This window comes from Cervus elaphus, chromosome 23 (assembly GCF_910594005.1).
Source record: "Cervus elaphus chromosome 23, mCerEla1.1, whole genome shotgun sequence".
Taxonomy (NCBI): domain Eukaryota; kingdom Metazoa; phylum Chordata; class Mammalia; order Artiodactyla; family Cervidae; genus Cervus; species Cervus elaphus.
Window position 1 is genome coordinate 30,709,365 of NC_057837.1, and position 144,179 is coordinate 30,853,543.

Sequence of the window (144,179 nt, forward strand, 5' to 3'; positions counted from 1 at the left end):
TTTCCATATAAGAAGAATCATGTCTCCCTTCTGTAAGAATGTCATATCTCCCCTCTGTAGATTTTTAGATTTCTCCTGTAATTGGTTTGGTAGACCACGATTCTCTCTTATCATCCCATGAACTCTGGTTTTATTTTTCAACAATATTTCAGATATGGACACATTATTGTTATAATTGTCTTGGTAAATATGATGCCATGAACCAAGATAAAGTCATAGGACCAATAATACTGCTTCTTGCAATTTCTTTCCTTCACCTGTATAAATCTCAAGGTTGTATATTATATATATCCAGTTTCACTTTCACTAGCCATCCTGACCAAAATTCCATATTTTGTTGTAAGTTTTCCAGGATTATAGGTTTTGAATCTCAGTCACCTTCTTTATCATTGCTTCATCAAGTTGCAGCTTTTATTTGGGTATATAGATTGAAATTTTGGTAGAAAATAATCTAAAAAGGTTTAACTTTTGAAATTCTGTCTGCAGGAGGTGGCGTTTCTGAGTTATTGTTAAAGTGAAGAAATGTCATTATTTGTTTGAACCTTCTTATCATTTTTTAAAGATTTGTTTATTTTTGGCTGCACTAGGGCTTCATTGCTATGTGCGGGCTTTCTCTAGTTGCAGTGACTGGGGGCTACTCTCTAGTTGTGGTGCGTGGGCTTCTCATTGAGTGGTAGGTGGCAAGTCTGCCACATCTGGTTTGAGGTTGACTTTGGTTTGTCTCTAGTTCAAAGGACTCTTGTTGTGCCAGATGGCCCTACATTGGAAGGGATGATAATCTTACTTTTCATTCATGTAAGAATAGATCCTATATATCAAAACATCACATGGGACAGCTTAAATAGAAACAGTTTTTTAGTTTGCCAGTTATACCTCAAGAAAGCTGGGGGTAAAATATAAATAGATCTAACTTTCTAGTTCTTTCTCTTTGGTTGGCTAAGTTTTCTTGGTTTGGTATCCTTTTTTCCTGAGGGATGGATCCCATGTTCAGTATGCTTATGCATGATTCCCTATAATTTTACACATCATGAGTGTTCCCTGGTGGCCTAGTGGTTAGGATTCCGGGCTTTCACTGCCATGGTCCCAGGTTCAATCCCTGTTCATGGAACTAAGATCCTGCAAGTTGCATGGCACAGATAAATATCTTTATTCTTTTTAACAAAATAATAATTTCACACATGAAGATGTTAATGTTATCTTTTGCTAGCATATGTTCATCATTATTTATTATCATTCTCTGAAAATGTTCTGTAATCTTGATGTCAGCAGAATATGCTCTTTGTCTTCCTCTTCAATATGGCAAATGAATTACCACTCATACATCAAGGCCTGTTTGCTCACCATGGCTGTGCAAGATGGTCATTTTTAGGCTTAGGATACAGTGTTGAGACTCAGTTTAATATTTGTTCCTGTGTTCAGGAACTTTGGCCACCAATACAAAGAGCTGACTCATTTGAAAAGACCCTAATGCTGGGAAAGATTGAAGGAGGAAGGAGAAGGGGATGACAGAGGATGAGATGGTTGGATGGCATCACTGACTCAATGGACATGAGTTTGAGTCAACTCTGGGAGTTGGTGATGACAGGGAGGCCTGGCGTGCTGCAGTCCATGGGGTTACAAAGAGTCGGACATGATTGAGTGACTGAACTGAACTGATTAAAAAAGTAGGTGGGACATCGCGCTCACGCACCACGTGAAGAAGCGCAAGCGGTCCCCTGAACAGGCCCCCACCTGTTCAGCCTGCAGGACCTCTGCTGTGGCTCTGGCCTCCGGCACCCCTGTGAACCGCATCGATCAGCTCCCGCGGCCGCCACCGTCAAAAGCCACCCCAAGTTCTAATCCGTGGCCTACGTGTTCATGACACACCGGTTATCCTACTCATTGGCCGGCGAGGGCTGAGGGCGGCGGCAACAAGGGCAACAGCCTCCAAAGGCTGAAACCCAGGGGAAGGATTTAGCAAATGATATTTATCTCCTCGAAATCACCACGAGACCTTCTAAGAAGTGTTTTGTAAGAAGAAGCCAAAAACTTGAGTGATGGCTGTATAGTTGGAGAAGTCCTGAGACTACAGGAAGAATAAAACTGAAATCCAGAGGCAGGAGACTTAAGCCCAAAACCTGAGAACACCAGAAAACTCCTGACTACATGGAACTTTAAGTAATAAGTGACCGTCCAAAAGCCTCCATACCTACACTGAAACCAACCACCACCCAAGAGCCAATAAGTTTTAGAGCAAGACATACCACACAAATTCTCCAGCAACGCAGGAACATAGCCCTGAACATCAACATACAGGCTGCCCAAGGACACACCTAACACATAGACCGATCTCAAAACTCATTACTGGGCACTCCATTGCTCTCCAAAGAGAAGAAATCAAGTTCCACGCACCAGAACACTGACGCAAGCTCCCCTAACCAGGAAATCTTGACAAGCCAATTGTCTAACCCCACCCACTGGGTTAATCCTCCACAATAAAAAGGAACCACAGACCTCCAGAATACAGAAAGCCCACTCCAGATACAGCAATCTAAACAAGATGAAAAGGCAAAGAAATACCCAACAGGTAAAGGAACATGAAAAATGCCCACCAAGTCAAACAAAAGAGGAGGAGATAGGGAATCTACCTGAAAAAGAATTTAGAATAATGATAATAAAAATGATCCAAAATCTTGAAAACAAAATGGAGTTACAGATAAATAGCCTGGAAACAAAGATTGAAAAGATTCAAGAACTGTTTAATAAAGACCTAGAAGAAATAAAAAAGAGTCAATTAAAAATGAATAATGCAATGAATGAGATCAAAAACACTTTGGAGGGAACCAAGAGTAGAATAACGGAGGCAGAAGATAGGATAAGTGACATAGAAGATAAAATGGTGGAAATAAATGAAGCAGAGAGGAAAAAAGAAAAAAGGATCAAAAGAAATGAGGACAACCTCAGGGACCTCTGGGACACTGTGAAACGCCCCAACATTCGAATCCTAGGAGTTCCAGAAGAAGAAGACAAAAAGAAAGGCCATGAGAAAATACTCGAGGAGATAATAGCTGAAAACTTCCCTAAAATGGGGAAGGAAATAGCCACTCAAGTCCAAGAAACCCAGAGAGTCCCAAACAGGATAAACCCAAGGCGAAACACCCCAAGACACATATTAATCAAATTAACAAAGATCAAATACAAAGAACAAATATTAAAAGCAGCAAGGGAGAAACAACAAATAACATACAAAGGGATTCCCATAAGGATAACAGCTGATCTATCAATAGAAACCCTCCAGGCAAGAAGGGAATGGCAGGACGTCCTGAAAGTAATGAAAGAGAATAACCTACAACCTAGATTACTGTATCCAGCAAGGATCTCATTCAGATATGAAGGAGAATTCAAAAGCTTTACAGATAAGCAAAAGCTAAGAGAATTCAGCACCACCAAACCAGCTCTTCAACAAATGCTAAAGGATCTTCTCTAGACAGGAAATACAGAAAGGTTGTATAAACGTGAACCCAAAACAACAAAGTAAATGGCAACGGGACCACACTTATCAATAATTACCCTAAATGTAAATGGGTTGAATGCCCCAACCAAAAGACAAAGATTGGCTGAATGGATACAAAAACAAGACCCCTATATATGCTGTCTACAAGAGACCCACCTCAAAACAAGAGACACATACAGACTAAAAGTGAAGGGCTGGAAAAAAATATTTCATGCAAACGGAGACCAAAAGAAAGCAGGAGTCGCAATACTCATATCAGATAAAATAGACTTTCAAATAAAGGATGTGAAAAGAGACAAAGAAGGACACTACATAATGATCAAAGGATCAATCAAAGAAGAAGATATAACAATTATAAATATATATGCACCCAACATAGGAGCACCACAATATGTACGGCAAACGCTAACGAGTATGAAAGAGGAAATTAATAGTAACACAATAATAGTGGGAGACTTTAATACCCCACTCACAACTATGGATAGATCAACTAAACAGAAAATTAACAAGGAAACACAAACCTTAAATGACACAATGGACCAGCTAGACCTAATTGATATCTATAGGACATTTCACCCCAAAACAATCAACTTCACCTTTTTCTCAAGTGCACACGGAACATTCTCCAGAATAGATCACATCCTGGGCCATAAATCTGGTCTTGGAAAATTCAAAAAAATTGAAATCATTCCAGTCATCTTTTCTGACCACAGTGCAGTAAGATTAGATCTCAATTACAGGAAAAAAATTGTTAAAACTTCAAACATATGGAGGCTAAATAACACGCTTCTGAATAACCAACAAATCATAGAAGAAATCAAAAAAGAAATCAAAATATGTATAGAAATGAATGAAAATGAACACACAACAACCCAAAACCTATGGGACACTGTAAAAGCAGTGCTAAGGGGAAGGTTCATAGCATTACAGGCTTACATCAAGAAACAAGAAAAAAACCAAATAAATAACCTAACTCTACACCTAAAGCAATTAGAGAAGGAAGAAATGAAGAACCCCAGGGTTAGCAGAAGGAAAGAAATCTTAAAAATCAGGGCAGAAATAAATGCAAAAGAAACTAAAGAGACCATAGCAAAAATCAACAAAGCTAAAAGCTGGTTTTTTGAAAAAATAAACAAAATTGACAAACCATTAGCAAGACTCATTAAGAAACAAAGAGAGAAAAACCAAATTAACAAAATTAGAAATGAAAATGGAGAGATCACAACAGACAACACTGAAATACAAAGGATCATAAGAGACTACTACCAGCAGCTCTATGCCAATAAAATGGACAACTTGGATGAAATGGACAAATTCTTAGAAAAGTATAACCTTCCAAAACTGAACCAGGAAGAAATAGAAGATCTTAAAAGACCCATCACAAGCAAGGAAGTCGAAACTGTAATCAAAAATCTTCCAGCAAACAAAAGCCCAGGACCAGATGGCTTCACAGCTGAATTCTACCAAAAATTTAGAGAAGAGCTAACACCTATCTTACTCAAACTCTTCCAGAAAATTGCAGATGAAGGTAAGCTTCCAAACTCATTCTATGAGGCCACCATCACCCTAATTCCAAAACCAGACAAAGATGCCACAAAAAAAGAAAACTACAGGCCAATATCACTGATGAACATAGATGCAAAAATCCTTAACAAAATTCTAGCAAACAGAATCCAACAACATATTAAAAAAATCATACACCATGACCAAGTGGGCTTTATCCCAGGAATGCAAGGATTCTTTAATATCCGCAAATCAATCAATGTAATACACCACATTAACAAATTGAAAGATAAAAACCATATGATTATCTCAATAGATGCAGAGAAAGCCTTTGACAAAATTCAACACTCATTTATGATTAAAACTCTCCAAAAAGCAGGAATAGAAGGAACATACCTCAACATAATAAAAGCTATATATGACAAACCCACAGCATCACCCTCAATGGTGAAAAATTGAAGGCATTTCCCCTGAAATCAGGAACAAGACAAGGGTGCCCACTCTCACCACTACTATTCAACATAGTGTTGGAAGTTCTGGCCACAGCAATCAGAGCAGACAAAGAAGTAAAAGGAATCCAGATAGGAAAAGAAGAAGTAAAACTCTCACTGTTTGCAGATGACATGATCCTCTATATAGAAGACCCTAAAGACTCTACCAGAAAATTACTAGAGCTAATCAATGAATATAGTAAAGTTGCAGGATATAAAATTAACACACAGAAATCCCTTGCATTCCTATATACTAACAATGAAAAAACAGAAAGAGAAATTAAGGAAACAATACCATTCACCATTGCAACAAAAAGAATAAAATACTTAGGAGTATATCTACCTAAAGAAACAAAGGACCTGTACATAGAAAACTATAAAACACTGATGAAAGAAATCAAAGAGGACACAAACAGATGGAGAAACATACCGTGTTCCTGGATTGGAAGAATCAATATTGTCAAAATGGCTATTCTACCCAAAGCAGTCTATAGATTCAATGCAATCCCTATCAAGCTACCAACGGTATTTTTCACAGAACTAGACCAAAGAATTTCACAATTTGTATGGAAATACAAAAAACCTCGAATAGCCAAAATAATCTTGAGAAAGAAGAATGGAACTGGAGGAATCAACCTGCCTGACTTCAGACTCTACTACAAAGCCACAGTCATCAAGACAGTATGGTACTGGCACAAAGACAGAAATATAGATCAATGGAACAGAATAGAAAGCCCAGAGATAAATCCACGAACCTATGGACACCTTATCTTTGACAAAGGAGGCAAGGATATACAATGGAAAAAAGACAACCTCTTTAACAAGTGGTGCTGGGAAAACTGGTCAACCACTTGTAAAAGAATGAAACTAGAACACTTTCTAACACCATACACACAAATAAACTCAAAATGGATTAAAGATCTAAATGTAAGACCAGAAACTATAAAACTCCTAGAGGAGAACATAGGCAAAACACTCTCCGACATAAATCACAGCAAGATCCTCTATGACCCACCTCCCAGAATATTGGAAATAAAAGCAAAACTAAACAAATGGGACCTAATGAAACTTAAAAGCTTTTGCACTACAAAGGATACTATAAGCAAGGTGAAAAGACAGCCCTCAGATTGGGAGAAAATAATAGCAAATGAAGAAACAGACAAAGGATTAATCTCAAAAATATACAAGCAACTCCTGCAGCTCAATTCCAGAAAAATAAATGACCCAATCAAAAAATGGGCCAAAGAACTAAACAGACATTTCTCCAAAGAAGACATACAGATGGCTAACAAACACATGAAAAGATGCTCAACATCACTCATTATCAGAGAAATGCAAATCAAAACCACAATGAGGTACCATTACACGCCAGTCAGGATGGCTGCTATCCAAAAGTCTACAAGCAATAAATGCTGGAGAGGGTGTGGAGAAAAGGGAACCCTCTTACACTGTTGGTGGGAATGCAAACTAGTACAGCCGCTATGGAGAACAGTGTGGAGATTCCTTAAAAAACTGGAAATAGAACTGCCATATGACCCAGCAATCCCACTTCTGGGCATACACACTGAGGAAACCAGATCTGAAAGAGACACGTGCACCCCAATGTTCATCGCAGCACTGTTTATAATAGCCAGGACATGGAAACAACCTAGATGCCCATCAGCAGATGAATGGATAAGGAAGCTGTGGTACATATACACCATGGAATATTACTCAGCCATTAAAAAGAATTCATTTGAACCAGTCCTAATGAGATGGATGAAGCTGGAGCCCATTATACAGAGTGAAGTAAGCCAGAAAGATAAAGAACATTACAGCATACTAACACATATATATGGAATTTAGAAAGGTGATAACGATAACCCTATATGCAAAACAGAAAAAGAGACACAGAGATACAGAACAGACTTTTGAACTTTGTGGGAGAATGTGAGGGTGGGATATTTCAAAAGAACAGCATGTATACTGTCTATGGTGAAACAGATCACCAGCCCAGGTGGGATGAATGAGACAAGTGCTCCGGCCTGGTGCACTGGGAAGACCCAGAGGAATCGGGTGGAGAGGGAGGTGGGAGGGGGGATCGGGATTGGGAATAAAGACCTGCCCTCTGTAGTTGAAATAAAAAAAAAAAAAAAAAAAAGTAGGTGGGTCACAAGCCCATTTCTACTGAAAACTGTTGCCCCTTTCCATAAAAAATTGATTTGGGAGCCGGAATATTTTAACTGTAGTTATAGCTTTCTGTCTATGCCCAACAGATTTGTGCACTATCTCCTTTAGAAAGTTAGTATTTTCGGTTGATCAGGATCCTGAATTGTTGGTTCGCAAGTGAGGTAGCTGATCATCAATTAAGAACAATTAGAATACCCATCATTGGGAATTCCTGGTGGTTCGGTGATTACGACTTGACGATTTCACTGCTGAGGCCCAGGTTGAATCCCCAGTGGGGTAACTAAGATCCTAGAAGCCATGGGATATGGGGGATTAAAAAAGAAAAGAATACCACTACTTATTTAAGCCAGAAAATTTATTCATGTTTAGTACTCTTACAACCCATTTCTTGGATGAAGAAACAGGTATGGAAACCAAGGAACTAATTCAATGATTTGTAGCTAGTGGGTGATAGGACATTTGTCAAGGATCTACACTGCCTTCAGAAGCATCCGTTATGTCAACTTCTGGCTCCAGCCTCTTGCAAGGAAATAACCTGTATTTTACTTGTTGTTCAATCGCTAAGTCATGTCCAACTCTTTGCAACCCCATGGACTATAGCACACAGGCTTCCCTGTCCATCACCGACTCCTAGAACTTGCTCAAACTCATGTTCATTGAGTCAGTGATGCCATCCAACCATCTCATCCTCTGTCGTCCCCTTCGCCTCCTGCCTTCAATCTTTCCTAGCATCAGGGTCTTATTTCAATGAGTCAGCTCTTTGCATCAGGTAGCCAAAGTATTGATCAGGAAGCCAAAGGACTTTAGCATCAGTCCTTCCAATGAATATTCAGGACTGATTTCCTTTAGGATGGACTGGTTGGATCGCCTTACATTCCAAGGGACTCTCAAGAGTCTTCTCCAACACCACAGTTCAAAAGCATCAATTCTTCAGCACTCAGCTTTCTTTATAGTCCAACTCTCACATCCATACATGACTACTGGAAAAAAAATAACATAGCTTTGACTAGCTGGACCTTTATCAGCAAAGTAATGTCTCTGCTTTCTTTTGGAATTTTTCCACATAGGAAAAACATGGTACTGACTTTCTTTTGTTGTTCAGTCACTAAGTCATGGCCAACTCTTTGCGACCCAATGGACTGCAGCACGCCAGGTTCCTCGCTCCTCCACTATCTCCCAGAGTTTGCTCAAATTCTTGTCAATTGAGTTGATAATGCTAACCACTGACTTTCTAGGATTTGTAAAAGCAAGTAGATAAGAAGTGTAACAGAAAACAAATACAAGTATATAAGTATTAAATGAAAAGAAACATTTTCTTCCAGAGCAGTGTGATTTTTGACATGGCATATTTCCCTATTAAATTTTAACAAGATTATATGTGTTTATAGACAAAATGTTTTAATTTAATTCTATGAGACAGCTGGAAATTGCTCACATTTGCTTTTTCACTCAAAATATTTGTTTGGCATTAGTCAATTGATTTAATATGCAACATCAGTTAGTGTGAATAAGGGAAAAAGTGCAGTTGACAGGGAAGAAAATATTGTTGTATAATGTGACTATTGTGTTGATAGAATGAGTTAGTGTTCTTCAGCAGAGATGTTTAGTGTTAACTCTGATTTGGAATATAGTGAAAAAAACTGTACTGTCAATCTTACGCTCAGATAAAAAACCTGCAGAGCCTAACAGGTTTTTTTGTTCATGCTTAGAAAATTAAGTCAAATATCTGATATGATAAGTGTTGTTCAGTCGCTAAGTCAGTCCAACTCCATATGACCCCATGGACTATAGTACACTCAGCTTCTCTGTCTTCCAGTCTCGTAGGGTTTGCTCAGATTGGTGTTCAATGAGTTGGTGATGCTCTCTAAGTATCTCATCCTCTCCTCGTTCTCCATTTGCCTTCAATCTTTCCCATCATCAGACTCTTTTCCTATGACTTGGCTCTTCACATTAGGTGGCCAAAGTATTGGAGCTTCGGCATCAGTCTTTCCAATAAACATTCAGGGTTGATTTCCTTTAGGATTGATTGGTTTGATCTCCTTGCAGTCCAGGGGATTCTCAAGAGTCTTCTCCAGCACCACAATTTGAAAGCATCAGTTCTTTGGTGCTTAGCTTTATTTAAGGTTCAACTTTCACATCTGTACATGACTGCTGGAGAAACTGTAGCTTTGACTATACAGACCTTTATTGCCAAGGTGATATCTCAGCTTTTTTAATATGGTATAATCTCAAAAACATCAGAATGATCTCTGTTCATTTCCAAGGCAAACTATTGAATATCATGGTAATCCAAATCTATGCCCTGACCAGTAATGCTGAAGAACCTGAAGTTGAATGGCTCTATGAAGACCTACAAGACCTTTTAAAACTAACACCCAAAAAAGATGTCCTTTTCATTATAGGGGACTGGAATGTAAAAGTAGGAAGTCAAGAAACACCTGGAATAACAGGCAAATTTGGCCTTGGAGTACAGAATGAAGCAGGGCAAAGGCTAATAGAGTTTTGCTAAGAGAATGCACTGGTCATAGCAAACACCCTCTTCCAACAACACAAGAGAAGACTCTACATGTGGACATCACCAGATGGTCAATACTGAAATCAGGTTGATTATATTCTTTGCAGCCAAAGATGGAAAAAGCTCTATAGAGCAAAAACAAGACTGGGAGCTGACTGTGGCTCAGATCATGAACTCCTTATTGCCAAATTCAGACTTAAATTGCAGTAAGTAGGAAAAACCACTAGACCATTTAGATATGACCTAAATCAAATCCCTTATGATTATACAGTGGAAGTGAGAAATAGATTCAAGGGATTAGATCTGATAAAGTTCCTGATGAACTATGGATGGAGGTTCATGACATTGTACAGGAGACAGGGATCAAGACCATTCCCAAGAAAAAGAAATGCAAAAAAGCAAAATGGCTGTCTGAGGAGTCCTTACAAATAGCTGTGAAAAGAAGAGAAGTGAAAAGCAAAGAAGAAAAGGAAAGATATACCCATTTGAATGCAGAGTTCGAAAGAATATCAAGGAGAGATAAGAATGCTTTCCTCAGTGATCAGTGCAAAGAAATAGAGGAAAACAATAGAATGGGAAAGACTAGAGATCTCTTCAAGAAAATCAGACATACCAAGGGAACATTTCATGCAAAGATGGGCAAAATAAAGGACAGAAATGGTATGGACCCAACAGAAGCAGAAGATATTAAGAAGAGGTGGCAAGAATACACAGAAGAACTATACAAAAAAGATCTTCACGACCCAGATAATCACGATTGTATGATCACTCACCTAGAGCCAGACATCCTGGAATGTGAAGTCAAGTGGGCCTTAGGAAGCATTACTACTTTGATGGAATTCCAGTTGAGCTATTTCAAATCCTAAAAGATGATGCTGTGAAAGTGCTGCAGTTAATATGCCAGCAAAGTTGGAAAACTCAGCAGTGACCACAGGATTGGAACAGGTCAGTTTTCATTCCAATCCCAAAGAAAAGAAATGCCAAAGAATGCTCAAACTACAGCACAATTGCACTCATATCACACGCTCGTAAAGTAATGCTCAAAATTCTCCAAGCCATGCTTCAGCAGTATGTGAACCATGAACTTCCAGATGTTCAAGCTGGTTTTAGAAAAGGCAGTGGAACCAGAGATCAAATTGCCAACATCCGTTGGATCATCGAAAAAGCAAGAGAGTTCCAGAAAAACATCTATTTCTCCTTTATTGACTATGCCAAAGCCTTTGTGTAGATCACCACAAACTATGGAAAATTCTGAGAGATGGGAATACCAGACCACCTGACCTGCCTCTTGAGAGATCTGTAGGCAGGTCAAGAAGCAACAGTTAGAACTGGACATGGAATAACAGACTGGTTCCAAATAGGGAAAGGAGTATGTCAAGGCTGTATACTGTCACCCTGCTTATTTAACTTATATGCAGAGTACATCATGAGAAATGCTGGGCTGGATGAAGCACATGTTGGAATCAAGGTTGCCAGGAGAAATATCAAGAACCTCAGATATGCAGATGACACCACCCTTATGACAGAAAATGAAGAACTAAAGAGCCTCTTGATGAAAGTGAAAGAGGAGAGTGAAAAAATTGGCTTAAAGCTCAACTTTCAGAAAACTAAGATCATAGCATCTGGTCCCATCACTTCATGGCAAATAGATGGGGAAACAGTGACATACTTTATTTTGGGGGGCTTCAAAATCACTGCAGATGGTGACTGCAGCCATGAAATTAAAAGACGCTTACTATTTGCAAGGAAAGTTATGATCACCCTAGATAGCATATTAAAAAGGAGAGACATTACTTTGCCAATAAAGGTCTGTCTAGTCAAGGCTATGGTTTTTCCAGTAGTCATGTATGGATGTGAGAGTTGGACTATAAAGAAAGCTGAGCACCGAAGAATTGATGCTTTTGAACTGTGGTGTTGAAGACTCTTGAGAGTCCTTTGGATTGCAAGTAGTTCCAACCAGTTCATCCTAAAGGAAATCAGTCCTGAATATTCATTGGAAGGACTGATGTTGAAGGTGAAACTCCAATACTTTAGTCACCTGATGCGAAGAGCTGACTCATTGGAAAAGACCCTGATGCTGGGAAAGATTGAAGGCAGGAGGAGAAGGGGACAACAGAGGATGAGATGGTTGGATGGCATCACTGACTCAATGGACATGAGTTTGAGTCAACTCCAGGAGTTGGTGATAGACAGGGAGACCTGGCGTGCTGCAGTTCATGGGGTCGCAAAGAGTCAGACACGACTGAGTGACTGAACTGAACTGGGTTTGTCATAGCTTTCCTTCTAACGAGCAAGCATCTTTTAATTTTGTGGCTGCACTCACCTCTGAGTGATTTTGGAGCCCAAGAAAATAAAATCTGTCACTGTTTCCACTTTTTCCCCATCTATTTGCCATGAAGTGATGGGCCTGGATGCCATGATCTTAGTTTTTTGAATGATGAGTTTCAAGCCAGCTTTTCCACTCTCTTCTTTCACCCTCATCAAGAGACTTTTTCGTTCCTCTTCACTTTCTGTCATTAGGGTGGTGTCATCTGCATATGTGAGGATGTTGATATTTCTTCCAGCAGTCTTGATTCCAGGTTGTGCTCATCCAGCCAAGCATCGCATGATGTACTCTACTCATTTATAAGTTAAGTAGGGTGACAATGTACAGCCTTGACATACTCCTTTCCCAATTCTGAACCAGTCAAATAGCATGTTATATCGAGTCATGTATTTTCTTCAATTAAATTATTTTTACATATTCTGTAAAATCTGGCAGATTCTCCACCAGCTGAGCCACCAGGGAAACCTAAGAATACTGGAGTGGGTAGCCTATCTCTTCTTCAGCAGATCTTCCCGACCCAGGATTGAACCGGTATCTCCTGCATTGCAGGTAAAGAATCCACCTGCAATGTGGGAGACCTGGGTTTGATCCCTGGGTTCGGACGATCCCCTGGAGAAGAGAATGGTGGGTACCCACGCCAGTATTCTCGCCTGAAGAATTCCACAGACTGTATAGTCTATGGGGTCGCAAAGGGTTGGACATGACTGAGCAACTTTCACTTCACTTCACTTCATAGCACAGGAATTAAGATTCAAAATATTAAGTGGACTTATGTCTAGGAGAGAGTTGATAAATGCTAGCTCAATGAATAAAGTAAGTGATAGAGCCAGGTTTAAAGCCAGATTTTATAAGCTTAAGTTCAGTTTTCTTCTTACTTTATCTTCCTGGAAGGGACTTGGGTAAACCTAGAAGAACAATGGTGTATTGTGCTATTTATTCAACAATTAATGTTTGCATTTCAAAGAAGAGAATTATGGTGCTTTCACCAGTCTTTATTTAATAAAGGACGTGTGTGGTCTTCCCTTGTGGCTCAGACAGTAAAAATCTGCCTGCAACGCAGAAGACCTGGGTTTGATCCCTGGGTCGGAAAGATCCCCTCGAGAAGGGAATGGCAACCCAGTTCAGTATTCTTGCCTACAGAATTCCATGGAAAGAGGAGCCTGGTGGGCTACAGTCCATGAGGCTGCATAGAGTTGGACATGATTGAGTACAATCATTTTCACTTTTCAAAGGACATGTGTACCTTTTGCTTAGCCTATAATTTATACCTTCCTATCCTTAAAATTCTGAGATATAACTGGCACATAGCATTGAATTAATTTTAGGTATACTGATTCAATCTCCCTGCTAGTAATGAATTTATTCAGATTTTCTCTTTCTTCATGATTCAGTCTTGATGGGTTGTATATTTCTAGAAATTTCCATGTCTTCAAAGTTGTGCAATTTGTTGGCCTAAGATAGTTCATAGTAGCCTCTTATGAGTCTCTGTATTTCTCAGTGCAGTTGTGTTTCCTCCTTCATTTCTGATATTGAGTACTCTTTTCTTAGCCAAATGTTGCCAATTTTCTGTATTTTTTCAAAAAACTAGACTTATGTTTCAATGACCATTTGTCTTTTAAGGCTGTTTCTTTTAAAAAAGTTTTAATTGAGAATAATTGGTTTACAATGCTGTGTTAGTTTCTGGCATACAACATGAATCAGCCATAAGTATACATATGTCCCCTCCCTCTCACTCCCTAACCCATCCTACTCTATTTCATTTCTACTCTAATCTTTGTTATTTCCTTCCTTGTATGAACTTGAGATTCATTTATTTTTTGTATCTTTAAGGAATAAAGTTAGGTAATTTTTTTGAGATCTTTCTTGTTTCTTTACATAGGCATTTATCATTATGAGCTTCCCTCTTAGAACTGCTTCTGGTGTCCCGGAAGATTTTGCATGTTTTATTTCCATTTTCACTTGTCTTAGTTTTTGACTGCTCTTTTGTTTTCTTCTTTGACCCACTGATTGTTCAGTAGCATGCTGTTTAATAGCCACCTATTTGTGAATTTCCCAGTTTTCTTCTTATAATTGGTTTCTAGTTTCACACCATTGTAGTCAGAAGGAAAAAACGCTTGATATGATTTCCATCTTCTTTGTTGATTTGTTTTGTGCCCTAACATCACATATCCTAGAAAATGTTTCATGTTAGATTGAGAAGAATGTGTTATCCTGTTGCTTTTGGATGGAATGTTCTGTATATGTTAAGTCCATCTGGTCTGACATGTAGTTTCAGTCCAATGTTTCCTTTCTGGTTTTGTCTGGATGTTCCATCTGTTTATCAAAGTGGATTATTAAAGTCCCCTAATATTATTATAATGATGTCTACTTCTCCCTTTAGGGCTGTTAATATTTGCTTTATATGTCTAGGTGCTCCTATGTTGAGTATAATTCACAAATGTTATATCCTTTCATTGGACCGACTTTTCATTTTATAATTATCTTTTATTACAGTCTTTGTCTGGAAGTCAGTTTTGCTTGATAAAATTTAGTTACCTCAGGTTTTTGTCTTCCATTTGTGCAGAATATCATTTTACATCCCTTCACTTTCAGTGCGTGTCCTTAGAACCCATGAGTCTGTTGCAGGCAGCATATCGATGGGTCTTGTTTCTAAATCTATTCAGCCATGCTGTGTATTTTGGAGAATTTAGTTCATATACATTTTAGGTAATTATTGATAGGTATGTACTTACTGCTATTTTGTTAATTGTTTCCTGGCTGTTTTGTAATTCCTCATTCTTCTCTTGATCTTTTCATCTGTGGTTTGATGATCTTCTATAGTGATATGTCTAGGTTCCTTTATCTTTTGTGTATCTATTATAGGTTTTTGCTTATTGTTTCCATGAGGTTTAAATTTATGTCTCTTTTTAAGATAATAATAACTTAAGTTTGAATGTACTCTAACTCCTGTCTTTTTAATATCTAGAGAATTTTAAGCAATGTTCCCCTTTCCTTTTTTGATGTTAATAATTTGTCTTACTTCTCATTTTGTTTGTTTTTATCCTTTTTATTAGTTCTTTCCCTGCTCGCCCCCCCTCCCAAGAGGTCTTTTGTTGTTGCTGACTTTTTTCATAGAATAGAACTGTTGTCTCATGGATCTCTCCATTTATCTTTTTTCTTACAATTGTGTGACTTTTAGTACATTCAGTTATGCAACCATCACTACTTTATAAAACATTTTTACTACACCCAAAGAAACCCCTGTACATTAGCAGTTATTTCCCAATTCTGTTGTCCCACTCAATCCCCATCCTAGGCTCAGCCAATTGCTAACCCCTTTTCTGCCTCTATGATTTGCCTACGGTGGCCATTTCACATAAATGGAATCATAATATGTGGTCTTTTACAATAGGCTTCTTTCTCTTAGCAGGTGTTCAAAGTTCATCCATGTTGTAGCATGTTTCAATAATTCTTAATTTTCAAATGGCTTTTCATTATATGTATATCCACTTATTTATCCACCCATCAGTAAACATTTAGATTGTTTCCATTTATGGCCAGAATGAATAACACCACTGTAAATATTTAAATAAAAGTTTTGTGGTATATATATTGTTTCTCTTGGGTGTATACCTAGGAGTGGAAATGCTGGGTCATATGCTAACCCTTGATTTACCTTCCTGAAGAACTGCACTACTGTTTTTCTAAAGTGACTTCACCATTTTATATCCCCACCACCAACTGCAGAATTCCATTTTCTTCACATCTTTGCCAACAGCTGTTACTGTCTAGCTTTCTTATTTAAACGTCCTAGGATAGGTAAGATGATATCTCATGACTTTTATTTGAATTTCCCTAATGGCTGATTTTGTTAAGCATGTTTTCATGTGTTTACTGGACATTTTTTTATCATATTTGGTAGTATCTCTTCCCATCATTTGGCCATTAACATTTTCGTGTGTTAAGATTTCTATATATTCTGGATACAAATTCCTCATGAGGTAATGAGCCGTAAATATTTTCTCTCATTCTGTGGGTTGTCATCCCATCTTTTTGATGGTGTCCTTTTATACACAATGCTTTTAATTTTGATGAAGTTCAATTTATCTTTGCTGCTACTGTTGTTTTTGGTATTCTAAGAAACACTGCCTAGCCCATTGTGATGAGGAAAATTTCTTCTTTTATAGTTTTAGCCTACAATTAGATCTCTGATCTTTTAAATTTTTATACAGAGCGTGAAGTAGAAGTCTGAATTCATTCCTTTGCATGTGAATGATTCTTTTTGCATCATTATTTACTTTCAGTTTGTTTCTGAGATGAAAGCATACCTTTTTAATTTCCCAACTTTCTATAAAGTTACACATTTGCATTTAAGCACTGCTTGATTTCTACCCCACAATTTTTGCTATCTGCTATTTTCAATATCATTCAGCAAGAAATAGTTCTAATTCCCACTGCAATTCCACTTTGACCCTTGGGTTATTCAGAAGTGTGCTGCTTAATCTCCAGACTTTTGGGGATTTTTCTAGGTTTGTTTTATTGTGTATGGTCTAGGGTTAAGTATCCCACATGGACGTGGAAAGAAAATGTTATCTGCAGTTGTCTGATGTCATGTTTGACGGCTGTCAGATCAAGCTAAGGTCCCAGTCATGGGAGTTGAGGCGCCTACACTCGCCTAGCTGGGCCTCCAGACTGAGAGGCAGACAAGCCACTCCCATCGTGTTTTGTTCAAACCCCTGAGCCACAGGCTTTATAAAATGATTATGTCATGAAGTTTTAGAATGGTTTGTTATGAAACAACTGTAAGAATAACAGATTATATTGTAGGCTCAATGTTTATGAATAGAATCTATGGTTTTTCATAATCCTTGTGGAATTTAGGAGCAGAGTTAGAGAACTAATTCTATTAATATTTTATATCCATTTGGAAATAAGCAAGATTAACCCAAAATACTGACATTTTACAGCTGTAACTGTAGTAGCTAGTATCACACTCCTAATACAGTGCTACCGAAAGTTGTTATATATAAAATTTGGGGTTTTCCTATGCTAAAATCTACTTCTTATCATTGTCAATGTATACAAAAATATAAATAAAACCCCCAAGAGATTTATAGAGGAAATACCTGTTGTTGAAGGTAAAGTTCAGTTCTGAAATTCAAGAGGCTATCTTGTCTGCCTAAGTGAAGTATTTTCTGGGTATTCACATTTCAAATTGCTGGGCAACAAAACTATTGAAATACAGTAAGTGCTCTCAAAAGTACACAGGAAGGGGCTTCTGTAACTCTGTCCACTGAGGAAGACAGCTGTCCTCCAGGTTCTGGTGCTCCTGACCATCTGAGTTACAGAGTTCCTGGGTAGGTGCAAGGTTTGGGCTCCCTGCTGAGGTGCTGTGTGAGTCCAACAGGCATTTGTTCTGTGCTCTCAGGGCTACTGGGCAGACTCATTTAAGAGTATGTTATTTTGAGCTACGAATGTAAACAAATCAAGGGTAAAGTTAAAGAAGAAAAGTGTTTATTTAAGCCATCAACTAGGATCATAATAAATAATGCAATATACTAATGTAATAACAGATGTTCTCATGCATTTATCACATTTATAAATATACAAGAAAGCTGGCTTACAGGGCTGTTGGGACAAATTTGGAAATGTGTAATTGGCAATACAGTGAAAGTTAACAGTGTTAAGACTATCAAACAGATTTTCTTTCCTATCATTTTTTAAAATACATCCTCTATATATCTGTGACTAAATGGTAATGTTCCCTTATAGTTTCTACTTTTTATACACATGCCAGAGCTAAGCCAATTGTCAAAGATCCAGGTTGATAATTTGTTATTTATCAATATTTCTAATGGAAACCAGATTTTAGAAATAATGAAGGTAAAAACTCTTTTGCATTTCAATGTGGAGGCTGATGTATTGCATGCCAGAATCACTTAAACAATAAATGGTGCCTGAATGAAATAAAATCCCAAAGTAGAAGTCTATAAATAGTAACCTTGATACTCAATATAAAAATGCTATTGTAATATGATGTCTGTAATTTGGCAAATGACCAAATTATCTGACTGCAACAGTGATGAACTTTGATTAAAGCTTAGTTTTGCTAGTAAATTTCACATAAAGAATTTAAATAGGGTAACCTTTAACATAAAGCTTTAAAACAAATAATTTAAACATATCTTAAACACTGAAAATGTGTCTTTAATTGTTATTTACAGTTTATCGGTGATACCAGTGTATAGCTTCATTGGGTCACTTGCCAGTCTTGCATCCTTTTTTCAACATCTGCTATTACAATCTTCTTTATAAATACTTAGGCAAATCAGTTTAGTGAAGGAGAGCGATCTGTGGTCCAGAGTAATTCAATGTATGGCCATTTGGTTTGGAGACAGCGTTTAATGGGTGTGTCATCTGTCTGTAGCAGGGGGTCTTCAAACCCCATAACAACTGCGGTTCCTTCCACATACATTACCTATTGAACAGAAGCAAGCCACCGAGGTCAATCAGTACTCTTAGCAAAGTCTTATGAGGGACTTTTTCATAGACTAGCAAACAGGGTACTGTGTTTACAATTCGGGATTTTAAAAATCACAAAGAACGTACTGTTTCTGATAAAGAAGATGCTATTTCTAATAAAAGAAAATTCATTCTTCAAGTGTTGCCACCTCATTCAAATGCTGCCTTATTTCAGATAAAAAGCTGTAATAAAAATACAGCTATATATTCTGAGAAGGACTTATAATGAAAGCAGAAAATAAAGTGGTGAATTTCCAGAACTGGAAGCAAGTTGAATATTTGTCAATGAAATTTTCTGTTATTGTATTAAATACTTCTGAAGTGCTCTTCATTTTGGTTTGGCCCAAAAAATCAGGAGAAAAAAAGATTTCAGTCAGAAACAGAAATCAAATAGCAGGAAAAGGCTGATGGATAAAAAAACTATGTAATTGATATGCAGTGGCAGGTGGACGTAAGACAAAGGTTTTATTCTGATTAATTAAAAAAACTTAAAGTAACATACTGACAATGAGCATTTATAAGCACTCACTGTATACATGAAAGCATTGTCATTAATTTCTCTTGATATCAGGAGATTCTAATTGCATAATTTGAAAGACAACAGAATAAGCCTGCTGTGTTGAAAAGTATGTATAATGATTTTCACACTCAGTGGCTGATACACATTATTGTAATTATGTTCTTCCAAGATAAAAGCTATAAACTTAGCCTTAAGTTGGAGTCTCCTTAAAAAACATTAACTACAGGACTGGAGTATTTTCTTTTTTTTTTTTTGGAGTATTTTCTATTACTAGGCCAGGTACTTTGGTTTCTTAACTAGGTTCTAGTTTTGATGGAGTAAGTTTACTATTAAAACCTTAAGTAATCATGCTTTTAACTCTCTAAAGCAAAACTTATTTTTCTGAAAAACTGTCCACCAAGCATATAACAGGTTATCATAATGAACAAGAAAGACAAGACCTCTTCCATGAGAAACTTTCCTTGCTCACAGCGTTACAGCAGAAGTGCTCGGGGCTGAGTACCATGATCATCTCTGTGGCCTCTCCAGCCTGGGCTGCCCCAGTGGGTCAGGCTTCCACTTGGCCAGCCTTCTCCTGCTGCCTGTTTCCTCAGGTATTTTTAATAGTATCTTCTATGCGGTCTGCCACATTTCTAGCTCAGAAGTAACTTTATGTTATATCTTTGCAGCTTAATGGTATAACACATGCTTTGCATTCTAATTCTTATGTACTGTTGTCAGGTTAACAGTTCATCTTTGATTTCTGATCTTTTTGTTAGTCATGTCAGACACCTGTCATGAGCATAACTTAAAAACTTACTATACACATATAGCGTGGGCAAGCAGACCAAGGACAGGACTGGGTTTCAGGAACTCAGCTCCAGTCCCTGCTCTGCCAGTGACTGGCCATGTGACCCTGGGTGAGACGCTTAATCTCCCTGTTCCAGAGGCTTCATCTGTAAAATATGGATATTTGACTGATCTACCTCGCAGGGATTGTGTAGGCAAGTAACTACTTTGTGACTACAAAGTACCTTCTAAGACAAGGCTACACAGAATTTACATCTAGATGAAGCGCTCATTTACACATTAGGACCGAACATACAAGTTCTCTTATTGACAATTTCTATTTTTCACAATAGGTATCAATCAATTATCCTCCTATGAAAAGATGTTTGGCCCTAATTTAGTAAAAGTTCTAATTTATATTTTGTTATGAAAACAAGACTAAATTTTAGGGGCAGGTTTAGATTTGCTCTAATGCACATGATGATCTGTTTTCTGTAGCCATCCTCAGTATATCAGATACACATGAAGTCAGCATGGGTACTTCAGATTAAAAAGGCATGGTAGGCCTTATTCCTTCTAATATGAGCTATATCTACTGTGACTCTTACTGGAATAAATGCAAACAGAGTAGATATATCTTATGTGTCGCCAAGCTCATTAATCAAAGAGGGTGAACTGGCAAGACCCAACTTCTGCTGTAGAGCAGGTGAGTACACCTGGAAGTGAAGCACCCGTGGGCCCTTGTCCGAGATGCAAGAAGGAAAGATCAGGGCACAGTGGGTGAGCCGCAGGCTCGGAGGGAGACACCTAGCCTTCGCTCCAGCTCTGCTGCTTCCTGGCTGCCTGACCTTGGTAAGCTGCTTCCTTCTCTGTGCCTCAGTTTCCTCCACTGTAAAATGAGAATATGCAAGAACACTTAGTTCATGGGGTGGGGTGAAACTTTGGAGAAAACAAAGTGCTGATGAACACAAAGTGTTGATGACAATTCTAGGTACATCCTCAATAAATGCTCGCTGTGATGGTTATTAATTTAAATCCTTTCAAATAGTGTTTTTTTTTTTTTTTAAATAAAAAATCTCCCTCTTATCCCTTCTTTCTTCATTTAAGTGGATCAGTAACTTCAGTGTACTAAACTTGATTCTACAATATTTGCACATCAAGGGTAACAACATGTATGTAGATGGAGTTACCTTGTCACAGTGAAACCACTGCTCCAAAATTCCAATGACGCTCTGAGTCCAGGTCTCAGATAAGCTGTGACAGTAAAGAGACTCCTAGAATAACCTCCTTGCTTAGGCAGCAGTTTTATGGGACTCAGACATTGTTAGTACATACGCCTGTATTTTATCAACTCAGGTGAAGACAAGTTAAACTGAGTTATCATACCTTTTCATTGTAATTTGACTGTTTCAATCCATTGTAGTGGTAGACAGTAAAAGACTCTGGACCACTGGAACCCTATATTATAAATAACCAACAATTAAAACTGTAAATCTAACTAGCAATTGAAAGTAAAATGGAAGCTTCTTAATTCCACAGACTTTGATTAAGGAATCAGTTGACAAAGCAAGAAACTTAGATTTATGTACTTAAGTACTATAAAACCTAAAAGGTGAAATAGTCACACCTGGGGATGAGACTTGGCCCAGTCCCAGAAGCTCCTGGAACCCACCTTCCAGGCGCTACCTCTTCTATCCCTCAGTTATTCTGAGCTACTCTTTCCTGCTCATGTTTAGTTCATGCTGGGATTTGTAACCAAGAATCCTAAAAATGTAGGACCTAAAAGCTGCTTTTCCAGTCTTGTCACCAACCACTCACCTTTCTAAGTTCTCTAAGACAAGCATATTCCTCATCTTCCCATGAAAAGACCTTTTGTTGTCAGCTCTGTGCACATTTGTGATTTTTTTCCCCCAACTTCTCTTGTTTTACAAGACCTAGTTCAAATCTTACTTTAAGTTTTCCTTAAATATACTAATTGGACTTCCAGTTGTCTCAATAATTTGATATTTTTAATTGTTTTTAACTTTTCATGTCGAGAATCTAAGCTGTTTTTTGTATCCCACACAAAAGTTTTATAAGACATATCAACCATCTTAATTTATACATGAGTCAGATAAATGATTTGACTGGATTTTCAGAGTTAATGTATTTTAACTTACAAAATAAATATTTTACTGCAGTTCTAGTAACAAGTGGTATAAAATAAATAGCAACAAAAGGTAGTGTAACAGCGCTAAAATGCTTTGTCTCTGGGCTTAGACAACCTACACTGGATCCTGAATTGGCCTCGTGCTAGCAGTATAACCTTAAGCCATTTTTTAAGTTCTCTAATCTTCAATTTCCTCACTGGCAAAATGGGGGAAAAATATAATACACAATTTAGAAGGTACACAGTATCTCATGCATAGTACATGCTTATTGAATGGTAGCTGCTCCTGCTATTCTTACTGTAAACCATGCTGGTATCTGATGAAACGATCACAACACACCTTGCTAAATAATTTGAGGGAGTGGTAAAGCCCTACACTCTGACAGCAGGAAAAGTAAGGGTAGGCTGTAGAATTAGCCAGTGACATAGACGTGACTGGAGCGTACTGAGACTGGTATAGATGCTTTAACTGAGCTCCGGTTGTTGCAGCCAGTGGAAGACATGTCCCAACATGAAACAGCACAGTTCCATTCAAAGGGTCTCCTTTAATGCAACTAAAATTCTCCTGGGACACAGGAGCACTGGTAGGCGTTCACACTACCTACAGGCTACTTTACCTTCTTTGCTAGCATTGAGAAAGTTCTAAAGATACATACCAATCTATTGAAAATAGTTACCTGAGAGAAGTTACCCAGGGGCAGGAGGGGATTAAGAGAATCTTTCTCTTTTTACTCCACATATTTCTGAATTTGAATCTTCCTTTAGACAACAGTATCAATGTGTCTGTATTGGTGTATATACTCTCTTTCACCACCTCTATCCTTTAATCAAAATTTTACATTACTGTGTTGGAACACACATGCCCTTCTAGCCTCTTGGTCTGGGCAAGTATTTACATAACAAATACTGCTTTCTCAGTCTAATATCTGCATGTTAGAACATGTTTAGTAGGAAAAAAAAATGCTGAAAGAATCATAATATGATCATCCCAATAGAACAAAACAATAAATGTATTTCTTCAACTATGTTACCTGATCAGGAAAAAATTCTTGAAGAAATGGACCCAATAATATGATTCCTAATCCTTCTGGATCTAATTTATTCTTCATGAGATTTATACTATGGAGAGAGAAAAAAGAAAAACAGTGGATACCACAGGAAAAAAAAGCTTATTTTTCTTCTTTCATGATTAAATTACTGGTACTGCAACACATTTGACTGCCAAAAATCCTGAGAGCTGTTCTTTTTTAGACCCTTAATGACAAATACACAGGAATGACATCTAATTTGCCAAAACTTGGTTATTTTTAAACCAGAGTAATCTGTTACTATTTAGAATTTAAATTATGATGATGACTTTGGAATATTGTTCCTTATTAGGTAAAGTTACTTAAAAACCCAGGCTCATAAAAGCAGGCCTATAGCCTCCCAAAGGCACATTCCCTTTGCTTCATAGGTATGCCTGAATTTAGCTACCAAATGAGGCATTTAGGCGTAAAAATAAACATTTTTTTCTTTTACGTTAAAGAGAAAAAGGAACAGTGTCAAAGGCAGTAGTACATCAGATAATCAAAAACATCTCCTAAAAAGCTTACTTTCAAGAACCAAATGAGGTGGAGGCTTAAAATTCTTGGACAGTGTAAACTGAAGGTTAAAAAAGGTAAGACAATTCTCAAAGAGCTAATAAAGTATACTGAATTTCAGGAAGTGGCACGATTGTTGTTCCATGATCAGTCTGGAGCAGCGCTTGGCAGAACCCTTACCATTTGGTGTCACTGAGGTTGCTGAAAGTATGTGTAGAAAGAAGGCAGTGAAGAGTGGACTGCAGTTTAAAGAGTTTTAAAAATGAAAATGGTCTTCTCAGAACATTTTTTTCTCCATATTACCTCTCAGGTTATAAAGATAACTTTTTATACAGCTGACCCTTGCATAACATGGGTTTGAATTGCCAGGGTCCACTTAAACACACACATGTATTTTTCAATCAATATATACACATATCATAAATAAATTTCTCTTTCTTATGATTTTCTTAATAAGCTTTCCTTTAGCTTACTTTAAGAATACAGTAATACATATGTCATGTTGTGACATGAAACAAATGAAGACACAGTCATATTTACTATATTTGTTAATCCTTAATAAGGTCCAGTTAGTTATGGCCATCAAATATTATAAATATGACTGGACCAAAGGACCAAGTGAGTAACTGTCCAATCTTTCAGCTATTTCTAGAAAAACAATTTGACTTAGCTGTGCTAACTTTAATAACTGCCTTTTTCTCCTTTCCCATCTTAAGACTTGCTAGTAACCAAAATTATCTGAGTCAAGTCTCTTTTGCGTAGTACAGCAATGTAAACAAAAAGCTCTCCACTTGGTAATCAGTTGAGAAGAAATATGGTAGTTATTATTATACCATTTATTGGACTGGTTCAACTGTCTCTGAATTTCTCCTCTTTAAGTTGGAATCACCAATTATGTCTACTAAGAAAGGGTACCATCCCAGCTCTAGGTGGTGAGATTGAGACATTATTTCACATGTAATTAGTTTGCAAATGTTTATACATATTTCATACTTTCAAAGAAAATATAGCCAAACTAACTGAAAACAGAATAGGATCAAGTTCTAAAAACTGGGTATACCAATATGTTTTGGGTTGCTTTTGCTGAATCCTTTCCTTAAATGTTTGTTAGCTAAAGCTTGTTCACTGTCAGATACACTTTCAGAAGAAGACAAAAAAAAGGAAATGTAGATCAAAGGTGATTTTTAATAACCTATATTTGATCAATATATTATGTATTTGATTAAAAGATGTGTCCACCTAACTAGAGAGATATCTTCCCATGGATAATAAAGATCCCAAATTTATAGAAGTTATAGATGTAATGATGTACATTATTAATGAAGACAATGGCCACGTGCTGCAGTAAGAGTCCTCCCTCCCTCCCTCCTCACTAAATAACACTGTGTATGTATCTTACTATTCAGGATCTGAAACGAGGTCCAATGCTTTCATCACATCTTCTAGAAGTGAGTCAGGTATGAATCCATTATCTGAGAAAAAATATTACAGAAACAATTTAGATAAAGTTTACTTTAAGAAATGTTATTGCTGATCACAGACGCCAGTGAAAAGTCAGTAAGAGGGACACAAAGAGTTAAGGAATAGCATATTAAGTTTATTTTGGGCACAATGTCTATTATTATTAGGTTCTTTTTTTCTGTTAGTGTTCTTGAGCATAAAGGCAAAGATTTATTTTCAAGGTTAGTTTCAAAAATAACCACATGACTTCTACCTGAGAACACCAAGGAAACCTTAAAGCCAAATTACTTCTTAAACAGGCTTACAAATTTAAATGATGTAAGTTTTTTCTACTTAAGTTTATAACGACTATTTATTAATTAGGTATATTTTCAATAAATAATGTAAACCTTTAAATTCCCTTTAACAAATCCAATAATCCTTTACCAATAAATTCCTCTTTTTACAATGTTATGTAATTTTTTGAAAGGATGTTCATGATTGATTGCTATTTAGATCTCTAACAATATAAGATCAAGAAAAGATATCTCTTGATTTAAATCAACAGACCTGACTTAAAGCCAAAGATTTAATAGGAAAAAAAAAAAAGTTGGGATGCAGGGTAGAATCAAATGTTGATGAAGACTAGTCCATAGAAAATACTCCTTTTCTGGGGCTCAATGAGGATGGTAAATGGCCCAAACTCAGATGATGCAATAGAGCATGACACACAAAAAAAGCTTGTAGGGCTGTCTGAAATCAAAGTGCTTTTAAACAAGCAAGTTGTTGATTCCCTTAAATGTACAAAGCTTGAGTTCCTCTACCCATTTACTCATTCCTGAAGACTGTCTTGGCTTTTGATCAGCTTCCAACACAATACCCTTTTTCAGGGATAGGATAATAATACCACCATACCCTTTTCAGGGATTAGAATAATAATAAAAATAAAAATCTTGTCCTCGAAAACGAGGTGTCCAAAAGTCCCGCTTCTGTCATCAAACCACAAAATAAAGCATAGCTGCTCTTTCTGGATGTAGTGTGTACTGTCTCTACCAGAAAGGAAATAGAGAAGTTATGATTTTTTAAAGTCTTTTCGTAAACCTCATAAGCACATGCTTATTCATATGAAGACCAACTGGCCTTGACTAAAAGGCTGAGAATCATTTAGGATAATTAAAAATTTCCCTAAACATAATTTTATAAAGTGGGGGTTTAGAATAATTCCAGTTTGTCAAGTTACCAATAATTTACAATATAGAGAATAAAGAACTTGTTTGAAGGCACCTGTGAAAATATTCCAGCTTTGTAAGCCTAACTTGAGTTCGAAAGGTAGACAAAAATCACTCATTTTGCTTAGTTAGGTCACAGCTAAAAGCTTAGCCTCTCCAAATGTAAAACAGGCTTTATCAGGTCACTGGCAGACAGAAACAGTTCTGTGTTTATGGGTCATCACATGTATCACTCGACACAGGCAGTGTGTATTACAATATTCTTCTGATGCACTGAATGAATAGCAGGCAGCCTTATCTCTTCTTACTGTAACTGAGACTCCGCTCCCATCCTCAGAAAAAGCTAACTGGCTGTATAAGATACAAACAACAACCAGGAAAACAACACAACGACCTCCTTAACTCAAACATCATTTACCTCAAAACTTAACCATTCCGAAACTTTTTTAAGCGGCCTATCAGATTTACAGCTTGTAAACATGCAGCACAGCGGTGACTATAAGCCAGTGACTCTATTTTTTTATACATACAGTATAACTAGAGACTGGAGAGTATTTTTTCAATACCTCACAGACTTTTTAATACACCCAAGATCAGAAGAGGATATTTGGAATTACCTTTTTAAAACACTGATTTTGAAGTTACTTTATTCTTTAGCAGTCATTCATATCAAGACAAGTTGTTTAGAAAAAGAAGCCTTAAGTCTAACCAGATGAAACTCATGCCATCTAGGATTTAGTTGGGTGGTTCCGCAGAGAATATGGAAATAGAGACACAATGATAAGATGACCTCAATACCAACAGCAGAGGAAACCTGAGAGTCAATTTGTTGACTTCTCAAGCTATTCTTGCCTGGAAAATTCCATGGACAAAGGAGCCCAGTGGGCTATAGTCCACGGGCTACAGTGCTGGTGGGTTGCAAAGAATCAGACACGATTGAGTGTGTGCGCGCACACACACACACACACACAGAGCAGAACTGAGAAGCACCAAAGGAAAAAGGATTATGTGAATGCATCAGTAATTTAACCACATGAATATAAAACAGACTTGTGCAGGCGTTCTACCTCACAAGAATGGGGAAGGTGAGAGGGGGCACTGTGTGTGTGTGACAGTGAGCTGGTGAGCAGCTACAGAGCCAATATTCACATACAGTTAAGTTGTGTTTTAAGACATTTGAAAAGGAGGGGGAAAGCTGTTTGTTTATAAATTTAAAAGTTTTGCTTTTTAAAAACCAGTAAGCAGATGGTAAGAAGTGTCCAGCTCCTAGAGCGTGAGAGGAGGGACACAGCATTGGGCAGTGCCGGGAAGGAACGAGACAGTGGAGTGACTAACAACCTGCTGGGTACAATGAAGAGTTCATGAGTGATAAGAAGTCAGAGCTGGACATGAAGGAAAAGGAAGCACCCATTGTGACTCCTACTGGGAGAACCTGCGGAAGACAAGGGGAACCTGGCAGGTCTGTCTTAGCAGAGGCTGCAGCTGACAGAGAGCTGAAGGAGAAGAGCTGTGTCAGTTCAAGCGGGCGGAGGAGAGCTTGAGAGGAGGCAGGACCCAGCATTGGGGCTGTAACATATTCAAACCTCTGTAGACAAGAAGAGTAAAGTTTCTTAGGAACAGAGGAGAAAACCGAGAGCTAGTTATTGTTTAGTCACCAAGTTGTGCCCGACTCTGTGACCCCATGGACTGTAGCCCACCAAGCTTCCCTGTCCATGGGATTTCCCAGGCAAGAATCCTGGAGTGGGTTGCCATTTCCTAGAAGAAATCTAATTGAGGAGAATGTAAACACTGTTGGTTTTATTCAAGAAATTAATAAATTATTATTAAATGTTGTACTTTACCTATTATTATTATTCATGCTTTAATAACATAAACAATTTAGTAGAACCTTAGTGGAGAAAATATGTGACTTTGGCCCTGAGGCAAGGTCTGGGCATTTTCATGGTTGCTTTTGCCCTGGTCTTCTGTCCCATGTCTCCCTGCTGCTTTGCTTCTCTGGCCCCTGGACGGCAGGGAAGACAGCCCCAGGACCAGCACAGGGCTTGACATAAGAAGCTGCTCAATCACAGTTCTGACATTCAATTATTCAAGCTAATCCTAACTTTAGACTTACATAAACTGCTCTGTTCGGGTACCATGGTTCAACCAAAAACAGCTTTGTGAACTGTACCTATAAGTTTGGAAAGAAATGAGTAGTTGATTTCTGGCCTACCTTGCAGAACCACTTCACCTTATGTGATGGGAAAGTTACAAAACAAACTAAACATGGTGTAGAATACAGAAAAGAGTACTATGGTGGGGGTGGGGGTGGGGATCAAATTAGTAAGTTAGCTGTTTAGTTTGTGACTAAAAATGAAGAATTTTCTATATTTAATCCAACTTCCTAGAGTGGACTCTATATAGCTAAACAATAAACAGTGATACTCAAATGAGAAAGTGGAGTTCATTTTCTCCATGGTAAGCTCCAGGAGCTGGTGATGGACAGGGAAGCCTGGTGTGCTGCAATCCAAGGGGTTGCAAAGAGTTGGACACGACTGAGCAACTGAACTGAACTGAAGGTAAGTAACAGAAAGAGACAGCTTTTCTAAGATGACTGAACAAGTTTTGTTTACTTCTTAACTATTCAGATTATAGTCCTGCTAAGTTGTCCCACATAAAACTATATAGATGAAAACTACTTTATATAATTAATAATTTTCTCTAATTAAAAAACATAACAAATTTATTTTCCTATGTATTCCTTAGGACTCCATTCAGAAAAACCACCACTGATCATGAATTGTGTTTTTGTATTGACAATAAGATAGTCTAATTTTCCTTGTAATTTAGTAAAACCAAATGGAGTCTGCTACCTCATTAATGATGGAAAAAATTGAAATTGTAAAAAGCAAACAAATCTACTACTTGTGACTGTAGACACTAAACTTTAGTTTTAGTATCTTTGTATTCCTGATGGTTCCTTCCTTTAAAAAAACAAAACAAAAAGAAAACTCGCCTTCTAAATAACATTAGGCTTTTCAAGTCCAGATCTCCTATGGTTGTGATACTCCTTATTCTAAAGGCATTTCTCTACACCTTTGTTCATCATCTCCTAAAATATTATGTTCGGTTATCTCCTGAAATATTCTGATACTTTCTGTGCACATTTCTCAAGAAACTCATTCACTTAGAATTTCAGGTCTCAGTTTCTCACTAAGGAAAGAAAAATATAGGTATCCAAAAAGGCTGAGTACAGAAAAGCCATATGTTTGAGGTGAGAGTGGTTTGTGATGGTGGTTACACTGGGATGAGAGTATGCTTGATATCTTGGACCATCAATTCAAATCAAAATTACACAGCACTATAAAGACCTGACTGGAAACCCTGGGAAGATACCCAGTTCATCTGTCAAGTCATCTTACCTACTCCATCCTATAATGTATTCCATTCCAGAAGGAAACTACCTCTCACACAGTGATTACTATCAATACGGGTAGAAACATGTCACCTAAAATGTCCTGAAATAGAGCAGGCATTTACATGTATATGTGTCTATACCACTCCACACTCACTCTCCACTGGGATGTGAGGTATAGAAAAGGCAAACATCTAGAAGAGGGGTGAGAGATGGGAGGGAAAAAACAAAACAAATACCTTAAATCCTTAAGAGGAAGGTACATAACAGAAAATTGCTTGACTCGTTCTCTGAAATATAGCTCTTTAAAACATAAATCCTCTCAGAGCTCTGAGCTGAGCATCCTGTGCTAGACAGCAGCCTCCCACTAGCTGGCTATTTTACACATGATAGTGTATATATGTCAATGCTACTCTCTATTCGTCCCCCTGCCTCACCGCCCTGGCTCCTTCCCCTGCCCCTGTATAAAAAGTCCATTCTCTTATGTCTGCATCTCTATTCCTGCCCTGGTGCAAGAGGGAGGGGATATATGTATACATAGCTGAAACTAAGATAGCAGTGTAAAGCAATTATATCCCAATAAAAGAAAGAGAAGGAAAAGAAAAACCCCATAAATCCAAGCCTTGACCATTAATTTCTTACCTTTGGCATCACTTTAGTAAATGCTACACGATTATTTTTCTTGTGCCTTGTCTTTGCACTCAAGTCAAACGCTTTGCTGGCTACTGCCTGCATGTAAATTGCTATTTCCTACCTTATGTTCACAGATATCACTTTCTTTTCTTTATGCTTCCATTTGCCAGCGTGACCCTCCCCCCTCAGGTTTTCTTGATGGCTTTCTAGCTAATCTCAGTTCATGTCCATCACATTTCTTTTAACCTTATTTATGTCAATCTTATTTTCATTTTAACTTGCCACAGTTTCCAAAAACTCTATTAAGTTTGATCCCAACTCAAAAGATACTAAAAGCATTTAGGAACATAAATTATTTATTTCCCATCTTTTCCATCAAATGATTCAAAGAGGTAAGAGGATGCTTATTTTTGTCACCCTCCACGACACAGTTCAATGTGCTACACATAACCAGTGATTCCAGTTGAAGCTGTTAACTTATTAATACTATAAAACTGATTTCATTCAGTGGTGGGAAAATATAAAGATGTAAATTACTTTCACTTCTAAAGACCTAGAATGAAATGTTACTGGAAGTTTAAAAGATTATTAATTCCAAGAGGAAAGAAATTTTTTTTTCCAAGTTAATAAAAGGCACAGTGGAAGAAACTAACTGTATGTAAACTCACCAGTACCAGCACCAATTAACTTGAGGTGTAGAGAGAAAGGAATCACATTTATAAAATACCTACTACATGTTAAGCACTGCAGGTGCTTTACACAACATTATTCATTTAATATTCATAAGGACTCTTAAATAGGCTATTATATGATACATAAGAAAGCAGACTTATAGACTGAAAGGTAACTAAAGTTATATGGGTTACCAAGATTCCTAGATTTGTATGACTGAAATTTTTAGAGATTAAAAGAGTACATCTCCAAGAACAAAAAATTTCAAGGCAGAAGAAAATCAATTTATAAAAACAACTGAATGCATTCAGCAGTTGATAAGGACTCATCCAAAAATGTAGGTTCCTATATGGTAATTTACAAGGGGATAGAAGGCATGACTCAGTTTTAAGGTTATCCTGGAAAAGTCAGTGAGTGAGTCGTGACCATCACCTAACTAAGGTACATAAATGCAAAGGTGATCAAAATCACCTAGCTAACAATACAGTGGAAAACAAAGTGATATCTAAGAGTGATATCTGTCTACCTATCAATGAACTTTTCAAAACAACCTTTGTTAGTGTGGTAGAGAAGCTAAGATCTGGCTCAAAAACAAACCATAAAGATGGTTTTTCTTCTGTATTTCCTTGCACAATTACACAGAAATATTCTGGGGAGTGATGTCAGCACGATGGAGGGCTTGGAGACCCCAACTCATGTCTCCCACACAAAAACCCAATAAGACAAACAACTACAAACAGAAGAAAACAGCCCAAGGATAGCACTGGGCTATGAAGCAGCAGCAAAAACCCCAGAGAGTTCCAAAACAGGTTGAGGATAGTGGTGTGGAAAAGTACACCACTTTTTAAGAAGTATCTGTGTCCACCCATCCCCCAGCCAAGAGCAGCCTGACACCAGGAGGGTTGCCCTGGGAGGAAGTTCACCACCTGGGGGAAAAGGGAAAACCCCTGCAGGCCTCCCCAACAGTTGCGGGGGCGGCCACGTGCTGCCCCTGCTGCAGTGGTCTCCTACTGTCTTCATCAACGCTGCTCCTGCATCTCCTCCCAGAAGGTCTAGTCCCCCAGGTGCCCTGCCCTGTTTTTAGGTGCTGACCTAAAACAGTCACACACATCAATGGAACAAATAGAGTCCAGACATAAACCTACACATAAATGGTCAATTAACTTACAACACAGGAGTTGTGATATACAATGAATAAAGACCAGTCTCTTCAACAAGTGGTACTGGGAAAGCTGGACCACTTGTCTTACACCACACATGTAATTTGATCCACTTTGAGTTAAGACTTGACTGTAAGACCAGAAACCTTAAAACTTATTAGAAAACACAGGTGGTAAGCTCCATGACACTCTTGGCATTGATTTCTTTTGGATGTGACACCAAAAGCAAAAATAAACAAGTGGACTGTATCAAACTAAAAAGCTTCTGTGTAACAAAGGAAAATGAAAAGACAACCTACTGAATGGGAGAATATATTTGCAAATCTCACATCTGATAAGGGGTTACTATACAAAACATGCGAAGAACTCACAGAACTCAATACAGAAACCCCAAACACTATGATTAAAACAGAGGCAGAGGATCTGAATGCACACTTTCCTATGAAGATATACTGATTATATACAACAGGTACATGAAACAGTACTCAACATCCACTAGTCATCAGGGAAATGCAAATCAAAGTCACAGTAAGAAATAGCAAGTGTTCAAGAAGATGTGGAGAAAAGGGAACCCCTGTGCACTGTTAGTGAGGATGTAAATTGGTACAGCCACTAGGGAGTACAGTATGAAGGTTTCTCAGAAAGTTAAAAAGAGAACTACCACATCATTCAGCAATTCCACTTCTGGGCATTTATTTGAAGGAAGAGAAAACACTACTTGAGATGCATCTTCATGTTCAATGCAGCATTGTTTACAAACCAAGATACTGAAACACTCTAAATGTCCATCAGTGGATGAATGGATAAAGAAAATGTGGTATATACACTAAATGGAGTATTATTCAGCCAATAAAAAGGAAGGAAATCTTTCTATTTGCCTCAATATGGATGGAATTTGAGGGCATCATGCTAAGTGAAGTAAATCAGACAAAGACAAATACCATATGATCCCAATTATATGTGCAATCTAAACAAGACTGAGGTCATAGATACAGGAACAGACTGGTGGTTGCTAGAGGCAAGGGGTGGGGGAGTAGGTGAAAGGAGTAAAAGGTGTCAGAGGTACAACCTTTCGGTTATAATGTGAGTCATGGGATATGATGCACAGCATGGTGACTAGAGATAAATCATACTGTATTGCTTATTGGAAAGTTTAAATCAGAAGTAGTATCTTTCCCTGTTTAATACCATCAGAAGTCAAGATTCAAGTAACCATACTTAAGTAGCATGTGAAACAAAACCCTTCTACCATGTGAGAATATGATGATCACTTTTTTTTTTTGGTTCTCATTTCCACTGTTTCTTATTTAAAATTTTCAACTAGTACAAGATAGATTTCATTCAGTAATCCAACAACTCTTTAAAAATAAAACTCAGGAAAGGATCAATGTATTTCAAATATATAAACATATAAAACAATGCTAGTAAAAAATAAAATATTTTACCTTCTGGATCATAAGTTTGAAAAACTCTTCTGGCTTGTTCTGAAGGAGCCTCAGGGGCAACTAAAGCCATATCCTGAAAACATAAAAAAACATGCTATCAATAAGCTGCAATATTATGACATTAAAAACAAAATAAACACAAGGCTAGAGAAATGAAGACATCAGGAATCAAAATACTGTGAGTTATGTTAATATTTATATCAGAGCTGTATGACTCTCTGGGCCTTAACTTTACCTCTGGAAAATGGCAATACTACCTCAACCACAGAGAACTGCTGTGAGAATGACATATAAAGTTTTATATAACTCTTGAAAAAGTCTAATACTGTATAAGTAATTACTATAAAACTGAATCTGTAAAAATTAATGACATTTTTTGTTTTATAGTAATATCTAATGAACAATGACAAAATATACTCTAGTTTTCAAATATCTAAAAATTAAATCCAGAGATATGATAACAATTACATAAGAATTCATTTGAAATTTGTTACTTTAGGAAGCACGTTATATCAATGACCTAGGGACAGATCAATAATAACTTCTGAATGTTCAGAATTTTAACTTTTATTAAAGGAAATATCCAAAAGGCAGGTTTCTTTTTCCTATAAAACTCACTCTCTATCATGATGAATTTCTTTAAAAGTAAACCACATTACAACTTACCAAAAATAAGCACAAAATTCAATGTTATCTTGGACTCTTCACAAAGCTTGACTCCACATATTTTAACCATTATGAAATTCTACACTTAACGAACATGAAACTAGAATATAGGCTCTAATTGTTTTCCTCTATTCGTATATCTGGTCCAAGCATCTGCCTATAATTGTGTTCACTCGGACAAACCTCATCAGAGAGCAAAAGTTTCCCAAGCTTCCCTTTATACCATCTTGATTCCTTTTTGAGGAGTAGGTATAAAGGAAACATATCTCAACATGACAAAAGCTATTTATGACAAGCTCTCAGCCAACATTAAACTCAATGGTGAAAAGCTGAAAGCTTTCCCACTAAAATCTGAAACAAGACCAGGATGTCCACTCTCAGCTCTTCTAATCAACATAGTATTGAAAGTCCTAGCCACAGCAATCAAACAAGAAAAATAAAGGGATTCAAAATAAAAGGGAAGAAGTAAAATGGTCATTATATGCAGATGACATATTATATGTAGAAAACCCTAAAGATTTCATATAAAAACTTTTAGAACTGATAAATAATCAACAATATAGCAGGATACAAAATTAACATACAGAAATCTGTTGCAGTTCTTTACACTAATAATGAAATATCAAAAAAGGAAAGTAAAAAAAAAAAATCCTTTTTAAAATCACATCAAAGTAATAAAATACTTCGGAATAAACCTGGCCAAAGAAGTGAAAGACTCATATGGTGAGAACTATAAAACACTGATGAAGGAATTTGAAAATGATTTAAAGAGACAGAAAGACATTCCATGCTCCTGGGTGGAAAGAATTATTAAAATCTCTATACTACCCAAAGCAATCTACAGATTTAAAGCAATCCCATCAAATTACCTATGACATTTTTTACAGAATTAGAACAAGGAATCCTAAAATGTATATGTAACCATTAAAGACCAGAACTGCCAAAGCAATCCTGAGAAAAAAGAACAAAGCTGGAGGCATAACCCTCCCAGACTTCAGACAATACTACACAGCTACAGTAATCAAAATAGCATGGTACTGGTACAAAAACAGACATACAGATCAATGGAACAGAATACAGAGTCCAGAAATAAACCCACACACTTGATTTACAGCCACATATACATCAGTGAACTTAGAATACTCACCTCAGTACCACACACAAACTCAAAATGGCTTGATGACTTAAATATAACACATGACACCATAAAACTCCTAGAAGAGATCATAGGCAAAAACACTCTGACATAAATCATAGCAATGTTTTCTTCAGTCTCCCAAGGCAAGAGAAATAAAAGTAAAAATAAACAAATGGGACCTAATCAAACTCTTAAGCTGTGCACAGCAAAGGAAACTATAAACAAAGTAAAAAGACATCCTGAAGAATGGGAGAAAATATTTGCAAATGATGCAACTGACAAGGGCTTAATTTCCAAAATATCCAAACACCTCATACAATTCAAAAAGTAAATAAATAAATCAAAACTACAATGAGGTATTACCTCACAAAGGTCAGAATGGCCACATCATTAAAGTCTACAAGTAACAAATGCTAGAGAGGGTGCACAGAAAAGGGAAGGGTTGTACACTGTTGGTGGGCATATACATTGGTACAGCCACTATGGAGAAAAGTATGGAGATTCTTTTCAAAGCTAAAAACAGAGCTACCATATGATTTAGCAGTCCCACTCCTGGGCAGATATCTGGAGAAAACCATGGTTCAAAAGGATAAAGGAAAAAAAAAAAAAAAAAGGATAAAGGAACCCCTATGTTCACAGCAGCACTATCTGCAATAGCTAAGACATGAGAGAAACAAAGATGTGGTACATGTACACACACACACACACACACACACACATGAATATTACTCAGCCATAAAAAAAGAATAAAATAAAGCCATGTGCAGCGACACAGGCTGACCTAGAGATTATCATACTAAGTGAAATACACTAGAAAGTCAAATACTGTATGATATCAATTATATGTGCAATCTAAAATATAAAAAAATGAACTTATTTATAAAATGGCAACAGACTCACATAGAAAACAAACCTGCGATTACCAAAGTGGGGAGGGGGTGGGGGAGGGATAAATTAGGAGCCTGTATTTAAAATAAATAATCAACATGGTCTACTTTACAGCACAGGGAACTATATACAGCATCCTGTAGCAAACCATAATGGAAGAGAATATGAACGAGAGTATATGTATTTGTATAACTGAATCACTTTGCCGTACAGCAGAAATACAACACTGTAAATCAACTATTCTTCAATTTTTTAAAAAGTGGGATATAAATGTTAAATAGAATTTAAATTGCTACTTCTCCATAGAAACAAATTTTTTAAGAAATGCAGTAAATAACTTTTGTCCTAATCATCTTGCCCTTATCTCAGAGATGAAGGAATAAACTCTTCAGTGTCAGTTAAAGTAGTTCTCACTTGACCATGTCTGAGCACCTTAAGAGTATGTTCCATTCAATGGGGAGCAGGTATCAAATGAGTATGGGAATCAAAACAAGGCAATACATACAAGCCCCTACACAGTTTTAATGTATTAAATGATAAAATAATTTAAAAAAATCTGTTCCTTTATAATGTAGATCTGGTAATGTCCAATTATTTCCCTTTTACCATCCCTTGGTACCAACTTTTAGGGTCCCCTTTTCCTGCACTCAGTATCATTTTATAGACAGCACACCTGTCAGGGACCACGCTTTCATCTGGTTGGACTTTCAATGCCTTTCTGATTTTACAGTCCAGTCCTTTACTGCTGGATACTTGGATGGTGGTAACGTTTTACCATAACCACTGCTGTACCAAATAAACTGGAACATGTGATTTCATGCGTGAACAGTCATCTACAGGACATGAACAGTTTTATCTGTAGGACAGAGTTCCAGAGCAGGATCACTGAGGCAAAGGAAAAAGGTGTTTGTAGTTTGGTACTACAGATACTACCTGATTCTTGGGTTAAATCTGTTCATTTAACCTAGTCTGAAGAGTATTTCTTAAAATGCTTTCCTTTCTCTAATACATCACCAGTAGAGCCTTAGCTCTACAATCACCTTTATATCAAGGCTAGCATTGTAGTGTTGGCTCTCAGATTTAGGGAGCATTTAATAGCATTGAGACTATTGTTATTATTATTCCTTAGCTTCCTTTGCCACTCCCAAACCTTAATTGCAAATATCTCTACATGTATTCCAGAATAAGCTTTCGCCCCCTTAACTGTTTCCAACTCTTCCTTTCTTTTTTCAATTGTCCCCTTGAGAACACCTGTTGGAATTTGTGGAGGAGCAGTCACTGAAACTCTGGCGGAGGAAAAGGTATACAGCTGTAGATGAGATTTTATGCAAAGGGAAGGGTTTGGAGGCACAAGACAAAGACAAAGTCATTCTTCCTACTCGCCACCTACTGCATTTCAACCTTTGTTTCTAGTAAGTGATCAGGCAGAGTTTGAAATGAGTTTTAACACCTTACTTCAAAATTTCTAAATATTAATGAAAACTGTGACCTAAGTAGAAGGAATGGGCATAATGTTTTTCTTAAACAAACAAAAGAATCTTTTGGGGTTAAGAGGTGGCAGAGAATATAAATGAAGCATCTTTTAAATCTTCCTACAAAGTGAAGTTTTGGGAAACTGCCACCGTTTATAAAGTTTGGGGGAACAAGGAAGATTCCAGTTCTAGTCAGAGGAAAATGTTGGCATCAAATTCTCTGACATTAAAGATTTCAGAAAATAAGGGGGTGTGAAAAGAATTTATTAACTACCTGATGCCTCATCTCTAAGTTTCAAGTGCTACAAATAAAAAAATACTATGCTTATGTAAAAAAAAAAAAAAAGAAAATTAAAGTAGACTTAATAAAACATTCACTGCTTATCTCTTGCCTCTGGTTATAAACACATAAACAACTTAGGCTTCAGAATTGTGCTTAATTCTTGTTTGAACAGGCATGGCCTAATATAGAAAGATCAGATGACGCCTGGGCAAAAATCCTGGTGTACTCTGGTTTAACAAGTGTTCACTTAGAGTAAGGGTTGGCAAATTTTTTCTGTGATGGGCCAGAGAGTAAATATTTTAGGCTTCACTGGCCATAAGGTAGCAAGATAAGACAATGCACACAGCAAGATAATATAATACATAAACAAAAGCAGCTGGTTGTGTTCCAATAAATATTTCACAAAATAGGTGTAGGGCTTGATTTAGCCCGTGAGCCACAGTTTACCGACCCATGATTTAGAGAATATATTTTTCCCCCTATGCTCTAAGATGTAGTAAATATGCCTTCTTTTGACATATCTGGGGGTATAATGATGTCTTTAATCACCTTAGTAAATTTTACAAAGAAGGTACTCTGGCTCTCATGTGAGAGAGAGAAGAGGGTAGGAAATTCTCACTAGCCAGAATGGAATCATCAAAGGCAGAAACATGTGAATGAGCACAGCACAAGGAAAACTGGAAGAGCTGAACAGGAAGGAGAACCGTGAGAGACAGGGAGTGGTTAGGGGAACCAGCTCTGACGGAAGAATAAGCACGCAGTTTGGAGGTGACGGTTAAAAACCCAAGTGGAGCACATGGCTGTCTTGACACTAGGACATCCAGTGGTTGCCAGTCGTAGGCCTCTTACAGGCCAGCAGAAAAAGGCGATGAGGACTAAAGGTGATCAAAGCTGGAGAGTCTGTCAGGTAAAATATGGAAACAGGTGAAAGGAGGTTATGGCAAAGATGTCAGAATGGAGGATTTCCAAAAAGGAATTTAGAGAATTTCTTGTTTGACGCTTAAAAGTTGAAACAAGTATCTCAAAACACTATGAGGAGACAACGAAAAACCCTCAGAGGTAAACTAACAAAACAGAAATTCCTTTTTCCTCTTAAAATACAACCCAGTGGTAGTGGTCAGGTTCCACATAATAAAACCATCAACTATAACTGTCATTACTAGTGAAGCAAACTGTGTCTTGAATGACTAAGAGAAAAAAAATCTTGTTTTGCTCCTTTGGTTTCAGTGATATACTAATAGCTAATCTGCCAAACGCCTTACGAATTAATTGTTCTTAACTCATATCACTGATTTTAAGATGTGTTTATACTACGGGGGGAGGGGGGAGAAAAACACAAAGTCCCCCCTACCAAAACCACAAAAGATTACAATAAATTCTAAGGAAGGAAAACATTTCAAAAGTTTTCATCCATAAATTAAAAACAGTCTTCTAAATTGATTGTTGGCTTGCTTATTTTGAGTGTTTACAATGCTTTTTAGATTACTGTAGAAAAAGATCTCTTAGTTAAAGCTTGTTTAAATTTATGTAATGTTTAAATGTTTATAGATGAAATCAGGACAAGTTACAAAGCCACCTTCTATTCCCATTAAAGTGCTTCATGCTGAACTCCAAACTTTTAACTCTCTAATTTGGTTTAAAATTACAAATTCCAACACTCATTTTTACCAATTTATTTAACTTCAACACTTCTAAACAAGGTTCCCTGTGTAAGACCTGGAGTAGGCTGGCCCATGTAGTAATTTTGGCGATATGGTAATATTACATATATTTCATATCTGCAAAGCAAGTTTGAACAGCAAGTGTAGAATTCCATTAATTGAGAAAGAGTCCTTTTCAACCTCAAGACAAGATATTTTAGTGAGATATAACTGCCAAATTTTTTTCATTGCACATAAAGGAAATGATTTAATTAGAAAGGATAATATAAAACAGAACTCTTATGTAAAAACTGTATAAATGTGAAGAATATGAAGAGGATTCTACCCTTAGATTTTCAGTATCTACGACTTAAATGTGGCAATAGTTTTTAGACTGCATATTTAACGTATTTTCCCCATGTAACTACCTACATCCCATAATGTTTTGAATACCTGTCAAGCCTATTAGATGACATAAAGACATCACAATCTAGTGGAAGAGAGAAAAATATGTTCCTATATGTTCCATGAATATTATCAAAATTCTCTTAAAATTACTTTCTAAAATAAAAGTCAAACACACATATCCCCCATCCTCAAAAAACTGCCGAGTTGCAAATAAATAGATTCCAATGATGTAATTCCAAATTATCTAAGGCAGCAAGGATAACTGTGAGCATTTTTTTTCCCCAGTTGCAGGACTTAGGAGAAAATTTCAGTGTGTACTGCATCCAAAACTCTTTAAGGTACTCCCACAAGAGAATCTAAACATAAGAGTCAAATATTTTAATTAGCAATACTTTTAAATTCTGATTTATTATCAACATTAATTTTATTTTAAAAGTAGTCCTCTACATTAGTTAAATATAATTGGATGCTTTAATCACAGGAATGTTATAGCAAACAACTCCTTCTCAGCCAATTTACTGGTCAACAGAGACTGATAAACAATATAGCTTTTAAAGTTATCTGGCTTCACCCAACTTTCCTTAACCAGTAAAGTACTATAAGAGAACAGGAAAAAACCACAAAACAAAACCCTGAGGTGTAATGGGACTATCTAATATCCTAGAGTCGTGAAATGAATAGCTCTTTTTTGTGTAGCTCTGTCTGTCCACCATAAACCTTTTAAAATGTTGTAACATTAGCTATGCTTCTAAAATACCTACGGAAATATAAGGAAGGCCCGTGTTCAATGCATTAGCTAGATGTAAGTATGTAGCTCATTACCAGAAAGGTCTTTAAAGCTTATTTATTATACCCTTCATCATTATCAAGAGCAATCTGCTGTCATGAGTAATCAAAGAACCCCTGAGAACCTTATCTATTTTCAGGAACGATCACGCACATATAAATTACATCATTTTATAGTGTTATTAGGAGTCCTTCCACACACACACACAGTTAACCGGGATATAATTTCCCTTTAAACTTTAAGTAAAAATTTGCTTTAAAAATCACTTTATTATATGTTCCATATTGACTTTGCTCATTAACTACTTAAGGAAAATAATTTGGGACCCACTAAGAAATAAGATTTTAGTATATGTGCTGCCGAAGTGAGCACAGAAATAAGATTTTAAATCAGGTATCAAATGCTCTCAAATAGGGAATTCCCTGGTGCTCCAGTGGTTAAGAAACTGCCTTCCAATGACGGGGACTCGGATTCAGTCCCTGGTCAGGGAACTAAGATTCCCGTATGCGGTGGAGCAACTACTGAGCCCCCACACTGCAACAATGACAACAAAAGATTCTGCCTGCCACAACCAAGACCTGATGCAGCCCAGTAAACAATTTGTTTTAAAAAATGCTCTTTAAAGTAGGTAGGAGAGTGGCCTTTTTTCTTACTCTCCCATGATTGCTCGAACATGCAGCAGTCCCAGGTCCCCAACAACAGCTCACTGCTGTGTGCTGACCTGTGCTGTGTCAGCGGCGAAGTCAGAGTAGGAAATACACAAGCAAAGCCCTTCAAGATTCTTTCCGCACAGAAACATACACTCTAAATGTGTGAGCAAAACCAGGCAATGGAAGGAAAGTCTTCGATATGGTTCGGTGCAATCTTTATGATGATTCATATTAACACTGGTTGGATTCTTTTTCTCCGTATTGCTATGACTATACCACTCACTGCAGGGATCCCTCCAGCCTTCTCCACTGCTTTATGCCAAAGAATTCATCCCTCAGGCCTAAGGGCCTGGACATCTAGGATAACTTCTGGTTTCTCTTGTTTACTCTGAAAAACTGGGCCAAGAAAAGCTCTTTGCCCCTTTAACTACTGTATATCATGAAGGAAACCGCTAACACAAGCTGTTACTCTAGGCACAGGGATACCTACAAAATTCAAGAAAAATGATTATCTGGCTTTTAAAAAAATGGTAGATGTTCATATTATATCAAAAATCAACCTGATGGTCAAAAATTCCTCATTTCTAGGTTAAGACTCTTTATATCCTTTAAACAAACTGAAACTCTGTGACATTACCTGGCCCCACAGTATCCCAGGGTGGTAGATAGTATGGTCGATGTCAATTCCTTGTGCTTCCCTGTGAGAGGATGATCACAGCTCGTTGTCATGGGATCTGCAGTACCTCTGTGGGGCAGGGGTCTACTCCTGAGCCCCACTGACATCATGGTCTGGTTAGGTGCCACTGTTGGCCAAAGAAACAGAAGCAGGAGAGACATTCTGCCAGCTCCCGGAAGAAGCTGTGAGGTCCTCACAGCAGGAGGCAGGCACCTGCGGGCCACGTGTGGGCCACCTGCGGCCATGCTGCAAATTAAGAGAAGCTTCAGGGTGTGTGTCTGGGGAGAAGGTTAGAGTGTGCCTCAGCACAGCAAAAAGAGGGTGCACTGTCCGCAGAGTTCAAACATAATAAAATGGACTTGGTCAAATTCCTCTCCATCATCGTCAGATGCAGGCAGTTCTAGACCACTTCAGTGGTCAAACGCCTGCTCTGGCCTGGGGTGACTGTTCTCACTGTCCCCGCCCCACCCTTCTGGAATACTGCTGTGTGAACTGTTCAAACTTTAGGATTAGTTGTGACTTCAGGAAGCTGGCAACAGGAATTAAACCCTAACATTCTGGCTGAGGTTTCAGTGTGTTTATGTCACGTACAATATCTGCTAGTCCTATTCATCCTTGACCTGCTTCTTCCTCTATTCCTCCGTGCTGCCCAACGACGTGAATTTTAACCATATAAGCTGCACAGAAGGAATCTCCATACAAATATATACACTTCCTATGTTTCCTGTGAAAACAGAAGCCTAGAAAGATGACTGACACTATAGTCCACACAACACTGGTCATTTAAACTTCGTAGTCCTGGATTAGTGTAAGTGCAAAGTAAGGAACATCCCTGACCCTAGATCCTCCCACATCCTCTTTCCTTTTCTACTATTTTAAACAAGGTTTGACTGTGAAAAATACTGACAGTACTCAACTTCTAATACTCTGTACTAAGTTTCATCACAGCTTCAGAGAGAAAGTTCTTAAGAAGGTTGTTTCACTTCCATGAGCAGGCTTTGCATTCATGACCTGGATGCCCATGGTGAGCCTTTCATTCAAGATAAGCATGCATAGCTTATCAAAATAAGCATAATATAGTGAGATGTCAGAGCAGAAATGATTATGCCAGCTGGTGATGTATCTAATCCCAATTTTTGCTTCCATCTTATCTATTAGCACAATGAATACAGTTCAGCCATCATGAACCAACTATTATTCTCCAAATACAGCACAGAGTTTCACATCCCACATCTCTTTTTGCTTACTCTTTTCCCAAGCCTAGAGTACATTTTCATTTCATCTAAGTCTAATATACATTCTGTCTTTTAATTCCAATACCGTCTCCTCTGCACACACCTCTCCCCTCTTTCAGTCTCTAGTTCACCCTAGTATAATAGTTTGTTTTCCTAAGGGACAGAAGTATGTAAAAGCTCAGTGAACAGAATTCATGCTTTAGCCAGGAGGTGTTATTTCTCACTGGTCCCAGACTCTAAAATGTAGATGAAACTAGTACTTATGTCACAGGGGTGCACTGAGGCCTGAATGAGGAGTGCACATAAGATGCTGAGCATATAGCTGCCATGGGGTCCACAAAAGAGTCAGACATGACTGAGCTACCTTTACTTTCACTTTCATCATACATTAAATATATGCTCTAAGGCCTTTTCTGCAACCCACTCTATTTGCCATAATTATTTTCATCAATTCTAGACGGACAGGTAGAGGTACGGGCTTATCAATGCTGATTCTAAATGAAAACTCATAGGCTTTACTCAAAACAGAATGCCTTCAGGCATGTATCAGCAATACCGTATCTTGTATGGACAATTATTTGGGTTCTAATGTAACAAAAAGCTACAAGACACAAATTCAAATGGAAAGAGTTTAGTAGTTTCAGTAAACTCCATGATACCATGGACATGACTGAGATAATTAAGAGAAAAAAGATTCATAAAAAACCATACAAAAATATGACAATTATGATTTAAACTACAAACAGTAATATTTTAGCTTTTAAATCCATTTTCCTTTCTGAGGCAAATAAGGCATGAAATTTAAACAAATGCACAAAACTCTAAAATTTACTTAGGATAAATGGATGGGATGACTAAATCGTATTAATACATAGGAAAACGATATTACAAAATGCCCAACTGTGAATCTAATTATATTCCAAGTCCTAAGACTTTTATCAGTAATGAAAGATACATACATAGAAGTGAATTTTCTTTATGAGAAATAAAATCTATAAATTATCATTTTGCTTCTTTTCCTTAAAATTGTGTTAATACACATAGAGGAATATATTCATGATAAAGTAGAACTGTTCAACTTTTGAACGCCCTAAAAAAGATTCTAACATGTAACTGCAGTAGTCCTGCTAATGTTACACCAAAGAGTAAGAACACAAAAAGAGCATGCTCTGTATAAAGAATTCTATCTCGATTCCCAGTAACAGATACCACTGTAAGAAGAGTCAGCTCATGCAGGAACAATTCAATGTTTTGTTTCTCCTTTGCATTAAATTCAGTTTCTCCATATACTTTGCATTTAAACAGAGATGTGTTTTCATGTATACTTATCTAAAAGGAAACCTGTTTTATCATAGGAAAGGTCAAAGGCAACACTCTGTACACAGTATACAAGGAGTCCTTTTATAACCATAAAAGAGAACAAAAAGGAATGTAAAACTCATCTTCCTGGCGTCAAAAGAAAGTTTGAAATGGATTACCAAGGAAATTAAGTCACTGATCTTCTGAAGATGAAGCTAGATGTCACAGGTAGGTTCCAACTATTTTTATGTTGGATCAGCAGCTTCCATCCCAGAGATTTAAATGCACAATGAAAACAAAAACACTAAATTTATTTGCCTATCATTGTATAGATATAATTCTAATAATATTAAAGTATCATATTGTCAAATTTACAGCATCATCTTGAATCCACATTGAAAATTAGCTCCATAATTAGTTCCAATTCAAGAGGAAAATATGAAAGTGAGCCAAATGATTTTAATCTGAGACCACCATATGTAAACAAGGAAGTTAATGAGCCAAAGAGAAAACTGAGGATTAAAGAGAAGAAAAAGCAAGAAAGTTCCAGAAAAACATCTATTTCTGCTTTATTGACTATGCCAAAGTCTTTGACTGTGTGGATCACAATAAACTGTGGAAAATTCTGAAGGAGATGGGAGTACCAGACCACCTTACCTGCTTCTTAGGGAATCAGTATGCAGGTCAGGAAGCAAACAACAGACTGGTTCCAAAAAGGAAAAGGAGTACGTCAAGGCTGTATATTGTCACCCTGCTCATTTAACTTGTATGCAGAGTACATCATGAGAAACGCTGGGCTGGATTAAGCATAAGGTGGAATCAAAATTGCCAGAAAAAGTGTCAATAACCTCAGATATGCAGATGACACCACCCTTATGGCAGAAAGTAAAGAAGAACTAAAGAGCCTCTTGATGAAAGTGAAAGAGGAGAGTGAAAAAGTTGGCTTAAAGCTCAACATTCAGAAAACTAAGATCATGGCATCTGGTCCGATCACTTCAGGACAAATAGATGGGAAAACAGTGGAAACAGTGACTGACTTTATTTTTGGGGGCTCCAAAATCACTGCAGTGGTGATTGCAGCCATGAAATTAAAAGACGCTTACTCCTTGGAAGGAAAGTTATGACCAACCTAGACAACATATTGAAAAGCAGAGACTTTACTCTGCCAACAAAGGTCCGTCTAGTCAAGGCTATGGTTTTTCCAGTAGTCATGTATGGATGTGAGAGTTGGACTATAAAGAAAGCTGAGCGCAGAAAAATTGATGCTTTTGAACTGTGGTGTTGGAGGAGACTCTTGAGAGTCTCTTGGACTGCAAGGAGATCCAACCAGTCCATCCTAAAGGAAATCAGTCCTGGGAGATAATTGGAAGGACTGATGTTGAAGCTGAAACTCCAATACTTTGGCTACCTGATGCAAAGAGCTGACTCATGTGAAAAGACCCTGATGCTGGGAAAGATTGAAGGCGGGAGGAGAAGGGGACGAGAGAGGATGAGATGGTTGGATGGCATCACCGACTCAATGGACATGAGTTTGGGTAGGCTCCAGGAGTTGGTGATGGACAGGGAGGCCTGGCGTGCTGCAGTCCATGGGGTTGCAAGAGTTGGACATGACTGAGCGACTGAACCGAAAGAGAAGAAAAACACAGTAGGACAAATGTCCAAAAATTCTATCAGGTAATATTTGGATATTTAGAGTATATCAACATGTCTTGGATTTTCCTGATGGTTCAGTGGTTAAGAATCCACCTGCCAATCCTACAGGCCCCAACTACTGAGCCCAGGAACCCTAGAGCCTGTGCTCTGCAACGAGAGAAGCCACAGCAATGAGAAATCCACATACCGCCAACTGAGAATAGCCCCGGCTCGCTGCAACTAGAGAAACCCTGTGTGTAGCAACAAAGACTCAGCACAGCCAAATAAACAAAACTTTAAAAAAATAAAGTACTGACCACGTCTCAGTATGAAAAGGCCTGGCTTGTAAAAGAAGGAAAGTTTAATGTTAATATATTGTAAAACAAATATTACACCACCTTGTTTTAATGACAAGGTTCTAAGTTCTTGAAGCATCTACTATTCAAAATCATTTCTTTTACCTGTTGTAGTTGGTTTGCAAGCTTTCAACTAACTCATCAAGAGTATCACGGTAGGATTTCCAAATACACTGCCTACGCCCACCAGGCCTGCTCCCACACAACGTACAGATTGAAAGGTTTTATTCTGCCATAGCTCAGAAGGTCTGCTTGGAAAATTCTCCATCCTGTTTCACAGGAATTGTTTCCTTTTTTGAGGAAGTCCATGTGTAACACATAATGCATTTCACCTGACCCACATCTTCTTATTAGAGGGTTCTGTGGGACCCCTGCTGCTTGATGTCTGAGTTCCTAAAAGGTCCCTGCAGTTAGATTCTGTGCTATTCCCCCCTCAACATTAAGTGTAAAACTTCTAATTACATAGCATAGCAAGCTATACATTTTTTTCCAACCACATCAGAGTACAATATCATTTTTGTTGTTTCACATAGAAATTTGGCTAAGATTAAAAAAAAAGAAAAGACCTTGTCTATACTGGATAGAAAAGATGATTTATAAAACACTGCAGAATTAAATTTAAAGATTTGAAGGTTACATAGAGAAGATGGTTATAAATGATCAATCTCAAGTTTTATAACCTATTAGATTTCTTTTCATCATTGATTTTCCACTAAAACTGAATTGTGAAAAATCTCTTCAAATCCTACAAAATGTGTTCAATGAGTCTCCATGGGTTGGGAAGAGGGTTCCAATAAAAATAATAATTATTTTTGGGCCATCAGTTCACTTCAGTCATATCCAACTCTTTGCGACCCTATGGACTGTAGTAAGCCAGGCTTCCCTGTCCATCACCAACTCCTGGAGCTTGCTCAAATTCACGTCCATTGAGTCAGTGATGCCACCCAACTATCTCCTCCTCTGTCTTCCCCTTCACCTCCTGCCTTCAATCTTCCCCAGCTTCAGAATCTTTTCCAATGAGTCAGTTCTTCAGATAGCTGGCTGAAGTATTGGAGCTTCAGCTTCAGCATCAGTCCTTCCAGTGAATATTCAGGGTTCATTTCCCTCAGGATTGACTAGTTCGATCTCCTTGCTGTCCAAGGGACTCTAAAGAGTCTTCTCCAACACCACAGTTCAAAAGTATCAACTGTTAGGCACTCAGCTTTCTTTACAGTCCAGCTCTCACATCCATACATGACTACTGGAAAATTTGGGGGCCATGGGATATCTCAGATAGGGAATCTACCTGAAAAAGAATTTAGAATAATGATAATAAAAATGATCCAAAATCTTGAAAACAAAATGGAGTTACAGATAAATAGCCTGGAGACAAAGATTGAAAAGATGCAAGAAATGTTTAATAAAGACCTAGAAGAAATAAAAAAGAGTCAATTAAAAATGAATAATGCAATGAATGAGATCAAAAACACTCTGGAGGGAACCAAGAGTAGAATAACGGAGACAGAAGATAGGATAAGTGACATAGAAGATAAAATGGTGGAAATAAATGAAGCAGAGAGGAAAAAAGAAAAAAGGATCAAAAGAAATGAGGACAACCTCAGGGACCTCTGGGACAATGTGAAACGCCCCAACATTTGAATCATAGGAGTCCCAGAAGAAGAAGACAAAAAGAAAGGTCATGAGAAAATACTCGAGGAGATAAGAGCTGAAAACTTCCCTAAAATGGGGAAGGAAATAGCCACCCAAGTCCAAGAAACCCAGAGAGTCCCAAGCAGGAAAAACCCAAGGCGAAACACCCCAAGACACATATTAATCAAATTAACAAAGATCAAACACAAAGAACAAATATTAAAAGCAGCAAAGGAGAAACAACAAATAACACACAAAGGGATTCCCATAAGGATAACAGCTGATCTATCAATAGAAACCCTCCAGGCCAGAAGGGAATGGCAGGACATACTGAAAGTAATGAAAGAGAATAACCTACAACCTAGATTACTGTATCCAGCAAGGATCTCATTCAGATATGAAGGAGAATTTAAAAGCTTTACAGATAAGCAAAGGCTGAGAGAATTCAGCACCACCAAACCAGCTCTTCAACAAATGCTAAAGGATCTTCTCTAGACAGGAAACACAGAAAGGTTGTATAAACATGAACCCAAAACAACAAAGTAAATGGCAACGGGGCCACACCTATCAATAATTACCTTAAATGTAAATGGGTTGAATGCCCCAACCAAAAGACAAAGATTGGCTAAATGGATACGAAAACAAGACCCCTATATATGCTGTCTACAAGAGACCCACCTCAAAGCAAGAGACACATACAGACTGAAAGTGAAGGGCTGGAAAAAAATATTTCATGCAAACGGAGACCAAAAGAAAGCAGGAGTCGCAATACTCATATCAGATAAAATAGACTTTCAAATAAAGGATGTGAAAAGAGACAAAGAAGGACACTACGTAATGATCAAAGGATTAATCCAAGAAGATATAACAATTATAAATATATATGCACCCAACATAGGAGCACCGCAATATGTACGGCAAACGCTAACGAGTATGAAAGAGGAAATTAATAGTACCACAATAATAGTGGGAGACTTTAATACCCCACTCACAACTATGGATAGATCAACTAAACAGAAAATTAACAAGGAAACACAAACCTTAAATGACGCAATGGACCAGCTAGACCTAATTGATATCTATAGGACATTTCACCCCAAAACAATCAACTTCACCTTTTTCTCAAGTGCACACAGAACCTTCTCCAGAATAGATCACATCCTGGGCCATAAATCTAGTCTTGGAAAATTCAAAAAAATTGAAATCATTCCAGTCATCTTTTCTGACCACAGTGCAGGAAGATTAGATCTTAATTACAGGGAAAAAATTGTTAAAAATTCAAACATATGGAGGCTAAATAACACGCTTCTGAATAACCAACAAATCATAGAAGAAATCAAAAAAGAAATCAAAATATGTATAGAAATGAATGAAAATGAAAACACAACAACCCAAAACCTATGGGACACTGTAAAAGCAGTGCTAAGGGGAAGGTTCATAGCATTACAGGCTTACATCAAGAAACAAGAAAAAAGCCAAATAAATAACCTAACTCTACACCTAAAGCAATTAGAGAAGGAAGAAATGAAGAACCCCAGAGTTAGCAGAAGGAAAGAAATCTTAAAAATTAGGGCAGAAATAAATGCAAAAGAAACTAAAGAGACCATAGCAAAAATCAACAAAGCTAAAAGCTGGTTTTTTGAAAAAATAAACAAAATTGACAAATCATTAGCAAGACTCATTAAGAAACAAAGAGAGAAGAACCAAATTAACAAAATTAGAAATGAAAATGGAGAGATCACAACAGACAACACTGAAATACAAAGGATCATAAGAGACTACTACCAGCAGCTCTATGCCAATAAAATGGACAACTTGGATGAAATGGACAAATTCTTAGAAAAGTATAACCTTCCAAAACTGAACCAGGAAGAAATAGAAGATCTTAAAAGACCCATCACAAGCAAGGAAGTCGAAACTGTAATCAAAAATCTTCCAGCAAACAAAAGCCCAGGACCAGATGGCTTCACAGCTGAATTCTACCAAAAATTTAGAGAAGAGCTAACACCTATCTTACTCAAACTCTTCCAGAAAATTGCAGATGAAGGTAAGCTTCCAGACTCATTCTGTGAGGCCACCATCACCCTTATTCCAAAACCAGACAAAGATGCCACAAAAAAAGAAAACTACAGGCCAATATCACTGATGAACATAGATGCAAAAATCCTTAACAAAATTCTAGCAAACAGAATCCAACAACATATCAAAAAAATCATATACCACGACCAAGTGGGCTTTATCCCAGGAATGCAAGGATTCTTTAATATCTGCAAATCAATCAATGTAATACACCACATTAACAAATTTAAAGATAAAAACCATATGATTATCTCAATAGATGCAGAGAAAGCCTTTGACAAAATTCAACACCCGTTTATGATTAAAACTCTCCAAAAAGCAGGAATAGAAGGAACATACCTCAACATAATAAAAGCTATATATGACAAACCCACAGCAAGTATCACCCTCAATGGTGAAAAATTGAAAGCATTTCCCCTGAAATCAGGAACAAGACAAGGGTGCCCACTCTCACCACTACTATTCAACATAGTGTTGGAAGTTTTGGCCACAGCAGTCAGAGCAGAAAAAGAAGTAAAAGGAATCCAGATAGGAAAAGAAGAAGTGAAACTCGCGCTGTTTGCAGATGACATGATCCTCTACATAGAAAACCCTAAAGACTCTACCAGAAAATTACTAGAGCTAATCAATGAATACAGTAAAGTTGCAGATATAAAATTAACACACAAAAATCCCTTGCATTCCTATATACTAACAATGAAAAAACAGAAAGAGAAATTAAGGAAATAATACCATTCACCATTGCAACAAAAAGAATAAAATACTTAGGAATATATCTACCTAAAGAAACAAAAGACCTATACATAGAAAACTATAAAACACTGATGAAAGAAATCAAAGAGGACACAAACAGATGGAGAAACATACCGTGTTCATGGATTGGAAGAATCAATATTGTCAAAATGGCTATTCTACCCAAAGCAATCTAGAGATTCAATGCAATCCCTATCAAGCTACCAAGGGTATTTTTCACAGAACTAGAACAAATAATTTCACAATTTGTATGGAAATACAAAAAACCTCGAATAGCCAAAGTAATCTTGAGAAAGAATGGAACTGGAGGAATCAACCTGCCTGACTTCAGACTCTACTACAAAGCCACAGTCATCAAGACAGTATGGTACTGGCACAAAGACAGAAATATAGATCAATGGAACAGAATAGAAAGCCCAGAGATAAATCCACATACCTACGGACACCTTATCTTTGACAAAGGAGGCAAGGATATACAATGGAAAAAAGACAACCTCTTTAACAAGTGGTGCTGGGAAAGCTGGTCAACCACTTGTAAAAGAATGAAACTAGAACACTTTCTAACACCATACACACAAATAAACTCAAAATGGATTAAAGATCTAAATGTAAGACCAGAAACTATAAAACTCCTAGAGGAGAACATAGGCAAAACACTCTCCGACATAAATCACAGCAAGATCCTCTATGACCCACCTCCCAGAATATTGGAAATAAAAGCAAAATTAAACAAATGGGACCTAATGAAACTTGAAAAGACAGCCCTCAGATTGGGAGAAAATAATAGCAAATGAAGAAACAGACAAAGGATTAATCTCAAAAATATACAAGCAACTCCTGAAGCTCAATTCCAGAAAAATAAATGACCCAATCAAAAAATGGGCCAAAGAACTAAACAGACATTTCTCCAAAGAAGACATACAGATGGCTAACAAACACATGAAAAGATGCTCAACATCACTCATTATTAGAGAAATGCAAATCAAAACCACAATGAGGTACCATTACACGCCAGTCAGGATGGCTGCTATCCAAAAGTCTACAAGCAATAAATGCTGGAGAGGGTGTGGAGAAAAGGGAACCCTCTTACACTGTTGGTGGGAATGCAAACTAGTACAGCCGCTATGGAGAACAGTGTGGAGATTTCTTAAAAAACTGGAAATAGAACTGCCGTATGACCCAGCAATCCCACTTCTGGGCACACACACTGAGGAAACCAGATCTGAAAGAGACATGTGCACCCCAATGTTCATCGCAGCACTGTTTATAACAGCCAGGACATGGAAGCAACCTAGATGCCCATCAGCAGATGAATGGATAAGGAAGCTGTGGTACATATACACCATGGAATATTACTCAGCCGTTAAAAAGAATTCATTTGAACCAGTCCTAATGAGATGGATGAAACTGGAGCCCCTTATACAGAGTGAAGTAAGCCAGAAAGATAAAGAACATTACAGCATACTAACACATATATATGGAATTTAGAAAGATGGTAACGACAACCCTATATGCAAAACAGAAAAAGAGACACAGAAGTACAGAACAGACTTTTGAACTCTGTGGGAGAAGGTGAGGGTGGGATGTTTCGGAAGAACAGCATGTATATTATCTATGGTGAAACAGATCACCAGCCCAGGTGGGATGCATGAGACAAGTGCTCGGGCCTGGTGCACTGGGAAGACCCAGAGGAATCGGGTGGAGAGGGAGGTGGGAGAGGGGATTGGGATGGGGAATACGTGTAAATCTATGGCTGATTCATATCAATGTATGACAAAACCCACTGAAAAAATAAATAAAGAAAGAAAGAAAAAAAAAAAAAAGAAGTGATTTTATTAAGCATACAGCTTGGCACTGACATTTAAAATCAAAAACTTAAACTTCGTTAAAAAAAAAAAACTGCAATCATTTAAGAGTCCTAAAAATATGTTATTCATTTCAAAAAGATAAAGAAGTTATTTCACTGAATAGAAACAATTTTCTTATCCATCCTCAAACCATGAAGACAGACTTTTAAATGATTATTTATGACTATTCAAAGAGGTCTTTTTATTCACTCATCTGGAGAAAGAATCTGTGTATGTATGTGTATTTAACTTGAACAGGCCAAAGAGTAAAAGCAAGTTCTTCTATTTTTGTCTCCATATAGGATACTGCAAGCATTAACAGTTATTTCTTGATTTCAAGCTTAGGGATCTATTGAATTCTTATGATAAAAGAGAACTTAGCATATTCAGCTCTATTTTCCCCCTTTATCAAGTATCAACAAGGTTTCATCACAATGTGAAATAAATCTTCAGTGTATTCTGCTAATTTATTTATCTGTTTAACAAAAATCTATAGAGCACGATCACTGAACCTGGCACTGTTCTAGGTGCTAGAAACAGTAAGAGACAAAATGGACACAAATTCTGCCATCATTGAGCTTACTAGTGAGATAATACCTAAAACAAGTGAGTAAAATATATGTTGTGTGCCTAGTAACCAGAATATATTAAAAATCTTACAATTCAATAAAAAGGCAAACAGCCCAATTCAAAATCAGGCAAGGGACATGAATAGATAATTCTTCAAAGAAGATATACAAATGGCCAAAGGGCATATAAAAAGATGATCAACATCATCAGTCATTAGGAAAATGCAAATCAAACCACGACAAACACTTAACACCCACTAGGATGGCAATACTAATACTGGGACAGTAACAAGTGTTGACAAAGATGTGGAAAACTGGGAACCCTTGTTTACTGCTGGTAGGAATGTAAAATGGTATAGTTGCTGGGAAACAGCTTGGCATTTCCCCCAAAATTAAAACATAAAACTGCCATATGACCCAGCAATTCCAGTTCTAGATTGACACCAAATTCCCAAAAGAATTGAGAACAGGGGACTCAAACAGGTCCTTGTGTAGGAATGTTCACTACAGCACAATTCACAGTAACCATAGGTAGAAACAAACCACACCTCCACTGATGAGTGGACACATTGTGTTACATGCATACAATGGAATATCATTCTTTCAGAAAATGGGCTGAAGCACTGAGACATGCTAAAATAAGGATCAGCCTCAAAATCATTATACTCCAGACACAAAACGTGATATGTTGTATAGTTCATTTACATGAAATATCCAGTATAGGTAAATTCATCGAGACTGAAAGCAAACAGGTGGTTGCCAGGATTCCAGGTAGGAAGAATAGGGAATAACTGCTAAATAGATCTGGGGTTTTACTTCAGGATGATGAATATGTTTTAGTACTAGATACAGGTGATGGCTACACAATATTATGAAATGTGCCAAATGCTACTAAACTGTTCATTAAAAAATGGTTAATTTTGTTACATGAATTTTACTTCAATTAAAAAATATCTATTTTGAAAATAAGTGGGAGAGAGACTGTTAATGAAAAGGCAGGAGGGACTGAGATTTTTATAAAGGGTCCCAGGGAAGGCCTCACTAAGAAACTGACACTTGAATGCTGATCTGAAGTATGGAGCTCCACACCAAGGTCACAGGTGTGAGGCTCTGTACTACAGCCACAGAGACCCCCCCCAAGGCCATCTCCCAGAACTGACTGAGCCCCACAGCAACCACTGCCATGAGTCCCCTCATCCTTACCAGCCAGTTCCCTGACTCCGTATTAGGTAAAAATGCCCACTCGAGTACTCACCCTATAGCACCCTAACCAATCACCTAATGCCACCCTTTCAGCAAGAATTTTGTCTTGAGGCTATAAAAACTGACTACTAACCCACGAAAGGGGTCGGCTCTCTCGAGCTGGCCCACAGTTCTAAGTCAGCTCTCCCTGGTCTGCCAGACGGTCAGCCCGCTGTGCTCACAGTGCCCTCACATTCCTGCTCTTTGTTCTTCATAATAAAATCACTCCCTTCTGAAATGCTCTGTGCCTGGAGATTCTTTTCCAACCTGCGCTCAGACTGACATGCACGACATGAAGGTAGGGAGGAATCCTTGACACAGACGTCTGCTCCAAGATCCTAAAGGCAAGCACAGGGGTGGAGGGCTTGCCTCCCTTCGGAGGCACAGGAAAAGCCACTGTGGCCAAGCAAGACAGGAGGGGAGAGGAGCGAGAAACACGCTTCAGGGCAATGGGGAGTCTGATGAGCGGAGGAAGGGCCGAGGGGGTCACTCTAAGGACATTGGCTTTTACTCTTAGTGAAAAGGGAGCCAATGACATGAAATGGCTCCATTTAATGGGCTCATTCCATTGCTGAATTGAGAAGCTACTAAGCTCCATGAAGGGCAACAGCATGGTTGTCAGTTAGGAAACTACTGCCATGACCTAGGGCAGAGAATTCTCCCATCTGTCTTTCAGTTCTTTCAGGAAGTTTTCGGTTTCTCTTCTGTCCTTCAAATGTCCTTTCCTCACAGCTTCCATAGTTTCATGGAGTTCATCATAAATTTTCTTATGGTTCTTGGTTTTTTGAAATTTTCTTTTGATGTCTTCATTGTCCTACACTGTCTTTAAACTTTTGAGCTCCTTTTCCTTATTTGTTCTGAATTCTGTTTTTCACATTAACATTTCTCAAATGTCTCATGATCCTTGGCAGTCTGTTAATATGTGAGAGACTAAAAAGCACTGTCTGTGTGGGCAGGCCTTGTAAACCTCACTGTGGCGTTATTTTGACTGGGCCGTTTCACTGCAATATCTTGACCTTGTCAATGTAGCCAAAGAAAAATAAATGGCCTTAATCATGAGTAGGTGCATTTGACAAGTGCAAAGCTGTGGAGTTTTTTGAGGGTCTATGGTCTAATTATTAAAAACACACATCTCATTAAACTTCTCACTACTCACCTATCTCAATCTATCACCAAGTTCTGTCAACTCAGGAATAAATCTCTCAAATTTATATACAGTTGATCCTTGAACAATGCAGGGGTTGGGGACATGGACCCTCAACACAGTCAAAAACTCACAGGAAACTTAATAATTGGCCCTATGTATTCATAGTTCCTCCGTATCTGTGGTTCTGTATCCACAGATTCAACCAACTGGAGATCCACCCAACCAGGAATTGCGTAGTATTTACTAATGAAAAAAATCTATGTAAAATCAGTTCAAACCCATGTTGTTCAAAGGTTAGCTGTACTTCTATCCATGCCTACCACTGTTACCTTGGATCAAACTACACTTTGCTCACCAGGAAGACTACAGGAGTCTTGTTTATCTAATCCCTAGGACACCCCTCAATGTCTGCTTTCTACAGTTAGCCAGAGTGGTTTTTTTCAATATGTACTTTTAGTCCTGTTCCCTTCCTTCCTATCTCTCCCTCAAACTACTCCCAACACCGATTTTTAAATTCCAGTGGCTGTCCTTACTCTTAGAAGAGAGTTGCACACGCTGTCTACGTTTGCGGCTTCCTCCTGCCCCCGCCTCCAATTCTCAGGGCTCCCCCTCTTCTCTTTCAGCTGTTCGCACCACAGTCCGTCCTTCTGCAGTGATTTGCTTGCTCCAACTATCTCCCTTGTAGGGACTGCTCTTTCTTCCCTCTCCCTGTAGCTTAATTTTACTGATGGCTCAGGGCTCATTTTCAACATCAATTCCTCAAGGAGACATCCCTAATCTTCCTCTAATCCACCTTTAGAGACCTGTGCTTTGTCAGCACCCATCACAGCTTTAATTTTTTAAGTGTGACTCTTTGATTAATGCCTCCTCCATGAGAATGCACACATCCATAACAGGCACCTAATCTATTTTTTCCTCACCACTGTATTCACAGCACCTGGCATAATGCCAGGCGCATAGTAAATAAACCCTGTAAATATGTAAGAAATGGGTACATACATAAATGAAGAGAACTGCAACTATAATCACCTCCAGTGTATAAGTCACATGAGAAAGTCTATTGCTTTTCAAAAGCATTTTATTGGGTTGGCCAAAAAATTCATTTAGGTTTCCTGTAACAGCTTATGGAAAAGCCTAACAAACTTTCTGGCCAACCTAACACAATGCCAAATTATAGACTGCCTTTAAAATCATGACCTTAAAACATGCTTTTTAAATAATATTTCATCATACTCAGCACAAAGAAGTCAGCATATACAAAAGACTTTTCCTGACAAACACACAAGTTTTGTAGAAAAAGGTATCAATATTCACTTTAAGCTCTGGGGGAGGGAGAGAGAGGGGAAATTGTGTTATTTCAGGTCAGGAACATACGAGTGAGTAAACCCACCAAAAACAAATCAAAAACAGTAACATATAATTCACAGCCAAAATCACTTACTCAAATATATAAATATCCAAGGAAGTATGACCAAATAATAGATCTCATTGTAATGAAAAAACCAACAAAGTTTACAATATTATCTAAATGGCAAACACTACATGAATAGAATTTTGAAAATTTAAATTTGGACCCAGTAAATATTACCAAGTATTATTAATACTGGGCTTCCCTGGTGGCTCAGATGGTAAAGAATCCACCCATAATGCAGGAGACCTAGGTTCGTTCCATCCCTGGGTTGGGAAGATCCCCTGGAAGAGGGCATGGTAACCCACTCCAGCATTCTTGCCTTGAGCATCCCCATGGACAGAGGAGCTGGTGGGCTACAGTCCGCGGGGTCACAAGGAGTCGGACACGACTGAGAGACTGAGCACTTTATTAATATCATTTACCCTTTACATGTTCTTCCAACTGTGTAACAGTTTATTTTAAAGGGAAAAATTCTTTACATGTAACTTTCTTAAAGATACCATGTGCAACCAATCCAAATCCAACTGCTCTAAAATTCACTGGAAAAGAAGTACCCATGCTTTTAAGAAGCTTCAGAGCGAGTCATGAAAAAACATTTTTAGAAGATATAAATGTCACTGGAACCTAAATGTCGAAAATTTGTGCAAAGGCTTTATTCATGAAACTAATGAATTCCCTATACTTTGATGGACAGGAAAGCCTGGCGTGCTGCAGTCCATGAGGTCGCAAAGAGTCAGACATAACTGAGCAACTAAACTACACAAAGGTAAGTGTCAAAACAATTAGCACAAAATTTAAGAGTCCTAAAAGAGAGATAAGGTACTTGAAATATACAAATTTTATAATTTATAACAGCAGAAAGAACCTAAAATCTTAACATAAACTTCTATAATCACTAAATTTACGTGCACTTTCCTATTAGGATTATCAGTAGCTTTGAGGATGCACATAAATGAAGACAGATTTGAAAACCTTGATTGGACTTCCCTGGTGGTGCAGTGGTTAAGAATCCACCTGCCAATGCACGGGACATGGGTTGAATCCCTGATCCAAGAAGATCCCACATGCTGTGGGGAAAGTAAGCCCATGCGCCTCAACTATTAAGCCTGTGCTCTAGAGCCCGCGCTCCACAACAAGAGAAGCCACTGCAAGGAGGAGCTGGCGTACCCCAACGAAGGGTGACCCCAACTCATCCCAACTAGAAAAAGCCAACATGCAGCAACGAAGACCCAACGCAGCCAAAAACAAACAAACAAACAAACATTTAAAAATATTGACTGATTTCCAGTGTACACTGAGTGTGTTTTGAGGCCTACATACAGCTGGTGTTGCAGGGGTCTTTGTTTTCCTCTATATGTGTCCCTCATGGCTCCAATTCAACTTTTCACTGCATGTGGCTGAGGTCTGTGGATAAGAAAATCAATGACAGAGTCCCTGTCCCACACAAGGCTCACTACTGACCGGGAGCCATGCAACAAAAGGCGTGAGGAGGAACAACTGTGCATCTTGGGAGCAACGAAGGGAACTTCATTGGGGACAATGAAGAAAACCAGGACAGGTAGGGGACAGCGTGTATTTCACAGAGAGGTGCGTATCACTTACTCCCATGATGCCCTCAACATACCTAATATATCAATGCTTGAAAACAGAATGTCTGCACTGTTACATAGCTCAACTGACACTCTTCCTTGTATTAACCTCCCATGAAATCTTTTCTGCTGTTTTGACAACAAAGTCATTTCTTAAATATCACTCATAAAATTTAATATTTAAAATAGTTTTATCTTCAAGGTCCTACTATAGGACCTTGGTCCTATAGGAAACTCTGTAGGTCCACGGGAAACTCCGGTCAATGTTATGTGGCAGCCTGGATGGGAGGGGAGTTTGGGGGAGAATGGATACATGTATGGCTGAGTCCCTTTGCAGCGCACCTGAAACTATCACAACATTGTTAATTAGCTATATACTCCAACACAAAATAAAAAGTTAAAATTAAAAAAAAATTGTATCTGTCTTTCATATTTCATAGAATTTAATAGTTTTCCTAATGTTAAAGAAAAGGGCTGTGATAAAAATAATCAATAATTGGCTTGAAAACACATTTCTGTATGTGAACTGGAACTGATTTCCTTTTCTGGAAATTTATAACACTTGACACTAAAATTAGTCAAATGATGAAATCTTCAGTCAGGGAATTAGGTGTTTGGTTTCTGCAGGTTATACTTGCTTTTAACTTCTTCCTCTCTACTTCAGGAGGGAAATGAACAGCAAAAGCTGTCAGATGAAATACAACAAATCAGAAAGGTCTGTACTTTTTAACTGTATTTATAGCTTTCCCTGTAAGGAAAGGTTAAGCCTGTATCTGCCACTAAACCCACTTGCTGGATGTTTGCCAGTACAATAAAAGTAAATACAGTAATAAATAATGAAATAGATCCACTAAACCTAGCACTGTCAGTTTAGTCTTTAGTATAATTTATATAATTCATACTTCTTACAACAGACACAAATAAAGAACACTAACAAGTACAAGCTGAGAGAGCATGCTGAGTAACCAGCAAAGTGCAACAGGATCAAGAAACATCAAAAATAGAATTATTTATTTTCTCCCTTTAGTCCAACATCTAGCAAGTCTACGTAGGCATACCAGAATAATGAAAAAGGCAATGATGATGATGATGACAGCTAAGATTTACTGGGCATTTAACGTGTACTAGGTTCTGCTAAATGTTTTATATTTAAGCCTGACAACAATCCTAAGAACAAGATCCTATTACTAAACCCTACTTTAAAGACATGGGCGAAGAGGCTGAGCCATGTTAGGAAGTGGCAAGGCTGGGATGCTAACAGAGGCTTCTGAATTCAAAACTCTAAACCACTCAATTGTGGGAAGAGAAAGATTATAAAGTATGGGACTTAGCAACAGTTTTCTGCGGGCAAAAATTTTAAACATATTCAAATGTATTTAACCTAGTTCCATATTGCTATACTATACACTAAAACTGTGGAAATATTCCATCCTAAAAGAGCAACTGACTTCTAAATCACTGAACTATTAATAAATTTCAAAATATTTTCCTAGATGTTGTAACAAACTATTTTATATCACATAAATTAGATTTTTATCCTCTAGAAAATAGTAACTCAAAACATTTAATTTCAGTTATATTCACCATAACACAGTGATTTCTGAAAAAAAATCAGAAGTCAAACTTGTAAAGTTGGTAAAGATAAAGAAATTATAACTAAATCATGACAGACTTGACTGAAATGATTCCAAAACTACAGCAGGAAAATCGTACAAGCCGTATAATCCTTTAGTATCGCTTTTTTAGATTTTGAAACAATCCACTGAACTCTGTATAAAGATTCAAACTAAATATGAATGTAATATTATTTGTTTGCCTGATGTCAAACTTAAAAACAACAACAAAGAGATCCTGCAAAGCATACCTTGGCAAAAAATACGGTGAGGTGAGTTTCACTGCCAACAATCCAAATAGGGAATTTTGGAGATTTCAAGTAAGAGCCAACCTAGAACAAAGGTAGTAAAATAAGTAAATGAAAATTTTATATTGCCTGTTAGATATTTACCAACAAATGCCTGAAGCATCACTAAAGTGCCTAATTCATATTTAAATGGAATAATGGATTGTGCCAGAAAGCCTTACCCATAAGGGTCAAATGCTAAATGTAAAAATGAGTGTTATAAAGACTATCAGGGTGAAGCTTATACTGCATCTTTCCACTAGAATAATAATAATACAGATTTACCACAGCAAAAAAGAAATTAGTTTAACCCTAAGAATCATTTTCATGTTTCACTGAAGATCCTAGATAAAATGACCACTTCTAGAATTTCAGCTTGGTATCTCAAACTATAAATCTGATGATAATTACTTTATCAGGGAAATAATCATAAATTAACAAGTGAGTAGATACATGAATAACTAAGAGAAAAAGCCTAAGAACATCCTGTCTTCAAAGAACCTAGCAAAATACATACTTCCATCTAGGAATATTAAAGAATCCTTCACTTGATTCTTGATGGCAGGAAGTAAGTTCAAAGTTACACAATATTAATTCTCTCTAAAATATATTAAAAAGTTATACCTTATAGCCTGCCTTCAAGGTTACATACTTAACCTATAAAAACAATAGCACCAAAAATTTAAGGATATCATTTTTGTGTGACAGAGAAAAAGCAAGCTTAAAAGTCAACAGGTTAAAAACTGACTTGTGAAATCTGACCATGTTCACATCAGTCACACACACTGTTAGATGGACAAGGACTCTGAAAAACAAGTAACATTACCTATAACATTTGCTGAACTTGCTTTTATCACACAGACCTTCACCCGCCCCCGCCCCCGGAACTGGGAAATTCCAAGTGGCTACTTGCAGCAGCCAATCAGGCTGCTATTCATCACTAAGCAGCCAAAAGCCTCACTATGGTGTCCTGCTTTCAACCACGTTTGAAATGTATTGTGATCATTAGGAGGGCAGTGGGGAGTAAAACTATCTTTTGACCTGTGATGGAGACATGAGCCGGATATGCTAATCGCAATAAACAACCAGTAGAGGAGGAAGGGTGATCTGAGGACAACAGAGAAGATAACAGTAAAAGGACAAAGGAGAAGACAAAACTTATTAGAGATTCAGAACTGAGGGATTTTAGAGGTTTTCGGCCAAGTCCTTTCATTCTATGTAAAGAAACCGGAAAATACACAGGATCAGTGCCTGGTCTGACTTCAAACAGCTAACTAGTAGAGTCAGAATTAAAACTCATGTTTTCTGACACATAATGTGGCAGCTCTCCATCATGCTGCCTCTTGTGATGCAAAGTTTAGACATCGTTTAATTCCTCTTCTAGAAAAAGTGTGCATGTATCTGTGCAGGCGTGTGTGTGTGTTTAGTTAAGGTAGAAGTAAAAAAAAATGAGGATAAAATTATATACTGTGGGATCAAAGGGTAAATGAGTGAACTCATGCAGTGTTTTGTAATAATAAAAATAAATCGAAAGGCCATAAATAGTGCAACCACTGTGGAAAACAGTTTCCCAGTTCTTCCAATAATTATACATATACCATGTGATCAAGCAATTTCATTCCTGTGTACACACCCAAGAGAAATAGAACCATGTCCACAAAACATTAATGTTCACAGTAGTATTATACAATATTATGTTAATATTATATATTAATGTTCATAGCAGTATTATTCATAAAAATCAAAAATCAGAAACAATCTAAATGTCCATCAACTACTAAAGAGAAAAACAAAATTGATGTAAATTGATAAATCATACAAAAGAATATTACTTGGTCATAAAAAAGAAACTAAGTACTAATACACAGGAATGAACAATGGAAACAATATGCTAAGTTAAAGAAGCAGCAAGACATGAAAAGCCACATACTGTAGGATTCCATTTAGATGAACTGTCCAGAAGAGACAAAGCTTCAGAGACAAAAAATGCGCTAGGGTCTGGCAAGGAATGAGGATGTGACAGCTAAAGGATGTAGAGGATCTTCTTGGAGTGAGGAAATGTATTGAAATTAGATAGTGGTCATGATGGCAGAGGCTTCTGAATACACAAAAAAAACCCACTGAATTATATACTTTAAAATGGTGAATTTTATGGCATAGGAGTTCTATATCTTTTTTTTTAAAGTGCACACCCCAAAGCACTCAGTCAACCTTTCATCTCAGTACACTCTCATAGACATATGCACGCTGGAGATGGGGACAGAGAAAGAGAGCCAGAGAGCCCATGAGAGAGACTGTTTCCTTTGTCTTAATGAATGCATATGATAAAAATAATATGAAATTGATCATTTTAACTGTAAAGGGCAATTTCCTACACTATCAAAAAGGAAAATGTTCAGACTCACAAAATCCATAACAACACAATTATTTCCTTACTGATGTTTCTCTAAATGTTTGATGAAAAGTATATAATTCCAAGTATATATATTTTCAGAAGGGTAGCTATAATTATATACAGATGAGCATCACAGTGTAAGAGTTTTATTTTTCTTCTTTTTTAAATGCTTGTCTTCACTTAGTTTTGAGGTCCTCACTAGGGGCTGATTAGCTTCCTTTAAGAAAGGCAGCTGATGAAGTCCAAACCTCCCTGACATGTCTCCCACATTCCAGGCCACCATGCATGGCCCTAATCGCCCTAGAGCCCCGTACCAGACAACAAAGGAACGACTCCCGAGCCCCAGAGCCCACTGAATCTATTCAAGCTGGCTAGCCCACAGCGGGGCCAGGCATGGGTTGCATGGCCCCCAGCCAACTCCATCCCAGTCCCCACAAGGAAGCTGCTCCTCGGGGCTGCAGCCTACTGGCGCCTTGTCCACAGGCCTCCTTCTCTCCTGGGACCTGTCTCAGAGCTTTCTCTTGTTTAGAGCTCTAAGTAACAAAAGCGTTCTGCCTTTCATCTATCTGAGCATCTGTGCTGTATCGTACCATAAGAAATAACTTTAAACCCTAGAAAACACCACAGTTACTGCTAGAGCACTAGACAGGTAACACTAGGGTAGTACTAGAGCACTAATACTAGGGTAACAGGAGAAGATACAGCAGCTAATGATTTCCCACTGTGAACTTAGGCAGAAAACAAACATTCCTCTGTTCTACCTAACAGTTAAAGAAAAGCAAATGCTCGTATTTAGAAGAGCTCACCATTCTGGTGAAACTGTCTGCTCATTCATTCACCAAATGTTTACTGAGCATCTAATATGTACCCAGAAAGCCAATGTGACTGCTTTCATAAAAGTTAATATTCCATTAAGGACAACAGAAAAATTCATGATTAAAAAAAAAGATAACTAAGCCAACAAAAAAAGGTCATTACAAAGTGATTATTTCTACAAAATAATGTGAAAGAGAGTCAGTGGGAAATGGTCCAGGAAAAGGCCTTTCAGGTACCATCTGACGTAGGGCCTGAAGGGGAGAAGAGTGATCCATTCAAGAGCTGGAGTATTGCAGGCAGAAATGAAAGAAGTATAAAGGTTCATCAGGTTAGGGCTTGTTGTCTGTTGTTTAGTTGCTAAGTCATGTCTGACTCTTTGTGATCCCAAGGACGAGCCCACCTAGGTCCCTCTCTGTCCATGGGATCTCCTGGTCAAGAAAACTGGAGTGGGTTGCCATTTCCTTCTCCAGACAATCTTCCCAACCCAGGGAAGGTAAGGGCTTGGCATGTATGAAGAACTGACAGAAGACAGTGTGGCTGGAGGACAGAGAATCCAGACCATCAGGGCCTTAAGCCACAGGGTGAAGATTTCAGAACATATCACCTTCTCACTCTATCCTCCTGCAAAACACACACCGCACACTTTTCAGAAAACAGCTTCATTGAAATATCTTTGACATACAGAAACTAAACATATTTAAGGTGGACAACTTGATGTTTTGATACATGTATATACTGTAAAAAGATGACCACAATCAAACTAATTAACATCCATTATCTCTACCGAGTCACCATTTTTTTATGTGCATACACAGTCACACTTTTTGGAATATGAATGGTTGTGGGTGTGCTGGGGAGGAGACACAGCTTGATTCTGTGGTCACTAGACTGCCTCAGAATAACTTTAGTTTGTGTAATTAAAGTCACTAAAAATGTACGAGTTGCTACTGTTTGACAGTACAATTACTATTAATGAATAAAGGCAGGATGAAACCATTTGATCATCATGTCCATAACATCCCTGTCCAAGTGTTGTCATGAAAGAGGAATGTTGTTTAGTAAAAAAGAAAGGAAACAGAGAAAGGAGAGGAAGGGAGGGAAGAGAGGATGAGGAAGAAGAGGAAGTAAGGCAGGCAGGAAGGAAAGAACTGTTACTGTTACTAAAAATAATCACCACCATTAGAACCACTGCTATGGAACCACCATTCTAAAATGGAAAATAGGAGGAGGAGGAGCCAAGATGGCGGAGGAGTAGGATGGGGAGACCACTTTCTCTCCTACAAATTCATCGAAAGAATAACTAAACGCAGAGCAAACTTCACAGAACAACTTCTGATCGCTAGCTGAGGTCATCAGGCGCCCAGAAAAGCAGCCCATTGTCTTCGAAAGGAGGTAGGACAAAATATAAAAGATAAAAAGTGAGACAAAAGAGCTGAGGACGGAGATTCGTCCCGGGAAGGGAGTCTTGGGCGGCATTGCTTGGGGTAGGGTCCGGGCCTGAGTGCCCTGAGGACAATCGGAGGGAGCTTCTGTGAGGTGCCAACTTGAACTGTGGGAGACCAAAAAAGAGAGAGTACATTAACCGGCCCGAACACACTGCCGGCCGTTCGCAGAACAAAGAGACCGAGAAAGTCCAGAGAAGAGCTCGCAGGCTGCGGACCGGCCCCGCCCCACCGGAGGCAGGAGGCAGGGGGGAGGGGAAGGTCGCGGCGAGACACAGGGCGCAGGCACCCGACCGGCGCGGGTGGGGACTGGGGCTGGGGACGCAGAGGGCGGAAGGCGCACGCACCCGACTGGCGCCAGCGGAAACTGAGACTGGGTCCGCGGAAGGGAGGGGGCGCGCCACACCTGGGGAGAGTGCGCCCACCAAGCCCCTGGCTGCCTGGACCGCTCTGACGGGGAAGGCACAGAGAGCAGGCGCAGCTTTTCCTTCCGCGCTTTTGTGGAACACCCGAGGCCTGGAACCTCGCGCAGCGCGGGGCGCGCTCCATATAGAGCGGCCGGGAGCCTGAGCAGCGCAGACGGAGAAAGCAGCGTCAGCCCCTCCCGGCAGCGCCAGCCCGTCCCCGCGGCGCAAGTCCGTCCCCATAGCGCCAGCCCCTCCCTGCCCCGCAGAGCGACGGAACTAGCTACCTGAATAAGAGTCCACCTCCGCCCGCCTGTGTCAGGGCGGAGATGAGGCTCTGAAGAGACCGGCAAACAGAAGTCAAATAAACAAAGGGAACCGCTTCAGAAGGGACTGGTGCAACAGATTAAAATCCCTGTAGAAAACACCGACTACATCGTAAGGGGCCTGTAGATACCGAGAAGTGTAAGCTGGAACGAGGAGCTATCTGAATCTGAGCCGAACCCACACTGACCGCAACAGCTCTAGAGAAACTCCTAGATATAATTTTACTTTTTTCTTTCTTTTTTTTTTTTTTATTTTTTATTTTTTCTCTTTTATCTTCCTTTAAAATCCCCTATTACTCCCCCATTACTCCTTAACTTTCATTTTCATAGATTTTTACGATTTTTTTAATTAGGGGAAAAAAAAATTTTTTTTCTCTTTTTTTTTTCTTTTTTCTTCTTTTTTTTTTCTTTCCTTTTTCTCTATTTTCTATTTTTCTTTTCCTCTTATTTCTTTTAAAGTCCTCTAGTACTCCTCTACTATTCTTAATTTTCATTTTCAACACACTATAACCTTACAAAAAAAAAAAAAAAGAAGAGAAGCCCTATTTTTAAACCGAAGATTATTCTCTCCCAATCTTGACTCTGTTTTCTACCTCAGAACACCTCTATTTCCTCCTTTCCCCTTCTCTTCCCAATCCAATTCTGTGAATCTTTGTAGGTGACTGGGCTACGGAGAACACTCTGGGAACAGACAGCTGCATAGATCTCTCTCTCTCCTCTTGAGTCCCCCTTTTTCTCCTCCTGCTCATCTCTATCTCCCTCCTCCCTCTCCTCTTCTTCATGTAACTCTGTGAACCTCTCTGGGTATGCCTAACAGGGGAGAATCTTTTCGCCATTAACCTAGAAGTTTTCTTATCAGTGCTGTATAGCTGGAGAAGTCCTGAGACTACAGGAAGAATAAAACTGAAATCCAGAGGCAGGAGACTTAAGCCCAAAACCTGAGAACACCAGAAAACTCCTGACTACATGGAACTTTAAGTAATAAGTGACCGTCCAAAAGCCTCCATACCTACACTGAAACCAACCACCACCCAAGAGCCAATAAGTTTTAGAGCAAGACATACCACACAAATTCTCCAGTAACGCAGGAACATAGCCCTGAACGTCAACATACAGGCTGCCCAAGGTCACACCTAACACATAGACCGATCTCAAAACTCATTACTGGGCACTCCATTGCTCTCCAAAGAGAAGAAATCAAGTTCCACGCACCAGAACACTGACGCAAGCTTCCCTAACCAGGAAACCTTGACAAGCCAATCGTCTAACCCCACCCACTGGGTAAATCTTCCACAATAAAAAGGAACCACAGACCTCCAGAATACAGAAAGCCCACTCCAGACACAGCAATCTAAACAAGATGAAAAGGCAGAGAAATACCCAACAGGTAAAGGAACATGAAAAATGCCCACCAAGTCAAACAAAAGAGGAGGAGATAGGGAATCTACCTGAAAAAGAATTTAGAATAATGATAATAAAAATGATCCAAAATCTTGAAAACAAAATGGAGTTACAGATAAATAGCCTGGAAACAAAAATTGAAAAGATACAAGAAATGTTTAATAAAGACCTAGAAGAAATAAAAAAGAGTCAATTAAAAATGAATAATACAATGAATGAGATCAAAAACACTTTGGAGGGAACCAAGAGTAGAATAACGGAGGCAGAAGATAGGATAAGTGACATAGAAGATAAAATGGTGGAAATAAATGAAGCAGAGAGGAAAAAAGAAAAAAGGATCAAAAGAAATGAGGACAACCTCAGGGACCTCTGGGACAATGTGAAACGCCCCAACATTCGAATCATAGGAATCCCAGAAGAAGAAGACAAAAAGAAAGGCCATGAGAAAATACTCGAGGAGATAATAGCTGAAAACTTCCCTAAAATGGGGAAGGAAATAGCCACCCAAGTCCAAGAAACCCAGAGAGTCCCAAACAGGATAAACCCAAGGCGAAACACCCCAAGACACATATTAATCAAATTAACAAAGATCAAACACAAAGAACAAATATTAAAAGCAGCAAGGGAGAAACAACAAATAACACACAAAGGGATTCCCATAAGGATAACAGCTGATCTATCAATAGAAACCCTCCAGGCCAGAAGGGAATGGCAGGACATACTGAAAGTAATGAAAGAGAATAACCTACAACCTAGATTACTGTATCCAGCAAGGATCTCATTCAGATATGAAGGAGAATTTAAAAGCTTTACAGAGAAGCAAAAGCTGAGAGAATTCAGCACCACCAAACCAGCTCTTCAACAAATGCTAAAGGATCTTCTCTAGACAGGAAATGCAGAAAGGTTGTATAAACATGAACCCAAAACAACAAAGTAAATGGCAACGGGACCACACCTATCAATAATTACCTTAAATGTAAATGGGTTGAATGCCCCAACCAAAAGACAAAGATTGGCTGAATGGATACAAAAACAAGACCCCTATATATGCTGTCTACAAGAGACCCACCTCAAAGCAAGAGACACATACAGACTGAAAGTGAAGGGCTGGAAAAAAATATTTCATGCAAACGGAGACCAAAAGAAAGCAGGAGTCGCAATACTCATATCAGATAAAATAGACTTTCAAATAAAGGATGTGAAAAGAGACAAAGAAGGACACTACATAATGATCAAAGGATTAATCCAAGAAGAAGATATAACAATTATAAATATATATGCACCCAACATAGGAGCACCGCAATATGTATGGCAAACGCTAACGAGTATGAAAGAGGAAATTAATAGTACCACAATAATAGTGGGAGACTTTAATACCCCACTCACAACTATGGATAGATCAACTAAACAGAAAATTAACAAGGAAACACAAACCTTGAATGACACAATGGACCAGCTAGACCTAATTGATATCTATAGGACATTTCACCCCAAAACAATCAACTTCACCTTTTTCTCAAGTGCACACGGAACCTTCTCCAGAATAGATCACATCCTGGGCCATAAATCTAGTCTTGGAAAATTCAAAAAAATTGAAATCATTCCAGTCATCTTTTCTGACCACAGTGCAGGAAGATTAGATCTCAATTACAGGGAAAAAATTGTTAAAAATTCAAACATATGGAGGCTAAATAACACGCTTCTGAATAACCAACAAATCATAGAAGAAATCAAAAAAGAAATCAAAATATGTATAGAAATGAATGAAAATGAAAACACAACAACCCAAAACCTATGGGACACTGTAAAAGCAGTGCTTAGGGGAAGGTTCATAGCATTACAGGCTTATATCAAGAAACAAGAAAAAAACCAAATAAATAACCTAACTCTACACCTAAAGCAATTAGAGAAGGAAGAAATGAAGAACCCCAGAGTTAGCAGAAGGAAAGAAATCTTAAAAATTAGGGCAGAAATAAATGCAAAAGAAACTAAAGAGACCATAGCAAAAATCAACAAAGCTAAAAGCTGGTTTTTTGAAAAAATAAACAAAACTGACAAACCATTAGCAAGACTCATTAAGAAACAAAGAGAGAAGAACCAAATTAACAAAATTAGAAATGAAAATGGAGAGATCACAACAGACAACACTGAAATACAAAGGATCATAAGAGACTACTACCAGCAGCTCTATGCCAATAAAATGGACAACTTGGATGAAATGGACAAATTCTTAGAAAAGTATAACCTTCCAAAACTGAACCAGGAAGAAATAGAAGATCTTAAAAGACCCATCACAAGCAAGGAAATCGAAACTGTAATCAAAAATCTTCCAGCAAACAAAAGCCCAGGACCAGATGGCTTCACAGCTGAATTCTACCAAAAATTTAGAGAAGAGCTAACACCTACCTTACTCAAACTCTTCCAGAAAATTGCAGATGAAGGTAAGCTTCCAAACTCATTCTATGAGGCCACCATCACCCTTATTCCAAAACCAGACAAAGATGCCACAAAAAAAGAAAACTACAGGCCAATATCACTGATGAACATAGATGCAAAAATCCTTAACAAAATTCTAGCAAACAGAATCCAACAACTTATTAAAAAAATCATACACCACGACCAAGTGGGCTTTATCTCAGGAATGCAAGGATTCTTTAATATCCGCAAACCAATCAGTGTAATACACCACATTAACAAATTGAAAGATAAAAACCATATGATTATCTCAATAGATGCAGAGAAAGCCTTTGACAAAATTCAACACTCATTTATGATTAAAACTCTCCAAAAAGCAGGAATAGAAGGAACATACCTCAACATAATAAAAGCTATATATGACAAACCCACAGCAAGCATCACCCTCAATGGTGAAAAATTGAAAGCATTTCCCCTGAAATCAGGAACAAGACAAGGGTGCCCACTCTCACCACTACTATTCAACACAGTGTTGGAAGTTCTGGCCACAGCAATCAGAGCAGAAAAAGAAGTAAAAGGAGTCCAGATAGGAAAAGAAGAAGTGAAACTCTCACTGTTTGCAGATGACATGATCCTCTACATAGAAAACCCTAAAGACTCTACCAGAAAATTACTAGAGCTAATCAATGAATATAGTAAAGTTGCAGGATATAAAATTAACACACAAAAATCCCTTGCATTCCTATATACTAACAATGAAAAAACAGAGAAATTAAGGAAACAATACCATTCACCATTGCAACAAAAAGAATAAAATACTTAGGAGTATATCTACCTAAAGAAACAAAAGACCTATACATAGAAAACTATAAAACACTGATGAAAGAAATCAAAGAGGACACAAACAGATGGAGAAACATACCGTGTTCATGGATTGGAAGAATCAATATTGTCAAAATGGCTATTCTACCCAAAGCAATCTAGAGATTCAATGCAATCCCTATCAAGCTACCAAGGGTATTTTTCACAGAACTAGACCAAAGAATTTCACAATTTGTATGGAAATGCAAAAAACCTCGAATAGCCAAAATAATCCTGAGAAAGAAGAATGGAACTGGAGGAATCAACCTGCCTGACTTCAGACTCTACTACAAAGCCACAGTCATCAAGACAGTATGGTACTGGCACAAAGACAGAAATATAGATCAATGGAACAGAATAGAAAGCCCAGAGATAAATCCACGAACCTATGGACACCTTATCTTTGACAAAGAAGGCAAGGATATACAATGGAAAAAAGACAACCTCTTTAACAAGTGGTGCTGGGATAACTGGTCAACCACTTGTAAAAGAATGAAACTAGAACACTTTCTAACACCATACACAAAAATAAACTCAAAATGGATTAAAGATCTAAATGTAAGACCAGAAACTATAAAACTCCTAGAGGAGAACATAGGCAAAACACTCTCCGACATAAATCACAGCAAGATCCTCTATGACCCACCTCCCAGAATATTGGAAATAAAAGCAAAATTAAACAAATGGGACCTAATGAAACTTAAAAGCTTTTGCACTACAAAGGAAACTATAAGTAAGGTGAAAAGACAGCCCTCAGATTGGGAGAAAATAATAGCAAATGAAGAAACAGACAAAGGATTAATCTCAAAAATATACAAGCAACTCCTGAAGCTCAATTCCAGAAAAATAAATGACCCAATTCAAATATGGGCCAAAGAACTAAACAGACATTTCTCCAAAGAAGACATACAGATGGCTAACAAACACATGAAAAGATGCTCAACATCACTCATTATTAGAGAAATGCAAATCAAAACCACAATGAGGTACCATTACACGCCAGTCAGGATGGCTGCTATCCAAAAGTCTACAAGCAATAAATGCTGGAGAGGGTGTGGAGAAAAGGGAACCCTCTTACACTGTTGGTGGGAATGCAAACTAGTACAGCCGCTATGGAGAACAGTGTGGAGATTTCTTAAAAAACTGGAAATAGAACTGCCGTATGACCCAGCAATCCCACTTCTGGGCATACACACTGAGGAAACCAGATCTGAAAGAGACACGTGCACCCCAATGTTCATCGCAGCACTGTTTATAATAGCCAGGACATGGAAGCAACCTAGATGCCCATCAGTAGATGAATGGATAAGGAAGCTGTGGTACATATACACCATGGAATATTACTCAGCCGTTAAAAAGAATTCATTTGAACCAGTCCTAATGAGATGGATGAAACTGGAGCCCCTTATACAGAGTGAAGTAAGCCAGAAAGATAAAGAACATTACAGCATACTAACACATATATATGGAATTTAGAAAGATGGTAACGATAACCCTATATGCAAAACAGAAAAAGAGACACAGAAATACAGAACAGACTATTGAACTCTGTGGGAGAATGTGAGGGTGGGATATTTCGAAAGAACAGCATGTATACTATCTATGGTGAAACAGATCCCCAGCCCAGGTGGGATGCATGAGACAAGTGCTCGGGCCTGGTGCACTGGGAAGACACAGAGGAATCGGGTGGAGAGGGAGGTGGGAGGGGGAATCGGGATGGGGAATACGTGTAAATCTATGGCTGATTCATATCAATGTATGACAAAACCCACTGAAATGTTGTGAAGTAAGTAGCCTCCAACTAATAAAAAATTAAAAATAAAATAAAATAAAATAAAATGGAAAATAGGAAATCTACTTCTTTTTCCAAAATCAGAACATCTTATTAAATGCAAATCATTAATGATTTAAACTCCATTTGAAACTATTTGGAATATCCATACAGATTATGCAGGAAAGTGATGAGATACATATCAAAAAATGAGAGCTTCATGGTATCTCCTAATGTGAGCACATGTGTTAAGAGTTTAATGCTATGAAATGCTTGGGTTTTTCTTCTTTTAGTGTGAAATCATTTTTCAGATGAAATTGACAAAAGTTAGAATTTCAGGCATTTAGCAAATTGTTTTACTATGCCTGACAAAACATTACCAGTTGTTTCGGTGAAACATACTGTTAGTATGGAAGATCAAATAGGACATTCTTTCCCCTCAGTTTATCAAGAACTTTATTTATATTCAATAATGGATATCTGTTTTCATAAATTATTTCAAAGTGGGTTCTGCCTCTGACCCTCAAAAGGAATGAGCCTAAAAAAATAGGAAACTCAGCATGATCGGCCAGCTTAACTCTATCCTTGATAAGCCTGTCAGTTCAGAAAGGGTGATGAAAAAGGAATTGAGAGCATACACTATCAGTAGTACACTAAAATATGCTGTCATAGGAGAAAAATGCTCTCTACAGTGGACAAGTGAATAGAAACCATTCAAACTACCTTAAAAACCAACTTACCTTACAGTATCTTAAAGCTTCCATGAGTGTTAAGAATCCTACAGCAGCTTGTTCATGTATACCAAGAAGTTCTGCAACAAAACAATTAGCAATGCATTAGCATACAGATCTGAAAAGCACTTCAATATAAATACATATGTACACACACACACATATATATTCTACACCAAAACTTTTACTTTTACCCAAAATTGTACTTTAAAAGCCTAGCATATATTTACTGTTAAGAGTTCACATCAAGTCATCATGATAGTCCTATTCATTATAAAATACCATTAGATTAGGCAATAGAGCCTTTGTATATACATTAAATGCATTTATAAAACTTTATATTCAATGTTAACTTTTGATGCACATTTGATATCATCCCCCTCTCCTATAAATAAACACAAGCAGCATGCTTAAGACTGGGGAAATAATGAAGAACAGAACACAGTACCAGCTTTACAAAGGCTAGTGTTAGTAGCTCAGTCATGTCTGACTCTTTGTGACCCCATGGGCTGTAGCCCCCCAGGCTCCTCTATCCATGAGATTCTCCAGGCAAGAATATTGGAGTGGGTAGACATTCCCTTCTCCAGGAGATCTTCCTGACCCAGGGATCGAACCCGGGTCTCCTGCATTGCAGGCAGATTCTTTACCCACTGAGCTACGAGGGAAACCCTTATGAAGGCTAAGAGCTTATCAAAGGAGACAGATGAGAAAACTTGTGCTCTTTGTTTAGATGAACACACACATCTTACGTGGTGTTAAGAGCATCTGCTTACTGTGTTAGGGAAGGTGCATGCAAGTGGTAACATCTGAATTGAATCCTGAAGCATCTGTAGGAATTTTCCAGGCCAAGAAGAGGACAATAAGAAAACTTAAAGCAGAAGAAATGGCAAAGAAGTATGAAAAATCAATGTATTCAAGGGGTGAAGAATTTGTCAAAGTTTCCTTAAAGGTTTCTAGCCTGGGGAACCTGGTAAATGGTGACTGACTGAGAGAGAGAATAAAGAATTATGTTCTAAAGTGGTATGAAGAGAGAGCATGAGTTTGGTTTTAGACAAGCTACGATTGAGTGACCTTGAGGATTTCTAGATAGGGATGGGTACATTACTAGAAGTAAGGTTCAGGAACACGGAAAAAGAGGTCAGAACTGGATGCAAAGCTTTAAGGAACCATGAGCATGATCATGGAAATGGATAAGAAAGAACAGAAAAAGCACAGAAAATGAAAAGACAGATTACTCCACATCAGAAATGTAACTGTTATGGTAATAAAGTCTTTTCATAGACTACAGCTTTCAGCTAAAGTACATTAAGTATCAGGATAATAGTAATTTGGGTAACAGTAATTTTTAATAGTAATTTGGGACCACACATATTTCTAAAAAGAACCTTTTTTCTAGTTAAAAACTATGGTCCACTATAAACACAACATATATATAACTCTACATCCTTTTTACTATTTGGTTATGTATCGTCCATTTTCCGGTAGAATATCATGTTTTTCTCATCAATTAATGTAATAATATCAACTTATTTGCTTTGTTGTAAATATTTGACTATGTATCCGTAAGTATAACATCTAGATGGTGTAAACCAAGAACTGGTTGTTTAAGCTTTAATTTTTGTAAATTCAAAATTAATAGAAGACATGTATACACATAGTCTGTATTTTTCACTAGCTTCTTATAGGCACAGAGGAGACATAGCCAACAGTTTCCAAGTTTTGCTTAGAATTTTAGGGATGTGTAAGTCCTTTTTAGACTTATTTCTCTATCTTAATTTTTAACAACCCAAAAAAACAGTAATCATTATTTTCTTATAAACCAAATAAGCAAAAGCTTTTTTGGATCCTCAATAATGTTTAATAGTGTAAAGGTCATGAGACCAAGAAATCTGAAAATCGTTGGCACAGAATTCAGATCAAAAAGAGAGAGTGAGGGTGAAGAGATGGTACTCCACAGCCTTTCAGATTTTTTCTTCATTTTCATTCTGAAAATTAAGGAGCACTAAATATTCTCAAGTTAAAATAATACATGTTAAGAACAGTTTCACATTTTAATTTCTAAAATCAGTTACCACCACCTAGTGTTATGACTTGATTACTACATCATCTATTTCCTTACAGATGTCTGGAATACTATATTTATAATATCATGCTACTAAATACACCAAATCAGCTTTCAGAACTCTTGAATAATGAATTATTCAGATGCAGTCAGTATTCACATGTTCAGCCATGTTGTTTGAATGGCAATATTTTTAAAATGTATCACTCCTATGTACTTAAAATTTTTATCTTATTTTGATAGCTAAAGTGCATCATTAATAATATTTATTATTGTACAGTTATAATTACAGTGAAGACATACTATTCTCACATATTAAAATTCAAAGAATTTAGTTACACTAACTACACTTTTCTCAGTAAGTCTCCAAGAAATCTGTTTAAGTTTGCAGAAAATTCTAATAATTCTGTCATTATATTTCAGAACTTTCTTCTTGTTCTTAGCCTAGCAATTAAGACTAACCATGATTAAGTGTCTATCCACCTTTGTGTTCAGTCAGTCAGACTGTATCAAAATGTAGAGTTTCATATATTCATGAGTTTGCTTCTCTATACCCTCCTCTGCTCCCAACTATCACTTCTCACTACTGTCAGGGGGTCTATAGAAGTCCTTCTTAGGCCTTTCAAACTTGATACTCACTTGGAAAGCACATACTTGCACTACATTTATTTAACAAATGCACCCTGAGGGCCAAGTATTGAAAAGAACAATGTTAAGCACAGTGTGGGAATACAAAGGCATCACCAGGACTAGGAAGACAAAGCAGAACCTCTCTGCAAACTATGTATCTAATGAGGGGTTAACACCTAAAACATATAAGGAATTCCTAAAACTCACTGTAAAAAAAAAAAAAAAAAAGTAACTCCCCAAACCAAACAAAATGCTAAAACAAAAAAATCTGGGCTAAAGACTTAGACATTTCTCTAAAGAACATATACAAATGGCCAATAGTATCTGAAAAGATGTTGAACATCAGCATCTCCAATCATGAGGAAATCAAAACCACAATGTTAGGATAACCATTCTCAAAAACAGAAAAGATAAATAAGCGTTGGGGAGGATGTGTATTGTTCACTGTTGGTGGGAATCTAACATGAAAAACAGGATGGAGGTTCCCCCCCAAATTAAAAATAGAACCACCATATGATCCACTAGTTCCACCTCTGTGTATTTAATTCAAAAGAGTGAAATGAGGATCTCAAAGAGATATCCACATTCCCAGTTCATTGCAGCACTGTTCACAACAGCTGAGAAATTAAGACAACCTAAATGTCTAGCAACGAATGAATGAAGAAAGTGTGCAACATCCATACAAAGGATTACCATTCAGGCTTACAAAAGAAGGAAATCTTATTGTATGTGCACATACAAGACCTTGAGGGCCTTAGGCTAACTGACATATGCCAGTCATAGAAGGAGAAACATTGCATGATTCCACTGAGATGAGGGATCTAAAACAAACTCAGAGAAACGGAAAGCAGAACGGTGGCTGATAGGAGCTAGAGGAGGGGGAAATAGGGAGAGGCTATTCTACAGATAGAAGAGTTTCACTTTCAGTTATATAAGATAAATAAGATTTGCTGTACAATCTCATACCTATAGTTAATACCATACTCAAAAATTCATTGCAAGGGTAGATCTCATGTTAAATGTTCTTACTACAATTAAAAAAAACTCAAAACCCCCCTCCAAAAAAACCCGACAGTAGGTGATAATCTAGAATGTGTAAGTATGATGAAGGCAAAATGCTCAGAGACCAGACAGATGACCAGCCATTGTGGGATTCAGGGGACTCCTGGAGATGGCACAAGCAGTGGCAGCTGAAGGACTGGCCAAGCAGAGATGGGAGGGATAGAGGTCTTCAGGCACAAGGAGCAGCAAGCACAAAGAAATGGAAGTAAGTAGCATGATTCTGTTCAAGCATAGATAAGTTCATGAAGACTGAAAATATAAGCTGGGGTGAAACTATGTAAGGTCACTGAGTAAGTAAAGAATCTACACACAATGGAATATTACTCAGCCACAGAAATGAATGAGACTGTCATACAGAGTGAAGTAAGTCAGAAAAACATCATATAGTAATGCATATATGAGGAATCTAGATCTAGAAAAATGGCACACCTGTGTCTTATGTGAAAGCAGAAATAGAAACACAGATGTGGAGAACAAACTTATGGTTACCATGGGAGAAAGGAGGGTGGGATGAACTGAGAGGTTGGGAGAGACATATATACACGACTATGTATAAAATAGATAACTAATTTAATGAGAACCTACTATAGAGCACAAGGAACTCTGCTTGATGCTCTGTGGTGATCTAAATGAGAAGGAAATCTAAAAAACTGGGGATACATGTATATGCACGGCTGATTATGATACAGCAGAAACTAATGTCACTGTAAAGCAACCATACTCCAATAAAAATTAAAAGAAGAATCTATGGTTTAAAAATGGAGGGGGGAGGACTTTTTTAATAAGAATGCTAGAATACCTAAAATTTTTTTAAAAAATACAAAAAAAGGCTTGGTTCATCTCACTTACAGGTAAAGGTGCATGTACTTTTTGCCATGAACTTTGTGAAATCTATTTTTGAAGAGAAGAGCTTTTTAAAAACCTACTAACTGGTTGTTATATTCCTGAGAAGTCAGGTTGCTACAGAGCTGGCATCCAGCCAGGGTTGCCAATTTCAGCCAATAAGAACACAAGATGCCAGTTATATTTAAATTTCAGATACAAAATAAAAATTTTCAGTGTAAGTATACTCCAAATACTAAACAGGACATACTTTCACTAAAAAGGATTGCTTATTTGAAATTCAGGTTTAACTGGGAGCTCTGCATTTTATCTAGCAACTTGTGTGTGTGTGTGTGTTAGTCCCTCAGTAGTGTCCAACTCTTTGCGACCCCATGGACTGTAGCCTGCCAGACATCTCTGGAAATTCTCCAGGCAAGAATACTGGAGTGGCTTGCCCCTTCTCCAGGGGATCTTACCGACCCAGGGATCGAATCCAGGTCTTCTACATTGCAAGCAGATTCTTTACCATCTGAGCCACTAGGGAAGTTAGAATTGGGATATTAGGTAATCCTTTGGGAAAAACTAAAAAGGTAGATCCCTATCTCATACCACTCATAAATAAATAAAATCCAGATGGATTAACGGGATAAACATTAAAAAGAAATAAAGCCTACCAAAGCATTTGAAGAAAATACTAGGCAGTGCTAGCTTTAACCTTGGGGTGGGAGAAACATAGAACAGATACACAGACAAAAATGTAAAAAAAAAAAAACAACCCAGAAGCCCTAACGGAAGAGATCAAATGATTTAATTTCATCAAAAATGAAAGTGTTGGTATATAGAAGATAGCAGTGGCAAAGGTAAAGAAGACAGAAATGGCTGATAGAAAGTATCTATAACAGATTTAATACATAAAGAACTAAGAATTTATACAGTACCCCTGGAAATTATAAGTAAAATAACCTCTCCTTCTAAAATGCCAAAAGACAGACAATTCCCAGAAGAAGAAAACACTAAAAGTTGACAAACATATGAAAAGATGATTAGGTGCAGGTTCACTAGGAATCAGAGAAATGTGAATCTAAACAGCCTACCAGGCATCAATAAACTGACTGACAAAATATTAAAGAGTGAAAGTTCTGAGTGCTGGTCAGGATGTAGAAAAACAGGAACTACACACTGCAAGTGTAAGTTTATACTTCTCTAGCTGGTAAAGCAAATTTCCCAAGGTAATTTGGCATTATCAACATTTAACAGGTATTCCTCAAAAGGTTAAATAAACACACAGTTATCATATGACCCAGGATTTTCACTCCTGGGTAGATGCTAAGGAAAAATAAAAACATCTTCTCACTAACATTTGTACATAAATGTTATTAACCATATCACTCATCACGGCTAAGTGGAAACAAACCAAATGTCCACCAACTGATGAATGAAAAAAGAAAATGAGAAAATGTGCTATGAGCTATACAATGAAATATTTTTCAGTAAAATGGAGTGAAGTGCTGTTTCATGCTAAAATATGGATAAGCTTTGAAAATACTACACTAAGTGAAATAAACTGGTACAGAAGTTTAGATATTACATGATTCTATTAAATGCCCAGAACAGGGCAATCAACAGAGATAGGAAGCAGATTAATGGTGGCTGAGGGGAAGTGACTACTTAGCGGTTTAAGGGTTCTTTTGGAGATGATACAGATGTTCTGAAACTGATATGGTGATGGTTACACAATTCAAGAATGTATTAAAAACCAGTGACTTATACATTTTAAATGGCACATGTGTAAATTATGTGAATTATATCTCAATAAATCTATTAGTTAAAAAAAAAGAAAAAGAACAGAAGCCTAACTGTAACCTTTACTGGTTGGATCCACTCTAAATAATTCTATGTAACCTCATCTCAGCTCTTAATTCTGATTGCACATTTAAACATTCCTTTCATAATTCATGTTTATACCCCTTCTTAAAGCAGTGGATGCAAACACTTTCTCCTTAACATGCTTCTAACTTTGTCCATTCATTGTCAGTGGACAAATTCAAACTCTCAAAAGTTCTCCCAATTTAAATATTTGATACCTCAAAATGCCTTTTTCTTTTCTCAATGCATTCTTTCTTCTTGTTTTAGAAGAACTGTGCATCTTTCTAACATCACTGTTACTATCAACTCCATTTACTATCTATTTTATTAAAAGCAGTTTCCCTCCTAACAGACAATTTAGGAGACTTCTATCCCTTAAAACAAAACTGGTGTATAGCATCTTTTGGTCTATGAACAGGCAATGAACTCTTCTCTTTCCATCCTTTCACCAGCAAAATGTCCTTGCCTGCATTCCTAAAATATTTACTCCCTATGCAACGGATTCTATCTCAGTTGCTCTTTTAAGGGAAAGACCTGGCTAACTGCTAAATTCATAGCTTATTTTTAGTCCTCATTCTCCTTGATTGAGGGATTCAGCATGGCTCACTCACTTAACTCTGGATCACAATAAAAAAAAAAATCTTTGGATTAAATTCTCAATCTCTGCTTCTCTCTATAAATGAGGCAAAAAATTACCTCTTAGGGCTATTGTGAAATTAAATAAAATGAAATTCTTCTATATCATCTTATATATTTATTTTCACACTGAAAACTCTGTTAAGTGTAGTGTAATAGGCTATCATGATCACTAAGTATGCTGGTTGTAAGGGAACCAGACGACTGTGGTGTAAACTCCAGCTCTGTTTGCATGAAATACGATACTTAATTTGGTGCCTTAGTTTCCTTTATTCTATGACCTTCATAGAGTGTAGTTTTAAGAAAAGAAGTGAGTAAAATGGGAGAAAAGAAGACAGTCATTAAATATTAAGAACAGAGGTTGGCATTGCTAAGATGATGTTTGTCACTGCTGGATAATGGGCTTTTTGTTGTTATTATTTATTTTTATTTATTTATTTACTTGGCAGTGCCAGGTCTTAGCTGTGGCACACAGGATCAGCATTCTTAATAATTGTCAACAGTTGTTAACTGCCCTTTAAAGAAAATGAAATACCTGAGGACAAGAACTGTTCTCTGACACCAAAAGAGTGACTTAAAGCGGACTTCCTATGATGTTTCTTGCACATATTCATTCACTCAATAAACTTCATTTGAAAACCTATTGGCTATTTGTACCTTACTCTCATCCATCTAACTCACAGCTGAGTTCTACAGCTTCTACTTTCCTGGGGGCGCTTCCAAAGAGGCAGGGGTCCGGCAGGAGGGCATGCTACGGCGGACTGAATACAGGCTGGATGGTGCTCAGAAGCCGGGTACGCCTGCTGCCGGACATGGGGTGAGTTACAAATGACCTAAGCCTCAGTTTTCTTAACTATAAATTGAGATTGAGAAGATACACATCCAAAACATATTGCTAGGCACAAAGTTCAAAAATCCTAGCAGCTCTCTTCCTCTTCCTTTGCCACACCTACTTCATCTTATTACTTCCCACCCATCTTGACTCCGTGTTCTAGTTTGCGACCTGTCATCCCATCCCATTCCTATGCATACAAGCTGACAGGTTCAAGTTCTTATTTTGTCTTATGTTACTGCTCTGCTTAAACGCCTTCAATGACTCTCTCAGAGCCTAACACTTGACAACTAAGGTTTAAACTTCTCAGTATCAAGATCCTCTGGTTTCTTACCCAACCTTATCTTTATGATCTTTTCTGTCTCCTTCACAGTCGATGCTTTTATGTCCTCAAAGCTGGCTGTACATTCTAATTATGGACGGGTAATTTTTAAATTGCCATGTCCAGGCCCCACTACCTAGAAATTCTAATTTGTTTATTCATTCTCAGCTGGGGCCTGAGCACTGACTTAACTCTTAAGTTCCCTAAGTGACAACGCATAGTCGGGATTAAGATACACTGCTCTAATCAGACTGGTCTGTCTCCCTGTCTCTAGACACAAACCTGTTATTTTTCCCTCTCTCTCATTTGGCCTCATTAAAATGGCCACTCCTACTTAATGGCTCCCCACTCATCCCAAGGCAAACAGAGTAGGAAAGGTTTCCTCCTTTCCTTGAACGTCTATCATACTTTACTTCAACTTGTGTTCATTTTGCCTTGCATGATAGTTATCTGTGTGCATGTTCTTGGTTTCCTCTTTTGAGGGAAGGTCAAGTCTTTCCATGGGCTGACGGAGGCATTTTAGAAATTTAATCTTAATCTTCATAATCTAACATTCCTTTAAGGAAGGTATTACCTCCCTGAGTTATAAATAAGGAAACTGAAGACAAAAGAAGTAAAGCAGCTTGCCTAAACATTTGCAAAACTAGTAATTCTTTAATTTTTCTTTGTATATTACATATATCATAATCTCCCCCCATGTTGTCAGACAGAAAAATATCCAATAAATGCTGGATGAATGTATGGATTTTCATTTTCATTTTGGTGAATGAAAACAGATTCAACCCTAAGTCAACATTCATAACAATTAAGGGAAAATGCAAGAAATATACCGTGCCTATTTTCTTTTCCAAGGTAATATTTTAAAGTCATTGTTTAGTTTTTATATTTAAACTATACCACTACAATAGTTTTGAAAGCTAGTATTTCAAGAAACAGAAAAGGATGAATTAGTACGTATTAACAACCTAAACTGGATAGCTGACCAATATCCTCTAAGTATTGGGTTGGCCAAAAAGTTTTTCATAAGATGTAATGGAAAAACCCAAACGAATTTTTTGGCCAACCCATATATAGCATGAGGAAAAGCCTATGGAAAACTGACATGCTTTTGACTGGCAGGGTTGAATACTTTCAGCTCTCAATCAGAATGAAGGCTCAAGAACAGGATGGGCTCAATTACAAAAATACAGAGCAAGTTCACCTCACTACTTTTTCTGTCAGTGAATTTTACTGTTTGAACTTTGACCTTTACCAGAAATCACCTAAACTAGGTTCTCATTTTCACCTCATCACTGAGATAATTTTGTATACATTAGCTAATGTAGGATGGAATGGTACCTCTTAGATTTCTTAAATAGTAAAGTGAAACGCTGGATGGTGTTCAGGTGCTTTTCAATTTTGAACTTCATTCATTTTTACTGATTTTTTTCCCCTCATATTATATTCTTTCATGTTTCTATTAACTCCATGTATTTCCAAAATTTGAGAAAACTTCAAATTTAAGATCAAGATTCATTCATTTAAATGGGAGCAAAAAGCAGTAACTATTATTTTCTCAATCATAATATTTGCTTCTGTCATTTGTTGACAGTTTTATCCAATTTTAGGAGAAAAATTAAATTTCCCTGTGAACTACAGGAGTCATGATGATTTCTGTTCTATATTACACACTTAAAGTATTACATACCTGACAGTCTGACTTGCCTTTAACCGGCAGGATTGAATATGTGGTAGTTATTCAATGTATGTTGAAAGAACAAATAAATGAATTCAGACTAACCAAGTAACAATAAGCTACAGGGAATCTTTTTCAGAGCTGTATATCAGCTCTCCTTACTAGATGGATTGGCCAAAGGAGCTTCACTTCAACGTTCCTGGCAACATATGAAGGTATGAAAGAAATAATTGAGACCAGAGATGAAGGTGCTGGTGGCTTAAAATTCTCAGATAACCTTAAATTTACCCAACATTTTAAAGGAAATTACAAACCTTAAAAGTAATACAAGGAAAAAACCACTAGACTCTTAAAGTAAATACTTCAAATCACAAAACTTATAAGTTTTCAATTTTAAGCAAAATTCAATAGTGTTCTCAACTTACAGACAGATATCACTGGATATGTACAAACTTTACATATATATACATTTTAACTTTACATATATAAAAAGACCTATTACTTTTTCTAAGCAAGTTAGTCCTATAATCCTAATTTTATACTAGAGAAAGCTAAAGGCTTAAGTAACTTGACTCAAGTCATATACTTGGGATTTGAACCTGTTTGTAAGTCTCCAAAGTCTATGCTCTTCACATTATAGTGCTGTGAAAACTGTAAGGGATTCCTCTATACTAAAGCATCTATTTTAACCTCTAAGTAACGCAGAACCATTAAACAGGTGAATTAACAATCAACTGTATTTGAGTGGAATATTCATCATAAACAAGATAAACACAATAAAGAATAAATACACTTACTCATTCCTGAGCATTCTCTATCGCCATCCCATACATTAGAAACAGCGTGTCCTGTCAGCAGGAGGTTAATTAAACTTTGGCTATTAATAAAGATTAAAAAGTAATTAAAGTATGAATATATTATTTTTCAAAACAAATTACTCTTGTGATAAAGCATAAAATAATGACTTTTTACATTAAATTATGTTGTTTAAAAAATAGAAAAACCTTACAGTTCTCATTTTATACACAACCTTGCTAAATTTATCACTTCCTGTGTCACCACAATGGTATTTGTTGTTCTATATAATCATATAAATTTAACAACTTTATTCAAGACATCATATTTAAATAGATTTAAAGAATGATACTTAGACTGCTGATTTATAATCACTTTAAAATACATATATAATTTTTATTATTTTGTGTTTGATGCAAGACATGTGAATTTAACCTCTGGAGCAGAAAGATCTAAAGGAAATATGTTTTGGAGTGAGTTAACAATCAGTCATTGTGTCATCAATTTTAGCATAAATAGCTATAAAAAGCTTGAGAGGCAGGGTTTTCTCAGGGAAAAATAAAGAAAAAAAACCCATTTCCCTCAAAGCAGGAAAGCATTCACAAAAACACATGTGTGTACTTATTTCTAAGTTAAAGTGAGCAAATTTCATCTATTAGAAAATTTCATGAATTTACTATCAAGCAAAATTTGTTAAAATATTCCCACTGTTATGCTAAAAGAAAATATTTGCTACAATAAACCCAGTGCATACACAGATCTAAAGTGAAAGTTAATACTTCATACCTAAAAGCAATGTATAAAGCATAAGACTGTTCATACTCAGAGACTAAGCTGTCAGTACTGACAAACAAAATTATCTGATTCAGTAGTGTTTTATCTTATGTGCATATTATAAGTCCTAAAACCTAAAGTCCATACGAGGAAATAAGAGATTTTAGTTAATTACCTGCCATGTCCATACACAGGATCTATCAAAGGCTCACTCGAATCTTCAATTTCATTTTTTATGTTTTCAATGCCCTAAAGAAACCAAGAATTCATTGGCTTATTTTTAAAACTAAAAATGAAAATTATGCTAGTTTAAAAACTAACCAGTTTATACTATGAATTAATAAAACACAATTATATAAGTAACTTTTCTCCCAAAGATTTATCCAGATTTGAAATGGGGGGATTTCAAATGCATTTGAAATGAAAATGGCGAAAAGCAGTTAATTCTTAGAATCTTTTTTTTCTTCTGTGGACTCTACATCAGAATAGGTAACAGATTCAATGTGGGTGTATGTGAGTTAAAGGGGTGGGGGGGGCAAGAGAGGGGGAAACAGAGCGACTATTTAAATTTCAAGAGAAGTGAGGAGAAAATTATTTTATCTGAAAGTTAATACTCATTTAACTTCAGGTGAAATAAAATTTGAACCCAATATACCTATTGAGGCACCTGATGTATTTTCTTAGATCATTAAAAAACTAAATATATACACACATGATAAAGATATAAATTTAAATACACAACAGGTATTTCTCGTATATAAGAAAATGGAAGGTCCTCTTCTGATTATGTGTTCTTACATATTGGTCATTCAAATGTGCATTGACAAAATAAAACATAAACTAGGAGCGCAGGAGTTTCTTATTTTCCTGAAAGCCAATTTTCTGGTATTTTTAATCGCCCAAAAAATCACCCAAATCCCTAAAGGTCTAGCTATTGGATAAGTACAAGAAGGCCTAGGCATTTTATCTCCAGCAATTTCAAAATGACAAAGATAAACTGCCATTCATTGTGCTAGTCACCTAACTTTAACCATTAATTCCATTTGATTACAGGCCATTTCTAAAAATTAAAGAGATGATAATCAACAATCAAAATAGTATTGATTGTGGAAATACTGTAGAAGGATACAAACAAGTTTAAGATCTCACACTGGCCTTCCTTGAAAACAACTATACAAAATGGACTATCATAAAGTCACAATAAATAACATAATCAAGTGCCAAAAATCACTAGGGAGAGAGGGGACTTGATTTCAAAGACCAGGTCAAGGAAGAACTAGACATGACAGTTTTCTTGGCTGTGAAGGACAAGACAGAGAGGAGGTATCAAAAATTTTGAGCATAAAAACTGGGAGAGTACTGAACAGTCATGATGAACTCATTAAGAAACCAGGCATCCTCAGGACCTCCATCACTGACAGTCCCCATTGCTAATCGACTACTAACTACTTTTCATTCTTTCTCTTAAATATGCTCCTAAATGGTTTAAAATTTCTAAGTTTAAAACACGCTTCTAAAAAATATGCTCCTTTTCTTTTCCATTTCCATGATCACTGCTCTGGCTTAGGGTCACCTATTTCAGTAACTACTTTTCCAGTTTCCCTGACTCTAGTCTTATTATCCACAAACCAACTCCCTCCAGCACAATTCTAATACCAATTTAAAGAATCTTTTAGCAACAGAAAGATCTTGTTACGCCATTGCTCACAATTTTTGATTCGTTCCAATTTTGGCCACATGAAATGAGATTTTAAGTATTTTTTCACAAGAATGCTTACATATATGCCATTCTCATCTTCCACGGTTGCCATTTTGGTAGATTATGCTACACTAATACTGAACTCATATAGTTTCCAAATGTGTGATATATCCCCAACCGATAATGTCTTTATACCTGCTGTTCCCACAGCTTAGAATTTCTTCCCATAGTTATTCTGTCCAGAAAACTTCTCCCCATCCATCAAATGACACCTACAGGGTCTGCCCTTGATTCCACCATATGAACTGAGGCAAGCCTTCTATTGTCCCACCACACTTTGTGCATGAAACAAATAAACACCAAAACACTGCCATAATGGAAGCAACTATTAAGGTGTCTACTTTTTTGTTTACAACATTGAAGAGGAATGATGAAACAAAAATTGTACCCCACACTGTAAGTTTAGTTCCTAAGAAACAGTCAATGCTCAATAAACATTTATCAAGTGAATGAAGTCTGATTCCAGATATGGCAAATCCAGCAGAATACCTCAGACCAAACAGGTTGCTGGAGATGTGAGGCTGGCACTCGCAGAAAAGGGCAGGACCAGAAGTGTACAGATCAGAATGAACCATGTAAAGGTAAGCTAGAGGATACAAAGGTAAATAACAGGAAAAGATGGAAATGAAGCTATAAGCAGAAAATTATGAGACATTACAGAAAGAGAACTAGTATAGTGATTTATCAGGTAAGCTAAGAAGGGACTGGTGTTAGATACAGCTGCTCCAGAAGGGGTTAAGGGATCAAGTGCTTACGCTATGATCAAAGAAAATAAAATACCAAAGACCTCACTGTACTTCATACTTAGAACACTACTGATAAATCTCTGCAGTCTAGAAGATCATGGGTGAAGCTTGAAAAGTGGTTAAGTAACAGGTGAATGAAGAAAGAGAGACTGATTCTTCATTACTGGCACAAGAGATTTCAATTCTGAGATTTAGAAACATCATAAGGAGTAAAATTTCTCTCTGCAGCAGGAAAAATATTAAACTCAAATGAATAAAAATCAGAAAAACATCTTCTTTAACCAACCTTTGTCAGTAACACAGAATACAGAAAAAGCAATACTCCAAATCTGTTTCCCCACATTGAATACTGGTCCAAGACAGCATCTCTTAATTCTGCTAAACTTCTGAATGATCTTTTTCTGGAGGGAAAAAAGAATTAAGTATTAACATGATGTTGAGACTGACCACATTCATAAATGGGAACATTTTTTAATTGTCTTCCACATTAAAATGCATACAAAGAGGAGATTTTTGTGTCTCAAATTTTCAAATATAAATTTAGCCATTAAAAGCCAAAGCTATTGCTGACAACTGTCATTATATGTAATAGGTACATTAAAATAGAAAGCCTACGTGGTAGGGAACCTCTTCATCTCTTAGGTGAACTGTCTGACATCAATGACTTCTTTAATGATCATACAGTTATTTAAGGAATTAGGTGGTCCTCTTCTAGGATATGGTTAGGAACAAAGAAACTTGACTTTTCAAAGCTTGAAAATTATTTAACAAATATCTAAACACCAAGGATAAGGTGTACATTTGTGGCTTCTTTTAAAATAACATTATATTTCAAATCAAATGCCACTCGCCAATTCTATCAACATAGCTATCCTTACCTTTTATTTCACAACAAAAAATTTAAATACTCTAATGAAAACATGGCACTTTAAATGAAAATTATAGAAAACGTATTTTGACAATAAGCAATAACACAAATATTTGTCATACTAGAAATCTTTATATTCACTTGGAGAAACATTAAGCTAAAATGATTTTTTCATTATATTGATGAAAAAGCCTTTAATGTTACAAAAGGGTGTATTTCCACAGTTAATTTGGGAATCAGAATATGTTAAGAACATATTGACAAATTATTCTTTCTTAAAAAAAATTAATCCTCAAGCATACAAATCTAAGTACCTTTCCACAGTATGAACAGACTTAAAATGGCAATGTGTCCACAAGGTAAGTATTTTAAATGTTCCAATGTTACTTACTGAATTAATGCATGAAATCGCTCAAAGCCAAGCTCTTCGACAGCCAAGGCAGCTATACATAAAAGACACTTTTCAGCACTACACATGGCAAATAAATGACACAAGATACACACAGCAGGCTGTAAATACTTTTAAGCAATCAAAAGTTTCCCTCTTTCCTTACTCCTTAGAATTCTCAGTTTATTTTCCACTTTACTGTAACATAAATTTATATTTCAACATCTTAGGTATCATGAATAGAACTAAAATGGATTTAATACTGAGAATGTAGAAAGGTGATTAAATAATAAACATTTTCTTTAAATTCAGTTGTGCTAGAATAGTTAATAACATGTGAGAAAGCATTGACAATCATAGTGCTTCACACATAATTGCAATGTGTCCTGCACTTCTAAATCATCTTTCATTTCTTAGAGTCAAGTCAAATCTTCACAGCTAATCTTCCTCTAATATAAAACCTTTATTTTAGACTTGATGTTTCATTATTAAACAAATGTGTATAAAAAGGCAGAGCACTTTGAAAATACACAGGTTCAACGACAGCTTTAAGTTTGTTTCCTCATTTACTTGTATAACTGTTAACAAGTTTTCAGCATCTTATTTAGATTATGTTTATTAATAAAATTATAAAATTTTAAGATATCAAAGGAAATCAAATAAAGCATTTAAATGAAAAGTAAGGCTTACTTAGCACAGTTCTAAGTTCCAGGCCCCTGTTTAAATGCTCTATGGGCCTTAACCTCATTTAATCCTCAAACAACCCTATTATCCCATTTTACAGAAGAGGAACCTGAGGCCCAAAGGAGAATCCTCCCAAGAGCACAAAGCTGTAAACAGAAGAACTGAGATCTGAACCCAGATAGTCTCGGCTCCACAAAGATGAAGTCTTTAAAGAAATCCTATACAGATCAAAATGCTCACGCCAATTATTCACAAGGAACAATTTCATATATACCTTATTAAATAAACGTTAGTATTTTCAAATACTAATCCTCACTAGAGAACTGAAGAAATTGTTTCACTATGTATTCAAAAGTGAAATTTTGATTTACAATAAAAAACGTCACATTATTTTCGCCTTTCAAAGTCCAGATTTAATTTTCAAATGTTTTGAATAACTTTTCAACATCTGTAAAAGCCCAAATGGATTCATTTAAGTAATCTTTTGATTTGTGTGTGGGAAACAAACTGAAATTGAACCTGAGTATTCACTGCTGCAAACAAGTGTGCATTACCAAAAGCCAAAACTACACACCACAAAAGCCAATGAAATTAATGTCTGTACACAATGTAATACTGACAAGGGGAAAAACACTTCACATTTAAAATTTCAAGATAAAATAAAACTTCTACATAATATTTTCCAAACTGTACTAACTTCTCTGTGGTGCCTGATTATCTCAATAATTTTACTGAGTGTACACTATGAAAGTTGACATAAAGATAGTAATTTAGAGAAAAGAGGCAAGCAAAACAAAAAGCTTAGCAGGCAGGATGGTAGAAAAATATAAAACACAAGAAAAAGAACAGAGCTGGGAATAAAGGAAAGAACAGGTAAAACAGATCGTTACATGGGATAAATCTTAATGTAAGTCCATTTCATTGTCAACATCTAATGTGAATTTTCAAACTTTCAATTACTAAAACTTCTCAAATTTATATAACATTAAAAATCAATTTATAATAGTTTCATTTCATGTCTGTTTTAAAAATGAGACAAAGTAAATTGGAAAATTACTAAAAAATGTCTTTTGGAGGGGGAATCAATATAATAGGCCCACATAGGTTACTGAAGTGCCAAAGTTAACATCATGAGGCCATTTAACCTAGAACAATTTAACCAATCAACACAGAAAAATACAGTACATCCAGTGAGCACACAGTTTACTAAAATACTAATGAAAAATGTTAGCAAAAAACTATTTTCTTATAAAATTAATACATGGAGTAGTTTTAATCACATATTCTTTAAAACAACTTCTAACTACTTCAACTATTCCTATTAAGATTTTAATATCCTAAACAAAACTATTAAACATGCTTTTATGCAATCCAGTAAAATCTGGAAAATATTTTAAAACCAGCCTTAATGACATTTTTTGATTATCAACCTTGTGAGCATTTTCCACTTGTTTTCTTCAACTCTAAAAATATATTAAATTTTTTTGGAAATGCTATGTTTGAAAGGCCTAAAAGGAAATGTCATTCAACTGTTTAAATTTGAAAAATTATTCCTTGCAAATATACTTTTAGTAGAATTTGCCATTGTAACTGCAAAGGTGAGAGAGAAGATGCTGACATCATAGACATGTTGGCTCAAGGAGACAACTTGCCTCATATACAATCCTATAGGGAGAACAAGATGTGTACCATAGCAACTGAAATTTACTTTTTAGAAACTGGGTATCTACAGTTTCCACAGAGTCAATAGTTAATGGACTGCACTATAAGTAGAACAAGTCACTTATTTAATAAAGGCACTTAGAACTATCAATTACCAAAAGCAACCTACCAAAAGCAAGTTAATTTCTAAAAAGAAAACCAGAAAAGCAACTCTTTACCTGTAGGTACAATCTTACTAGTTCATTCTGGCAGTTTGTAGGTCAACTATGTAAGAATTTTAAAAATTAAAGACCATAGAATATATAATTCTTGTGAGTGAGAAGAGCTGCTATTTTTCTCTAAGAGAAATCTTCAAGGTATGAAAAACTTAAATGAACGCAAAATTAAAACTCATAATAAAAAAACCATCTCAAAATAATTTATCTACAGTAACCAAGTCCAAAAAGTTCAGGAGGAAAAGACACAACACAGGGAAGAAAAATGTCCCCATTTTTGCTTTAGGAAACAGCTAAAGATAATTAAGACATTTCCTAATGTAAAAAACAGTAATAATAATAACAATAATTTCCCTGTTTTTCCCAATACCAAGGAAAACACTAAAGTATTCGAAGCAAAGAAAACAGAAATATGTTCTTTCAGCTTTCTAAATGAGAGTTCTGAAGCTCAAAAGATACTGTCATCAAGCAGAAGTTAACCAGAACTTTTATTAAGTTTACTTTAAGAGATGCATTTCCTATGCTTTTTCCCCAAAAATCAAAGAAAAAATGAACAAATGCAATATCCTCCAGCAATTAAAATCATCAAGTGAGAAATGAAAAATACTAACAAAGCTCAAGGATTAAGTAAACTTAGGCTAAAAAACAGATCTTATACAATGTTTAAATCTTGTTCTCTCTTTAAAATTTTCAATAGTTCTATTCAAACACACAGACAAATTACTTCAGGAAATAAAAGTGTGTCTTACAAGAATGTTCCACTTGGCAACTAGACTGTGCAGGGCTCCCAGAAAGACTAGCGGTTTCCTCAGTTGTTTTTCCTCTTAACCATGAAACCAAGCAGTAGGATCCCGAGTTGTCACAACCAGCACTTTCTAAAATATCACACAAGGTATGACAAAGGAGCTCCTTCCGCTCTTCCTCTAAAAATAACCGAAGCATAAGTTACAGTGATTTTCTCTGCGGGGGACAAAAAACTCCTGTCAAATAACAATGTTAAGAATGTGTTAATTTAGTGATGAAAATCAAGCATTTTTAGTGGGGCAGAAATCCATAAGCCACTGATCTTCAATTACAGCTTAGAAAAACAATGTGCTTGAGGGTTAAAATGTCACTGCTACTGAATGTTTCCATTCAGGAGAAAAAGAATCCTGGAAAATGCGGAATTAAACATCAGAGCAAAGAATATGCTCTGTGGAGTAAGCTGATACTGATCACCCCTTTCTTAGGCTGCAAACGGAGCCTTTCAGCCATGAGGATTCCCTTCTTGTAGAACCAGGTCTTGTAAGGGCCTGTGGAGACCTCTGTTTTCCCCCATTTCTGAATTAGTCTCATGTCTTCGATCTCCCAGTCCCACAGAGGGAAGGATAATGAAGTAATACACCCTCAGCACATACAATGACACAGTCCATTACATCAGCAGAGGCCGCTGCAGTTACGCTGCATGGTACACAAACCGCTGATACTGTACTGTGGTGATCTGAGCATCAGACGTTCACAAAAAATGGCACAGATGCTTCACTTCGTCCTGAACCCTAGCCACCCTTCCATTTTCGAGCAGTGTTCATCTCCAGAAGTAGCACCACTTTCTGAAGCTTTCAAACAAAGGCGATAAGATGGATATATACCCCATGTATAATTTTATGCTAGAGGGAGGTTTCTCTCTCCCTAGATAGACTAAGGGATCTTTAAAGGCTGGAACTGTCCTATTCACTTTCTAGCCACCACAGCATTTACGACACTTATGACAAATGCTACAAAAATTTCTTATCAATATGAATGTTTCTGTGCAAGAAATTTTAAAAATTTTATTAATAAACTGTTCATGCTAGTAACAGTCTCTTTTGAATAGTTTCTTTCTTCTCTACTGAAATTTATTTTGCATTTCAGTTATTAATTAAAAATATATGACAGTGACACTTTCTCTCTTAAATTTAAAACCTCTAGCAGAATGTACCTGCATGGTTTGGAATGGAAGCTGTTTTGCCCTTACATACAAAACTGCGATTATAACATATTCTACCTTCTTTCAGTAGTCATTGTGAGTTCACATAAAATAGCGTAAGTGAAGAAAATACCTCTGTAAACTGTCAAGGATGCAAATGTTTGTTATTATCAGGGAGCACACACAGTTCTCTGATTTAATCATATTGCGGAAGCCATGAAAGCTTCATTTGCGATTTAACTCAGAATTACCTGTAGTAGTATTCGCATTGCATAAGGTGTTATGCTAAAAGATTCAGTAATACAAAGATAATCTTGAGTTTTTGCTCAAAGCTAAATAAAACAATACAAACATAAATGATTCTTCCTTATGGTATGCTATCATTTAACAGTGCACCAGATTTTTCCCTTAGTTGTAAAAACCTGTCTTACCCCTCTCAGTTAGGAAAAGCACATTACAAAATACACATTTGTAAGATCTAGAGTCACTGTTCATGAAAATTCCAGGAATATTTAAAAAGTCAACCTCACGAAAGAGTAACTGATAGTTTACTTTTTAAAAACAGATAATTTCAACTGAATTACTGCCAATGAATGCTGCATGAATCACTTATAAAACAAAAGATGGAGTAAAAGTTGATAAAAGACAGCTATCATACCTGGGCAATCCCTCCAAGAAGACTTCTCAGAAGAAAACAGGAGCTTCTTCAAAAGAAATGCCTTTATACAATTAAAGCAATAATTATTAGAATTTATTATAAACATACCTTATATCATTCTTTTATTTTAAAATGGAAAAAAAAACCTAATTTGTACCTCCTTTCTGATCTTTTGAATAGTGCTATAGAATTTCAAATCGTTTCCCTTCACATTCACCAGTAACTGAACATAATTACTTAGACTATACCACTATAAACTTGATTCTAGATCCATATAATTCTTTTATAGTACACATTTTCTGGCAAATAGAAGAACTGACTCAAAATAATAAACACATAACTGAAAAAGAAATTTACTGCTTCATTCACAGAGTGAAGGCCCTATCGACCAGGAAAAAAAATCTACGTTTCTCTTTGATTCCTTGGGGAAAGAAAGCCAAATACAAAAGTGGTTCTGTACTAGTCCTCATTTGTGACACAGAACACCACTGTGTGGGTCACTGATAAGGAGCTCCTATCTTTCTGATTTAACTCAAAAAGCTTTAAGGTCCCAAAGAAAAAACAAACCCATTTTTAACCTTTTCTTATGTGTGCCAACTACGTTACGTTGGTGATTTGATATAGCAGTTCTGTGTATAATACTGTTTCCTTCTCAAAGTGTAGTTAACCTGACCTGTTTATTTAAGAGGCAGATCCTGATGCTCCACCTACTTTATCTCCAGGGGGCAGATTCAAGAAAAAGTAGTTACTATGGTGATTCTTACTCATCAGTGTCTGAAAACAGTAGTATACAGATAAGAAAACTACTTTTAGTTAACAGACCTAAAGTTGAATCCTGATTCCATTATTTTACTAATTAAAAATAATAGTAAAAATTATTTTACTAATTAAAAACAAACTTTAAAAGGTTGTAATGAGGATTACATGAGATGATCTAGTAATACACTTAGCACAATACCAGCACCTAATACACTATCAATTTTAAACATTTTAACAAAAAAATAAGTAACATTCTATTCTCACTGAAATAAAATCTACAAATACTACAACCAAGTGCTTCTGACTTTTCCCCAAATAACAAAAAACATAAAATTGAGTAACATAACTACATTACAAAACTGGAAAAGTGAGGTAGGACAACCATTATTTCACCACTAACAGAACCACCATTCGCATTTTGATATACTTCCTTCCAGTCTTTCTTTCATACCTGTTTTAAATTTTAAGTGAGAAGCCTAAGGGGTATGTGATTGTCTTCCACTTTTCTGTTCCCACATAAGTCAATCTCTAAATGTCTACCAAGCTATTAAAATTTACTTCCAACATTTTTCCATGTTTACATGACATTACTGTGCATTACATTATTTGCAATTTTGAAAAACTACTATAAATAAAAAACATATTTGGACTTGCTCTAAAAAAGCTAATTCTTGAATACAACCTTTCCATCTTAAGGATTATTTCTTCAGGAAAGATTCATAGAAGTAAAATTATTCACATCAAAGAATCTGCATTATTTTATCATGGTTTCAATTATAGTGTAAAATTCCTTCCCTAGGTCACTGTACAGATTTATACTACATAGAGTTATCTGAAGCTACACAGAGCGTGGCAGCATCACCCTACCCTTATATGCACTGGCAATTATTTTATATCTAAAGATAAGGAAGAGTAAGCAAAAGAATCTGTTTAAAAGTTTTACGTGTACTTTGGTGGATTCCTAGTGAGCTTGGGCATCTTGATTTTTTGGTTGCGCAGCATCATTCCACCTGCCATGACTGCATATACTTGCCCATCTCACCTCTGAGGTTTCAGTGTTTTTCTCACCAATGTGTACGCCTTCTTTGTCTAAGAAAGATATTCATTTACTGCTAACATCACCTGCAGATATTTTTCTGAGCCTGGAACTCATCTATTCTCTTAGAGGGTTGGTAACACATTATTTTCAACTTCCTGTGGTTAAGTGTTATATCAAGAATAAACTTGGTACATGGTATGAGATGACCCAGATTCAGTTTTCCCCCTCAAATTATCAACCTGTCATATCAGTAGCATTTACTAAACTACACTGTATTTCATGATTGATTTGCATTCCTTCTTATTATGGTATGTGATTAATTCCAGGTGTACTATTGTATGTAACATGGTCTACTACTGTATTTTCTACTTGGTTCCATAATGTCTACTCTTCCAGAAAAAGTGCCATGTTCTAGAGTTCAGTTTTAAAAAGTTCAACTTCCAACTCGCACACTTCCCTTCATTACTCTCAGTAATTTAGTTTTGATTTTTACATTGAAATAATAATACAAACAAAATTCTATAATCGAAAACATTCATGTGACTATGAAGCTAAATTACTACTTCAAAGATATATCTTTATTTTGAATATTACAATTATTTTGTTACATAGCAACTCCACTTGCAAAAATAACTACCATTTTGGAAATATACTGAATTTTATAAAACATGAAATCCTGTTTATCTTGCATTTAAGTATATTCATAGACTGGCAATAAAGACTCTAAGGTACTATTATGGCCCAAGAGGGTCAGTGGTAATAAAATCTATCTTGTATATGAACAAGACAAGGAATCCTCAGATTCAGACAAGATTCCTACTAGCAAACCAAAACCTACCTCAGTTGCTCAACAGCTCTAATAACTAATTTATAGGTAAATTTATTTATACTTCAAAATCCCTAGGCAAAGCTCATTCAAATTTTTCTTAATTAAAAAAAAATCTACTAATGAAAAAAATGTATCAACTTTACTTTTTAAAGAGCAAACAATGACCTACAAAGAATATATTTTAGAATCAACCATAAAGGAAAACATTTCTTCAGAAAATGCACTTTAAATTTAACAATGTAAGTGTATGGAGTTTCAGAGAGAAATTTATTTTGCAACTAACAGTTCAGGAAAGCATTCTTTATGCCCAATGAATAACAAATACCACATTAAAAATGTATTTTCAAAATGTGCTGATTAAAACAAGCAATAAATTCAAGTTTCTTTTGTAACAGTTCTGAAGTTATGCTGCTGTTTAGACATTGTAAATATCACAGCAAACTGAAAATTCAATCCTCCATTTTAATAATGTAATAGTTCATGGCAAATCAGCCTTTGAATTTCAAACAATGCAACACATAAAGATTCAAAATCAAATACACACATTGAAATTCACCCTGTCTCATGTGCAAAGAAAAAAAAAATTTTTTTTTAATTTTGGGGATTGTTTGAAAAAAAAATTTTTTTTTTAGTTTTGGGAATTGTTTGAAATCTGCTGTTACTGATTTTATTTTAAAGACCAAAAAGCTAGCGCCTAAAACAGTATATATTGGCAACTTACTTTAAAATCTGATAAAGTTTTAGGCCATGAAAATATTAACTCATCTTCACCTTTTTTGAAGCGTCATTTTAAGAGACAAAACAAATACAAATGGTACCATGATTATGGTATAACTACCTTTGGCATAAATTATTATTATTCAATAGGATCACTGTGTCAGATGTTATGGCCATTATTTTCAAGAAAACATAGTAGAAAATTTGGAGTTAAAGTCAGCCAAGCGGCTACTGCTGTGTAACCTACTCATATTCTGAATTCATTTTTATTCCAGACATTTAAAGCAATTTACATGAACACAAGTTAAAAGGTAACCGATCATGCCTCATGATTACACAGAGTACAGGTATCAGAAAACACGAAATCAAGTAGGGAACGTTAGAACACGCCCCTCTAAGGAGTTGGTAAAGTAGTCTATGTTACCTGAACAGGTGCAATAACAGCACAGGGGCCACCTTCAAACTGTTCTAATGCAGATCCCTCTGATTCACTAAACACAAACCCTAAAAATGAAAGCAAGCAGCAAAGATTAAACACGTCATTCAGGCAGTAGCTAAAAGAACTTTTAATGTACTTTGCTTTGAGAGAGAATCACTTATCACGACAGCAAATTATCTTTAAGTCAGTCCATTGCTGTAGTTCTTAGCTTTTGGGGCATAAAGGAACCCTTTGAAAAAAGATATGGAGCCTAGGCTCCCAGCCAAGTGCACATGCACACATACCCACACACACAAACACAGTTTTGCACTCAGGGTCCCCTATTAAGAGGACTAAAGAGATACAGTGTAGACTTCAGTAAAAGGGCACTAAATCTGATTTTTAAGTAACTTAATATACTGGAAGAAAGACTAGAGAGTTTACCTACTGAATTTAAACAGAAATTTTAGGACTCTTTACAGAGAGTATCTTTTTTAGTTTCATCTTTGAGTCACATTCTACAAGCTAAAAATTAAAGAGCATTATACACACTGACGGCTTCCCTGGTGGCTCAGACGGTAAAGAATCTGCCCGCAAAGTGGCAGACCTCAGTTTGATCTCTGGGTTGGGAAGATCCCCTGGAGGAGGGTATGGCAACCCACTCCAATATTCTTGCCTGGAGAATCGCCATGGACAGAGGAGCCTGGCAGGCTACAGTCCAAGGGGTCGCAAAGAGTCGGACACGACTGAGCACCTAGGTACAACACATACACCGAATGTGCTCATCCTGGCTCCATCTTCATTTAGGCATCACCAAGAGGCACTGGCTGAGGGCAGCCAGGACAAGCTCCCACAGAGAACGCAGCGCGCTGTGGAGACACTGCGGCCGAAAGTCAGGAGGCGAGTTCCTATCTGTACAATCTTGAGGAAACCACTTCACCTCCCTAGGCCTCAGGGCATTTAGCTTTAAAACAATCATTCCCAACTCCAACACATCTAATGGTTATAATTCAGTCATTTATCCAACAAATATTTCATGACCCTCACACACTACACCAGACATCCAGGATATACAAATGACATGCATGACAAAGTCCCTCACCTGGAGAAGCCAACAGTCCAGATGAAGACAGACATACCAACAAATCACTAAAATAAAGGGATAAATGAATGTTTCAACAGCAGTATGAAGAGAGTGTTGAGGAAACGAAAAGGAATGACTTTGCCTAAATCAAGTCGTAACAGGTGACTTGAAGGCTGACCTTGAATGGAACTTTACCAGAGAGGCAAGGGTGTGAGAATGACTTTCAGGTAAACAAAACACCTTCAGTAAAGGAAAAAGGTGTGGTGAGAACAGGACAAGCTCACGGATCAGAGGGAAATGTCATGCAACTGAAGGGCTGTATGGGGGAGGATGGTGAGAAAGGAGAGATGACAGGACATTCATCCTGGGAAGGGCCACATCATGACAAGTACTAATTAAAGTAGTAACACAACCATACTGGTATTTTGCTTCTGTATTTAAAGGACCAGAATGGGGAGGAGACCATTTCAACAGACCTATAGAGACAGTGCCAGACTAATAAAAACAACACTAACGTGAGAATAAACACTATATATGAACAGTATTTCTAAGGTAAAAACTAAGATATGATGAATATATGCAAGTGCAGCAAAGGCTGGGTACGTAAGAAATTAGATCTAACTCTGTTTCTACCTTGAGATTCTAGGTAGCAAGTGAGTTAAAACAGTATGGAGGACCCCACTCCAGTCCACCTCCTCTCTACCTTTCAATCTCTTTCAAATAGGATTTAAACATGTACCTCCTATATAAAAACAAAAATTCTCCTTAAGATTCTACCAGAAGGTCCTTGCTTACCCAAAGGAGTTGAAAATTTATGCCCCACCCCCACAAAAACCTACACACACTGTTTACTGCGCCTTTCATAACTGCCACAACTTGGAAGCAGCCAAGATATCCTTCAGCAGGGGAACGGATAAATAGTACATACAGAAAATGAAATATTATTTGGTGTTTAAAAGAATAATGGCTTGCAAGCTGTGAAAAAACAAGGATTAAACAGTTATATACCATATGATTCCAACTATATGACATTCTGGAAAAGGCAAAACTATGCAGATCAGAGGCTGCCAAGGGGAGGAGAGTGGGGGATGGGGTGAACACATAGAGCACAGAGGATTTTTAGGGCAGTGAAAATACTTTATGATATTGTAATGATGGATACATTCCATTATACTTTTGTTACAACCCATAGGATGTACAGAACCAAGAATAAAAACTGTGGACTTTGGGTGACAATGATGAGTCAATGTAGGGTCAGAATTGTAACAAACACTCTGGTGGGAAATGCTGACATTGGAGCAGGCTGTGCACATTGCGGGAGCAGGAGGTAGGGGGGGAATCTCTGTATCTGCCCGCAATTTTGCTGTGAACCTAAATAAAACTGTTCTAAAAGTTAAAGTCTTAATTTAAAAAATCATTCGACCATTAAAAAAAAAAATTTCCATCCAAGACTCCAAACACCACTCGCTCAAAGCATACCTGCACTGTCTCAATTTCCTTATCTCCCAATTAACTCAACCCACAATAATTTGGTTTTCAACCTGTGACTGCACCAAACTCATTCTCACCAAATTCAACAATGACCTCTCAGAGAATCATCTGAAATGCTCACCAGTGACTTGTGAAAACCTTCTGGCCCTTGCTTTAGTGGTCCCTCTTGTTCCAAGTTTTCCTTTATTGTTTCTACTCTGTATCAATGTTTATCAGCGACTAAATGCTAATGTTCTTCAGGTCTTGGCTTTAGAGTCTTTGTTCTTTTCATTCTACATGTTCTCCCTGTGTAACTCATCTACTCCCAAGGTTTCCACTATGGGTTAGTGATTATATAATCAGGTAATCTCCAAATACAGCCCTGACTGGAACGCCAGTCACTGACAGAATCTAAATTCCTTAACATGGTCTTGTATGGTCGGGCTTCTGCCTGTATCTCCTATCTCATCTTTTGATACCTTCCTTCTTTAGCCTCCAGGTGTGCAGACCTTCTTCCAGACCCTAAAATATCCATTATCTCTCTGGTTTCTCATGCTTTGAACATGTTCCCTCCACTTGGAACACTTTCTCCAAAAAACTCCCACTTTTCTTTACGGCTTCACCTTTTAAGATCCTCTTGGTTCAAGGGCCCAAAACACATCTTGTATCTGCCCATCTCCACTCCATTTACGGTTCAACTTCAGGTTCTAACCACCATCATCTTTCATCTAGAACACCATTAGGAATTTCCAATCAGGATCCCCCTGCTCCATTTCACCCACATCCCAACTCCCAACCCACCCCTTGCCTATGCACCATAAATTTACCAGAGAAATCATCTAGAAATGGAAATCAGTTTTTCTCACAGACTGCTTAAAACATTCAAATGGTTTCTTACTGCAATTAAAATAAAATTCAAATTCCTTTTTCATTGCCTAAAAAATACCCTATATGATCTATCAATCCCACCTTCCCTCAGTTCACTCTTACCTTCATCATATACAGTGGTCTTAGTCCTCAGAACATCTCAAGGTCTTTACCTCGGGCCTTGGTGTCTGCTGTTCTCTCTGCATGAAATGGTCTTTACCCTTCTCATAGCTGAATCCTTCTCATCCTAAAAGACTCAGTTGAGGTATTAACTCCTCAGAGAGATGTTCCCTGACAAACCTAGCTAAGTAGATCCTTCCTACCATTCCCCAGCCCAAATAGGACTTATCATCATCTAATTGTTATTGTTCATTTGTTTATTATGTCTTGCCTTGCAAGTATCCTGCCTCTCTTATAGACCACTGTTTTCCTAGTGTGTTATTATTAATACAGTTAATACTCAATGAATACTTGCTGAAATTTTGGGAGGAAAGATAATGGGGGTGAGCTCATTCACATCCAACTCTTTGTGAGCCCATGGACTCCTCTGTCCAAGGGGTTCTTCAGGCAAGAATACTGGAGTGGGTTGCCATTTCCTTCTCCAGGGGATCTTCCCAACCCAGGGATCAAACCCATGTCTCCTGTGTCTGTTGCATTGGCAGGTGGATTCTTTTCCACTGAGCCATCTGGGAAGCCTGATAATGGAAACATTTGTTTCTAAATTCAGTCTCTAAAATGTCATGAGGGTGAGGATGGGGGTGGGGGGGGGTATGGGTCTGGAGCTCAGGGCAGGGGTGAAGATTAAAGATAGCAACTTGAATCACCCTAAACATGGCAGCTAAAGTGAATGAGAACATATAAAACAAAGATAATGAAGCTGGTTAACATTAAAAAAAAAAAAAAAGAAAGAAAAAAGAAACAAGCAGATGCTGAGTCAGCAAAGAAGACTGACAAAGACTTGAAAGCTAAGAGAAAAAACAGAGTGAGGCCCCAGAAAGGAAAAGCAGGCAGTCAGTCACCTGTTTCAAATGCTGAGTGGAATAAAAACATAAGTGAAAACCCTGGATTAAGCATGTCACTACTGGGAATACTAAAAAAGGGAAACTTAGAATGCTAGGAAAAGCAGTCAAATTTTAAAGGGTTGAGGTGTGATTCACAACACAAGCAGAAGGAGAAACTGCGAACTATGTTAAACAAGTGAAGGGATGACAACTTGAAGGGTAGCTGGATAAGGAATTATTATTTTATAGACCAAAGGGCATGAGATTAAAAGAAGGAAAAAAGTGATCAAATGGAAAAGAGAGAGTTTAAGGACGCTGAGTTCTGAGAAAGCTGAGCTGGTAGAGAGTAGTGGTGGACTGGATAAAGAGGTTCTCAAAGTGCGGTCTACAGAACCCTGGAAGTTTTAGTGACCTTTTAGGGAACCTGCTAGAGGGGAAAATCATTTTTACCATAATACAGAGATATCTGCCCTTTTCTCGGTTTGATACTCACAGTGATGGTACAAAACAAAAAGGGGGTTATGTTACTGTTGCCTTAGCACACGTCACAGCAGTGCCATTAAGCTGCATCAGCAGTCACTGTACTAGGAAACACCCTGATATGCTCTCAAACACACACAAAAAGCCAATTAACTTAAGAAAGCTCTTGCTAATGCTGATCTTATTAAATCTTGACTCTGAATACAAAGTATTAAAAAAAAAATAGTCTGTATGACATAATGGAAACTACCCATAAAGCACCTCTGCTACATACCCTGAACAGGTGTCTCAAAGAAAAGAGGTATGTAATTTTTTGAACTGTGAGCTGAACTAACAGCTTGTCTGTGAATGTTATTTTTACTTTGAAGAGCTACTAACAAACTATGATTATTTAGACTTCTTCTCAGAAGTAAATGAAGTGACCCTGATACTTCAAGGAAAAAAAACTGACAACTTTTGCCAGCAATAAAATTTCAAGCTTTCAAGTGATTAACTAAAATTCTGGGAAACTCAGGGCCAGCACTGTGAGCTTGACGTTTCCCAATACTCAAAAGAGATTTTTCTGACAGGATCAGTGAGATAATAATAAATATGACTTTAGATATTGTTTAATAATATGTGTTAACATTTGGAAGATTAGCATAAACCAGCGGACCAATAATTTCCAAACAGCTGATGCAAATGGCTACAAATTAATTCACGGGTAGAAGATCCACTCAAGGTACAAGACAAACCAATGGATTTCAACTTAATCGAGTATAAAATGTTCATTAATGTGGCTTCAGATTTCATATTTCAACTAACCTCTAAGAAACTACCATTTGCTGAGTTTCAGTGTAGTATCAAAGAAGAACATCCACAATTATTTGAAAATGCTATTGTGACACTCCTATGTCACCAACTGCTTACCTGTATGAAGCTGGATTTTTTGCATACACTTCAACCAAAACAACAGACTGAATGTAACAGACTAAATGGAGAAGCAAGTGAGAGAATCCAGCTACCTTCTAACGAGCTAGACACTGAAGAGATTTCTTAATGTAAAACACTGCCACAGGTCTCAATTTTTTTTCATAGTGAAGTCTTCAATAATTTTTAAGAGTGTAATGGGGCCCTGAGCTTAAATAAACTTGTGAAAAAGAAAACTTTAGCAGGTTTTCAACTTAGAAAAACGGGCAAAGAGGAAGTGAAGAGATGTTACTGATCGAGAGCAACAGAATGAGGCGCATAGAAAACTGAGAATATTAACTCCAAAAAAACATAAGCGTCGACAGGATAAAGAACTAAGGGAAACGCTGAGGGCTCAGCTAAGATTTAATTAGTACATCTGTACTGATGCTGACCACAATTTTCTCCAGCAACACGCAACACTTTGGGAGAAACAGTATAGAGGAGATGCTAAATGTAGGCTAAATGTAGGACGGGGCAAATTTAATAATGACAAATGAGAACTAAGGGTGCTGGTGATCATATCAAGACAAGCAAAACTGAGAGCCAACCTGGAGACAAGAGGTGAAGCCAAGGGACCTCTACTCTTCATCCACCTCTTTTCCTAGTAGCAAGAAAGAAAGCGTCACTGGTGTTGGGCCTAAGTGCAGAGGTGAAGCTAAGCTCTTCTAAACTTTCAGGGTATGTGATAAATAAGTATCAGTAATGGATTCTTGGACTGCAAGAAGATCCAACCAGTCCATCCTGAAGGAGATCAGTCCTGGGTGTTCACTGGAAGGACTGGTGTTGAAGCTGAAACTCCAATACTTTGGCCACCTCATGCGAAGAGTTGACTCATTGGAAAAGACCCTGATGCTGGGAAGGAGAAGGGGACACAGGAGGGGATGCAGGAGGAGAAGGGGACGACAGAGAATGAGATGGCTGAATGGCATCACCAACTCAATGGACATGAGTTTGGGTAGATTCAGGGAGTTGGTGATGGACAGGGAGGCCTGGCGTGCTGCGATTCATGGGGTCGCAAAGAGCTGGACATGACTGAGTGACTGAACTGAACTAAACTGAACGGATTCTTGCCTTTCTTAAAGTCACTAATAATGTAATTCAGTTTTCAAGGTCCATGTGTGGGACTTTTAGACTGAAATACATTATGATGAGTTGCTTTTGTACTTTAGAGATAAAAACCCCAAGGAGAGAATTCTAGGCAGATCTGCTTTATACCAAATTCTGTTTAATTGCAGCATATATGCTTGAGGGTGTTATCTGATAATGAACAAAGGCTCTTACAGCTTAAAATGTAATAAAGTCAAACAAATGAAAACGAACTTTTCTGTCCTCAAACAGGACTATGCTATGTAGGCATCTCCGTTTATAACAAGGCTTCATTTGAGTTGGAATTTTTTAGGATATAGTTATTTTTCTTGTCAAGTGTTCTCATATTTGTATTATTTCCTAGTTTTAAGAGGAATTAACTTATTACAAAATGACTGTTTTACTAATTAGATCTGAAATTAGCCATCTAACTTAGCATGTGACCCTAAGCATATGATTTTGTATCACACTGCACAGCACTACAGACACAGAAGTCTTTCTCAATTTTATGGCTCATAACTAATTTAAACCTAACCCATGAACCTCTTTGCAATTTCCTAGTCTTTTACTTTCAGATGACTGACTTACATTATTCAAACCAGTTTGACAACTACTGCCTATGTAGTTCTAGTCTTCCACGTAAACAAAAGGCTACACAGAATGACTTCATTTGTCATCATAAATTAGATAATATTAAGTGGAATCTGAACTGAGCCTTAGTCTCCTCATCTATAAACAGGAGGATAACTACATTTATCTCTTGCTGTCTCTTGGGGTTGTTGCAAAGTTTCAGCAAGATTTTCAGAAACTGTCAAGCATAATACAAATGTAAGGTATTATCATGAATATTTTGAACTTAAAAATACATTACATACTCCAAGTACCAAGAAATTGACTTTATCACATAGGTTACAAAATGGAGATTTTAAAAATCGATTTTTTAGATCAAATGTGATGTACGTAGGTTTCAGAAAGTAAAATCTATATTGGAAATATAAGGCTTCCAACAACAACAAAGATCTTTGAAGTTATGTGATCCATTGTACTGACTTCACATCACACTTTTGGATTTTAACCCAAATGTTTTAACTCCTGACTACATTTTTAAACTTACATTTTTACTGATCCCTCAACTTTTCAAGTTATTTAGAATCTTTTTTTTTAATCATATAGTAAACACTGTCTTACACAGAAAGCGCAAAATTCTAATTTCAAACAACCACAGCTCCAAACACTCCACCTCCACCCTAGAACACACTGAACTGCAATAAATAGCAAAACTGGGTTTGTCTTCTGGCTAATCTTTAGGTGAAACAATGAAGTAACTTAAAGCTGGAAGGAATGGGGTAGAAAAAAGGAAAAGATGGGTTCTCAAGAGTTTATAATGTACATCAGGGTTGGCTTGTTTTTTAAATGCAGATTTGGAACACAGCCACACCCATCTTATCAAGGGCTGCTTCTGCTGCAATGCCAGAGACAATAAAGTCACTGGCCCTTTAAAGAAAATATTTGCCAAACACTGGTTAGACAATCAATACTGAAAAGAAAACAAAGTCTCAACCAGCGAAAATGTTTTCCTTTGTAATAAGATTAATATTTACTTTTGTTAGCTCATGATGACTCTTATTCTGGTTCTGCTGGGTTAAGGTCAACTTGACCACTTCCAACCATCTCCACCACCACTCTCCCGGTCTAAGTCACGGTCTTTTACCCCCTGGATCACGGCAATTCTCTCTCATTTGGTCTTGTTGTCTCACTCTCTCACTACAGTCCATCCTCAAATTTAGCAGTCAGGTCAGTCCTTTAAAAATTGTCATGTCGTTGTCTCTTTGTTCCAAACCCCCCAATATCAAAGTCCTTACAATGGCCTATAAAATCTTAGTTATCTGGGCCATATTGTTCCTTATATCATCTTTATTGGTCCCCTCTTCCCTCATTCCGTCTCCAGCCAAACTAACCTCCTTCCCGTTCCTTAACCAGATGTAGTCTGCATTAAGTCTTTTATGATGGCTATCCTCGCTGCCTGGAATACTCCTCAGATACCTGCGTAACTAATGCAGTTACTTCAAGAGTTTTTTCAAATCTCATCTTAAAATGAGGCTTTTCCAGGCAACTTCACCCTATAATTCCTACTTCTTTACCTTCTAGTACATATACTTTTTATGCCATATTTGTTACTTGTCTTCCTTTGCACCCTATCAAGTAGGCCTGGAACACTTTGGTTTGAGAGAAAGGAAGGATAAATGATATTTACAAATAATGAAGTAAAAAAACATTTTTCCTTTAAAAAGTATTAGTGGCAATTGAGCAGGAGGGAAGTAGGCAGGAGTAGGAAGTAAATGTCCAAGTTAAACAACAAAACAACTTCAAATCTTTAAATTATGTGGCTTATTGACTTTAAAATAAAAACTGCAAAAAAAAAAAAAAACAACAAAAAAACACAAAACCTCAAACCAAAACCCTACTTGTCTCTTTAAAAAAAGTATTCACAAAAGAGAATTATTTTAAACTGCCAATTGAATTTTAAAAGAACACACACACACACAAAAACCTATGTGCTACTCCTGCATTTACTGCTTTAACATATTATCTAAAGCTGCCAAATCAATTAAAGGGGGGAAGGGGAACTCCTAAAGCTATTTAACATATCAAAGGAATTTAACAGGACCAATCAGTATAGTTTCATAAATGGAATATTCCTGGACATAGTTCTATAAATATTTACGCCAAAGACCTTACATCTATAACTTGCTTCCAAAAGATAATGAGGTTACAGTTGTCGATTCAAAGCACAGCTACAGATGATGAAATAAAGCCAAAGCTGATGTCACATTACGAATGCAGTAAGTCAAGTGCAGCAAAGCAGTGTCTTGTGTCATTCCCAAATCATTGCCACAGCAACCTTCAGCAATGATTTCTGTCTCCTCTGAGAAAGAATAAATGAATACAAAGTCAACAGAACAAAACCAGTGACAACATCGCTCTGATTCAAAAGTGATAACTTAAAAATACATATTTGGTTGCCTTAAAATCATGATCAATTTAAGACCTTGAAGAATCAACCACAATATAGCTGCACTCTGTAAAGAGCAAAAAGTAAATAACCTTTTATTTTCAAATGATATTGATTGAACACATCTTGTTAAGGAACTTCCCTCTGACTACAAGATGGTAGAGCATTCTAATGTGTGATTATGAAGTGATCTAATTAACAGTAATTTCTTCTAACTGTCAGGGCATGGCTACAGAGTGATCTTTGGCTTGATCTATCCTACAATTAAGCACTTTCTAAATTAAGCTATCATTTTCTGAGTGTTTATGTCAGATATTGTGTTAAGTACTTGCCTTTAATCCTCACAACAAACCTGTAAGATAGGCATTAGTATTATCTGCTCTCCACAGAGAAGAAAACTGAGGCTTAAATTAAAAAACTTGAACCTAGAACCAAAGAATGCCTATTCCAAAGACTGCTCCTGCTACTAACCATTATTAGAACTGCCTCTCTGAATTCTCCTTGTATCTGCAACACAGTACTAAAATAAATGAGACCAAATATCACCCTATTCTGTGTTGTATTACTGCTTAATTAACAAAAAGTAAAACCTTTCTCAATCCTACAATCTTGCATGCTTTAGGGCTATTCATTACTAGTATAAATAAGACAAATAGGAAAATAAGTTTTAAAACAGAACTTGCAAATGTGAATGCCCATAGTTTCTGAAAAAAATCAGTTAAGTGACAAAATTAGGTGTGTAAAAAGAGTCAAACTAATTACATGTCTGGTTAAAAACAGAAAGAAAAACAAGACAGAGCTGTGACTTGTAATTCACTCCCTGTAACTTTGGCCTGGTCATTTAGCCTTCGGGACTCATTTTTCTCATCTTCAAACAAAGAGTAATGGACTAAATAACCTAACTAGCTGTTATACATTATGATTCCGTTTTTACCAGGTCTTAGAAGTATCTGAGAGGGAAGAAGAGAATATTTAAACCCTAAATGTGTGCTACTAAGTAAACATTATGAAGTAAAGACATAGATATACTATGCTAAATTTACCCCAAATCCTCTGAGAATCAGTATTTTCTAAATAAATGTTTTCATAACAAAATATTTTAATACTACTACTAAATAGCTACTATTTATTGGCTTGTGATGTTTTACATACATACATTACCCATCCTTCTGACTTCAAAGACTATGCTGTTAACTTCACTTAACCTCACCAGTCTTTCTTATCACCTTAACCAATGTGTCCGTTTTGTGTTAATATTAAAACGCACGAGTTAGGGATGATTACTAGCATAAAGTGCCCAACGCAGAGCCTGGGACAGCTCTGGAATTAAATGTGTGTGTGTGTGTGTTCTATTTCACAATTATTCGTAGTATTAACAAAACTTCTTATATAATTCAAAATCCTGTCTGAATAATCAGATCGGCGCAGGAAGTTCTACGAGCCACGGAACAGATACTAAATCACCTCAAAATCAGGGATATCGGGGTGGAGAAAACACTTTGCAGCCGCGTTTTATTTTTGCACCGAGTACCACGCCTAACAGCCTAATTAAAATACAAACTGCACCATCGTTTCGTGGAATTAGCCACAGTGAGTTTCATGTGGACTTCCCTTCTCTCCAAAATTAGACCAAACACCAAGATGAAGCCTCGTTAGGGGGGTAAAGACCCAGGAGGCCACAGCAAGTCTTGAGAAATGGATACCAAGGCACAGGGCACACCTTCAGTGTTACGCCCTGCAGCCCGACGGCCGCCCCCTTCTCCTTTCCAGCCCAAAAGGCAGCCCAGGGAGCGGCAGGGGCACTTCGGGTCTTTAGCCGCCAGCTGGAACCATTCTCCTACTCAACCTCTACCCCCTGGAAGGGCAGGGCGTTTCTAGACAGTCCAGTGTCAGTGCAAAGCAGGGGAATTGGGACAGAGTGCAGGGCACGGGAGGGGACTGGCGCGAGAGGCGTCACTGCTCGACTCTCTCGGGGCAAAAAGAAGCGGGGGCTGGAAGCAAGAGTCCAGCCGGGGTACCTTGCGTCCAGCGGCAGAAGATGGTGTCAGAGAGACCGGGGCTGCTGTTGGTGCCCCACACCAGCTCCATCAGCTCTTTAGTCAGTTCGGACATGATGGGATGCCGGCGAGCTGGTCTTGGCTTTCAGGACTCCTGCCCCGGCACATGGGGAAGGGGCGGCTTCCGAGATCAGAGTGGCGGGACAGCGGCGGTAAACGAGCTTGAAGGTCAGACGGGAGAGAGGCAAAAGGAGAGAGACCTACTTGCAGGGACCCCGCCTGTCAAGCCCGGTCGGAGCGGCAGCAAGGAGTTTCCCCTACCGGAAGTACCGGAGCCACTTCCGGCTTCTCTTTCACTACCGCCCCCACGGCCGGAGGGGCAGGCGGCACCTCCCCGGAAGCGGAAGTGGGGGTGGGGCGAGAAGAGCTGCAGGGGACAGTTCAGGCCACTGGCCTTTCTGAACTCGGTGCAAGGAGGCTGTGGTGCGGTGCCTGCTTTTGTGTTGGCAGGAGCATCGCGTCCCGTGGGCGTTGGCATATTTCTACCATTGTAGAATACCTCCTTCTCCGCACTGCTTTGGGCTTAGCCGGAGGCCCCCAGGCCCAAGCTCTGGGACTCAGAACATAACCTATACCTTAAGATTTGTAATATTAATTATGCCAGACTACAGCTTTAAGAGTATGGTTGAGTCTCCTTGAGGAAACATTCACGTTTGTGTGGAGAGCCGCCCATAAATTGAAGGCTCTCAATCTCTTGCTACGTCACATTAAGTTAAACCAACTATCAACATAACTGAAGAATGTGGCCGAATGAGTGTTAGATATGCCTGACCCGAGCATAACGGAGAATTACAAACCTCTTTACAGGAAAACAGATTCAAAGCGGCCCGTTTGTAAATGGTAGAGCAATTTTACCTACAATTTTGGAGACTGTAGGGTGTATGGGCAACACGTGAGCTTAAAGACCAGGTTTCAATCATTGACAAGCATTCAGTTAAATTTAGTGGCTTCCCTTAGTTGGTGATGGCTTGAGAATCTTGGCGTGCTGCGGCCCATAGGGGTCGCAAAGAATTGGACACAACTGAGCGACTGAACTGAATTGAACTGAAAAATTTCTATTTGTGACACTTACAAAGAAGAAAATTTATTCTGACTGAATTTGGAATTTCAAACAAAAACGCAAAAATCTGATAGGATCCTTCCAGGCAGCAAATAACGGGAGCTTGCTAATTTATACTCTATTTTTGACTTAAGTAACCTTTGCTGTTGTTAAAAGGAATTGCTCAAAGTACCTGAACCATATCCATAAACTTCTTCCCAATCTTTAACCCTTGTGAAATGTCCTTTATCCTGTTTTTCAAACCAAATCTTATTCATTCTTCAAGATGTATGTTGACTTAAAAAATACAGCCTAAAAATTAAAAGTGGTTTTTTGTTTTTTTTTTTAATTCAGTGAGAATTTTTAGGACTTTAAGCCGGGAAACAGCATCTCTAGTAACCCTGAGAGAACTGCTCTGAGGAGGCGAGGGGAGGAGCCAGGTTAATAGAAGTTTTGCAACCAAGGTTAGATAGTCTGAACATCAAAAGATTATTGTTAATTAAAGGAAGCCAAATATTCCACAATCCAATATTCTTGGGCTTCACTGGTGGCTCAGATGGTAAAGGATACACCTGCAATGCAGGAGATCTGGGTTCGATCCCTGGGTGCAGAAGATTCCCCTGGAGGAGGGCATGGCAACCCTCTTCAGTATTCTTCCCTGGAGAATACCCCTGGACAGAGGAGCCTGGCAGGCTACAGTCCATGGGGTTGCAAAGAGCTGGACACAGCTGAGTGACTAAGCACATCACAGATATCCCAAGCTAAAGAATTAAGCGCTTTTCTATGGGAAGATGCAAGAGTCCGGGATCACTGAAATCATTTCTTTCAGATATATCTCAGCTATCCTGGGCCAGTAGCCTGTGTTTTTCACATCCTGAGCTCCACTGCGGCTCGCCTTAGGGAGTAGCTACAGTCCTGGTGGCTGCTAGTCCACTGGTACCCTTCTTCCTGAGTGCCCTTAGGGCTCAGGAATTCACATTGGAGTGCTGTAATCACGGATGACTGTGATATCCCTGTTTACTGATATGGCAGGAAATACTCCATTTCTTGGTGCTTCCCTGTGGCTCAGATGGTAAAGAATCTGCCTGCAATGCAGGATCCAGAGTTGGGCTGATCCCTTGGCAAAGGGAATGGCTACCCACTCCAGTGTTCTTGCCTGGAGAATTCCATGGACACAGGAGCCTGGTGGGCTACAGTCCATGGGGTCACAAAGAGTGGGACACAATTTAACAACTAACACTTCCACCTTTCACTCTACTTCTCACATAGTATAAATGGTACTTTGTAATAAGGCCTCCAATTGTTACAATATAAAAGAAAATTTTTAGCTTCTGAAATTTCATGAAAGTGAAAGTGAAGTTGCTCAGTCGTGTCCGACTCTTTGCGACCCTATGGACTATAGCCTACCAGGCTCCTCTGTCCATGGGATTTTTCCAGGCAAGAATACTGGAGTGGGTTGCCATTTTGTGACTTGCTTATGACAATTACTGTCATTTGTAATTTGCAAATAATTATTTATTCTTCTCCTGTGGTAGATGTTTAAGGAAGATGAGGACCTGTCTTATTCATAGTACCTAATAGCCTTGAATATAGCTGGATCTCCGTATTAGAATGAAACTTGCCTTTATGGAACTTAAGACTTCACTTATGGAACTTAAGAATTCAAGAAGTGAGGAAATGAGGGGAAGTACCAATGACTGGTTCAAGTAAATGTCTATTATTTGCACAGGTGATTTATAATTTGCAAAATTATTTCATTTCCTAAAAGACATAGAAGAGCCAATGTTCATAGATCCTGTAAATCGCAGAACTCTAATGTCAACTACAAATTGGCACTTGCCATGGGTGCTTGCCGTCTACCTTTAATCTACAAGAATTAAATCATGTGCCACTGTAGCTGCTAATTTTTTAACACCCTTGAAAGGACTTCAGGGTGAAGAACAGAAATGTAGCATTCTGTGCTCTGGAAAAAATGGGCAGAACAGGTCTTCAGATAGTTAGATATTTTGAGGAGCTTATTTTATGAGCCCAATTCTTGTACCTTGTCATATCTAGAAAAGTGCTACAATCCTTCATGGTGATGACAGCTTGTTGTGACTAGCAGAAACCTTCCAAAAATATGTGCTTGATTGCATGTACACCCCCTTCACCAGAATCACTTATATACTGACCTTCATCACTACCTCTTTAGAGCAGTTTCTCAGGGCTATCTGAAATTCTGTCTCTCAGGCTATAGTCCTCATTTTGCCACAAATTAAACTTAACTCACATTTCTCAAACTGCATTTTTTAAAAGTCAGCAATAAGTTCAGAGGTGTTTGCCATATTTTTCTCTTTTCATTATTATAGAGGCATACTTATAGATATAATTGTCCATGAATAGAAATAAATAATTTCAAAAAATTTTTAATGCAGTATTTCTTGATCCATGATTTTTCTTAGTTTTCAGGTGTGATGAAACTGGCAAAATCTTGGGTAGATGTTAATATGCATGATCTTTCTACCTTTAGGTTATATTCTCTATTTGCAACATGCTTTAAACTTTTAAATTAGCTGGACATATTTTTAACAAGGAATATTTGATTGTTAAATTATTTATGTTGCTTAATTATTCATTACTTGCTACATTTGAATTGTGATGTTACTTACACTACATTAGAAATTCAAATTAATGTTCATTTAACATTTTTTTAGCTAGTAATTATTTAGAAAAATAACAATAATTCTAACAGTCAAGTTTGTTGCATATATTTCTGGTACAGAAGGATAATGCCTTTTTCATTTTTATAATGACTTTAAAATTATGTAATTTTTCTTTGGCATATTTATCTTGCTCCATATTTACCATAGTATTTTTTTCCTTAGGACCATCTATTAGTCTTAGTCTAAGTAGCTAACTCATGTCCAACTCTTGCGACCCCATTGACTGTAGCCTGCCAGGCTCCTCTGTCCATTGGCTTTTCCAAGCAAGAATATTGGAGTGGGTTGCCATTTCCTTCTCCAGGTTGCCATTTCCCAACCCAGGGAATCAAACCCAGGTCTCCTGCATTGAAGGCAAATTCTTTATCACTGAGCTACAAGGAAAGCCCAGGACCATCTATAGTTTTGATTAAATTGATGTGTGTCATTAAGATGCACATATACATGAATGCTCAGCGGCTCAGTCATGTCAGACTCTTTGTGACCCCATGGACTATAGTCCACTAGGCTCCTCTGTCCATGGAATTTTCCAGGTAAGAATACTGGAGCAGGTTGACATATAGGTTGCATAAATGATCTTTAATCCTAAAAGAGAGTCTTAAAATATCAGAACTTCCTGTTAACATGTTAAATTTTATTTGTAGTATTTCTCTTTCAAATTCAAGTCAGGGCACCTCCATAAAACTGGGCTTAGATTACCAGAATCATTAATTCTCTTTATCCAAATTCATTATTTCAAAGAAACAGAATTACTCATTATCAAATGCTAACTCCATGCTGAATTATTCTGTTGTCTTTCCCCTAATTTCCCTGTCAAAAAAAAGCAAAACAGCTTCATAACCATGTTCCTAGCAACTACCATGAAAGAACAATTCTCCAACTAGAAGCCCTCAGCTTCTAATTTAGTATATTTGCACCACTTGTTTAAGAGAAATCAATCTTTCAGAAATCCGCTCTACAATAAGATAAGTTCTAGGCAGGTTACTAAAACAATCCTCTCTGTATATATTAATAAAAACTATTTCATGTATATGCCCCTTGGCTTCCAGTAACAGTGTAAATCTGTTGAGCACATGAAATTCTTTTCTTTGCATCATACTAAACACATCTCAGTTCCTTTTAAATCCACCACTGTCATGCTCAAGTATGACATAAAATGTCATTTCCTACAAACACAAACACGTGGTGGAAAAGGGGTTCTGTCATTAAATGCTGAGTTAAACAAAGTCAGGCAAGAGATGCTCAAAATTCTCCAAGCGAGGTTTCAACAGCACGTGAACCAAGAACTTCCAGATGTTCAAGCTGGACTTAGAAAAGGCAGAGGAACCAGAGGTCAGATTGCCGATATCCACTGGATCATCAAAAAAGCAAGAGAGTTCCAGAAAAACATCTACTTCTGCTATATTGACTACACCAAAGCCTTTGACTGTGTGGATCACAACAAACTGGAAAATTCTTCAAGGGATGGGAATACCAGACCACTTTACCTGCCTCCTGAGAAATCTGTATGTGGGTCAAGAAGCAACAGTTCCAAAGAACTGGACACGGAACAACGGACTGGTTCCAAATTGGGAAAGGAGTGCATCAAAGCTGTATATTGTCACCCTGCTTATTTAAATTATATGCAGAAGTACATCATGCAAAATGCCAGGCTGGATGAAGCACAAGTTGAAATCAAGATTTCTGGGAGAAATATCAATAACCTCAGATATGCAGATGACACCACCCTTGTGGCAGAAAGCGAAATGGAGCTGATGAGCCTCTTGATGAAAGTGAAAGAGGAGAGTGAAAATGCTGCCTTAAAACTCAACATTCAAAAAATGAAGATCATGGCATCTGATCCAATCATTTCATGGCAAATAGATGGGGAAACAATGGAAACAGTGACAGACGGTATTTTCTTGGGCTCCAAAATCACTGCACATGGTGACTGAATCCATGAAATTAAAAGACACTTGCTCCTTGGAAGAAAAGTTATGACCAAACTAGACAGTATATTAAAAAGCAGAGACATTACTTTTCCAACAAAGGTCCATCTAATCAAAGCTATGGTTTTTCCAGTAGTCATGTATGGATGTGAGAGTTGGACTACAAAGAAAGCTGAGCACTGAAGAACTGATGCTTTTGAACCGTGGTGTTGGAGAAAACTCTTGAGAGTCCCTTGGACTGCAAGGCGATCTAACCAGTCCATCCTAAAGGAAATCAGTACTGAATATTCATTGAAAGGACTGATGCTGAAGCTGATGCTTTGACACTTTGGTCACCTGATGCAAAAAACTGACTCACTTGAAAAGATGCTGATGCTGGGAAAGATTGAAGAAGGGAGAAGAAGGGGATGACAGAGGATGAGATGATTGGATGGCATCACCCACTCCATGGTCATGAGGTTGAGTAAGCTTGGGAATTGGTGATAGGGAAACCTGGAGTGCTACAGTCCATGGGGTCGCAAAAAGTCAGACACAACTGAACGACTGAACTGAACTGAGCAAGAGATGGAATTTTATTTGAATCATTTTGTTCTCTGAGTTTCTCACAGTTTATTTCTACAGAAAACTGTTTGGAAATCATTGGCCACAGTATAATGAAATAGATTTTTTTAAACTTTTTTTCTTAGGTTATTTGGATGTAGACCATCATTAAAGTCTTTACTGAATTTGTTACAGTATTGCTTCTGTTTTTTGGCCACAAGGCATGTGTGATCTTAGTTTTCTGACTAGGGACTGAACACACGCCCCATGTGTTGGAAGGGGAGGTCTTAACCACTGGACCACTAGGGAAGTCCCTAATGGAATAGATTTTTGGTAAGAATTAGAAAGCCTGGATGTTAGTTTTAATTTGGGTACTGTGACCTTGGATGACTCACTTAACTCAGTATACTGTGCCTTCTCCATTTATCAGTTCAGTTCAGTCACTCAGTCGTGTCTGACTCTTTGTGACCCCATGAATCGCAGCACTCCTTGACTAGACGGACCTTTGTTGGCAAAGTAATGTCTCTGCTTTTCACTATGCTATCTAGGTTGGTCATAACTTTCCATTTATAGTAAGGACTACATTTAAATCATCTTTTAATATCCCATTTACTTTAGATCATGCCCAGTTCTGATTTTTAAAACTGGCTGATTAGAAGTTAAGATATATAGAAGGAGTGAGAAGAAAACGAATGTTGAGCAAGTATAAAGAGTAAACAGTTTAGCACTATTCTTCACTAACACATAGAATTAAAGAGGTTGGTAATTTACCACTTGTCATTTAGTTGTGCTAAAATTTAAACTACGATCAACTGCAAACTTGCATATTAATCCAGAAGTAACTATATTAAATGAGTATATAAGATATACACACTTGGATGTGTCACAAGTACTTCAGACTTAGTATGTGCTAAATCAAATATCTTGCCCCAGAAAACCTTCTCCCCTTTTCATGTTTCATTATCAGTGAATGGTGCCATTCTGTATAAACATGCACATTTTTTAATGTTCTCTATTTTGATAAAATAAATAAGCACTTTGAGCCTCAGATGCCACATACAGAAAATAAACTTACTAATAATTACATCGTACAGAGATGATGGGATTTAACAGAGTACACAGAAAAAAAATGCATAATGAAAAATGCTATTCTTATGTTAGCTATATTGATGGTTTGAACCAGGAACCTTGGGGAGAAAGGTGGAAGATGAGTTATTGCTGCATTTGAGCTGGAGAAAACATCAGAGAAGTTTGAACTGGACAGAATTTAGTATTTTGGCCACACTGTGTGGCATATGGGATCTTAGTTCTCCGACCAGAGATCGAACCTGTGTTCTCTGCATTAGAAGCAGTTATCTTAACCACTGGACCACCGAGGAAGTCCCCTGAATTGGATAGAATTTTGGCTAGCAAAGACAGGGAGGATGTGCATTTAGGCATGAAATATTGCAGCAGGAGCCTGGCATCAGTGTCACTAGAGAGATGAGTGAAGAATGTCAGATTAAGGAGGTGCTATAGACTGAATTGTGCCTCTTCCAAATTCATATGCTGAAGCCGTAGCCTCAATGTGACTTGCAAATAATGCCTTTAAAGAGGTAGTTAAGCTTAAATGACATCATAAATATGGGATTCTAATCCAATAGAACTGGTGTGCTAATAAGAAAAGGAAGAGACACCAGAAATATCCCTCTTTCTCTCTCCCCTCTCGGTTCTCTTTCTCCCCCATCTTTATCTTTGGTTTTCTACTGTTCTACTGTGTTATCTTGGTATGGGTCATTTCTATTTATCCTGCTTAGTATTTGTTGTACATTTTCAAATTGTAAATTTATGTCTTTTATCAACTTGGAAAATATTTCAGCCATTTAATTTTTAATATTTTTTTCTCAGTCATTATTATCCATCCCTGGAAATCCTAACAGACATACATTGGGTTTAGCCACTCAGTCTCCCATGCTCAACTTGTCTTCTGTATATGCCATTTATTTTCCTCTGCATAATATATATGTAAAATAAAGTCTTCATTTTTTAATCTCTGCTCACCTCTGTCTTTACTTTGTCTTTTTTTAATTTGTCTTTTAGCAAATTTAATTGAAAATTTAAATCTCAATGGTTTCATTTTTATTTATACAAATCCTCTGGTTGTTTTCCAGATTTTCCAGAAGTTTTATAATAGTATTTTCTAGCTCATTTATTATGAAATGTTTTGTTAGTTCTATGATTTGGATTATAAGCTTTTTTTCCCTGTTTTGGATGTACGGTACAGTGTGTGGGATCTCAGTTCTCTGACCAAGCACTGACCCTAGGTCACTGCACTGAAATCCCAGAATCCTAACCACTAGGCCACCAGGGGACTCCCAAACTTGGTTTTAAATTAAGTTTGGTTTGTGGGACTCTCATGTGACTGTATTATCTAGATTGAATATTTGTCCCTCAGGGAAATTTTGAATTCGTGTATTGTGCTGCCATAGATCAGTTTTATGTTGCTTTTTGAGATGAAATATTCCTGGACAACACAGAGAGTGAAAATGATAACTGCAGCCTATGTGGGGAAGATACATCATTACAAATTCTCAAATGTGGCTCTTTATTGATCCATCTAGATTCTGTGTCAAGACAGAGACCCTTACTTGTCATTTTTGGGAAAAGTTTTCCATAAACTTTTGCATAGCAAAGGAAACCATAAGCAAAATAAAAAGAAAACCTACAGAATGGGAGAAAATATTTGCAAATGATGCAAGTGACAAGGGCTTTATTTCCAAAATACATAAATGGCTCGAACCACTCAACAACAACAAAAAAATAAACAACCCAACCAAACAATGGGCAGAAGACCAAAATAGACATTTATCCAAAGAAGAAATACACATGGCCAAGAGACACATGAACATTGCTAGTTATTACAGAAATGCAAATTAAAACTGCAGTGTGGGCCCACTTCACACTGGTCAGAATGGCCGTCATTAAAAAGTCTACAAATAACAAACTCTGGTTGGGGTGTGGTGAAAAGGGAACCCTCCTGCACTGTTGGTGGGAATATAAGTTGGTATAACCACTCTGAAAAACAGCATGAAGATTCCTCAGAAAACTGAAGCAGTATCATCATATGATCTACCAACCTTACTACTGAACATATATCCAGACAAAACTATAATTCAAAAAGATACACGCACCACCATGTTCATAGCATCACTATTCACAATAACCAAGACATATATGCATTTATACTCAGCCATAAAAAGGAATGAAATACTGTCATTACAGCAACATGGATGCAACTAGAGATTATCATACTAAGTAAAGTAAGTCAGAAAGAAAAAGACAAATATCATATGATGTCACTTATATTTGTAATCTAAAATATGACACAAATGAACCTATCTATGAAACAAAAACAGAATTATAGATATAGAGAACAGACTGGTGATTGCCAAGAGGAAAGGGGTTGGGGGAGGGATGGAATGGGAGATTGGGGTGAGCAGATGTAAGCTTTTTTAATATAGAATGGATAAACAACAAGGTCCTATTGTATAGCATAAAGAACTATATTCAATATCCTATGATAAACCATAATGGAAAAGAATAAAAAAAAATGTGTGTGTGTGTATAACTGAATTTGTCCAACTTTTTGAAATCCCATGGACTGTAGCCTGCTAGGCTCCTCTGTCCATGGAAATCTCCAGGCAAGAATACTGGAGTAGGTAGCCATTCCCGTCTCCAGGGGATCTTCTCAACCCAGGGACTGAACTGAGTTTTCAGTCAGATTCTTTACCATCTGAACCACCAGGGAAGCCCAAAACAGAACTTAATACCTATTGTAAATCAACTATATGCTTCAATTAAAAATATTGAAAACTAATTTTAAGTATATACTTTCTTATGTTCAAGAAGTGATTAGCCCTTAAAGGAATGCTGTGCCATTCCACAGAATGCCAGAAAGTCAAAGAACAATTGGTATAAGCCAGTCAATTACCACCTAACCATCTCATTGATAGATTTCATCTCATCAGTAGTCAATGATGTGCATATCCATATCTTGATTTGTAATTCCAATAAATATTTGATATTGCATCTGTAATTTTAGGATATCAATTCTTCAATTCCATCAACAGGTGGTGCCATTGCATCATAGTTTGAATTTTCTGAACAAAAAACCTTTTTGGAGTAGTTGCACCTATAAGCATCTTCCCTTTCCCAAAGGCTTTGGTCATTGTTTTTGTACCTTAGGAACCTTGATTTTATGATTTGTTTAAAACATGTATATTGTTGAAATTTATGTCCTGGAGTAAACTTGGCTGGATTCTTCTACTTTATATAATACTTCTAGAAATTTCAGGATATAGTGTGTGCCATTTTGTTGACAAAGCAACTAGTAATCAAAAATAATAACTATGTATTCTGATATCTACAGGACAATGTATGTTTTATAGTTTCAGATTATCACAAGTTCTCATTTTATAAAGAAAATTACAGGCCAATATCCCTGATGAATATAGATGCAAAAACACTCTAAAACAGAATTCAGAAGTACATGAAAAGCATCACTCACCATGAGCAAATGAGATTTACCCTTGGGATGCAAGGATGGTTCAACCCACAGAAATCAATGTGATCAACCATATTATTAGAATAAAAAAATTATATGGTCTCAGTAAACACAAAAAAGCATGTGGCAAAAAACATTGATGCATGATAAAAGTTTGTAAATTAGGTATAAAAGGAACATATTTCAACATAATAAAGGCCATATATGACAAGGCCACAGAAAATTTTATAATTTTTAAAATACTCCTTTGCAACCCACTCCAGTATTCTTGTCTGGAGAACTCCATGGACAGAAGAGCCTGGTGGGCTACAGTCCATGGGGTCTCAAAGAGTAGGACATGACTGAGTAACTAACTAACAACACTTGCATCCGTAACAGAACACCTCTGCACTTTTTCTTTTTGGTACTGAGAAAAGCAAGACAACACTCAATGTTTATTTAGGTATGGGTTATTTTTTAAAGATACTATTAAATATTACCTTGGTCACACCTCTGTCGAGAGATCTCTTTACAGTTCAGTATTCCCTGGGCGATCTCTTCATGTTGCAACAAGTTGTGCATGGTCAGCTTGGAATGGAATGGGCGAACCCCACATGCACTGGCATAAAGAAAGTGAATGGAGGGTAACTGGCTCCGGCCCTTTCCGAGTTCTCCCTTTGGTCCACTGTGTAAACTGGCAAAGCTATTTCCCTCGAGAGAGAGTTTGTCAAAGTCACAGCATGATCACAGAAGGTGGTAATAAGAAGTTGTGACTCACCAAAAGAACTTACTTTGAGGTTTCTTGTAATTCTCCTCAGTGATTTCAGGAACCCATAGCTTGTCTAAGCTAATTAGTCCTGCATTGTTGGTGTGGATGATCTGAGAAAAAGAAATTGAAAATAATACAGTTCTTTAGCAATACTAAAAATGTATACACAGACAACAAATCTAAAAATGTACACAACACAAATGTCAAGAAATGAAACAAACATACTTAAAATCATTTGCAGCAATTTGATGAGCAGATCAGCAGATGGAAAACTCAGCTCAGAGTAGACAAAATACAATTTATTTGGCAGCAGAAATCCAAGTTAGGGGCTACATGTTAAATGATACAATTATCAACACACAGGATACATTTTATTTTATTATAAACTAAGAAATGTTAACATAATTCTCCTTCAGTATAAGTTTTGAAATATAATTCTCATTTATTAGCACACCTCTATGGTTCAAAGGCACATTTTCAAATTTATTATCAGATTTACTCTCATTGATTCTTATGATACAACTCTGTAACAATCGCCATTTCATAATCAAGATAAGTTTTCAAAAATTACACTGAAATAAGTATTGGAGCCCACAGTAAACCAGATCCTTTTAAGTTATGTGTTCTTTTCATTACACAATGAGGAGTGAAAAGAGTAAATTTTAACAACTGAAGTTGTTCTGTAGTACAGTAAGTGAAGAAGTTTAGAGGAGAAATGTATAGAATAATCCAAATCTTATTTTTATTAAATTGTGATAAGAAATGATATACATCTGATCCTCTCCCTGAATTATCCTAACATACTGCAATTCTGTCTTTACTAGGGTTTAAAATGGGCAGGGAGGATCTCTTTGATTTTCAGATCTGGTGCTTTTTCTGGTTGGAGTGGTAAGTGAAGAGTGGGGAATATTTTTCTTGGCACAAAAAAAGAGTGAAGGCATATCCCAGACATATTGTGTTAATATTCAATTCCTCCCTGCCATTATGCTTTTTCAAAGTTTGGTTGTAGTTTCCATTCTGTGAAAAATCATAAGATTTTACATTTGCACTTTTTCCTTTATGTCCAGAAAGTAAATTCATGATTTTTTAACAAGAGAGAATGTTTTATCTTGTTTGAGATTTTGTTTTCTTTGATAGTAGAAAGTACTCTTATATTTATTGAAAATTTTGCTGCTCAATTTTTTACAGAGAAATTTTATACAAAATGACTATCTATTGCATATAACATGTATTATATATAACAATAAGTTTATATAATTTAAGACACTGGGGAAAATCAAGAAGATTTTGTTGTTAAAAGTTGCAGAAAACAGTTGAAGCTACAAGGATGACAAGATGCTTCTAGGGGAAGATACTTTTGGAAGTGAATTTCAAGACACTGTTTGCATCCTTCACAGTATAAAGAAAAAATTCCCTTGGTCCAGAAAAGATTATAAGGATAGAAAATATGAAATAAAATGTTAATAGGTAAGGAAAAAATTAGAAATGAATGTTACAAAAGGGATGTGTAGAGATTTTCCTGGTAGTCCAGTGATTAAGATTCCTTGCTCCCAATATAGGGGGCTAGAGTTCAATTCCTGGTCGGGGACCTAAGATCCTGCATGCCACCTGGTGCAACAACAACAAAATGAATATACATGGGAGAAAGATTGTGAAAAAACCCAAAAACACAGAAGAAGAAAGATTTGAAATGGAGGCAATAAAGAGCATAATTCTTGATGCAGGTAATCAGTTTGGCACTAACGTACCCAAATTTGGATAACTCTTCCAGAATGCATATGAAAGATTAAAGCCATGCATAAAGTTATGATAGAATAAATTACATAGAGGATGGAGACTCAAAATAAAGAGATTTGGATGGAATTAACTCTCTGAGGGGAAGGACATTGTTTCTGCTTCACTCATCAGATTTGGGGGAGTGCCTGGGTCATAGTAGACATTCATTATATATTTGTTGAAAAAATAATTAATTGGTTATTGCATCAGTTAAGATGCTTTTAGGTTTATGTTTTAGGAAACTCAACTGAAAGGGACTTAGACATTAATGAAAATGGTTCACATAATTAATAGCCCAAAAATAGGATGAAAGTCAAGATTGGTTAATCAGTGGTTCAACAATATCATCAAGGACCAATATTCTTACAATTCCTCAGTATACACTTTATTTTATTGTAAATTCCACTTGGAGTTTTGGAATATTGGCTACTTCTTCATTCATGTCCAGTGGAATAAAGAGAACACTTCTTTAACTTTTGCTTAAGTGCTCTTCCTCAGTTTCACTAATTTAGTTAATAAATCCAACTCTGTTGCCAGGGGATTGCTCTGCTGTTGACTGGCTTAAGCTTAAAGTTAGAAACCAGTCCATAAGAAGAGTGATGTGATTGCAATGATTAGTTAATACCAATCGGAGACCATTCCTGGAACTCAGGCTAATTTACTCCATCCTTTTGCTGCTACATAGTAACAGAAGGATAAAACCAGACAGTGAGGGTTTCACCACACATTCTTTGCAAAATTTATAAAGAAGACATTTGAGGCAAATAATACAGCAGATACAATTTTAAAAAGTCTTTTGCTGAAGAAAGATTCATGTATACATATTAGAAAGGCAGTGCTGGGGCTGCCATACAAAATACCACAGATTGTGCGGCTTAAACAAAAGAACTGTGTTTTCTAACACAGTTCTGGAGGCTAAAGGCCCAAGGCCAAAGTGACGGCAGAGTTGGTTTCTGGTGAGACCTGTCTTCCCAGCTTGTACACGAGCACCTTCTCACTGCATTCTCATATGACCGTTCATCATGCACAGGCATGAAAAAAGAGAGAGAGAGGGAGAGAGAGAGGGGTCTCTTCTTATAAGGACACCAGACTTTTTAGATCAGGGCCCCACCCTCATGATGTCATTTAACATTGTGGGCGGGTTTAGTCCCTAGGTCATGTCTTTCGATCTCATGGACTATAGCCTGCCAGGCTCCTCTGTCCATGGGATTTCCCAGGCAAGAATACTGGAGTGGGTTTCCATTCCCTTCTCCAGGGGGTCTTCGCAACCCAGGGATCGAACCCTGGTCTCCGGCACTGCAAGCGGATTCTTTACCGACGGAGATATCAGGGAAGCCTCAAGGCCCCATCTCCATGACATTTCAGGTCCCTGGGCATCAGTGTCAACTTGGACACTGTGTTTAACAGAATTTGAGACATGCTGGAAACTTCCCTTTCTCCAGTGCACAGTTACCTGAGTAAAAACCTGTAGGTCCTGTTGGGAATGCACTAAGGGAATCACGACTGTGTGTACATCTGATACATTCTTGCAAGGTCTTTTTCCTGGGGACCCTATCTGAAGTCAATAAATTCCATGCCTAAAACCTGGATTAGGTCTGGAAGCTGGCCTAATTGGGGCAACTGTCTTCATTCTCCAACCTTTATTTTGTTTTTGCAGATTGGGAGGTATCTGTGTTGGCTGCCCATCCATTTTGCCCTTACGGGATGCCATGCTCCTTAAACCATCTCCAACCTTGCTATCTATTACAATTGCACCTACTTAGTTTCCTATGATTATGAGCATTCACCTCAATTCTAAAATCTAGAGGGAACTGTCATCCCCACAGCGACCAGGAGCCCTGGTCTTTAATGAACACCTGCTGTCATCCTAAAACACAGGAGATCTAACTCTGAAGTTCTTAGTGATGCTGGTGATCTCTCAACAGTGCATTTTTTATGGCCTGGAAATGGTATCTCCCGCAGGACTTCCCAATGGAACATAATCATTTAACAGATTTTCTGGTCTGGCAGGCACACCCCTCTTAGCCTTTGGATCCCTTTTGCTACCATCATCCATGGCAACTCTGGAATTTCAAACTCCTTTTGTGTGGACCCATTACTTTTTCCATGCTTCTAGGAGTAAACTGTACCAGCCTTTTGGAGTCTTTGCCAGGATATTAAATCTTGCATCTTTGGATTGTATATTCAACCTTATGGGGCTTCCCAGCTGACTCAGTGGTAAAGAATCTGCCTGCCATGCAGGAGATGCAGGTCAGTCTCTGAGTCTGGAAGATCCCCTGGAGAAGCAAATGGCAGCCCGCTCCAATAATCTTGCCTAGGAAACCCCATGGATAGAGGAGCCTGGTGGGCTAGAGTCCATGGGGTTGCAGAGTCTGAGACAACTCAGCGACTAAACAACAAAAATAACAAATTCAACCTTACACACTTGCCTCCTTCATCAAAATCTCTCAGAATCTAATCATAAGCAAATTTGCCTGGTTCTTTCTAGTATAAATGAGCTATATCTTGCAGCTCATTTGAAGCACAGGTCTTTTCTTCCTGATTGCCTTATATTGTGGACTTTCCCTAATTATGGGCCTGGTCACCTGGTGAGGAGGTGGGGCAGATTTTGGGAAGGCACCAAAAAACTTAGTTACTAAGGAAAAAATAAAATGACCCTCATTTTATAAAAAATAAAATACCCTATTGCTCTAGAGATTAAAGGACTACACCTTAAAATAAGATACTGTCTACTTTCCTACTGATGATAATTTAAAATCTTTATAGATATTTTGATGAATCATCACATTTTTAGATATTTTGTCAACATGTCTCAAAAGTCTCACAAGAAGTACCTGCCCTTTGATCCAGCATGTACGTTTCTGCGTTACTGTAAATTCATCCTAAGGCAATTATCAAACTAATGTGCAAAACTATGTGTAAGGATTTTTTTTTTGAGGGTAAAAATTATACAAAAATAGTTATTGGTTAAATAAATTATGGAACTATAACACAAAACTATGCAGTAATGAATACTGATAAGGTAAAACTATATTTATTAACATAAATATACTCTTGGTATTACTGAAAAAGAACAAGTAGGTTATTAAATGTGTGTGTACAAGTGCCTGCCTGTGTTTGCAAAGGAAAGAAACCAATCTGAGCTATAGCCAAAGCAAAAGAAAGGGAATTTATTACAAAAATAAAGAGATGTCTCAAAGATTCCAAAGCTACATTTTTAGGAGGAACTTCTTAGGAAAAGACTAAACCACGTATTAAAAACTTACAAGCATTCTTCATCTGTCATCTCTGTTTCACTATTTGTATTTGCTTATTCTATGATCCATGTGATGAATTTGTCTATCCGAAAACTCACAGTTTCATATATTATAGTCCAGCTATATCTAGAAACTGCCTGGCATTCTGTAAATCCCAGCTCCAAATTCCTGGAGAGACTCTGGGCTAAGAATCCATGAATATATGATGTCTATCCTTAGTGTATTAACTATGGACAGAGGAATAAAATTGTGTCAGACAAATGTGACTGCCAGGAACCCACTAGGTTTAGAAAGTTGATGTCATCATTTGAAAAAGTGGAATGATTATGGCTGGGCAGAAAACCCACAGCTATCATAAAATATGTAGATGTATTATTCATATAAAGCTGAATCACCTATTGGTCTTCATTCAAATAAATGACAGTATAAAATTCTCCAAAAATTTGAGAATACATTTTAAAGTTTATAGTGGTATACTCAGCACACATTTCTTAAAGTTTCCTCTGACACCTACAGCCCACATCTGATGCTATTAATAAAAACTTTATTCTTTCTCTTTCCTGATTACATAAATACTCTCTCATTACAATCTTCTTTTCTCTTTTTCATATCCCAGATCTATTTCACTCTCTTCCAATGCTTTTTCCTACGTAAATCATTCAAATCAATCTTGCTTCCTTTAAAAAAAAAAAAACTGTGGTAAGAACACAACACAAGATCTACTCTCAACAAACATTTGGTGCACAATATAGAATTTTTAACTACAGGCACCGTGTTGTACGGTGGGTCTCTAGACCTTATTCATCTTGTGTAACTGAAATTTCATACTCGTTAAACAGCAACCCTTTATTATTCTTTCCCTGCACACCCTGGCAACCACCGTTCTACTCTCTGTTACTGAATTTGACTGTTTTAGATACTTCATATAAGTGGACTCATGCAGTATTTCTCCTTCTGTGAGTGGCTAATTCATGGAGGTATCTAAGATGGTGGGTTGAAACACTTAATATTGTTAAAATATCCATGCAGCCCAGAGAGATCTATAGATTCAATGCAATCACTATCAGAATTTTAATGGCATTTTTTACTGGGGCAAAAAAAAACCCTCTAAATTATATGGAACTGCAAAAGACAATGAAAAGCCAAAACAATCTTGAAAAAAAAGAACAAAGCTGGATGGATCACATTTCCTGATTTCAAAATACCTTAAAAACTATGGTAATTATGACAGTATGATACTAGTATAAAAATAGACTTATCAATCAGTAGCAGAGAATGCATATACAGTCAGCTGATTTTCTATTGGGTGCCAAAAATACAATTGGGAAAGGATAGTCTCTAAAACAAATAATGCTGGAGAAACTGAATATCCACAAGCAAAAGAATGAAGTTGGGCCCTTACCTTACACTATATACAAAAATAATTCAAAATGGCTTAAAGATGAAATTAAGACATGAATCTGTAAAACTCCTAGGAAAAAAAATAGGGGAAAAGCTTCATGATAGTGGTCTAAGGTAATGATTTTTTGGATATGATAAAAGCACAAGCAACAAAAGGAAAAAATAGGTAAGTGATGTGACAATCTTGCTTTCTTTTTGTCTCACTGTCTCCTACAACCACACTCTGCATCAAGGAACTCCTCTGGCACAGTTTCATTTTGAGTGAAAACAGAACTACTGATATCTTATTTTTGTCCTGCCCAATATGTATGGGAGGAAAATAGAAAGATATAAAGTATTAATACTGTTTATCACCAGAAGGTGAAATTATGGATAATTAAAAAATGCATTTTATTTTTCTTATCTGTTTTTCTACTTTCCTAAAATGATAAATATGCATTGGTTGTAAAATAATTTAAAATCCATATATGGAAAATAAATGTGCCAATGATTCTTATTAATATTGCTAACATTTTAATTTTATCTCTATTTTATCTCAAGCAGATCAAAGCCTTCAAGTCAAACACCTAGCAAAACTCTACTTATAATAGTATTTAATAAATAATTTATTTTAAAAATGAACAAATACACGAATGCATATAATAAAACTTAACCCTGTAGTTTACATGGTAGCCAAAAGAGAAATACCTATAAAAATCACATAACCAGGGCTAATATTGCTTGAAATCACAAAAAGACCTAGTGTAATCAGTATATAAAATTGATTTCTACCAAGAAACAGCTTCATCATTTTGCAAAATGTTTTCAAAAATTAATATCCTATACTCAGGTAGAGTTGGATAAGAGTTAAATAAAATCTATTATTAGAAATTATATAATGTATCAAGTTAGAATCTATCCCCTTACTGCGGAGTTTTTTGTTGTATGTTGTTAATAAGTTGAATTTTGGGCTTCCCTGGTGACCCTGTAGTTAAGAATCTGCCTGCCAATGCAGGGGGCATGGGTTCAACCCCTGGCCTGGGAAAATCCCATATGCTGCAGGGCAACTAAGCCTGTGTGCCACAATTACTGAAGCCCACACGCCCTAGAGCCTATGCTCTGCAATAAAAGAGCTATAAGATGAGTAAGTTCTGGGGATCTAAAGTACTGCATGGTGATCATAGTTAATAATACTGCTTTGTACATGTGAAGATTGTTAGAGGTGTAAATCTTAAATGCTGTCACCACAAAAAGATATAATTTGTGATGTGATGGAGGTGGTGATTATGGTGGTCATAATTTTTAATATATAAGTGTATTGCATCAATACATTGTACATCTTGCATTTACACAATACTGTATGTCAGCTATAGCTAATAAAGCTGAAAATAAAAATGAAGAAAAAGCTAAAAAAAAAAAATTTTTTTTTTAAAGTTTCCCATGGTGTGTTGGTATTCCAAGGTTGAATAGAACTCCTAACACTCTACTCTAAACTAGAATCTGACAAGGTGGCTTGTTCTCCATTGTATTGGGTTGTCCAGAAAATTCTTTTGGGTTTTCCATAAGATTTTATGGAAAAAACCTGAATGAGGTTTTTGGCCAACCCAATATTTCCCATGCCTACTATAATCCTGGCACATAATAGGTTCTCAGAAAATATTTTTTGTTGAATAAAACATTTTTGAGAAATTTAGATATGTCAGAAATTAATTTTTAGAAACTGGAAAATTTCCATCTTCTAGTGATATGAATTTCTGGAATTATATCTACAGGGAAGGTAGTACTATGCTTCTTTAAATTTTTAGTAATATTTTTATTTAAAACATTTTTATTGGAGTATAGTTACTTTACAATGTGTTATTTTCTGCTGTTCGGCAAAGCAAATCAGCTATATGTATACACATATCCCCTCTTTTTTGGATTTCCTTCACATCTCGGTCACCACAGAGCACTGAGCAGAGTTCCCTGTGCTATGCAGTAGGTTCTCACTAGTTATCTATCTTACACATAGTAGTACGTATATGCCAATTCCAATTCCCCAGTTGATCCTACCCTTCACCCGCCTTGGTGTTTATACATTTGCTCTCTGCACCTGTGTCTCTAATATTTTGATTTTTGATCTTTCCTATGTAAAGGGGATCTTCCTGAACCAGGGATTGAACCCGGGTTTCCTGCATTGCAGGCAGATTCTTTACTGCTGAGCCACCAGGGAAGCCCATCTAAACACATTCACTGTGTGTGTGTGTGTGTGTGTGTGTGTGTGTGTGTGTGTGTGTGTGTGTGTGTGTGTGTGTGTGTGTGTGTGTGTGTAAGCGTGAATGAAGCCCATCTAAACACATTCACTGTGTGTGTGTGTGTGTGTGTAAGCGTGAATGAAGCCCATCTAAACACATTCACTGTGTGTGTGTGTGTTTGTGTGTGTGTGTGTGTGTAAGCGTGAATGCTCAGGCTCCTCTGTTTCTCTGCTTCATGGATTTTGATGGAAAACTCCATTCTGGGGAAAGAATAGTTGAGCTGAAACTTCAAATAGAATCTCATGAGTCATACACATGTCTGCTAACAGGAGGAGACAGGGAAAGATGTACAAGTACAGAAGATAATGGGAAGGGAGTTGCTTGATTTTTTTTCTTCTCCTCTTAATCAGGAAATAGTCATTCCTTCCTCACTTTTATTGTTTTGAACAATGCATTTCACCAACAAGAAGAAACTTAATGATGAGTCAATTTCAGGAAGCAGGAACTTGATTTTCTAAATCCTCAGTTCTTTAGAGTAAGCAGAGATCCAACAGTGACATTTAAAAATGATTCTGTTTCTGTAACTTGGCTAGTCTTTAAAATAAAAGGACGATGTATGTGGAATTCTGTACACCTACATGATAATTCATGTCAACCATGCACTTACTACACACTCTCAAATGCTTCCCCACATAAATCAATTCTGAGACCTAAGAGTTTCCCTCATTAAAATTTACTTGAGATTCCTGTAACCTTTTCTCAGGAAGCAACAGCAGGTATAAAATGTGCAGCTGTGTGTGTGTGTGTGTGTGTGTGTGTGTGTGTGCGCACGCACACGCAAAGCTTCAATTCCAATCTATAAAAGAAAACCTTTTTTTGGTGGGTAGTTGAAAGCCTGGCAAAGGTGGGCGAGAAAGTCATGGAATTTTGGAAGTATGACATAATAGATTATAGAAATTAGAAATTTGTCACAGAATACTGATGGAGGAGATGCTAGGGTGAGTCAGATTTTCCCAGTGCTTAAGCAAGGATCTGGTTATAAATTGGACTCCCTTGAAAACTGCACTAACATTTCTGGCCACTAGATCAGTTTGTCTGAATTCTCTTCTTCCAGATGCAGCCATGATAAATCAATTTGCATGTGGTATAGCTGGTGGTGTACTATTTATTGCAAGTGATAATTTCATAAGCTGGGTGTCAAGTGTTTGGAGGAATCTCATGTCATTCTCTTGCTTAATGGCTACCAATGACTCTGTTTCTGCTACAAAATTAAGTACAAATCCCGAAGTGTGGCATGCAAAGCTCTCTGGGATCTGGCATGTTGTTTAGATCTCATCTTCTGGTTCTACTATCCACCTAGCTTCTATGTCAAGATTTAGACCCATCTCTTCCTTCTTTATGCCACCACTGTACATTTTAGAGCCTCATAACAGTAAACACTTATTCAGAAGTTTATCTTCCTGAAGGAAGGAACTATGGTTTATTAATCTTTAAAAAAATTATTTATTTTAATCTTCTTTGGGTCTTAGTTGTGGCACATGGGATCTTCACCACTATATGGGCTTAATTGTCCTGAGGCATGTGGGATCTTAGTTCCTGGACCAGGGAGCAAACCTCTGTCCCTCTGCATTGGAGGGCAGATTCTTGACATCAGACCACCAGTGAAGCCCCCCAGTTTATTAATCTTTGTATCAGCAGCACCTAGTACATAGGTGGAGTGTCATAAATGTTTGTTGAATTGATGGATTTATGCTCAATCTCTAAAAAAAATGATTATTAAGTCATACACTTGACATACAGTAAGCAGATTCTAAGAATAACTCTATTGACACTCATCTAATGATAATAATCCCCCTGTCTTTTGAATGAGGTCAAATCTCTGCATATGATGAGATACCACTCCCGTGATTATATTATTGTGACAATATCAACTTACAAGGCAAAAGGGAGGTGATCTGGGTGGGCATAATCTAAGCTAACAAGCTCTTTAAAAGCAGAGTTTCAACTGACTGATGGGAGAAAATGAAGTCAAATATTTCATGTTTGAGGGATATTTGATGCATCATTATTGGCTTTGAAGATGGAGGGGATCATGTGCCAAGGAATGCTGGTGACCTTTGAGAACTAACAGTGACTTGCAGCCAGCCAGGAAATGGGGATCTCAGTCCTACACCCACAAAGGAACTAGATTCTGCCAAGAGCCTGAGTGAAATCTAGATTTTTCAGATAACAGATCAGCCTGCTGACACCTGGATTTCAGCCTTGTAAGAATCTAAGTAGAGAACTGAATCACATTCTCCAAGACTTCTGACCTACCCAGCTGAGGTATAACCAATGGGTATTGTCAAAAGTCAGTTAAGTTTGTAGCAATTTGCTCTGCTGCAACAGAAAACAAGTATAGCTAGTGTGCAACCTCATCAGATAAAATGGATACATATGTTCTCCTCTGTCTTGGTTTATTAATTAAATTAATGGAAAATAGGTGTACCCATGTCCAATCGATGCCTGTTAGCTATTTAAGAACACTTAGGCCAAGGCAGTTTGGTCATTTCAAATAAAGCAACAAACTGTTATTTGATACATTCCGCATTTCATGCACTAGATGGGATTCTGGCTGGGATTCAGTCCTGAATATAATATACTTAGTCAGAACAGCTTGATGTTCTAGCTCACAATAGCAGGGACACAACTGCAGACAAACATTTTATGTCAAAGAAGTCAACACAATAGCATTAAAAGTTTGAATATTCAGGGGGCTATTGCTGTAGCAAGTACATTAGTTTTCTAATTACTGAAGTTCTATTTGGTTCTGTGTCAAATATGCCTGGCACTTAAAATTTTTTAAAATTTTTGGATAATATCTTCTCTTATTTTTAAGAAACCAGCCCTGAATGTTCCTAATATTAAAAAACCTTCATTTATGTCAATTATAAGACAATTGGAAATTTGAATACTAGATATTTAATAATATTAAGAAATGTTTTAGATGCAATATTACATTTGGTTTTGTTAAAAAAGAAAGTCATTCTTTTTAGAAATTCATATGGGAATATGTATGGTTGTTGTAAGGGATATTTGCTTTCAAATAATCTTGGATAGAGCGAAGTAGATGGCCGTTTAGATGAGGCCATGGATTGGCTATGGGTTGATGGTTATTGGGGTAGGTGATGGGTCCATGGGAGGTTATTTTTAAAAATGTTGTCTTTGATGTATTCAAAAGGATATTTGCTAATTTTTACATATCATCTATAATGCTTTACTGTTGGTATTTTCAGGTTAACTAGTTAGTTACATAGCTAGAATGGAAGTATTAATGAATTTTTTAGGTTTGGAATTGGTGAAGATGTGACTTTATGTTAAATATACTTCTATTGAAGTCACACACACACACACACACACACACACATGGCTTCAATAGAAGCATACTTTACTTAACATAAAGTCACTTCTTCACCAATTCCAAACCTAAATTACACACACACACACACACATACACACAGAGGACTTCTCCAGTGGCTCAACAGTAAAGAATCCATCTGCAAAGCAGGAGACGTGGGTCCAATCCCTGGGTTGGGAAGATCCCTTGGAGGGGGGCATAGCAACCCACTCCAGTGTTCTCACCTGGAGAATCCCCATGGACAGAGGAGCCTGGTGGGCTACAGTCCATGGGGTTGCAAAGAGTCAGACACAACTGAAGTGACTTACCATGCATGTACACACTCACACACACACACATATACTGTACCATATATAATTATATGCACTGTATTATATATACAGTATTTTGTACACCTATGCATACTATACCCTAGCATCCTAAAATCATCAATATTATGAAAATGCTGAATTTATAGTCCCTTTAATATCTTTGGACTAGAGCTAGTAGGTGACAGACGTTGATGGCTCATGACTGTGGTAAACTCCCCCGTATTTATCACAGACCTGTAGATCAATTATGATAGGTCCCATAGTGTACACAGAAAGTTAAAATATCTGAACATTTCAGTTGGGTAGTCAAGATCTCTATCTCTAATACACATAGCACTGGCCATGAAGTAGGTTGACCCCACATCTGTACTCTCACATCTGTAGGTTGTGCAGAGCATCAGAAGAAAATGATTAAAACCGAGAAGATCTTATTACAAAGATTTTCTGAGACTATGCACTGCATGTGGTTGGAATAAAGACTTTCAAGTAGCTTGATGGTGAGGGCATTAATGAGTCCCCTAGAGGGCACGCCATACTGCAGGGCTTGTGCTTTGGGGAGCAGGATGGGAAGGTTCTGGAAACAGCAGAACAGTGGCTGGGCTTTGTGCTCCTGTGTTCTTCCCCCATACCACATTAGCCTCCCCTTTACAAAATGGTTAAACTAATATTTAACTAGAATGAATTAGAAGGTGGCCAAATAATTAGCCCGTTGGGGGTAGGCATGCATGTTGGCCCATAAATGGATAAGAAAACAAATACTCTACAGCAATGATCCCCAACCCTTTTGGCCCCAGGGGCCAGTTTTGTGGGAGACAATTTTTCCACAGACTAGGGTGAGGAGGGGATGGTTTCAGGATGATTCAAATGCCTTGCATTTATTATGTGGCTGCTGATCTGACAGGAGGCGGAGCCCAGGCGATAATGTGAGTGATGGGAGTGGTTGTAAGTACAGATGAAGCTTTGCTTGCTCCCCTGCTGCTCACCTCCTACTGTGTGGCCCAGATGCTAACAGGACTCAGACCCCTATCAGTCTGTAACCCAGGGGCTAGGGACTCCCGCTCTATGGCATTTTGGAGTGAGGCTAAAACATGAAGAACACATAGGATTCAGAGAGTTAAGACCATGAGAGGCCACAAAAGTCAGTCCAGGAGATGTTAAGACTTGAGATAGACATCGAAAGAAGTGAAGAAGTAACATTTTCCTGCAGGGGTAATTGTTCTGCGGGGAGATGCATGGCAGAGTGGGGACCAGTGAAAGAGGAGCCCAGCTGGCATCGGGGCTTTGGAAGGGGATGTGAGCAAATGAGACGAGACCAGCTGGTGGAGAGCCTGAGTTCCTGCCAGAGAGAGGTTTTAGACTTGATCTAATAGACAATAGGGAACCATTCGCTTTTGTTAAACAGGTGGTGCTAATTAATTGAGAATAATCAGGAGTCAGCTGTTCAGCAACAAGTTAGTAGCGGAAGAGTTTTAGTTTATTAAAGAAGATTTGCATTGGAAAAGTGTTTCCCAAACTGGTCTGAGAAGAATCCCTCAGGGGCAATTGCTAAAAGTGCAGACTGGCAAACCCTTCTTCTGATGCTGGTGTTTTAGCAGATTGGGGATAAAAACAGTGCTTTTATAAGCTTGCAAAGTGAGTCATTTATGCATAACTCTCTTCTAGGTAGTTAGAAAGTGTGTGTAATGACAGATTTAGTGTTTGCTGTGACTTTCAGTGGGATTGGACTTCCCAGGTGGCACTAATGGTAAAGAACCCGCCTGCCAATGCAGGAGACTAAGAGATGCGGGTTCCATCCCTGTGTCAGGAAGATCCCCTGGAGAAGGGCATGGCGACCCCCTCCAGTATTCTTGCCTGGAAAATTCCATGAACTGAGGATCCTGGCAGGATACAGTCCATGGGGTCGCAAGGAGTGGACACGGCTGAAGCAACTTAGCACACGCAGATCATCGGAATTAGGCACAAGAGACAAGGATGCTGAGGAAGAAAGAACCTTGGGGAGCTTCATTTAAGAAATGTGATACTTTCCAATTCATGGCTTTAAGGGTTTCCTCTGACTTTTGAAGTCTTTTCTCTTACTAACAAAACTTCTGAATTGTGGTATACAGAGCAAAAGAAAACACGTGTTTAGATTAAAAAAATATATTCCAAGATATTGCTGTTATTACTAGGCAGTTTATAATGAAATGTTCAGTCTTGTTCTAACCATTACATTTATTTCTGAAATCAACTGAAGATTTTCTAGTTTTGACCTGTAGAGGGAGCTGTAACTCTTGCTATAAATAACAGTCTTCTTTTCCCAGGCAGACATAACACCACCAACCTATAGTATATTATTGAACTATTATATTCTAGAATTTATAATGAATATCCTAGAAATGAAATGTGATATTTCCTTCATAATTTATAACTCAGGATTTGTACATACTTTGTTTATGACACTCCTTTTTACATATCTCCCAGCACGAACTCCTTTGGCAGTCAAAATGGATAGCATTATAGGGATATTTTTGGCCCTTTCTTTTCCATCCCCATTTATACAGGCATTCTCTTTCTTTTTGGAACAAAAATGGTTGTCATTTGTCTAAATATGACTTCCTTGCTTGAAACCTAATTAAGAAACAATTCTTTAATGAATCCTTGTCTGATCTCCCACCTCTCAGCTTGTATTACATGGTATCTTGTAACCCCAACCATAAGCACCTTGACTGCAGATCTTCTATAGGGTTCATATTCATAATCGTAGAATATAGTGTCAGCTCATAGTGGTTGTTCAATCAATGAAATGATCAAAATGTAATATGTGGTTACATTATTATCATACAAAGGATCACTACTTTTGAACACCATGACTACTGGCTTTGAAATGATCTACATCAGTCTTGCACTAATGTGTTGACAGTGAATTTTTACCCATTCTAAAAAAGAAAATAGTTGTAAGAAAGAACTATGTGCTCACTAGAAACTTCGGGATTTAAAAATAAAAGTTGGAGGGAACACTTGAAAGATATTTAAGTGTCTTAAAATAACTCTTTGAGTGGTTAAGAAACATTATGTGGTTAAGAAAATTCTCTTGCAGAATGATTATGGATCCCTTACAAGGAAATATAAGTGTATTATCGTAAAAGATGCACTGCCATTGAAGCAAGAAATAAATTTCACCTATACTACTCACTGTTTAGAATAATGAGCTAATCCCCACACTTTGCCTTTGAAAAGAACAGAAAAAGTGTTGGGAACTGCATTGTTTGAATAAATGAGCTGCCTGTACTTAAATAGCTATAGGATTGTTTTACCTTAAACCAAAACCTGGGGTACTTCACAAATTTAAGCTCTTTGACTTACCATCTTAGAAACGATAGAGCAAACATTCTTATTTTTTTCTCTATCAAAATGTGAATACTATGTAGTTCTAAAGCTTCCTTCAAACAGCTGAAAGTCATATATTGGAAAAATCTCATGACCAAGTTCTATTATACTCAGTGTGAGATCACATTAGTATGTGTGGGGATTACAGTCAATTTAAAAGCATATTAGTCTAAAACAATTGATTCACACATACACATACACACACAAGTGACAGAAAGTTGAAAACAAGTTAAATCTCATTAGTAACAAATAAAAGCACTTTATAATAATGTGATGAAACTCTTCATCTGTTTGTTACCACTTACTATTTAAAAAAAATTATACTGCTCACTACTGGCTATACTTCATAGACTCTTGGTGAGCATGAGAACTGATACACACCCTCTCTAGGCAAGATCTTGGATGTGGGTATGTATATTACCTTTAAAAGTTCTACACTTACCCAGTAAGAGCCCTTTAATAAATTCTTGCTAAGAGAATATACAGAAACTCATGGGCTTCCCTGATAGCTCAATTGGTAAAGAATTCACCTGCCATGCAGAAGATCCTGGTTTAATTCCTGGGTTGGGAAGATCTGCTGGAGAAGGGATAGGCTACCCACTCCAGCATTCTTGGGTTTCCCTGGTGGCTCAGATGGTAAAGAATCTGTCTGCAATGCGGGAGACCTGGGTTCGATCCCTGGGTTGGGAAGATCCCCAGAAGAAGGGAACGGCTACGCACTCCAGTATTCTGGCCTGAAGAATTCCATGGACTATACAGTCACAAAGAGTCAGACACAACTGGGCAACTTTCACTTTCAAGATAATATACAGAAATGCATACAAAAGCCCGTGTGCAGATAATCCCATTATGTTTTTTAAATTGGAGTATAATTGCTTTACAATGTTATGTTAGTTTCTGCTGTACAATGAAGTGAATCAGCTATAGGTATACATATATCCCATCCCTTTTAAGCCTCCATCCCACGATCTCCCTATCCCATCCCTCTAGGTCATCACAGAGCTGAGCACCCTGTGCTATATAGGAGCTCCCCACTAGCTATTTTACACAGAGCAGTAGTGTATGTATGTCAGTGGCTATTATCTTAATTTGTCCCCTGCTCTCCTTCCCCTCCGTGTCTACAAGTCTGTTCTCTATGTCTGCGCCTCTATTCTTGCCCTGCAGCTAGGTTCATCAGTATCATTTTTCTAGGTTCCATATGTGTGTTAATATACAACATTTGTTTTTCTGATGCACACTTTGAGGAAGGAAGGGATAGTCACAGTTATTGGTGAGGGTGCCAGAAGTGACTCTCAAGAGCTCCCCCACCCCTAGTCCCCACTGGTCTGCTGCTGCTCTTGGTCAATCAGCAATGTGGGCCAGGGTTTGCCTTTTCATGTGGGATCCTTCATTTCTAGCGGTGCTATTGCCTCCCACTGAGATCTACTTCCTCCATTGCATATTAACCCCCAGTTCTCCTGTGTAGATGACCTCATGGGTCATAACACTCCTGGGTGGCTTATAAACAAGTTGCATTGATTTCTCACACTTCTGGAGGCTGTAAGAATCTGCAAAGTCTTTGTTTGGTGAGGACCCTCTTCTTCATGGAGGGTACCTTCTCACTCTATCCTCACGTGGTAGGAAGGGTGAGGGAGCTCCATGGAGTCTGGAATCTTTTTTTTTTTTTTTTTTGACTGTGCAGCATGCACAATCTCAGTTCTCCAACCAGAGATCAAACCTGCACCCCTTGTAGCGGAAGCACAGGGTCTTAACCACTGAATTATCAGGCAAGTTCCTATGGAATTGTTTTTTAAAAGGGCACAGATCCTATTCATGTGGGTTCCACCTTCATGACCTAATCATCTCCCAATTGCCCCTGCTCCAGATGCCATCACATTGGGGGTTAGGTTTCAACATGTGACTTTTGTGTTGACACCAATATTCAGTCTCTAGTGCCCTGGGCAGGAAGCGGCCTTGAGACCAGCTTGGCTTCTGTTCTCGTGGCCTGGGCAGAAGGATGTTGTCCTTCATCCCTTTTCTGGGTAACAGCTGGGGCAGATTGAAGGCTTCAAGATTAGGAACTACATGTCCATCTCTACTGACCCCTACAGTGGACTGGAGGAAGCACAAAGGGCCTGTGGAAAAGTGGATATCAAAGTGGATTTTCTTAGTATTCAAGACAAATGGCAGTCAATTCAACCTGGTGCTTCTGACAACTCTTATACTCCTAGGTCCTTGATCTACGGGAGACTGTAACTAAAGATTTTCCTGTAATTATATTGTTCTCTGAGAATGAGGCCCACTCCACTCCTTTACCCACCATATCATATGCAAACTTCTAACAGGTAGACATCCAAATTTGAAATGTGTTTTCAGGAAAATCTTTAAAATGACTAATCTTTCAATTTAAACAAAATTTGGGCCTAGGAATCCTAAATTAAACAATTTCCACACCTTCACAGCCTACTGTTTTACAAATAAATCTTCCCAATTGTATCTGACAATTTTATAGACCTTTCAGTATTCCAACCACTTTTAGCATTCTACCAACATCTTAATTTTTTCTACTGTATTACAATAGAATAATTTATTTCCACATTATTCCTTATGGTCATTAAAAATTTAAAATATCAGGTATCTGATTCTTACCTGTTTCAAATGAATCCAGATGTTCACCTACTGAAAGGGAGCCAGTATTTTTTTTTTTTTTTTTGCGATCATAGATTTAACTTTGGAGAATAAATTTGGAACAATTCTGTAGGGATTATTGGTCACAGATGGCTGAGTGATAATAAATCCTCAGATTGAGACACAGTCCTTCTGGATTATAGCACTTGAACTGATTTTAATAATTCAAATTACTCTGCATCATCCAAGTAAACAAAAGATATCTTTGGCCTAAGTCTTCTTTTCCCCCCACCAAAAGATATATAATTAGCTTATGACATATTAACTTTTTCTTACTCTTAATTTCTTTCTCACTCTTAATTCAGTTCTTCAACATCTCCTCCAGGAGTGTTTTTCCTTTCTTCCAAGCCATAAAAGAGTTCAGTCTCTTTCATCTTTTAAAATCATCCCCCTTCTTGCAGGAAACTTCCATTTGTATACCCAGGCTGAGTTTTTATAATTCTCTTTCTTACTCATCGTCATATTTGCCACATGGCTTACACATCTGAGCTCCTTAGAGGCAGGGACTGGTTTCTTAACAATTTTTGCATCTCTACAGCTTAGCAGAGTGCCTGGTATACAATAAAGAATGAAGGATAGTCCTTTCAGTGAGAGGTTTTTATCAAGTCATTTATATCATCCCGTGAAGGACCTAATCACCTCCTCAAATCTCACCTGATACCTTCACCTTTGGGGGTTAGGATTTCAACATATGAATTTTGCAGGGTGGGGAGACATAAACATTCAAACCATAGAATTAACAGATTATTTAACAGATTACCCTGTACCTCTTAAGAAAAGCACCAATATTAAAACCTTGACTTCGTGATCTATCCCTGTATAGCTTTGGGATATATTTTGCCCTATTTACATAGCTTTTGCTGATTAATTTGCACTACCATATTTTGCCTTTGGGGATAAATCCTATGTTCCTTTTATTCTCTGTAGTATCAGCTTCTAACATAATGTGTGGCAAGTACCTAAATCTCAATATATATTTGTTGACTAGATGAGGTAACTATAGCTGGGGGAAAGATAGATTTCATATCTCATTATTGACTATATCCTATTCTAAGTGTTTCCATGCTTCTTCTTATGATCTTCCCTTTTAGTGACAACTAAGCAGAATTCTGGTTGTAAGAAATTGTAACCTGGTAAAAACATGGTCATGCAACAGTGCTTTTCTGTTGCTATGACAGTATCTGTAATGCTTATCTTCATGTTTTGATTAGAGTAAGAGATACAGAATAAGCCATTAGACATATCTCCTAGTGCAGGGGTCACCAACCTCTGGGCTGTGAATCAGTACTTCCTGTCGGCTCAGCAGCAGCTACATTAGATTAAAAAATAAAGTGCACAATAAATGTAATGTGCTTGGTCAATGTTACATGGCAGCCTGGATGGGAGGGGAGTTTGGGGGAGAATGGATACGTGTATATTTATGGCTGAGTCCCTTTGCTGTCCACTTGAAACTATCACAACATTGTTAATTGGCTATACTCTAATATAAAATAAAAAGTTTTAAAAAGTGCAATGTGTTTGAATCATCCTCAATCCATTCCCCCTGCCGCCCCCTGCTCCATGGAAAAATTATCTTCCACAAAATTGGTCCTGGGTGCCAAAAAGGTTGGGGACCTCTGACCTAGTGGACTTTTTGGGTGGCCTTCATTAGCTAAGGCGGATTCAATGTCAAGTCATAAAATGATGAGCATATGGTCCTATTATTAGTTCTCTCTGGAATTCAGTCTCTTTATATATGACAAAAATCTGTTACTAGTATTTCTCGAGCCAAAGAGTCTCTGTAACCTATAAATTTAAATCGGATCTTGACTGTAATATATGCCTCCTGTAGGTAGAAAAGATGTTCCTATTCACACTGGTACAGTTTCTTTGGATTATGATTCTCAGTGTCACATTTTTTTAAATAAAATGTTTTAATTTTCTTTCATCAGAGCACTGCAAGCTTTATTTTTAGGACTAAAGATTTAATTCCAACAGGATATGTTTAGAACATTCATGTACTGGCTTTCCGAAAACACTGAGTTTCATCTTATTATGAAAAGTGTAAACAGGTTATAGCTCAGAAACAGGTGCTAGAGCACTCAGCTTTTTGAACTTCACAGGGATGTCTTCCAGCAGCGCACAGCAGACTGTTCACATGTGATTTCACATAATTCTGCACTTAAATCTCATATCTTTCTGTCATTTTACTCCCTTTGTTAGCTGGCAGGACACAACATAAACTACATTCATATGTTAAATCAAAAAAGCAGCCTCTTCCCAATTTTGTCAACATTTTCCAAAGGAAACCACATGTCAAACTAAGCAGAGTGAAAACTGAAAGTGTTAGTCACTCAGTGGTGACCGACTCTGTGACCTCATGGACTGTAGCTCGCCAGGTTCCGCTGTCCACGGGAATTCTCCAAGCAAGAACACTGGAATGGGTTGCTGTGCCCTCCTCCAGGGTATCTTCCCGACCCAGGAATTGAACCTGGGTCTCCTGCATTGCAGGCGGATTCTTTACCATCTTTACCAGGGAAGGCCATAAACTAAGCAAAGGAAATCTTCAAAGGAAAATTTTCACCAGTAATGGCAATTCAGTATAATAAAAGTGTGCCCTCCCCATTTTAAAATTTACATGCCATTTATTTTTTTATTTATTGGCCAATCAGCATGTGAGATCCCAGTTCCCAGACCAGGGATCGAACCCTGCACCCTGGCACTGGGAGCTCAGAGTCTTAACCACTGGACATCAGGCAAGTCCCCACCCTCTCTTCTGTAATAATGTTTGCTGAGCATCTACTAAGTGCTACGTACTATTCAAAGGCTAAGAGGGCAATTGTAAATACTATAGGCAAGATCCCACAATTCATAGCACTTGCATTTTGGAGGAAGAAGATGAGTAAGCAACCAACCAACCAAATAATGAAACAACCAAACAACAAGTCTTTATTGCTAATGACAAATTTCATGGAGAAGCAACACAACACGTGCCAGATAGAGAATGACCTAGGGCTGGGTGCATAGAGAATGTGTGGTAGTCAGTGTAATGACGCTCTGTTTTTAACGCTTGTTATTCAAAAGCATTTAAAAGAGATTTACTGATATTATAGCATTCCACACATAAAAATGAATATGCATTTCTAAAAAGTAACGACATTACACCATATAGGCAAAATAATGTAACATTATCATACTTAATAAAATTAATAATTATTTCCTAGTGCTATCTCATAGTCAACCCACATTTAAATTTACCCAATTGTTTCCTGAATGTCCTTCACAGTTGGTTTGTATGAACTTTGTTGAATCCAGGGCCACATATTGAATTTCATAAGTCTCTTTTTATCAAAAAATATTTCTTGACACAGGAACCTAACTTTACCTGGTCGAATATTCTACCATTTGGACATTGCCTCATTTTTCCCACATGGTGCCATTTAATTTTATAGTTTAATACCTTGTATTTCTGAAAACCTAGAATTTAGTTTCAAAGTTTTGATTAGACCAGGTTAAACATTTTTAGGTATAATGCATCATAAGTGATGTTGTCTATTTCACAATGCATTATATCTAGAAACACATAATATCTGGTTGTCCTACTATTTTTTAAACTTTTTTAAAAGTTGGCCATCAGATTAGGGAGAATACATCCTTGTCCCTTTATTGCACATTAAAGTTTCCTTTTGCAATCAGGAAATAATCTGTGTGGTACACTTCAGCACCGTACACACATCCATTTCTTAATCAATGCTTTGTGTAATGGTTTTAAAATCAATTTGCAATCCTTGTCTGAATATGTAATTTCACTGGACTTTGAAAAATGGTGATTCTTTTTTAATTTTATCCTTCCTTCTGTGATTATTTGCTGGTCATTTTAAGTAAAGTAAAGGTTTTCCTCATAAACTGGGGTCATATGGTAACTTCAAAATACAGATCCTATTGAAAAGGCAAAGGTACATGCATTTAATTTTTCTCTTTGTTACCTAATTTTCAAAGAAAAAAACTGGCTTAATAGCCAATGTAAAGGCAGCAATGAGGTATTCCCCCTATTTTTTCTCTTTTTGGGGGTATTATTACAGATTAATGGATTTTTACTGATTTAATGTTTTATCAAATATTCAACAACAATGTCATCTTATTCTTCTCAATGCTCAAAACTGTAACAGTTTTGGCTTAAAACTGGCTTTTGAGTTCTTTCACCATGGCTTCATCATGGGATTGCTTAGGAAAAATTTTCATAGAGAAGAGAAAGAAATCACATCCTTAAAACTAAAAAATTTGGTAAGATGGA

The 144,179-nt window shown here is 37.4% G+C and overlaps 1 protein-coding gene across 2 annotated transcripts; it reads right to left on the reverse strand.

Annotated features, from left to right (window-relative positions):
• Positions 1–17,968: 17,968 nt before the first annotated feature.
• MINDY3 (MINDY lysine 48 deubiquitinase 3) lies at positions 17,969–110,300 on the reverse strand. Of its 2 annotated transcripts, XM_043882711.1 has the most exons (15): positions 109,983–110,300; positions 98,019–98,098; positions 94,251–94,311; positions 92,397–92,570; positions 89,090–89,141; positions 88,117–88,231; positions 85,501–85,574; positions 84,554–84,633; positions 73,859–73,929; positions 61,252–61,332; positions 33,992–34,064; positions 25,418–25,490; positions 23,467–23,554; positions 21,673–21,744; positions 17,969–18,954 (listed from the first exon to the last, which is right to left on the reverse strand). In XM_043882711.1, exons 1-15 carry the CDS (start codon positions 110,074–110,076, stop codon positions 18,805–18,807), a joined length of 1,338 nt encoding a protein of 445 aa, XP_043738646.1. In that variant the 5' UTR covers positions 110,077–110,300; the 3' UTR covers positions 17,969–18,804. The 2 variants fall into 2 exon arrangements, with proteins under 2 accessions (XP_043738646.1, XP_043738647.1); XM_043882712.1 differs by lacking the exons at positions 89,090–89,141; positions 94,251–94,311; positions 98,019–98,098; positions 109,983–110,300 and having other exon boundaries at positions 92,397–92,528.
• Between the last annotated feature and the right edge of the window lie 33,879 nt (positions 110,301–144,179).

What these genes read in the sequence shown, in the direction of transcription:
- MINDY3 (XM_043882711.1), bottom strand. Translation starts at nt 110,076, where the DNA reads ATGTCCGAACTGACTAAAGAGCTGATGGAGCTGGTGTGGGGCACCAAC. An exon ending in CTTCTGCCGCTGGACGCAAG is followed by an intron (nt 98,099 to 109,982) that starts GTACCCCGGCTG and finishes TTTCATTTTTAG; the next exon opens with GGTTTGTGTTTAGTGAATCA. An exon ending in AAGAATTTTTTCCTGATCAG is followed by an intron (nt 21,745 to 23,466) that starts GTAACATAGTTG and finishes TTTATAATATAG; the next exon opens with GGTTCCAGTGGTCCAGAGTC.